This window comes from Streptopelia decaocto (assembly GCF_964273445.1).
Source record: "Streptopelia decaocto genome assembly, chromosome: 6".
NCBI lineage: Eukaryota > Metazoa > Chordata > Aves > Columbiformes > Columbidae > Streptopelia > Streptopelia decaocto.
Window position 1 is genome coordinate 46,493,819 of NC_138660.1, and position 122,907 is coordinate 46,616,725.

At 38.5% G+C, this 122,907-nt stretch overlaps 2 protein-coding genes across 4 annotated transcripts; one reads left to right on the plus strand and one right to left on the minus strand.

Moving 5' to 3' along the window:
• The first annotated feature begins 59,190 nt into the window (after positions 1-59,190).
• Positions 59,191-101,796, plus strand: LOC309441665 (neurabin-1-like). 3 transcript variants are annotated; one of them, XM_082056582.1, is made up of 19 exons: positions 59,191-59,772; positions 60,803-62,668; positions 73,939-74,071; positions 74,602-74,722; positions 75,238-75,342; positions 75,520-75,640; positions 76,112-76,255; positions 78,054-78,107; positions 79,585-79,814; positions 81,168-81,264; positions 81,345-81,534; positions 82,368-82,519; positions 83,277-83,610; positions 86,425-86,509; positions 87,580-87,651; positions 88,229-88,424; positions 93,994-94,110; positions 98,891-99,079; positions 100,389-101,796. In XM_082056582.1, the coding sequence occupies exons 2-19, from the start codon at positions 61,058-61,060 to the stop codon at positions 100,554-100,556; spliced, it is 4,119 nt and encodes a 1,372-aa protein (XP_081912708.1). In that variant the 5' UTR covers positions 59,191-59,772; positions 60,803-61,057; the 3' UTR covers positions 100,557-101,796. The 3 variants fall into 3 exon arrangements, with proteins under 3 accessions (XP_081912708.1, XP_081912707.1, XP_081912709.1); XM_082056581.1 differs by lacking the exon at positions 59,191-59,772 and adding an exon at positions 60,211-60,314; XM_082056583.1 differs by lacking the exons at positions 59,191-59,772; positions 93,994-94,110 and adding an exon at positions 60,211-60,314.
• Positions 101,797-103,861: 2,065 nt separating this feature from the next.
• On the minus strand, positions 103,862-118,552 carry PDK1 (pyruvate dehydrogenase kinase 1). Its single transcript, XM_082056587.1, has 11 exons — positions 118,161-118,552; positions 114,837-114,978; positions 112,091-112,162; positions 111,275-111,459; positions 110,910-110,999; positions 110,521-110,598; positions 108,507-108,583; positions 107,737-107,835; positions 106,678-106,788; positions 105,338-105,451; positions 103,862-105,210 (listed from the first exon to the last, which is right to left on the minus strand). The coding sequence occupies exons 1-11, from the start codon at positions 118,276-118,278 to the stop codon at positions 105,070-105,072; spliced, it is 1,227 nt and encodes a 408-aa protein (XP_081912713.1). The 5' UTR covers positions 118,279-118,552; the 3' UTR covers positions 103,862-105,069.
• Positions 118,553-122,907: the final 4,355 nt, after the last annotated feature.

A 122,907-nucleotide genomic window follows, 5' to 3' on the forward strand; every position in this document is an offset into this window, starting at 1 on the left:
AAAATAAACAGCAAATAAAATATGATGTTTTTTCTATGAGGAAATTACTAAATAAAAATACCTTGATAGACTACATGCATGTTTAAATACATTTATACTTGCTTGCAAGTATAATAGATGGGAGTCCTCCCTGACTTATAGCACCAGAACAAAGCCCACTACATTTAAACAGGCCCCCCAAAAGCTGTAGAGAACTTGCTTGATCCCAGTCTAGCCATAAAGAAAGTATTTCTTGTGTGTGTCAAAAGTTTCCTTCATTCAGAGTATTTCCCATGCCCCTGGCTTTATAGCCTGATCTCTTATTATCACATATTTCAAGTACTTTTGAGGTGGACTTCCAGTTTGAAACTGTCATTTTGCCCATTTTCTCTCTTTTAGGCTGTGAGCATGGATGAACCGTTACATCCTCTGGGGTTTTGCAACTTTGCAACAGTGGGTAAGTGTCCTGAAACTGCCCCTACGCATCCGTTTATCTTCCTGTGCAACCTTAAAATCCTGTGCATTATAACATTTTGCTTATCAGAATAATGTTCAGCCCCACGTGCACTTATAGTTGTTTGTGTGAAAGATGCTGTTAAACAGTTTTAGGGATTTTCTCATGTGTTACTGTTCTTTGAAATACCCTCAGAGAAGGAGGATAGTGGTTGTATCATGAGGCTTCAGAAATGTTTTGGTTTTCATCTCAGTCCACTGACCAAAAAGACATGAGTCGCTTCATTGTAAGTATCCTGTCTACCATTGCTTCATTTAGGTTTGCACCTACCTCTTCCTAAACAGAAGATCAATCACACTAACATGCTGGTACACAGATGATAAAATGAGGAATTAAAACACTGTTCTCAGTTTGCTGCGTTTTACTACCTGAAGAGCTGTGTGTTAGGACTAGTTCTTGGAAAGACTCTTCTTTGCTCAGGAAGTGGTTGGCAGGGAGAGGAGGGTTCTGAGCAGCACAGGGCCTCCTAAATTGCACTCATAGCATTTAAAATGCCAATTTGAACTTTCTAAGGAGTAAACTCCGTTTGGGAAAGTGCAAAGGAAACTTAGTAATTGACATCAAATAAAGAACTGATAAGAGACAGTATCCATAAAAAGACTCTAAGTCTTGTGTTCTTTCATTAGGTATTCAGCTGTTTAGAGTAAAAGAATAATATTATTTGAAGTGTGTTTCTGTATTATGTTCCAGAAGAAAATGAGAACTGCAACAGGGCCTCTTCATTTCTTTTGGGGAGGGTACCAAAGTGAAAAGCAAAAACTTCCAGGAGCTTAGTACCAACACCATGCTTTCATAAGAATAAATCAAAATTATGACAGGTACTCTGTAATGAGCACCTTTTCATGCTTATGTTCATTAAATAAATATATGAACCAGAGTCTGTTGAGAAAAGGCAATCTTAGATGCACAGTTGATCATCACTGTAAGTAATATAGTATGTGATAGAATTTAATTGATTTGGGATTTGAAATTTACCTGAAAAATTTTAAAGTGCATCCCTTCTTACTCTGTTACTCTGATTAACAGAACAATGGAGCAGTTAGAAAGCTGTGGTCAGCAGAATGCCAGTCAGTAACTTTTATTACATAGATGGGTGTGTTGTGTATAATGTTGCTACTTCTTATGCTGCTTTTAAAATCCATGCTGAAGCTTTTAATCAGTGCCATTTGGGCTCCGAAGCAACACCATTTTCTCCTGCTCTCAGGACTGCCTTGCCACTACTGTCTGAGAGTGCGCTCCTCCTACAGAGGATCTGGTCAGCAATAGCAGCAGCTGCAGGAACAGTGCGTTCAGCATGCCAGACTGAAATTCATGTTTCAGGAATGTCTCCTAGGGGGGTTGAGCAATTCAGTCAGATTTGTAGTTAAAAGCCTTTCGCTGTAACACAATTACCCTCCAGTAGAGAAGAGGAATGGTCGGCATTTATTTGCTACAAATGTGCCTTGCAAAAAACACTATTACAAAATTCTTCCTCAGGTGAAAATTCCACTGACGATGGGATTTACCTCTGCTGGAATTACAGGCTGCTGGATTGGGAATATAAGGGAAAAAGCAAAGCAATCAACAGCATTTTACATGGGTTTCCACATGCATTTGCTCAAAAATGTTAGGTTTTTTTCTGTCTGAAAAGTAGTAACTACCACTGTCCAGCAGGACCCCAGCAGTGCCAGGAAGTTGTGGGTTAGGGGCTGTTTAAAAAAACATCTATTTTATTTTTTCTGATTCTCATTATCATACAAAACACAGAAGATCCTTGCAAAGAATATATAATCTGCCTTAGGCAGGTGGTGCACTCTCACTGACCAAGTGACAGATTTAACTGGCCTGTAGCCATCCAGTTTGCAATTTTCATCACACATTCTGCAATTCTGGCTTAATCTGAGTCATGGCCTGAAACAAGAGAGGAAACCGCCACTGTCTGGCCAAACTGTCTCATCTTGCAATATGAATACTGTGTATTCCTTTGCCTCATGATTCCCACAGTCAAGTCCTAGCCTTCCAGCCTGCCAGGGAATAAAAGCAAGGGCATCCAGACTTGCCCCTCTGTAGACCATCTTTCTGCCTCCTGGTTAGTGAAATGAAGGCTCACACACAGTGAGTGGGGCAAAGGGCTGAAGCACACATATGCTAGTGAGAGTTGTGTGATACAGGGTAAGAAGAAAAGAGTGAGGGATGACTTGGATGCTTTACAGATTATTTATGATAGAGCCAAAGATTGTGACAGTAACTGAAGCTTAGACAGGCCTTGGGGAGGAGATAGGGCCAGACCACAAATGGAGTTAGTTAAGGCTCTTGTTTACCACTCAGATGAGATCTAAGCAGGGGAAGAGAGAAGAAGAAGGAAAAGAAAAGAGGTGCAAGTGAAAAACCAGACAGAAGAAACTGTGAGTAGTATAGGCAATGGGGGCAAGCTGTCTGGAGATTGGCTCTCAGGACTTCACTCAAAAGGTGTTCACTCAAAAGGCCCAGGGAACAGAAGGTGGTCTCTTATCTCAGGATACCACACAAAACTAACATTTAACACTTTGTGCATGTACTCATTAGCCAGCAGTATGACAGCGAAACATCTAGGCTTACGCACATGTCATTTGGTTGATTCTGCCAGAATGGACTTAAAGGAGAGAGCTTGACCAGGCAGATCTGCACAACCTCTTCAGTTTTGCAGGAATTTGTTTCTAATTTTTGGCTTGACATCAATTCCCCCATCAGGTAGTTTGAGCAGTGTGAAACACAGAGATCTATAACTCAGTTGAAGCATTATATACTGGTGGCAATTACAGAGACACGGTGGGACAGCTCACATGACTGGAATGTGGTCATGGATGGCTATGTCCTTCTCAGGAAGACAGGCCAGGAAGGCGAGGTGGTGGAGTTGCTCTTTATGTGAGAGAGCAACTACAGTGTATTATAATGTTTATAAATATGTAAAGGGTGAATGTCATGAGGATGGAGCCAGGCTCTTCTCGGTGACAACCAATGATAGGACAAGGGGCAATGGGTACAAACTGGAACACAGAAGGTTGCACTTGAATATGAGAAGAAACTTCTTCAGGATGAGGGTGACAGAACACTGGAACAGGCTGCTGAGGAAGGTTGTGGAGTCTCCTTCTCTGGAGACATTCAAAACCCGCCTGGACACATTCCTCTGTAACCTCATCTGGGTGTTCCTGCTCCAGCGGGGGGATTGGACTGGATGATCTTTTGAGGTCCCTTCCAATCCCTAACATTCTGTGACTCTGTGATTTTGTGATACTCCATATTGTCTGAAGCAGCAGTCTCACAGCAGCAAAATTTTCCTCCTTTCCACACTTACTTTCTTTTGGAGTCTAGAACTGATATGCTTTCAAAAGTGCGGTGCGTAAGGCATTGTACAGACAGCAAGGTCAGTGCAACCCATAGACTTATCAGGCAAATCCGTAACCTGGACATAGGACAAAAAAAATCTGATGTGATAGAAAGGTTGCTGGTCTGGAGGGAGGGATAAGGCAGAATATCTAAAATAGAAGGAAAACAGTGTGAATTTTCATAATGTTCAATCTGAGCTGGTGGTCCAGGTGATATTCACAAGTACCGTGTTCTTTTCTTCCAAGCTGATACAGAATAATAGTTGCATGGGTTAAGTTCAGTTAGGCTATTGATAAAAGTATCTTGTTGATAAACAAGAGAAGCTTCAAATCGCAGTGCAAACATGTGTAATCACTCCAAAGGTACATGTGAGACTGCAGTGCTTCGAAATGCACTGGGAAGGGGTGATTTTGGGAAATACTGCCTGGTTTTATGTAGGGGAGAAACAAGAGAAACAGAAGAAGTTAAAAAGAAAAAAAAAAAGGAGAGATTAAGTAAAAAAAAAAGGAGAGATTAAAAGGAGAGTAAAAAAAAAAAGTAAAAAATAGAGTAAAAAAAAAGAGATTAAAAAAAAAAGGGAAAGATTAAGTAAACATGAAATATAGCCTGAAATATCTCTAGGAGAAACCTGGTGATGCTACAGGTAAAAGAATTTGCTTGTTATTGTTCAGATCCTCCTATAAGCACAAAATCAGATCTTCCTGCATTCTCCGGTGCAGCTCTGTGCAGACATCCCCTGCTCTTATCATGAGCTGCTTTTCCAACAGAGAGTCTGCAGGTTCTCAAACTCTGGATAACCACTTAGGCCAAGAACCAATAGCAATAATAAATACCTTTTGTAACCTTCACAATGAGTCATGGTGTTCAAAAGGTAAGAGGGATTTACTCATAAGGGACAGGCAGTGATGATTCAGCAGTTGCATTTTCAACACACAGTCAAACAAACTTCACTGAACTATAAGAATGCTTCTGTACTGATCTCCTGGAAGTACACAAAGGGAGTTGTTTTTACATGACTAGAAGTGAACGCATTACTCAGAACCAGAAGTATAAAAGGGAGACTGGTGAGCAGCCAACTCTCCCAGCAGACAAGCCAAATAGATATCTAAGCCCTCACGAAGTTGTCTTTGCGTTCCGTCTTGGAAGGACATTTTCATAAGCAGTTATCTGGATTTCTTTATAAGTAATGCACTCCTATCATATAGCTCCAGAACACTACTACTAAATGCCAAAACCACACTGATGCTGCATTCTGTGGTTCCAGAAATAGCTGAAAGCGCATCAAATGTTAAAGATGTTTGGCATTGTAAAGTTCCACATCATTAGTTCATCACAGGTGAGTTCTAGCCTATCAGAAAGTTTGCATACAAAGATTTTTAGGAAATTCTTGAAGAGAGATGACATCTACCTTTGTAGCACCTAGTGAAGGCTAGCCTTTATTTATAAATCCTTGCTACACCAATCAGTTCCAAACAACTACGGTCTCTTTTCCTGGAGTCCAGCTGATTTCAAAAGGCCCACGTAGATATTAATGTCTGAGTATGCAGAACAGAAATTTAGAAGTCTCTATGTGGCTACAGAGAACTTTTCCATCAACTGTAGGAAGAGCTGGGTAGGACTCAACTGCCCAGGACACAGTTGTCTTTGAGACTGAACCAACCTTTGAGCCTGTCCTGGTTTTGTTAAGAACAAGTTTCTCTTTCAGTGAATTTTGCCTGTCAGCTAAAGCCTTCATATTAACTGCGTTTTCCTGGAGAACCAGACACATGTTTTGGTAAACCTAGCAATGGAATGCAAAACTTATTGATAAGCATGGATGGACATCTCGCGAGAGGGGCGACGAGAAACAAGTGACTAAGAAACTGACCAACTGTGTATAACATTCCATTCACGTGAATACTTCATATAAAATGGGAGACCATGAGGATCTCGTCCCTTTTTTCCTTATGGCCGACCTTAGGAGAGGATCTGGCTGGTCGTCCCTGAGAACTGAGGCCTAGTGAGAGACTGAATCCAGCTCCGGTTGGCTGCAGAGTCTAATCCAGGACTTTGGTGGCCGGCTCTGCAGTTGCTGAGACTTTCAAGATTGGTTTTGTATATTTTGTATTATTTTCTCTATTCCTATTAGTAGCATTAGTAAAACATCTTTAATTTTTCCAACTCTCTTCTCTCTGTCCTTCTTTCCCTCCCGATCGCCTGTCCTTAGTGGGAAGGGGGGGAGAGGGAGGGGCAAAGCGGGGGAAGTGGGGGGGGAGAGGAGGTTAACAATACATCTGCCAGGGTTTTATTGTCACCCCGCAATCTTAACCCTCGACAGAGCCACTTCCACCCACTTTGTATTCAGATGAAAATGATACATATAAATCTGTTGACGATGCCTACAGAACTTAAGACTTCTGTGTAACCACCAATTTATAACTTCAAAATCAGTAACAGTTTATGATATTTTTTAAACAAATAAATACCTTTTCTTCTGAGGCACAGATCAAGGAAAACTTTAAAGGGAATATGACATAAAACCATTCTAAAACATAGTTCCAAGATGAATGGAACCTTATACAGATGGCACTCAGTAATTTCTCAGAACCATCCAACTGAGGAGTTAGAGTTTAAAGACTTTAAAATTCAGATTTATTTCTGGCTGAACAAAATACGTAGTGTTGACTTCCTGCTGCTTAAAGGAAAAGGCACTGAGCAGATTCCACCAGAACAAGTGGAAAGTGGAGCCTAAGCAGAGTTGCGTGAGACAGACCAGCGAAGCTCCAGCACTTTTGCATTCTCTCTGCTTTTCTTTTCTCATAGGAAGGAATACAACAAAAAGTGTTTGTGTGTGTGTGTGTGCATGTACCCATGCAGAAGATTTTGTGAAACTATGTAAATACATGTCTGCACAGAGTTATTATTTACAACAAATGAATGTAATACACTTTGTTCTACACATTAGCACCCAGCTCTGGCTGCCCGATCAGAACATTTTGTGTGTATGCATTGCTTGGAAAATGACAAAAAAAAAGCAGCTGGAATCTTTGGCAAGTCATGTAGTGCTTCTCACAATCAGCATGTAGGAGGTTAAAATTAGAGTCAGAATTTGTTTTTGACATATTTTAAAAATAACTGACATTTGTCCTGGGAATGTGCATCATCTAGTATGCATTAGAAAAAAATCTTTCTACATCTGAGTACACTGTAGCAAAACAAAAGAGGAAAGCTTTCAACAAGCAAAAAAAGCCAAACCAGCAACATGATCTCGAGATGCATAAAGAGGAGAATAACCTGCAGGGCACAAGAAATAATCCCTCTGCTCTTCTCTGCACTGCTTAGGTCACAGCTAAAGCATCGTGTCTGATTTTGGGTACTGTATTTCAGAAAGACGTTGGCATGAGAGGACTAGAGGCAACATGATGAGAGTCTTCAAGGATATAAAAGGCCATTGTAAAGAGAAGAATAATATTAAGTGTTTTCCCTGTCTACTTTGCACAGGGCAAGAAGTAATAAACTGGAACAAAGTTTAAAATTAGACATTAGGAGGGAAAATAGTGCATGTACTGAAATACTGGAATAGATTGCCTGGGGAGATTGTGGGTTATCGGCTATCAAAGATTTTTAGGAAGAAATAAGGTAAACATCTATCAGGAACGGTAGAACTACAACTGATCCCATTACAGGGCAGGAGGATGGGCTAGGTGACTTCTGGAGGTTTCTACCAGATCTGTGGGTCCCTGATTTTTTGAGGGGAGTGAGAGCATGCTAAGGCATGAACCTCCCTCATAGGTTGTGAAATTTCCTGACTCTGCAGTATCTGAATGGACAGATTCTGGTTCTGTTCACACTGAGTTTGCATTTGTTTCCTTTCAGAGCAAGTTTTTACACAGTTTAGGTAGCAATCTCTGATAATCTCTCTTTGTTTAATCACTCATATACAGGGTTTTTAAATGTATCTTTTGGGTTTGCCTTGGAGAGGCAATAGGTCACACTGCTGAAATTTGCATCTCTCAGATTATATTTATATAATGTAGTTATATATATTAAAACAAGCAAGTAAAAACTATTTTATTATGAAATAAGTAACTCAGTGCTTGAAAATTGGATCAGCTATGACATTTATGGGTTAATGTCTTAACTACTGTTGCCTTATATGGATTTTTTTCCTACTGATTGGGCTACTACTTCATTTATTTTCAACATGCGTCCAAATTGAGGACCACTCTCAGGTTTCATGGTATCAGCATAGCCCATAGCTGTTTCCCTTTTCTTTCCCTGTTCTTTTTTTTTGACTGTTCGTTAGGCTTTTCCCCCACCTCCAATAAGCTTGATGAATAAAGTGAGCAGCAATGAAAAATCTTCAAGAGCAGTACTCCCCCTCTGCAAAAATTCAATTTTAAAGCAAACAAAGGTAGTCTAAAACAATTGGAACCAGAACATAATAACAACAAAGCTGGCTTTTCCTTGACCTTGGATTTGCTTTTAAAATTATGGAATATTTCCAGTTCTGTGGGTGTATAAAAGATGGCAGGAGCTCTAAATACCTGCTACACCAGTGTTAACTTCTCTTCCCACTCACAAAACACCACTTAGTACAAGCAGATAGGATATCAAAATACTAGTGCTGTCAGGTGTTCATCACACATGTACTAATGCTGAGGCTGAGAAAATGACTGACAAAAGATGTGCTTAAAATGCTTTATAAGTTCAATCCCAAAGCATGGTGTGTTTTTCTGTACACATAGTATTATCATGAGTAGCTGTCGTGATCATCAGTGATCTCCAAGACAGCATGAAGAATCCTCGTCCAAATACACCATGAGAAATACACCTTTAACATGTCCTTTTATTATATTCATGCTCAACAAAGCTATTTTCTCCAAAGGAAAAGCAATTTTTATCATTTCTAAAGACATTTTAAAAGCTGTTACATATTTTTGGTAATCCAGCACAGATGACACATGCAAGCTACAAGAAAGAGAGAAGGTGAGACAACTCCTGTCTGAGCATGACAGCAATAGAATATCCCACACAAGTAACACAAAAAGCTGTTTTGAAAGCCAGGTACTTTCTGCTGCTCTTTACAAGAAGCAGCAGTAAAAAAAAAAAAAAAAAAAAAATTCTACTCCTAAAAGTGATTGTTTCCCAATTTTCTCATTTAAAAGGGTAACTCACATTAATAGTCAGCATACCAGTAAATAAAACCAATACCAATACCTTCCAGTTCTATTCGTATCTGTTTTGGTTTACATATGTGATGTAGTATATTTAACTCAGTCATCAGCAATGAGAACAGGATTTCTGTCCCTCCAGAACTTTGGGGATATAAAACTTCAAGCTGAGCCTACATACTTATACCAAATTTTGGTCCATCAGCTAGAATGGGAAAGAATATGGCACAAGAAGGTGCCGTTGTATGTTTAATGTAACACCACGTGCAGTAGACTTCAGATTGAAAAAGCAATAAATCTAGCGCATTAATCCAGATGTTGCAATTACTCTTTATGGACTAGAATAACTTAACTCCTTGAATAAGGTTTAAGAAAGGGAAGAATATAACAGATCGTATTAATTTTTTCTGTGGTTCTTTTTTTTTAATCTCTTGCCATTGTTCAATATTACACAAAGTTTCTACAGATCCCCCATAAAAATAAGCCAGTGGTTTATTTATTGTGTATAAGCAAGTATCTACAAATTAATTTATTACAAGTGTCTGAGGGAATCTTTGTGAAATATATGTTTGTAAAATAGTATTATATTCAGCTAAAAATGAAAATCCAAATTAGTTACAAAATCCTATCATTACAGTGATTAAATCCATGGCTTACCTAAGCCTGTATTTCAAATGAAATGTTTCTGCATTTATTTAAATGGTTGTAACCAGACTACTTAACAGCAAGAGCTTAGCCCAAGAAAAAGCTGCTACAGCAGCCTGTCACCCTTCAGCCAGCAGCTTTGTCTTTCACTAGATTCTAAAATGCTTTTTTTTCTTCCTTGTACATGTACACTTGCAGCAATCTATTTCACAGCAACACTGCACCTCCACTTTAAAGCATAAATTCAAACTCATGTTTTCAGAACTTGAGCCAAATCTGGCATTATTTCCATATTTGGATTTTTACTACTGTAACTGAGATAAAGAAAATGAAACAAGTCACTATCAGAAAAGTCTTGCTGTTTTTTTACAGCCACAAAAAGCCACAAGGTGCTACCGTGCATGAATTTGTCCATTCAGCTGCCTGTGCCATTCAGTTCAATTAATCTCTTCTTTCCTCTCCTGTGATCTCCACCCGGATGGAGCAGTGTGTCCAGCATGGGCTGTGTTCCTCGGGAGTTACTAGAAGGGCATGCGATGTACCAGCATGTCATGGAGCCAACACTAGTCTGAGTAGAAACCACTTTCATCTGGAGTATGTGAGACGGCCCATGTGTGGCTGAAGAGAAAGGCACACAGTCCGTGCATTTCCTGCTGAGTCCCTGAATGCTCAACACTGAGAAAACAGAAATTTGCCAGAAGAAATAACCTTTGTCAATAGTCTCAGAGGAAGATGCTAAAATAGCATGCAGGAATTCGCTTGTTTAGTGATTCTTCTGGAACAGAAACATTACATTTGCTACTCTTCATCAAATTATTGCTTTGTCCAGCCCATCATTCAGCCTCTGACGGTGGCAAGTACTACATAGTTCAGAGAAAATGCAAGGAAACTTATAGAGGACAATAATGAAGTACCTTATTCTAGATGTTTTCTCTTTCTGACCCAATCATTTATTTTTATGTTGTCCAAAGTATTTGTGGCTGTTCCTATTAGCCTTTAGAAATTAATTATTAATTTGTTCAGTCCCACTAATCTATTGGTTTTGCCAATATCTTGTACTACTGAATGATTAAATTTATTTATACATTGCATCTAAAATATATTTCACTAGCTCTTACCTTGGGTTTTAAGTGTGTGACTCTTCTCTGTATTGCTAAACCTTCACGTGGTCTGTTTAGCCAAAATCTCAAGGGCCAGTTGTGTACTGTAAGCATCTCTTAGGCTAGCTAGGAAGGACCAGTGTGGTCACTCACAGGCAAGAAGAGGGAACCATTTAAATTAAAAACTGACTGCTGCATTCTGCTATGTCCCAGTGCTTCAATCCAAACTGATGCTTTTGTTGCCCTAAACACATAAGAAAGTTTGACATTATGTTTACAAGTTAAAGACAGAAAGTCTGCATACACTGTGTTTCATTAGGGAGGTAGGTTTTCTTCTGGTAAGTAACTGGATGTGCATGAGATTGCAAAGACAGACACTACAGAAATTATATTACTAAAGTAATTGCATAAATGATCATATCTTATTTTATCTGCTCTGTCTCTAGAATGTGGATCACAGTGTTACAGTGGGTGTAGCAAGGCTAAACGCTTTGTAGTGTGTGACATGCATATTCCCAGAAGAATAAACTTTTCTCTGAGCAAAAGGAATGTGCCCATACACTTTCTTTTCAGGCAGCTTGCCCTCTGAATATTCAGTATACACATCACAGGTCTTGTTTAGACTTGTACAAAGTATGTGGGGACTTTCTTATTAGGTCAGCAAAGCTTACCATGAGGAGTAAAAGGCAGATGGACACGAAGCTGTTGGCATGCTGCAGAAACCAGGATGCCTTAACCATTTTGACCCAATGGGCTGCCTAGGCCTGAACAGCTCTTACTGAAGTTAATTTGAACTGACAGAGTTAATGCTTTTAAATGTAAGCAAGTGAGATGATCTAAGACACAATGTATCGGCTTGTGTTGCGATTTGAGATAGTGCAGGCCCAATTCACCAGACCAACATAGTAAAGTAAGGCTGGTTTAATATACATCATGGTATACCAGTATTCTGATGGTTGCAACACTTCTCGCCCAACTACAAGTTTCAAATTCATTTTTGTACAGAGGAGTTCATACCACTTGACCCAGAAGAGATGTAATAAATACAGAAAGGCAGAGAAATCTTTCATGTGGTTGAACCTTCAGGAAAGATACTACAGCATTAAAAGAGGGGAGGCAAATTGCCTTTATGCCTTTCTCCTACCAAATGAAATATGAACAAAAAGATTTATACCTTCTTGGCATAGGCTGGCATGGCTTTTCCCCTGAAAACAGGGATTATCTGCAGAGCATTTAGAAGATTTTGCTTTACGTTCCAGACAACTCTTCATCAACACACCTGCATCTCAATGAGAAACTAGTAATCTGGAACTGAGAAAAAAAACTAATCTAAGTGTATATGTTCCTTTTTAAATGACATGAAAACGATCCTATCAGTATAATAAAATGTTCTCAAGAGTTTTCACAATCACCTGGAAAGCCTTATACCAGGCAAGTACCTGCACCAAAAAGTAATATACTTTTATACCAACACAGTAGTATACTTGCTATGCTTAAGAAATAAGAATATGAGTGGGAACCACCAGCCAAGGAAAGATTATTTTATACATCTTGTAGGCAGTTCGAAATAACCACATGTCAGGACTTGTTACACTATTGTGAGCACATATGCTAGTTGTATACAAGTTACATCTTGTACTTTCTCAACCATTATTAGGTGTAGAATAGTTTTACATCTCTGAGCAGTCAGATACAGCCAAAGACACCAAAGGAAACAGAAAGTACCTCTAGTTATGTCTCCTCAATTAGATGACAAAAAAAAATCAGTACTTGCCTAAAACTTCAACACTCATTATATTTCCAAGAAAAAATATTTTTCAATTTTTTTTTTTTTTTTGAAAAATGCTCTTTTAGCTACACATGGTGCTTGTATCTAAAGAGAACTTTAAACTAAGAACATCACCTAAGTAATTAATAGGACTTGACCAAAATGTCTGCTTTATAATTAATTATTTTCTTTTGGAGAAATATTTTTTATCCTGAAAAACAAAGAACAGATTATAGTAGCCATTCTGGGTTAAAACTAAAAACAAACCTAAAATTGTTTTAACTGTCTTTCTTTTATCTAATTTAGTCTACCACTAGCCAATTAATTTAAATAATAACAACCAGCTCTTAAATTAGTCTTATTGCCAGTGATGACAGGAGATTTCCATATGCATATAAAGAAATTCTTACATATCTGTGTAAATCACTTTGTATTGGTTGATTTGATAAGTGTGCAATAGTGTCAGTTTTGGGGGTATAATTCCCTGGGATGGTAATGCTATTGCTGAAATATATACATACACACTCTTAAGTTGGTTGTTCTGGGTATATTCCTGTAAACAGTCAAATATAAAGACTACATGACCTTTGATTTAGTTTATCTGCAGAACAAAATGATGGTCATAGAATCACAGAATTGTTGTGGTTGGAAAGACCTCTGGAGACTGGTCCAGCTTCCTTCTCAAAGCACGTTCTAGATTACTTGTATCAAAATACCCGTTACTGATTCACACTTCTATGAATTTTCACTTTTTTCACCTGTTACGACAAAGTCCTTAAATCACCTTTTCATGCTCTTTCTATACAGTGGTAATAGATGCCTTGGAAATCTTTTACAAAGCAGGTAGTTTGTTTCTTTGGAACACATCCAAACTAATCATATTTGTTATTCTGAGATGCTCATGACATAAGATCTAAATGGAATCAACTTTGTTATGACATTATTTGTATCCTTCAGCATCGACAGTCTGCACAATCAGTTGTTTCTTATTTATACTTCAGATTTTGCTTTGTAGTCTTTGTATAAAAGCCATATTCTTTCAAGACCGAGATCTCTTAATAGCTCAGTGCATTGAAGATGCACATGCTAAATAGTAACACTCCGGGACTGGATATTCCACTCTGAGTAGTACAATAGTGATCCCTCACAGAGGAATATAATGTAACTACACATGCTCTATAGCTGTGATATTATTTATAATAATATAATAAGTAAACACCAGTCAACAAACTAAGGTTCCAGTTTTCTAGCCTCAGATAATAAATAATTCTCCATGTTTCTTAGTTGTTATTTTTGAGGTTACTTCCTCAGAGCTCAACACTGTGATGATGGGATACTTCTCCTGCACCAGAATGGCAGTAGGGAAGGGAGTTCTTATTTTTTCTGCTGCCTGGACTGAATTTTTTTGCAATCGCATGGCCATTTCCTTGTATTGTAGTGGAATTCCTTAAGTGAGCAAGATTAAAAGTGACCTGTCTGTATAACAAAGAATACTGAAGCAGAAGGAGTGGGAGGAACACCAGAAAAATAGGGAGCATGGAGGAGGACCAGAGAAATATCAAAAAGGCCTGTGGAACACATTGTAGAAGAGGGCGAGAGATCATCAAATAGTCCTCTACAAATCTACTGTATTAACCAATTTCTAGGGCAGAGGGTTAAGTGGTATTTCTAGTCCAATTTTGTCACTCAAAGAAACTTCCTATATCATTAGCCTCCTTTAAGTACAGTGTGAAAACATCACAGCGAGGAGCTTGTTGTGTTTGTTTTTATAGAAAATAAAGAATGACTATGAGATATACACGTGAGTAGTTCCTAAGCAATGCAAACAGCAATACTTCTCTAAATATGTGAAAAACTTTTATGGAAGCATCTAAACCACTAGACTTTGTGTCTAGCCTTCTTTGGAAAGAAGGATGAACTGGCTTGGCTTTGCCAGTCTGTTAGACATATTTAAAAGAAAGTCAAGAAAAGGAAAGAGTCCGAATAGACGTCATGAAAACTAAGAAGATAAGAAAAGTTGAAGTTCTGAAAAGAACCCTTTCACCGAGCCTGCTAATAAAGACGGTCCATCTCTTCATTACCATGCTACTCATCCACCTCTGTTACACTGCACAAAAGGGAAAAAAGCGGTCTTTATAGTTGTACATGATTATATTTTCCTTTTGTATTGAGTTCAAAGTCTTTTCTAAAAAAGCAAGAGTAGATTGCTCACAATGTAATGGGCCATTCCCAGGAAACGAAAAAATGGCCTTAACGTTTTATATTAATACAATAGGTTATGTATAAAACAGGTTTAAAAAAGTTAATGCATATTAGCTTAGAACAGCCATGTTTTAACACTGTGCGACTGAAAGTTCCAGTAGAGCAGATGAATGGAACTACAGAAGAAAAAAACCTGCTATGACAAAGGGATAAAGGTTTAACTAAAAGGACTCAAATCTGTATTTCAGGTGTCTCTTTACCTTCCATCAGGAAATGAGTTATTAGGGGTAATGAAATCAGAGATAGAAAATACAAAAACTTTTTAGATCCTTCTGTGCAAGGCGGCGACACTGGCCTTTACTTCTTCACTTTATAATGATTTCTTTGAGTTGTGGTTCTGAAAAAGCTGTGAAACATCTTCCTGTTATTTCTGTTTCATCTTTTCCAAACACTGGCCAGGAATAACCCCATCCTATTCTTTTCTTGGGTTTTTGAAACACATATTGACTGTAATGACTATAAATTATCTGGTTAATGTGCTGGATTTATAGAAGTGTTAGAGCTCCTCTGTGCTGCCACCAGGTGCCTCTGAGAAGGTACAAGGCACGAGACAGAATCTTATCTTTTACGTACCTGCTTCTACTTTAGACCACTGCAGATATTTAACTTTTGAAAATTTTGTAAGTTAACTGGATTTTAGGACAGTCTCACTGCATCACTCTCCATCTGATGGTCTGTTAGATCTTTCCTCACCAGAAGCGGCAGTTGATTGCGAGCCAACAGCACCTCTGCAAGTGCCTCCCTGTAGTCACTGTCTTGATGGTCAACTTCTAGGAGATAATCGTCCTTAAGTTGGCTTTTAAGTCTCAGATACGGGTTTTTACTGAGCTCCATTACAATCTGCATACATAAAAGGAGCAAATGTAACATAGCTGTGGTTACTCTTACTGTACTGTGCTGACTACACTAAAACCACCACAAGTACCGAACCAGTGGAAGTTTTCAGGATGCATTAGTACACAGAGACACACTGCAAAATACAGAAAGCCAATTAATAAACCTTGCAGTGTCTGCATCTTCAGCACTCAGCATTGGCTGCTGACCTAGGAATGTGGTTGAATGCCTTAAGTGCTGCGTGACAGAAATAAACTGGTACCACAGAATTATATATCCCCTCCATAACCTTTTCAGTCTCCTAAACCAACACAGGAACAAAATCAAGGTCTTGGGATGAAATGTTTTAAGAAACATCAGAACCACCTCTTCTTACCTCAAAATATTTTTCATATCATTTTGATCTGAGCAAACCCATGACAACCTGAATGAAAAGGAAGCATTTCAGTCTCCAGAGAGGAGCTCCTGCAGTGGAAGATTCCAGGCTCTGAGATGCCTCATGACAATGATTAGCAGCAATCATATTAGAACGTTTTTTAAGACTTTTTTTGGACAGGTCAACATCTACCGCATAGGGGAAACTTCCCAAATTGAAACAAGTGCTCTCCTCCAACCGTTTCTCCCATCCCACCTAAAATCCAATTCAAAAAATACAAACCATCTTAATGAGACTTGCCAGTAGTCTGTTATCAAGCATTGGCTGACCTCATCTCTTAGGATGCCCACTTCTTTGCTGATAGCACCAACACAGTTATTTGGATTCATAATACTATTTGGGTTTCCTGCCACAGTTTGCATTTGACTGGTAATTCCTGATAGAAAAATGGCCTGTATACAGAATTGTGAGGCGGATAAGGAAGCAGGACAGTATATGCTAGTGATGATTGCGAGTAAAGGATGTTAGAAACCCACAGCTTTAAGTACGAATGTATCTACTGTAGATCTAGGAATTATGTATTTCCTGGTAGAAGGCTTTCAGAGTTTCTGGTCTATATCAACCATTCTCAGGAGAGTTTCTATTTAATATTTTCATATCTAGAATAACAGTTTCATTTATACTGTGGTACTTTCCCATGGTCCCAGTTTGGATTGAGACCACTTTAGATCTAAACCATCTGGCACTGTATGCAGACCGCGCAAAGGCAACCCCTACCTCATGCAGTAAAAACTTCAAAAGTAACAGTACCTGAGGATAGAATTTTGGTTATCTTTTCAGAGGTACATTGTCAGATTGTGAATGTACTACCAGAGTGAAAATGGCAGGAAACCTGACCTCTCTCTGACTTTTCTGAGTAGTTTCATGAATCCAGTTTTTGTTTGCACAAATGGTGCACATGGAGAGAATCCTTTTATTCCTATGAATGAAAGTATTTGTGTGCAAATGAGCACATTCACATGCAAATGGATATATTTGCACAAGAAGCATTTGCCCACCTGCCACACTAGCCTTGGCTTTTCCACTTTCAGTGCCTGGGTGCTCAGAAGCAGTGAGTGAATAGAAGAATAAGAATGTCAGCAATATTTCAAAAGTTGAGTGGACGGTCACTATGAACAGTCAGCAAGAAGCAAAAATGAAAACAAAGGGGAAAAAATTAAGCAAATAGAAAAGTACAGAAAAGTTTCTTACAACTGTTCAGATAAGACAAATAGATCAGAGCTGAAGCAATGGCAAACTGGAAGCAAAAAAAGTAGAGGAATTACTATAAGTGAAATCAAGGCTTTTGACAAATTCCTTTGTTCACCTTCTTATTTAGCAACTAAGTAAACTGCATGCAAGGATAAAATCATCTCTGAAAAAATGGATTCTTACCACACTGAGATCCTACAGATGAGACCTGGAGAGACTGTTGAAATACAGGAAAACTAGTTTTTTTCCATTCATATATTTCAGTTCTTTTTCCTTATACAAATAATCAGCTCAGAAAAAACAGAAGTGCTGTTGCTTCCCAGACTGGCCCATGCTGCTCAGGATCACTGCTACTTTGGCAGCACAGGACGCTAATCTGTTTCACCAGGCCAATTTGGCCTTCTAGGAACAGCATTTAACACTGAAGTAGTGCATCATGCAGTTGAGAATCTGCGACCTTAAAGCCCATATTATCAGAAGCAGCTAGACTATCCAGCTCTTTTCTTATCTTTTTCTCACTACACCTTGTATGCAGCCAAGAAATTGGAGCATATACCCACAAAGTCTATCCCAAAGGAAAAAACAAACAAACAACAACCCTCAAAAACCCCCTTGCACCCACGGTGGCTCTTCAGGAGCTGGCTGCTGGCACATGCATGCGGCAGGTGGACATTCAGTGAGGCAAATATTAATAAACCCTCTTCAGAAGACTGAGTGGCTTTCTGGATAGAGAGCAGCCGGCCAAAGTACGGCTGCTAGGTGGCTGATCCGTTGCGTCTCACAGGAGCCTTCCTGCACCCAGCACAAGATTTTGGGGCCATGCAGCCCCCAGAGACATTTTTTTTTCTTTTTAATTTAAAATGTGTGATTACCCCTTACTTTCTGCCACCTGTTCTGCGTATAAACTTCTGCAGGGCCCCCCTCTCTGCTCTGATTTTGAACAAGCTGTCATGTTACCCTAGCCCATGGAGATACCTCCTCCCCTAGGCATTGAGATGGCTCATGTGCATTCATGTATGCAGAGTGGCAGCTGGCCCTAAGGCCAACCAGGGATGTGACCCATATATCAGATGCTCAATTTTCTTGAAACTCTGCACCCTGCTTCACTTCCAGCAGTGTTTCTGTAATTTCCATGCCTGTTATAATGGTTTCTGGAAAACTACAGTTCACAAAAAATGTATGGAAAGACTTGAAACTCTGTTAAAATTTTCAGCATTTCGGACTCAAGACATCCTTGTATCTATGGGAACCCCCTGTGCAAATTCAGGGAGATCTCTCAGACAAAATTAGATGTATTCTCACTGAAATCATAGTCGGTTTGCTCCTACAGAGTAGCCCTCCTTACCCACACATTCCTCCTGTTTCTTCACTTCCCACCAGCTCACCAGACAACAAAGCCTCCATGATATATGTCACTTAATTTTGTGTTACCAAACACTCACCAACGTAACTTCAGCTAGTACAAAGCATAGTCTCTGTAAACATTGCTTCAGGGTGTTTGTGGAAATCATTACAAAACTCCACAAGGTATTATTGTCCAGTAATGCTGCAAAAAAAGGGAAAAATATGAAAACATTTGCGATAAAAAGCAGTTGTTGATGCCAGAAAGACATTATACCATGAATCCTCTTCGAACAGAAGTTGCCAATGCATCTTATTATAGAGCCTAAGTGTGAGATTTATACTGTAAGAACAAAGAACACTCCGGAAGACAGATGTGATCATTATTTTGTAAGGTTTCCTGAAGGCCTGTGGATGAGCTCAATGAAGCAAGATGTCCTGTAAAACTGTGAATACTTGTGCTATTTGAAGAACAGGATATAAAATTAGATTAAGAAATACAGGAGTCTCAGCCTTTGATCTCTGACTGTTTGCAGATCCAAACTTAAAAGCCAGTCAGGTCCAGAAATGCTGATTTATTGCTGGATAAGCTTATTTCATTTCTTTATAGTATTTCTAGCTGTCTGTGTGTATACATCCCAACATGAAGCACAAGAAAGACACAGCAGCTGAGACTGTGGTCCCAGTTGTGTCACACAGAAAATATATAGATATATGTGGACACCTGGTTAGATGGCTGAAAAACATATATTGAACCACATAATATTTCCCTGTCACCAAGGTTTCAAAAAAATAATTAAGGTAATTTTAAGTCTATACCTTAAAAATTTATCCATATCATCATGTAGAATTTCAAAGCTATAATAAGGTGAAGGTTAGCCTTGTTCTGATTGAGCAGGAATTCCACATCAGTCACATGCAGTTGCTAAGCTTCTTTGCAGTAGTGATTTAAACAGTTTCTAAAATTAGGTAGCAAGGGAGATAAATTCAATATAAAGTATGTTCTGTAAAAGGGATTAATCTGTTTTTTCTTAAACAAAAAAATTCTCAGCATGTACGATCTTTGTGGTCACTTTATGTGTCTACTGCAGGGGACAGCAGCAGCGCTGCTACCGATTGTAGATGTAGGCAGAAAGCCTGAACTATCCCAAAAGATGTGAGGAGTTGAGCCAGATGCTAGAAAGTTGTAATCAAAATAGTCTCTTCACTGCAAGCTTGATCACTGCCCAAGAACAGATTTTTCTAATAATCTCAGTAAGGAAACCGTTCATAGCTATACTCATACACAGACAAGAGAAATTTTAATGTAAAGGAGGTCAGTAAGGCACGACAGTAACCTAAGCAATGGAAGCCAGGGCAGGAAAAAATTGACCATTCACATTACGTAAGGACTGCGCACACCAAAACAAAACAAAACGAACAAACAAAAGAGATTATGCACATGAAAAATACATTATTGACCAAAATGAACAGAATCATGCGGAATTATTGATTATATGTTAATGTTCTTGATATTTATAGGAGAGTCACAGAAAACATGCACCGTCACTGTCCCAGATCATTGCTAAAAATAAGATGCAGTAGTACAAAAGTAACCAGAAAGGGGTTATTAACAAAATATTAAAAAACAAAAACCAGTTCTAGTGTCTTACATGCTAATAATGGCTATTTTCTAGCCATTCTTTAAACCTGTGTTGTTATGCAGAATGACCAAAGAGGGGAGGGGGCCGGGGGATGAGGTGATCAAAGGGTACAAGAATCCTTCATCTTTCTGTCACTTGTTGAAATTCAGCCCTAGAGAGTAGCAACCAGTAGATATCCAATTACTTTAGTCCTTTTCCTGTATTTTCCTCAACCAATTCCTAATGGTTTGGTTACAGTACACAAGCTAGCCTTTCAGGGTGGCATGGAAGGAAGGTTTGCTGGTGTGACTGAATCTCAGTAGCTTGTTTTTAATAATAAGCAGACCCTAGTAGTCAAGAGAGATGTTTGCAGGACACTATCAGCTTCCCATTATAGCCACATTTCCAAAATTTTAAGAAGAAACATTTCCAAGCAATGTTTGGAATGAGTTCAGGGGCATTTAGTCACTGGGTGACTTTTGGTACATTCTTGGATTAACTTGAAAACACTCCAGTTTGACCCCATGAGTCAAACTACCTGGGCAACTCAAAATGAGAAGCAGGCTGCAATGCAGTATGAGATTCAGGCGATGAAAGCAGTCCCCTTGCACTGTATGAACACATTTCTCCCTGAAGATGTCACAGTTTGAAGATTTTGTTTGAGACCAAAACAAATAAAAGCTTTGGGGGCTTTCTGAGTGCTTATGCACCACAATATGAGCATCAGAGATGCAACCACATGAGATGTGTTTCCCTCCTCCATTTCCAGCTCTGAACAGGAAACAAAGGGAAGGAAACCTTGGAAGATTTACTGCACACTTTAGGGTTTCTCTTCCCCTGAAGTGATCATTGCAGGATTCCGCTCACTGCCTCTAGAAGTCTTGTCAAACAGGTTTTCCTCCCTGACAGACACTGTGAATTTGAACAGTGCCTTAAGCGTTTCATTTCTCTTCCTTCCCCCAGGAACTGAAATAGATCTCGGTGTCTGCACAGAGTGCCTCACTACTATATGCAGTGCAGCTTGTAAATAAACCCACAAGACTTCACCATGTCAGCTTTTATAAAAATCTGGTTTTAAACATCTCCAAGCTTTAAAACCTCAGCAGCTGTTGGAAGCGTTGCCTGTTTGCTGGCCTGTTGCCTTCTGCTCAAAGCAGCACTGAGAGCTGCATGTCCCGTCGTCGTGGCCAGTGCTTACACTGGCACTCTCAGAACAGCTCCTGCTCAGATCCCAGCCATGGCATTTTATTAAACCACGCAGTTATCACCATAACCCCACATTTGGGCCTGAGGAACCTAGTTCTGGTAGTAGTGTGTATTTTCAGTTCAAAGGCTGGAGTCAGGAGATTATTAAATCCCCCAGCTGTGAGAAAATGTTGTCATCCCAGAGTCAAACCGGTGAGAAAGCACACAGCTCCCCCAGCCTCCTCTTTAGGCTGGAGTCAAGTAATTCACTCCGTATTTTCAGACTGGTAAAATTAATTCCCTTCAAACCTCTGAATCCCTCACCTTCAGGTTTTACATCTTCCTCAACTGCTGGATTAACAATACATGACTTGGGCTTTTTACACCCTATAGGCACTAGTGGATGACTGCAGGCAAGAAAAAACTAAGGCTTTTCACCCCATTTCAGAGTTCCCAAATTTCTTATGCCTGCTGTCCACCCAGCTAATAATGTTTTGCCTGGACAGGGCATTACACAGCAGTTTTCACCAGAATTTGTCATCCTTTATGAAGCATTAATTCATATAGAAATTATACTTAGTCACACAAGACAGTTAAAGGAGCAGTCCCACAGACAATTATGTTCTTGCACAGAAACAGCACCAAATACTAAGATGACATGATAGTAATGAACAAGGTTGCCAATCTCACCCCACCAAAAATGAGAGAGCACATTTGCACGTATCAACATGATTGCATAAAATGGGAACTGAACTCATGAGTACATCTCAAAAAATACAGGCTCAGAGAGATGAGACAACCAGCAGCATCATGTCAGGGAACTAAATATGCTTCAGGAGGTCCAATGTGTCTTATCCCATAAACCACTATGCCACACTGTACGTTAAAGGCTTGGAGAAAATATCTGTTCTGTCTGCAGGGGAATAAAGCCTGTATCTACAGCACATAAAAAATAAAAGTTCAAGACTGATGAGAATTGAAAGTAACAAAGCAACACCTCTCTTATTTCTAATTACACAAGGCAATGATGTTCATATTAATGAACCAAGAAAACCCTTACCACTGATTTTCAAATGTTCATTCATGTTCTGCACTCTGCACCAGATCCTTCAGTAACTCACAGGTTCTAGGACTGCGAGGAAGACAGGGCTACTCAGGGCTACAAGCAGAAAAGTTATGTAGTCCTTTCATCAGAGATCATCCCTTAAGTGGAAACCATAAATTAAGGATCTATATTTATATTACAGCCTTTCTTGAGAAATCTTACGTATTTTACCAAATGATAATTTCAGTTCTAAGTAGACTTCATCAATGTCTACAGGTGTTTTAATCATCTATTGGTATGTACTTACTGGAAGTTTGATGGAGCATGCTCTACAGCACTAATAAAAAATATTGATCTATAGCTCTAAAGTACCTTAGCACAGAGTCATAATCCCATTTCAATAGCACTTATGAATGTGATTTTTTCCTTTTTGTGATTTAATGGGCAATGACTATTTTATGCGAAATTTAGCCTTCCCACATGAGGCTCATAAACCAGAGAGCAGACGAAAGAATGATGATAAACCGTGCCATCACAGATCAATGTAAATGAATATAAATTAGACACACATCTCTGTCAAAGCTTCAGATGCTCGTGTTGGAGATCCTTGACCAAAGCAATAACTGTTCTCCAAAATCCCCTCATTCTCTCATCCCTTTGCTTGTTGATTCACCTTAAAGACCTTGCACATAGTTTCAGATTGGCTTCCAAATATTCATACACGTGGCATATTGTAATGGACATGGTGCCTGACATTGGTGAAATTCATGAAATATTTTCAGATTTTGACACCTCCTTTTTTTAGAAGTGGTTTCTGAACGCTTTAAGTGACAGATTCAGGGCAAGGTGCAGGAGCAGTGTGGAGGAAGCAAATGAACCAAACTCCCATCCCATGAACTGGCAACTCTGTCATGCAGCATGATGGGGAGACAGGCACCACAGCTCCTCAGGACTCCCACTAATCCTGCGCCGAAAATTTACTGTCAAATCACTTTTGAAGATTCTAATGAGAAGGCTGATTCACTGCCCGTATTTTTGATACTGTGAAACTTTGCATCTTCCAGAAATGTCACTAATTTTCACGCTGTTTTACAAGGTAGTTGTGAACAAATTAGACATTATTCCTTGCCAAACTAAAAATCCAAGAAATACCGGACTTGAGCATCACACAGATTAAATTTGATACAAATTTGCAGTAACTATGTCACTGACAGAAATCAAGGTGCAGATTCTGAAGACAAACTCCATGAATTTGGTTTTATTGTTACATTATTTTACTCACCAAGGTCCTTTCAGCTGTGTTTGGCCCGTACCAGAAAGTCTCATTACTTTGCTTTTGTGATGTTAATGACAATAGCAATAATTTTTAAAAGGCAAATGTCAGCTAACACAGAGCCATCTTGAGTTTATTTTGTGGCTGTGCATCTAGAAATATTTGCTACAATTACTCACGTAGCTGGGGCAGCTGTCTGCATCGTATTTAGCTGGTTTGGGAATTGTGTGCTATTTTGGACAAGCCAGACAGGCCTTTTGAATAAGTGGCTTTAGTGTCTTTCTTGGTAGATGGCAATAGTGGCTAAATGATTGAATGCAGGAGATGGCAAAAATAACAAGTCAGTACCAATTATCAAATTTTTAGGGTGTCATAGAATAATGATGGCACACAGCTTTTGCAAGAGGAAATTATCCAGCTCTGCTGGTCGATTCAGATGCCAAGCTCCAAATTTGCTTGTTTGATTGGGCTGGCTTTCTTTCCTCAGAGACTAGAAAAAACTCCCATAAGCTTTCATTGGCCTAAATCAGAAACATCTGTTAAAAGTATGAATCACTCATTGGTTGAGATCAACAGTCAGAAACGTGCACAAGGGCAGATTTTTTCCCCTCAGATAGGTGACAAGTCAGTCATATGCCATCATTACTCTGCATGTCAACCTATGCGTATATTTCATTGAATTGCTAACTCAGCCGAATCCTGCATCTTTCTTTGAGTCCTCTTAATGATAGTCTAAAATTAAAATTAAACATCCTACACTTTTCTGTCTTCCTTCAACCGGTGCTTTGTTACTCTTCACAACAGCATACAAATGCATCAGAAGTTCCAGCAAGCTAAGGGGAAAAAATGTCTTACAGTCCTTCAGAGTAGCTGAGATACAGTGGAAACATAAAGGTAAATATTAATTTCTTTTCCATCTCATGTTCTGTTTTAGATAGAGATTTGATTTAGAGCGTTCTGTGAAACCACTTCTAGCTGATGCACACTGCAGACTTACCAGGATCCACATCGTTGCTGTTTTTGAGGGAAAAACAAGGCCTTATCTGTAGGTATCAGCTATACCCCACTGAAAATAAGCACAAATACAGAAGACTATTCAGCACGTTACTGTGAAGTGTCCGTGTTCGGGTATGTTTGTCTGGCTGTGCTAATTGCATCCAAACCCCCCGCCCACGCTCCTGCTGGCACTGCTCCATCTCCCCATTTACTATAGCTCTGCCTCTTCCCCTCTAATAGATTCTGGCATATTCTCCAATCCCACTATTCTAATCCTGACATCCCTTTGCCAAATTGTGGAGGCAGCTTGAGGAAAAGGAAAAACAAAACAAAGCAGCCATCATCTTCAGCTGAAACTCACCCGCCTGCATGGCTGCCTTCCAACGTCTCTGCCAGTGCCTGGTTGCTCCAGGAGCTACTGCAGGAGTTGGAAACTTGAGAGGAAGGAGAAAAAAATACACAACAGGCACAGAAATGAATGTTAGTGGCTTCAAAAGGAACAGCCATCTGTTTTCCTTACTCCCTGGCAGCAGCAGGAGCTCTGTGCAGTGAGGATGGAGATTTGGCAGGTTTCTGTAACCCTGTTGAGCTTTTACTGTCCCTACCAGCATCCCCTGCTGCCTCTCTCCACGCTCTCAGACCAATTATACTTTGATTTTTTCCTGCAGCAGCAGTGCCTACGCAACCTTATACTCATGGGCACTTTTAATCGCCAACGCCTAGTCAAAACCTACCTCTTAAGCATGGCATTCCTAAATTTGGAATTAGTATGGTTTTGCAGCCATTTTGCATCCAAATAATAAGAAAACTGGTTTTAAAATGTAGCTGAGACAGAGTTTACACCTGAGAAAAATAACTTGTTTTAGTTCCGTGATAGCACAGTCTGACCTATATCACCCAAGATGTCAAGAAAAATTGTGTTATATTTTCCCACTGTGGCTGCCATTTGAGTTTTTATTTACATAATGCTGCTTTCCCATGCTGAAGGTTGCCAAGAAAACAGAGCATGAAACTTGTCACAGAAATGCAACAAAGAGGATTCGGGGATTTTATTTTCAAGCAGATTTGAACTGATGTCAGTGTATTTCATTGCCATAAAATCAAAATAGAAATTTGCTCTGTGTTTAAGTTTGTTATTAATATTTCTCATCATGATGTGCTGTAGATCAAATTTTAAGGAAAGCAGCAAGTACTAGAAAAACTGCAGGAGGTGAAAGAATATAAGAACATACATTAGGCACACTAAAAAAAACAGCTACTCACAAACACAATCTTCTCATAGAGTAGCAGCTTTTCAGTGCATTTCTTCAAGGCTGCTTCTGTTCTCTGTTATCACAGTTTTAATATAATTTACAATCACTTCCTAGAGACTTAGTTATCCGGATTTTACAAAGCGTTATCTGCTTTAGGGAACACCAGAGTGCTGCATACAGTAATCTGTAGTGCAAGAACAAGAGCAGCTGGTGTAGCTTACATAAAGTGGCAAATAGCCCAATGCAATAAAATGTAAGCATGTTCATAACAAGAGCAACTATTGGCATAGAACAGATGCCAGAGTGTGTTTCTATTTGGATCACAAATAAAATTATCTGTTTATCTTCTATCATAAGGAAGACAAAACATAAGGATACTATTTCCACAAATTTGGGGATTCCAGACTCTCTTTGAAATTTAAATGTTTTTATTTTTATTTTACATATATTTAGTGTTTCCAGTTACAAGGCCCAGGTTCTCACAAAGATCTAAGCAAGCTGAAATCCAGTTAGTTAATTTATCTGTCACCTTATCACCTTCATTGTGGATTTCGGGGAGGTTGTTTGTTCTGGGGTGAGTTTTTTCATTTGTTTTGTTTTGTTTTTACATAAAAGCAGAAGTAGCTAAATGAAACATGGATTCAGTGAGTGAGGTTTTTTTGTTTTGTCTTTTTTTTTTTTTTTTAAGGAGTTTGCCCATGCAAACAGATAGTCCTTGCCTCAGACAGTTTATTCTTTTCTTACTATTAATAGTTGTGCTGCAATAACTTTAACCAGCAGGTGTACTTGGATCACAGATTACTCTGGTCTTGTATTACCTGAAGCACATTGAAAGAAGGTTTGAGTTGGGCTGCATCCCAGCTGCAATATGCATTGGACAAACATACAGTAGTTGACGGTACAACAAAGATTCCTGGGATAGAGACGAGGGGAAAGATGTGACCTGCTTAAGTTTCTGAAGCTGTTGAAATATAGATTAAAAATAGTAACAACAATCTCTATCACATCAAGATCCATTCTGCCCATGGACTTAGTCACAATTTTATCACTGGCTGCAGAGGGTGCAGTTTTAGATCCTATATTTTCCATGTATGTCCAAAATAAAGATGATCTTATGAAAACTCTACATGCTGTCAGAAGAGTTCGGTAGTCCCTCCTTTTAGGAAGGCCTTTACAAACCCCTGTAAGGTTGTGGGGTTTTTTGGTGTTTTTTGTTTTTTAAAGCAACGTTCACTGAGCTTGGTTCTGCAAGATGATCAGGTCATTTTCCACTCAAAGGACCTTGCCAGAGATGCTTAGTGTTTCAAAGAATTAGTCACTTAGAAGTCTTTGTTTCCTTGTAATTGAAAGCAACACAAACTATAGGCCTACAAATATACATAGCCAGAGTTTTTGTTTTCAACAAACTCTGCCTATAAGCCACTGGCCAAGTTATTTGCTGAAGAGTGAAATCACTCCATGGGTCAATGTTAACAGGTATGAGATAAAAGGAGGGAAAGCAAAGTGTCTGCTTTGATTAGTTTTCTCCATCTTTTTGTGGGCAAATTGTAGTGATACTAAAATGTAACGTCTTGCTTTTTGCATAATGGTAAGAGCAGATGCATGGCTTAACTCTGTGTGACAGCCACAGTGACTCTGTATGCAACACATTTGATGAGTGTTTCGTGAGAGCTGAGACACTTCCTGGACCCTGTCCATAACAGTCCTTCTCTGCGGCTATAGTCACACATTTAATGTGAGAAGAAACTCCAAAGGAAATATTTTCTTACTCTCTTTGCTACAACTGCAAAGTCCTCTGAAGAGAAGTGAATGTTGGGAACTCAGCAGAGGGAGCTGCCCCATTCTTCTGAGTGGATTAACCCAGCTTCCCAGCAATTATAGTTTTAACATTGCTGTTAATAAAGCTTTCTGGTAAGGTCATATACCTTCCACAAGTAAATTCCCATTTTCAGTGTCACAAGTGGGTAGGACTTGGGATGTAATGCTTACCTCTCCCATCTCCCCTCCCCATAACTTCCTAGTCAAGAAGGTGCTAGTCCTAAAGAGCCTACAAGAACCTGTGGGTGGATTGAAACTCACCACAAAAAGCAGCAAACCAGTCCTGCTCTTCACATCTTGAGAGTGCCACCAAGCCGCTGGGAAGTGAACAGTACTTAGAGGAAGAAACACACTCTGCAGAGAAAGAACAAGCAAAAAATATATTCTTAAAAATAATTCCACAGTTTTGACTTCCAGCAGATGTGAGCCTCCCCATTTGTACATAGGAACACCTGCAAAACACATCAGAGTCCATCACAGCCAAAGGACAGAAAGTTATACTTTGTACGTGGATCTCCATTAAATAAAAAAATGAGGGAAACACCCAGTTTAGCATGAACTTTATGGTCTGGATTGTGCTTCGGAGGCTTTCTCAGGTGCCAGGAAGAATGAGTTGTTGTTCTGCTGGTATTTTGGCATTTTAGCACAAATGCCTCCTGGGGCCTAAAAAGTGTTTCCTGGAGCAGCAACTACCTGCTGGGTTCAGTGGGTGCAGCCTGGACTCGGCGCTCACTGGCAGATCTGGCACATGGTCCTGCAAAGGAATGGGGCTTGGCACCTCACCCCTGTCACCCTCAGTGGCTCAGAGCTTCTCATGTTGCATTTTTCTTTCTTCTTATGTTGTGGATCCAGTGATAAATTGACCCTGCTTAGGAAGATCATCACTCCCAGCACAGACCCTGCTCCCCAGGAGCAGAGCCAATGAAGGAAATATTCCTTGAACTCTCTCCGTCCTGAAACATTAGCATTACTAACAGAGCTCCCAGGTGCCATGATAGTTTGCGTAATATAAACACCTGCCTGCTGCAGTGACACAAGCAAAGTAAAGACATTTGGCCACTATACAGTTAGAAATTACTTTCCAGCACTACAGAACCAGGCCAGTTATTATACAAACAGGTCAGCTATAGCTAAGAGATAATCCTGTTCCGGTCTGACAGCCATCCAATCCTCCGGATGCATATATGTTTTTTAAATGGTCACTTTAGCTCTGCATTAAAGGTTTGTTTGAAGCCAAGAGCTCATTGCCCTAAGAAAACTGCATTCCTCTGGGTTAATATTTCACTTGACAGGAATCCTTTCTGGCCAGAGATCGACTATGCAAACAGGTTTGTATCTCACTGTTTCCAGGAACAAGAGTTTTTCAAACACAGGTGAATCAAAATATACACTCCCCAATTCTCTTTCTTCTATTTAAATCCGTAACTCCAAGTGTATTCTCTTCTCTAAGAACAGCATGTTTCTTTACATTGGTTACATATTATTTAGGTAGAGTATATTTATATTAATAACAAATTGAATGCTATAAAAGCGTATGGTTTCAGAACTCACACATAAAAAGCCATTAGAATTTTTTAGCCTCAAGGGAACACTCAGGGCAACAAATCCCTTTCTTTTCCATTTGGGACTAACTGGCCTCACTGGGTCTAATCTCATGCCAGGAAATCTGTCTTCCTGCTACAATTATTATTATCTCCTCTGAGTAACATTCAAAACAAACGTAACACACAATAAAAATATCACATACGGCTACATTACCTAATCTTCTGTTCCTATCCTACAACACATCGGTCACTACCAAAGAGCTCTACCTGTCTTCTAAAAGCTTTTGTATCTGTAGCTGCTGCTTATGTCTTACCTTACGTAAAGTGGGAAACGGCACGGTTTGGATTTTATACTCCTACTTTCACATTTTACTTTTGTCTCCCTGGAGCTTAATACAAGGAAGTGCAACAGAAATTTGGGAATTAAGCTGGAAACAGGAAGACTGGGAAAAAAACAAACACAACTGAGTCAGAAAAGCAGGTGATTCAAGTGAGTAAGATTAATAAATCCCAGGGAAATTAGAAACTGGATGTTGACAATAGAGTTTGCTTTTAATAATTTTGTAAAATGCTTATTTCTTTTTGAGTGCTTTGAGTCTCACAACAGCAAATCTTTACTGAAAATGTGTGTGGTGAAAATAAACAAGACTGCTTCAACATCTTTCTGGGCCAAGTATAGCTTGCCTACAAAGTCTCTGTCCAACTCTTTAGGCAGGATAGAGGTACTATTGTTCCTTGGCTTCCAAAAAGTGCACCAGCCATTACCCAGCAGCAAGTTTTCTAAAATGCTAGAAACACAGTATCATTCTACATCCCTTACAAACACACTGATCATAAACACTTCTGATATACAATAATATATCAAAAAAATATTTAAGATATTAACTGTTTATAGGACTAACCTCAGACTGCCTCTTCAAATCACATCTAACTACCTCTCTTTGCCAATAAATCAGTGATTAAATTAAGGGGGGAGTCCTGAATCCTTAACCCTCATAAATACAGGCAGAAGTTCCCAGTCCCAATGCTACCAGTGAAATCTATGCAGCTTGCACCTTGTGCCCTTCTTGGCCTTCTCAAACACCAGCAGGTGATGACTCAGGTCATGTTGCTTATTTCCTCCTCTGCCCTGGTTTCCTGAGGAAGCAACAGCCCTCCATAGTACAATATGCATCAGTTGCATGATTAAAACTGGTCCCTCAGCCTGGTAACAAGGGCATGTCTATTATGTCAGGGCAATTTGTAAGCATCGTGGGTCATTCAGCAAGACTGCTTGCACGTCCTGTCCTATTACCCGGCTTTTACCCATCACATGTCAGAGAATGTATGAATTTTCATCAAATTCCAGATACGTCTCATCCCACCATGAGAAGCTGTGGTCCCATGATCCTCAAATGTCTCTGTAGGAAGCTCTGTGCCTTCTTCTACCTGAAATGTTGGGCACCATTAAAGCTATGGGGACAAATGTACTCATCTAGTCTCCAAGTCAGTCAACAGAAGGCTACAATGGCTTAATTCCTGTTTCAGTTTCAATAGCTGTGTTCAGCTTTCCTAAAATATCCATTCTTGATTCAATATTTTCTAGTAATGGAGGATTACTGCAACCACTGGTAGCCACAGCCTTTGGTTACCAGGTCATTAATCACTGTAGTTGTTGAAAATACAGCTTTCCTTTCTGGTGTAGCTACAATTTCCTATTTTATAGTTGAGCAGTCGGCTGAGGAGGAATCTTATTCTAAAACTTCTGTGCCTTCCATAATTTTTTTAATAGATTGTCATCAAGCACCTAATCTTTTAAGAGCTAAGTCAACTGAACCTCATTGAAGTTTCCGTTGCTATTTTTTCAGCCCTTAAATTGTTGTTTTACATCTTGTCTGTACTGTTTCCAGCTTAGCAGCTCTCTAGGTCTTTTGATTCCCCCATTGCAGTGTGAATGGAGTGGGGGCATTAGAAATGTCCTGAGCATTTGCAACAGCTGATATGACCACGAGCGGGCATATTGCTGCTGCCAGTGGTCAGAGCAGGAGGGAGGAGAGGCAAGATGGAAAGTCTTATTATCCCTTAATCTTCCTCCCCTTCTGGTACCTCTACACATGCTCACTATGACATGTTAAAAATTATCACCGGGACAGTTGTCCATTTGATCTTTGCCTTCTTGGCTTTTCTTTTGTTAGTCTATTTTATTAGCCAAGGTGCCACAAGTCAAAAATTCTTATAAAAATCTTTGCTTATTATGTTGCTATTATGACAGAAGTTTGTAGCCTCATCCAAAAACATTAAGGTAATTCAATAAAACCTGATGGAGAAAGGGTTGGTAGATTGTTTTTCTTAAAAAGATACCTGTTTATTGTAATGAAGCTCACATTGATTTGCTCTGTTAGTTGCCTTTCTTTGCCCAGGTCTCTCTTCACACCCGGTCTGTTCTACCTTTCCATTTGAATTCAGTAATATAAAGGTGTGCTTAGACGTAAATATGGTGGCAATGTTGTCAATCATTATTCTACAATAGCAGGTCTCCATTTATGTAAAAGCTGTTATTTACCCTATCACAAGATTCTTCCAGATGACAGTAATTTTTTTGTATTATTACTTCTTTTTCTGTCAAAAAGCATTGTCTCAACAGTGTATTTAGCAACTTAGAACATCAAAAAAAGGGGGGAAAAATGTCCAAATCCCAACAACACAATTCTCTAGTTGCCAACTTGCACATTATCAGAAAGGACCACAGAACAAGGAAGGTGAGAGGAAATTCTAGATCAATACCTGCCATGCTCCAGCCAAGCCTTCTAGATTAAAGTCTTGTCTTACTGGAGATGGGGCAATCCCAGATGAGCGTTTCTGTGGATTGCGGAGCTTCGGGGTGAAGGAAACCCCCCTGCCTAACTGAAGGTACTTTCATATTTGTGTGACCCCTCTGTAATATCAGGTGTTAACATTTGAGTTAGAAACATTATGATGGTATTTATTTTTTACTCTGAAGATGTATATTAGATAGAACTGGAATATTCAGTTAATTTTGAGAAACTAGGTAAAGAACTCTGTTTAACATAACATGTGCAAAACCATTTTGAATTCTATCAAAACTTATTTCATCACCTAGACCTGCATAACATACACAGAGCAAGAAGCAAGAACTGGTTAAAGATTTCAGAAGAAACAAGCAAGCAAAAGCAGAGTACTTCAGCCACACAGATTTTATATATAATATTTATATATATAAAACATGGAAACTGAAAACTGCATTGACTGCAGTTCCTATAGTATGCAGCTTCCACGATAATGGGCTGAACATTTTCCTCCTTTGTTTATTTAATGAGAATACTTTTCTTCCTTTTCTTTTCCCCCCCTCCCCCAGTGACGCAGGTGTTGGGTTAATCTTTCAACTCCTGCAGAGGACACGAGATCAGAACACTAATGGAATTCCAGTGAGGTGGCTGGGCATCGTTCGTTCATTACTATATCTCATTCTTCAGTTATTGCAATGCAGTGACAGAACACTCATCCAAGTTAGAGATATAGTTGCAAAGGTCAAAGGAGATCATTTCCAATCCAGCACTTTATTTGTTCCTTCTAGTATGAGGGAAAAAAACCTCATGCTTATCCTACTTTCTTCATTAAAAAACACGCAACAACATGGAACAGTTACCAACAGACCTCACCATATATGGGGAACTTGTGGCTGTCTCATTCTCCAAGTCCTATCAAATCTGTGTGTTTGTAAATTAAAGCTTTGTGACTTGATCCAAAGCCATCTGAAATTACTTATTCACATTGATTTCAATCAGTTTGGAATGAAGACATATCTAAAATTAATTCTAAATCATTAGAACAACACTAGCTACTACCACTTTTTATTATGTTGTGGAAACTGCTCAGTCACTTTTTAAAAATGACATCTAATGTATTTAAAACAAGGCTAAATGAGGGATGGGCCTTGTACTGAAGAGGAGAGCCTAGGGAAAGGTGCATCTTCTGTTCTGTGTAAAATATATTCTAGTGGCAATTACAGCCTAAAGTGAGCGTAGTTTTAACAACAGTTAAGGTAAAAGTCCATCAAGACAAAATATGGATGGACAACGACCAGACTGAATAAAGATTTTTTGGTTATATAAAGTATGTTATACAAGTGCATAATCTAGAACACATACATTTTACAATTTACTTAAGCCAATCGTCTTTAAATATTCGCACCTAAATACAAACCACGGAAGGGTATGGTCACGCTGGTGCATGTCCCAGGGCCTCTCCCATGCAAGATGCAGTGACGCCTTTGAGTGACAGCTGGAGTGTGTGAACAGACCTCGTGCAGCGCAGAACACATGGAAGAGCTGCTGTTCTACCTCAGGACCATGTCTGAAGTTCTTGCATTTGATTTCATTCAGAGTGGGCAAACTCAAAACCTTTCACACATTCTCATAGGCAATAATTTCCACACATTTGTTCAAACCAAAGGCAGAGGTTTGTGACTCAGAAAGGGGAGGAAGGAGTGGAGGAATGTTTGTGTAATTCCATAACTATTTTAGCATTTTACTAGTCTTTGAGCTTCTGCAAATAAATTGGGCTACAGGAATAATTCTAGGAAACAACAATGCATTATATGCTAAATACCTTCTCAGGTGTTTGTATATAGGGAAGGTATTTGAATAATACTGTTTAGGTTTTATTAACTCTAGTGTTTGCAGCCACGTCTGCACAGAGTGATCTACCTGAAAGCAAATGCAAATAAGCAGAGTTAAAGCATGTCTGATGTGAGCAATGGGGTGTTTATGCTATCCTCACACATACCAAACAAGCAAGTCTACCCACTTTTTTGTTTGCTATTTACCCCTTACACAGCATGTACTCTACAACTGTCTTAACATGCGTTGGCATGTCTGACCCTTATGTGAAAGATGATGAGGATTCTTTGCTTCACTGCATGTGTACCAGGCATTAGAGTAATGCAAAGAAAAAAATGAATTATTCTTCTGATTTGATTATGTCAGTCCCCCGGCCTAACAGTGCAGTGCTTCTGCTCTTTTCTGCTTGTTTTACAAAGGAAAAAAATAACTAGAGTAAGCAACAATGAACGGGGAGCTGTATGTACATAATTTTCCAGTTTTGTTTGGCTTGCAACAAAGAACTTTTTTATCTTTAAGAATTAAGATATGAAGTACAGAACAAAGGACTACGCAAATAAGGTGGAAAGAACAGTACCCAGTCTTTACCTGGCCTGACGCTCCAGAGCTGAAAGTACCTTTCTTTTGCAGATTCCTGGTCATGTTGAAATGGAAATTTAGTTATAGTTATTTTGTTTCATCATGGCCAGTCTGAAACATCTGCCACCCAGCTGACAGAAACATTCACAACTGGAATGAAATTAAATTTGTTCAAGGAGATATAGTGCTCCAGAGCACTTCATCACTTGAAGGAAAAGGAGTCAGATCACAAAATCTTCACGTAGTGACTCGGAAGTAACACTTGAATAATTCAGCTTTACTAGCTAGATGTGCTTCTATAATGGCCACTTCTAAAATATATTTTCCCTTTCAGCGGAATTGTTTGACCTTTCTGCATGGCTTGCTGACTTGGAGCGCGGGTGACTCCAAGTGAGTGCACCTGCACGGCCAATTACCCGCACACGTCTGAGCCCAGCTCGGCACACAGACCCGCACCTGGGGTGGAAAGAGGCAATTACAAGAACTTAGGCATTACTGAAAGGATGTGGAGCTGAAACAAGGTTTTAAAAAGTTGTTGAAGTGGATGAAAGGGCAACCATTAAAAAAGCAAGGTTTTGTAGATTTTCAGGGTGGAGAAAAACAGATGAAAGGATTAAAAGCTGAAAGGGTAGTCACTTAATTTTACAAATAAAAGTTTATTAACCTGGTTAAGTTGTGAATGAGCTGGTTTTAAATAATAAAGGTACATATATATGTAAAAAAGGTAAATGGAAAATGTTTACTTTTTGAGTCAGTCAAATTTTGCTATTGGACAGAGTGGTACAAATATTAACTTCATAAATGATGCTGTTCATTTATGAATCCAGTTTCATTTGTTGTTCATTTACTGAAGATTTTATACAAACAAATACAAATAAAGTGCCCTGGCTTACTAACATAATTTGGAGAACTAGGTAAACATTTTAATGAGAGTTTTAAAAGGCTGAAAAGGCAAAACAAAACTTTAAATATAAATTAACTCAGGTTAGAGAAGGATGATGTTTCAATACCAGGAATTCAGCATGAGGAAGAAAAATAATTTTCATACACTACTGGAAGAGAATTCCAGCTGCAGAAATGGTGCTATTTGTTTCTGTGTCTGAAAAGGAGATAGAAACCTCCTCAGGAACAAAAAACCCAAACCATATTTTATATTGTATGCAGTTTAAAAAAGCCAGGACGGTTGGCCGCAGCTGGGGTGGGCAGCGTTCAGCAGCACTGCCACCCTCACAGACAGTCTGTGCAGGTGAGTCAGGACAGACAGACCCATTTTGTGCAGGTGAGGTGCCGATCATCTGCGCTTCACAAGTGTGTGCCCCTGCTCTGCCTCAGCTGCTGGGCACCGACTAGAATATTGGGGGTGTTAATTGTTTTCCTGGAAGTGTTGTATTAACCGTGGAAGTGGTACCAACTCACCAAAGCTCCATCATTCAAAGAGGTTTTACTATTTTAGGGAGAATATGGTAGGATCCGGCTTTGCCAGCCTCTCCACAGCCCCACGAGTGTTCCTCCGTTGCAGGAACTGTTCTGATGGGCTGCTACCATCTTCATCTTCCAATGAAGGTACCTGCGCTCCAGGTGCATTTCTGGTGAAAGCTGCATTCGTAAACAAAATCACCTTTCTACCACCTCTCTTGGTGGCAGAGAGGACTAATGGACAGTGGTGCGGTCAAATCACGTGGCAGGACTGTGTGGGCAATGAAAACGGTCAAACACTGATGCTGGTGATTGAGGAGACAGTACTGAGGCAGAAGTGTACTATTTCTGTTACAAAATTTAAATTGAACCAAAATTAGATCATACCATTGGTATCTGGCATACCTGTTAAAGTAATATTAAAAAGTAGAAGGAGTAAAACAAGAACTTTAAAAACAAGAACTTTAAAAACAAGATATTTCACACTGGCAGAAGACGCTATTTCAGCCCCAACAAAACCCTGTGGATGGCGTAGAAAGGGGGTTGACCGGCAGTTCCTTATCTAGAGTAACTTGTTATAATACAAAACTTTATGTGAATCTAAGACTAGATTCTGACCCTTATGGAAAGAGGCAGTGTTCTCCTAAACTAAATTAATAATCTTAGAAGTTTTTGTTGTATCTAATCCAGGCTCTTTTTGCACATCTTATTCATACTTTTAGTACATATATGGTTGATGATAGTATTAACAGTCTGTTTTCATGCTTTTATCCATTCTAAGTAAATTAAAGCAAGGGGAAAAAGTCTGCTCCTGAAATTATAAATTAAATCATGATTAAGGTAATATTAACATAGCACACATTCATGCTACACAGACAACTCTAATTCTGACTGCTTCTAATTTTTAAGTGTTTGACTTTGCAATCAATTTTATTTACTCTTAACATGCACATGAAGTACAATATTCAGATGAAATTTCCTGCATTTACAAAAATAAAATCTGCTGGATAAAAACAGATTTTAACTGTATGGAAGTATGGTTTTGGTTTACGTGCTTGAAAGGGGTCATCAGCAGTACCAGACCTTTAGATCTACTTTTTTAAGCCTTTGCTAGTTGAGTTCAAAGAGCAACAGAAAGCTAGAGAATGCTATTTTTTCCAGCTTGGACCACCTACTTTGCCAGTGCATTTATGCAGAGTGTCTGTAAACGCCAGCACTCATCTGCTGAGTCCTACAGAGCAGTTTGGGGAGTAAGGCTTCTTTAATGGTTACGTTCTGCCCCTGGTTCCTGCAGCATTATTCCTTTGCTCAAATCCTGTAAGATGCCCCTGTCTACAGCCTGTCCCATCAGGCTGTTTCTGCTCCCTCTGCTGCTGACTCTACTCTTTTTGTCATTCCTTTGTGTTCAGGTCACGTTGCTGCTTGGGCATCATAAGTCGGAAGACAAAGCACAGCCTCTGGCCTGGCTCTGTAAGGGCCTTGGCCCCTTGCTCAGAGCCAGGGAATCCTCAGTTCCACCACCAACCTCCAGCTGAGCACCCACAAATACACGAATCTGTACAAGAATAGCAGTGGTTATTTCTCTGAGTCTGAGGTGACAGAGAGGTCCTTACACTCTTTACTGAACCTTGCCTCAAATTATGGAAAGCAGCATTTCAACAACAGAATTTAGACATTGCTTTACTCTTATTGAACATCAGTTCTCTCTAGGACTTTCATGTCTACTTCGTACAGAGGAAACTCCTTTGGGAAAGGTATTTTCTTTTGTCGCTGACGTGGGCTGGTGAGCCTGTTGCATCTGATGTTTTTCATGACCCCATAGCACATTCTGCATCTGTCAACAGAAAGTTCCCTTCAAGAGAATTAAGGCCCACTCTGGGTTTGTTCAATTGTTTTTCTTCCTATTATAGGAAAGGCTCTAAAAATTGTGTATGACGAACTGCCTTGGTATGATCTTGTACCTTAGAGACAGCCAGCTTTTTTGGGGGAAGTTTTCTTTCCCACTCGCTATGAAGTCAGCCTTCTGGCATTCTTCTAGCATTTTCTTTACTTGCTTCACCTAAAGTTAAGTCAAAGATAATTTTATTTTCTCACAAAGCTTGTTAAATTTTGCCATAAAGGTTTTTGTCTTTCATCGCACAAAATTCCTGAGCAGGTGACACTAATAAAGCTTTCTGATGTGTTTTTGACTATTTTATTCAATGTATGTACAAATAATTTTGTTTAATCTCATAGAGCCCTTATCAGTTATTTGCCACTGATATGACCCCTTTGATTAATTCCCCATAAATGACTCTGAAACGGTGGGCTTGAAATAAAAAGTGCAAGTGGTAATTGTCAGAACATAGTAAATCATGTCCACCCTGCAGTGACAATATATTGATTCCCAAGGTGATATTAATATTCGGCAGTTGGTGCAGCTGCTTATATATGTAAGCTTCACTCCACTGATATAAGGTATTCTTTTCTGTCTAATTTAAATAAAGTTGGATTATCTTTGGGCCAAGAACAACTAGGAACCTCATTAAGTTTCACTGGTTCCTTTGTATTCCTTTGTGTGGAAATTTTATTCTTGAAATCATAATCTGACATGGCAGTATATATGTCTTGAGAGAGTGGGACATGTTTTGCAGAATATATTTAACATTTCTAACTGATTACATACATGGCTAACTCATTATTTCTGAGGAGCAGGTCCATTCTACAGAACCTTAGGCTAGCCAGAAATGTTATCCACAAGACACTCTGGCTTGGCTTCCTTTGTTATCTTCCATCTAAAATCCATTTCTCAAGTTCTTTTAATACTGGATTGATTCATAAATTTGTGTTTCTTTCTGAAGTATCTGTGATTTTGCTTCCAAAATCAGGAGTTGTGTTTGAGTTGCATTTACTTCAGACTCCCCTTCACGAGTCTTTCTTTCTTTCAGCTTAACAAAAGTTCTCTTTAACGTCTCCAGAAGCCACATTAGTTCAGATCAATGGTTTGTCTTAGCCTGTTATCCTGTCACTAGCAGCAAATACCTGGAAAGAATAAAACAGGGCACAACCTTAGTGATGCTTTCCCATGCTACCATCTCATGAACCAAAAGTATTTTGAACATTAAGTAATTTCTAACTCATCTGCAGTTCACTTGTTCATTTTGATACATGCAACTGGAAATATTTTTTCTACTAAAATGATTTTCAGGAGCAAAATTTAATTCAGTTCCCTCTCTTCTATTTCAGGTTTCCTGCTTGCATGAGGAAGATGCGATAAAGAGACGTGGTCACCATTAAATTCAAAGCAAGATAGTATAAGGGTAAGAGCTGAGTGTATAAGTATTAATGCTTTTATGCTGTCACACTGTGCACTGAGATTAATCTTTAACATCTTATAATTTTATGACATGTTGGATTATGACTCAGTAGTGACATTTGAACTATCCATACAGTGCAAGCTTGAAGTCCACTGTAATAGAGAAGTTAAATATAATGAAGGTAGAAACAAGAAACAAATTAGAGGGTCTAAGATGTTCCCTTTTCATATTGTAATGTGTAGTAATGACTCAAGAAAAGTAATACAGAGAATGACATGGCAAGAAGACCAGTGGGTATTTTGGTTAGTTCCCGGTACAACTAAGGAAACCACAAAACCACATCACTCCCTAGTCTGCTCAACCAGTTACAACAGAACACATTTCTGGTTTTGTTTCTAGAACTGCAAACCACAAGAATAAAAAAGGTTTAGCGTATTCTCAGGAATTAGCCTTGATTGCTTTCAGAACTTTATTGACATTTAAAACTAATGTCTTGGTGCTTGGCTGTGACATGAAGCAAGCCATACAAGCACTGGTACCGTGTGTGCGTCATTAACTGTAAAAACCTAATTCTGACTATTTTCCACTTCTTCCAGGTGTAATAAAATTAATTCTGATTCCTGCAAGAATCAAAACATCTCCTAGCCATATTTTATGTCTTGCTGCAAAGCAAAAATACCATTATCAGTGTATTTAAATAATCAAGTTTTATTTTCACGTATCAACTTTTTCACACACACACACACACACACACACAAAAAGAGTAATACAAATTGTGGAAAAAGATCATTCTCTGTTCTTGGCAGTTCTCAAGTGATTCTGTATAGCTGGGCCTGACGACTACTGTTTGTTGTCTACTAGTGCTGTTTTCTTTGCTTAAAAGGTATGCCATGAGTTTATGCCTATGCTTCTCACTCAGCAGTACCTGTATGCAGTAGATAGATACAACCAAGTACGCATTTGTCCCACTGGTTTGGAGCGGTGCTGAGATCAGAAGCCACAATTTCAGCCAAGCACCTGAGGGATCATCTATTTGGTGTTTATGTCCAGCCAGCCATGCTCCTGGATGACAGCGCTGACCCAGAAGGGGTCCTGAGAGCTTTTTTAATGGTTTCCGCAAAGCCTTCTCAAAGCAACCTCGCACGGTATTACAGGATCCGTTAGTATCCCTAGAGCAGGACAGATAACACTCCCTATCTCAGAATCATTGGAGGACTATGGAGTAAAAGCAAAGCCAACCCATTTAGAAAGTGAGCCCTATACCGGTACTGGTCACACAGACAGTCCGTCCATGTTCAGCTGTACTGGCCTCTGGGTATGCAGCAGCGGAGCTGTGTAAACAGCTGCAGCACAGCCAGGAACATAGCTGGAAATGTTTTCTGCTTCTAAAAAAGCCTGAACCTTGCAAGTATAATTAAATCTTTCTGCAAATGGAAAGCCAAAGAATGGCATTTTTCTTTGACGCAGATCATAGTCAAATAGCTCCTAGTTGTAAGTACAGCAGTACTTAAAATCATTCACTGCAGTCTTTAATCGGGAAATAATTTAGAAGCACCTCTGTGTTTAACATCTGTAACAAAATGAATGACTGCTTAGCATTCTTCCTACTGCAAATCCTGTCGGTTCTTCTTTTTCCATCTGTCTTTAAAAGTAAAGGTTATCTAGAAATTACCTCATAGGTTATTGCATACAAACAGCAATATGTTGACCCAATACATGTCAGGAACTGGGATTTTTTTTCTCCCTGTATGAATCTTTTAATAAAATAATGAGCACAGCAAATATATGTTGTTGTTCCAGATAACTGTATGTGATGACTGATATTTTTTTCATTTATTTGTGATTCAGTAAAGAGAAACGTGAGGAAAAGCAACATTATTTAGGACAGCCAGATCCAGAAGAATACCAGAGAATATCAGAAAGATTTAGTAATAGTAGGAGAGTAATACTGAAATATCTAGGTCCGCAACTTTTCCTAAGGATCGGTAAGCATATGGTACAGCACAATAATTCAGTTCTGAGATTTGTTTGTTTGTTTAGCAAGGGATTGTCTGAAATGGTGGCAAGCTGCAGAATGTCTATGACCTGCTTAAAAATGAACTCCAAGCTAGTAATCCATTTGGGTGTGATTCCTAGGAAAACAGATAGACCTTATATGGCAGTCTCTCAACACTATCACAATTTCCTTTTAAACTGATTCCTCTTGATGGCTGCTTGATGAGAAATATTTCTGAAGTCTTCTGCTGGTAATCCCTGGAGTAGAGAATAGCTTAAGGTATTAATTGTTCAAGAAAACAAACATTTAAATCATTCTATCAGAGCTTTGCAGGGTACAAATGATGAAAATGTGTTAATCTTTCTCATTCTTTACAGAAGCAGTCAAATAGTCTTCTGTTGACAAAACACCATCTTCCAAAGAACAAATACAATTCTGAAAAACTAAAGAATAGCTTTCCTAGTCTAAGTGTCTAACTTTATATGATAATTGAATACCATATGATAAGTTAAAAATGAAGATAAAATAACTCTTTTCTGAGGAGTTTTCTGCGTATTTTTTAATTTAAAAAGAGCTCTTAGAGAGCTCTCTTTATAGTATGTTCTAATTGAGTATTAAAATCTACCAGATAGATCGTAATCTGTGGAATTGTTTTTGCTAAGTACCCTTACACTACTAACATTAATGATTGAGTCCTTAACTGTTAAACTTTTAATATTGCTGTCAGTATGTTATTTAAAATCTAAAAATCACCATGGAAAAACATGAATATTATTAAATGCCCCAAATGTACTCAAACACATAGTTCTTGAAATATTGACCTTCACAAAACTGAAATTAGGCTTACTTCCAATGACTTTATTTTTGAATTGTGAAGAGCTTATGCAGTATTTTTATGAACTAAAAATAAACCCATTTGATGTTATTAGTGTAATTTTCTGAGGTTTTTTTTTTTTCCTTTTTCTTTTTTTAATCAAGCAGAATTGATGATTTAGTAAGCATATGAGCCTATTTCTGAGCTTCCTTGTTAGAAACAGTTATGGAGCTTTGATGAGGGATGCTATTCAAGAAACATGTGATAGGCATTTAGCTTTCTAAAATGTGCGGCATGTGAGCTGAACCAAGGCGCAGTAATTGCAGTGCTTCCCAGGCCTGTTCATTTGAAGACTTCCAGTGCCTGTTGTGGCAAATCTCAGCTTGGCAGATTTCCACATCTATTGGAATAAACTGCCTCATCCCTTTTCATTGGACATGCTTCATTCCCTTTATGTCTACTTTAATCCTGGCCCTGGAGCTCCCCAGATTTACTTTCTTTACCCTGTTGCTTATGCTGTTTATATTCATAGGTCCATGCTATTAATGTTCACGGGTCTCTGCTGTGTATTTCTTAAAGGGGAAAAATACACCTTTGGGAACAAAGACTTTTACTTTAGCACATCTTTGCTTTAGACCACGTGATGCCTTTCTCTACTGGGAAGACACTCAACTGCACATGTGCTGGTGCCTCTGTCCCTGCTGTGGTGAAGCATCTGCTGGCAGAGGCACCTTGGGCTGCTGCACCTGAGCCCCTTGCTCTCAGAGAACTCTGGTGTCTCCTCATACTTCCTGCAGCTCTGTCTGCTGCTACTTTGTAGAGAGGGAACCACAGAGGGCAGCTGACCCATGGCCACAAGATGTACACACTCTCCTTTCCCCAGGATATCAGCAAGAATAGGTTTTCCACACCTGTGTCTCTTAACAGGCTCTTCTCTGTTTCCCTCCTCAGGGACATGACAGCAGCAAAATTTGTGCAGATACCAGAAATTTTAGCTGGTGCAGCAAGTCTGCAGACCTCAGCGAAATAACTGAAAACATATTCTAAATTTCCCTGTTCCCATTTTGTTGCCACGCTTGAGCTTTTTTTTTTTTTTAGTTTAAGTTAGAATTCCCCCTTCCTACATGCATAATTAGGGTCTTCTTTGACATTTACAATTATTGCTGTTCTTCTGTCTTATATAAATTACTGGTGTTCCACCATTTACCTAAAATGGTAAGTGACATTTCCTTCCATAATCTCTAATTGTTTTTGAAAGCTAACTCTCATCATCTTCATCAGGTGATCCTTTGTCTTCTTAGCTCACTTGGTAGAATCAGTTTCCCTGGCACAGCCATTTACTTAGCATATCCATTTTAGTGCTCAGATAAGTCTATTTAAATGTTAATAAGCTTCACTCCTCCCACCACCCAACTCAGACATGCACAGTGTATTTTTCAGTGCCAATGGGTGTCTCAAAAGAAATTAAACCATTGACTTAAAATAAAGCAAAACTAAATTACTAACTTGGTTACTCTTTATGTTCCATAAAAAGAATGCAGAAATCTTTCTTTCATGCTCAGTATCCTTGCATCCCATCAGCATTATTCAGCATCCTGGAGCTGTTTGGAAAAGAGATTGTTCCTGTTGCCTCCTACTCAGATGTAAAGATCTTTAATAGAATTCAATCTCCCTCATCAAATGTCAGCTGTACTAAAGATTTATTTTTGTATAGCTGTGCATTGCGTAATGCTTAGCAAGCTTCCTGCACAGCTCAACAGTTATCTCGTGGCCATCGTGGAATGAGCTGGAATTATATTTCTCATCTCCTGGGCCAATTTATTGCACTACATGGGGGAGTTTCTAATCTCAGTTTTACTAAAATCAGTTATAACACTCTGGATATTTGCCAGCACAAGATCAGATTCTGACTCATTCTTTTGTGTTTTGTATTTGTTTTCTCCTCATTTCCTTTTCATTATGAAACTTTGTGACATAGGCAGAAATAAGTTATAAGTTACATATTTTTGCTAATGTGTTTTATATTTGGAAACTTCCATTCAAAGCAAAGTTAGTTCTTATATAATTGGGCATGCATCCTTTTGTTCTGTGTGCGTTGAATACCAGGTGTTGTTAGCCACAAAAGCCTGGCAAAATCTATGTTGAATTGTAGATATCTTAAATACCTTTTTAATTATTATCACAAATAATTGATTCTAAAATCTGCTACCCCGTAAGCAGTATGCTATAACAAGTTGCTCTGGTTTGGTGGGGTGTGGAATTTATCCCCCTTTACTGTATATTATGCAGGACTTACCAGTGAAAATAAAAGAACCATAAATGATTGCTAGAAATGATTCCTAGAAAAAAAATCTTTTATGTAAGCACATTTATCACACAACTTATGGCTTGTTTAGTAAAATAGTTTTACTTTCTCCCAAAAAGTATGATAACTTGACTCAAGTGGCCAACGGTGTAAGTCACTGTGAGAAACATTTTCATCATTTTGGGTCAACAAATCCAACTTCCAGGCATTCTGATGCTCTTTAAGACCTTTCCTTCCCAAGGCATTCACAAGGCCTTCCCATCAATCAAGTCCACTCACCTCTTACTTTTAAAGCTTGTTTTTTATTTAATAAGTGAATAGACTTTTTAATAAGATTTCTGAACAGGGTTCATTTTCCCTTGTCAGTTAGCAGCAAAAGTAGAACTAGAATGGAATTAGCTCAGTTCTTTAACCTAGCCTCTTCACGGAGGAAACTGTTAATGGCAATCTGATTAATGGAATACATGGAATACTTCCCCTCCATCCCCCAATTTCCAAGAATTGTTCAGTTTTGTTTTCCGAAATAAAAAGTAGCTGTGGTAATTCACACTCTTGTTCATTTCCACACACAGAGAAGCCTGAAAACATGCGAAGCCTAACCTTACCAAATTGGACCAAATATTGCTGTCATTTACACCCTAAAAGTCAATGTGAATAAAGCAGGAAGCAGAATATAAGCTACCAACTGTAGTCATTCTAAGTGACTAATCTGTTTGCTTTAGTTACTTTGTCCACCCACCCCTTTTCCTTATTTTTCGTTTTCTTCTACTTCATATCAATTTATGACTTGAACACATACAAGTCTATCTACTATATCCAGGCATCACGGTGTTGGCTGATTGTCCCAGTATTTGTCACGCAAAACATCACAAAACAGCTAGAACAGACTGTCACATTCAGCCTGTAATTCACTTTGAACCCATTCTATGTCTGGCTAAAAAAGTAAGCAATTGTAGAACTGTATTTTTCCATAGGAGAGGGTACTTTGCAAAGATAGCAGGGGAGAGATGAGTGATTTTCTTCAAGAGAGAAACATAGGTCTCCCAAACTTTCAAAGAATGATGTTATCCTAGGGGAAATAATTTCATGATGCTCCATTTAGCAGAATATCTTTTTCTGAAGTCTTGTGCAACATATTATTTTACTGCTGCAATACTTAGGTAAGGGAGCAAAACCACAATTTTTCTTTCTCAGAAGTGAAACACTGAATGGCTGCCATTTCCATGAAATGCTGCAATGTTCAAGCTACTCCAAGAGCCCCAGGGGCTTGGTGCCTTGGGGAGTGGTACAGCCAGGCCCCCAGGCACCAGTGGGCATCAGTGATTCTTGTCTATGCCGCTGGGCAAAGTAGAACGCAGTAGCAATATGTATTGAAAATGGAAATATTTTCCCTTGAAACGCAGGGTCCTTGTTCAAGCTGGTCAAATATTTGCTAGCAAAGCTGTTCTTCAGCGGCAGACTACTCTCATAAGTACTTTTTTGTCTAAAATGTATCCCTTGTGTAAAAATTAAAAAAATAGTAATTTTTTAAAAAAAGTTTTTCCCTTCGTAGTGATCATTATACACTTTTAATGTGAGGTGTCAAAATGTATTCTATCTTGGAAAACGTTTATGAAAATAAAGGAATATGACCAGTGAGAAATGAAGTATCAGAAAAATTCTGTACTGTGTATGAAATAAGGAGCTATGCTAATGCATACTTACGTAAAATGAGTTTAGTTAAACCTTCTTTTAAGCAGTTTGAAAATACTTATCACTCTGTGGAAATACATGTAATTTCCATATGCAAATTATTTGATTGCAAAGGCTCAGTTCTCCATTCTGTAATTGGCTTTGGCCACCAAGCAACATGTTAACAATGATTTTCATCTCCTTTTATAGCACATCTGCTAGTGGTGGATGATAGTCAATCAACAGAACAGATATCCCAAGTGCTGGCACAGAATCAACTTTTTTCTCCCCTTGATTTCATTCATTTGCTGCCAGTTGAAAATCACAGCCTCCCAAAAATTATATCAGTTCATACTGGCCTTGAAACTAAGTGGCATTATTGTAGTTTAAGTAGATGAAGGTATTTTGAAGTTAACTAATAGGATTTGTCAGAAAAGGAATGAACAGATTACTTAGCAATATCTCTGCACACAATCCGGGAATTTTCTGCACTTTAAATAAGGATATGTCTGCCGATGTACAACACTCAACACAATTTGAAGGCAAAACTTGCACAAAGAAAAAGATGTTTCAGGGGCAGGGTGGAGAGGTCAACGTAAATTCCCGCCCCTGAGAAAACACATTTAAAAAATCTAGTCCTGCAACATTCTGGCTGAAATGGCAGCTTTTTCTTTACACCAGCTCTTCTAGAAGGCGTAGAAATCATTTCTAAGTTTGATGAGACAGAGGGCAGGGAAAATAACAAAGAAATCAAGCTGACCAAATAATGTGCCTACCTAACACCCTCATGGAGAAAATTCAGCAGGGAGCAACGTAGCTTTTCTTGCTAAGGAGACCTGATGCAATGAGGAGACATCCCCGCTCCCTCACAACTCTGACTCTGTTACCCTCCACCCTCTGGGGCAGTGAAGCAAAGTATGTTTGTGCTGCCACGACACAGGTGCTTCAGATGGACACAGTTGACTTGCCAATTTGCTGGCACTGGCACTTCACCCCTGCCAAGACAAGGAATTCCCAGCAGCTCCGTTGTCATTAAAGGTCACGTTGCTGGTGTCATTCCTGTCTCCTTCTCCAGCTCCTAAGAGAGTATTTTGTTTTGCAGCAAGTGTGAAATGGTTGCTTAATTGAGCTTGTCCTCTAAAAAGCCAGATGTGAATTGTACTAAGTACATTTGAGACTATTTGAGACACATTTTCTTTAATAGAAGTGACCTAACAAGACAGACTTCTACAAATGTCAACATAATTACAGTTATTTAAGAAAATACAGATTAAAAATACCCTGAGGATCTAACTTGTATCTGTGCAAACATCTAGCAATAGTTCAGTTTTCTTTCTGAAGTGCATTTTTCTCTCTGCAGATAAACCTGGAGGCTGCTTGTTCAATGTTCAGGTAAAAACTTTGGTAAGTTTTTCTGGTTTTCTTCTTATATTTTTTAAAAAATTTAATTTATGAGGATATGGTTTGTGTGAGAAATGTCTAACTAAATACAGTTATATAGTGAAAATATGGAAGTAAATAAAGCCTAGGTTTTCTTGGAAACAAGTAGCAGCAATGTTTAGAAAATATTCACTTAAAAAAATTAACTTCACGAGAAATTCAACAGATACTGTATCTAGTGCTACTCATTATTTCTTCATGTGGTATGTATTTTAAAAATCTAATTTTAAAAAATATGTAATACAATGAAAAATTAAAAAAAAAAATAAAGCTACTGCTCTTTTTGGTTTAAAAATTGTCCAGTATTTCCTTATTGATGTTCTTTTAGTGTGAGTAATATTCACAGATAGCACCGTTGTTCTTTAATTAGAGTATCCTACATTGGCAGAACAGTTGAGAAATAAAGTTTTACTTCAAATTTACTTCAAATGTTGTTGTATTTTTCTGTAGGACAAGATGCTAATCACCTTGTTGGACTCCAAAGTGTGATAAAGAAGCCCTTATTCAGTGTATTTCTTTGCCTTCTTCTGCAACACATGTATGTAAACAATTGTTACTGGCATGGCAACGCCGTTCATTGGAGCCACAGACGGAGGGGTCCCGCCAGCACCTGAGCGGTCCCTTCCCTTCCCCATCACCTCACTGAGAGCGTGGGCTGGTATGTGCAAGGTCTTACTCAACATGAAACAGAGTATCAAAATCTGGCTTTTTCCTCTGATATTGGTTCTCAGGTTACAGGCATTTTTGCCACATTTGTACCAGTAGTATAAATTAAATAAGTCCATGCCACTCAAATATGCAAATTTTTATGTGAATTCAGATAGTCAGATGAAAATATTTCAAGAATAGCTTGAGATGCCTTCTAAATACTTCTATAATAAGCCTATGTCAAAATGCTAGCTATATTACCTGCAATAGTAGATCTATTACCTGTAGTATGCTTGGGAAGTATGACTTGGCCTGGCTTACCCTCATTTTTGAGGACATTCTAATAACATTTGAGCTGAACTGAGTTGCAGACACACTAACCCAAACAATTTTAACAGATGGAATGATGATGACCTCACGTTGTGGTCTAGACAGACTGACGAAATGACTGCATAACAGAAAGAGGCCTCCAGAATAGGATAAAATACAGATTTTGGTGAAGATAAAGAATGAAGCTATGAGGTATGTAAAAAATTTCCACAATACATTTAAATAAGTTCTGTAGAATGATAGTTTTCGTTGAGATGTGATGAGGCTACTTTGATGGCTGCACCTGCTGGGTATAACAGAGGGCTGAATAGAGTTTCAGACGCAGTATCTACGCAAACTGTGAATCTGCTCCACAGTCCATAAACCCAGCAAAGACAAGCCAGATACACCTATTGACTTGAAATCTATTCTGTGCCTAAGTGCTTTTCTTTGCAGGGGTATTTTCCAAAACAGTTCTCTCGCTAAGTTACAATATCATGGACAGAAATAACTGCCATGGGAAGATGGTAATTGTTTTTTATTTTGGTGATTAAATCTTTTCTTAACCATTTAAAAATTCAGCTTGTTCTGAAGTGAAAATTTTGTATTTTGTGTGTCCTAATTCAATTAATTTTGAAGTAAGAAGAAAACCGTTTTCTGCTTATTTTTATCCTGGTGCCTACCTCAGGGCTTGAAGCATGACAAGCAGCTCACAGAGAGGTGAGGTTAGTGGGCAGATTACAAGGTGCAGACAATGTAGGAAAGGCCAGGGCTGTGATTTGTTACAGTGTTCCTCACGTGAACATCATCATGACAGATGGGTGAGGAAGTATTTTCGCACTGATTTGAAGGAGCTTTGAGTCACCATATCTTACCTAAAAGAGAAGATGACTTAAAGAATTTTTGTTGGTGGTGTGGGTTGTTTTTTGTTTTTTTGTTATATAGGCAGGCTATGTAAGTCTGCATTAAAGTACAAAAGAAACTTAGTGATGCAGCACAATGCCGACTTTTTATGACTGTAGGCTTTTATTACCTAGGAATAAACTAAGGAGAACAATGAACAAGCTATGTAGCTCTCACCAAGTGACATCTAATAAAGGCTTTAGATCTCACTAAGATACCAGTCAAACAAGTTTAAAGAGAATACTTTACTCTTGCACTCCCATCCTGTACTTTTACTAAACATCCCTACACCACAGAAAGGAAAGGTCAGATTTCTCCCGGATGCTTCTGGGAGTGGTTCTAGTGTGGGCAGAACCGCGCTCATTCCCATCACCTGAGATGGGTGTGAGGGAAACCATCTGCACCAAGCACAACCACCGCAGCAGGTCGGCCGCAGTTTGCAGATTGTCAGCTAAGTCTTTGTGGCACGCAGAGCAGCCCTACCACGTGCTGAGGCCAAATCTGCAGAGTTTAATTCTAATAGAGTTAACTTGCTTATATTTTGAACATCTGTGAAGTCTAATGTGAATTGAATGTTAAGTAAATCAACTTAGTTTATTAGCAGAGCATGGCATACTGCCACTTATTTCGATTCAACTTCTTTTCCACATCACATGCCTTTTGTGTATTTCACACATGCTTGAAAGATACTATTTTTGGAATAGTTTTCAAGGGGGTTGCTATGTTTATGGAACTGATACTTAGGTTTTCCTGAAAATCTGGGTGGTATTTAGACCCTTGTCTGCAAAGCTCTCACAAACAGAAAAAAATCAAATCAATGAAAGTAAAACAAACCAGAAATTACATCAGTTTAATTAATTTAAAATTCTAACTTTAGGCTGTATTGGGAAGTCTTTTGGGTCAGAAAGAGCTGAAAAATAATAGTAAGAAAAAATCTCCTATTTCTCAAACAATTAAAGCACATGAGCTCTTATTACTGGAGAGCTGAATGTTATGTAGACTGCATCTCAGACAGAAGTAATTTTAGGAAGAAACTTAGGAGCTTGGGAGTAAGAAATATTTTCTCGTTATTCCTCATATTGAGAAATGAGCAGCTGCTTAAAAATGCTCAATGGTTTGGAATGTCAGCCCTAGCACAGGGATGCAACTTAGTGGAAAGACTCACAGCTAAAATCATCCAGTGCACATCTATGCTTCCGAACCAGTCCCTCCAAAGGCACGCCAGGGTGTTGTGTGACCTGCAAATGGGACATGTTAGCAGGATACAAGGACTTGCTTTTTGCTGGTAGGTCTGAGTATGCAGACACTTCCAAAGTCTCATTAGGACACCAGTCTTTGGAAAGCTGTGATTACAAACACAGTGTAGTTTAATTTGCTGTCCCGCTTTGCCACAGGGCTGTGATCTCCAGCTTGCTGGTGTTTGGCGTGGTAATATACACCTAGAGCTATAGGTTCAATGAATATATCAGAGTTAGATTGTGCCTCAGGGCAAATATTCTGTTGAATCTGCTGTCCTTCCTGTTAGGTCTTGTGATGTTTTGCTGTACTCATCTACTCACCCCATAAGACATCCATGTGAGCAGCTCTGCGGTTTTATTTTCATGTTTAAACCAAGTAGCTGTAATCAGCCTTTTTATAACCTAAATTGCAGTTGTTATGACCATATTAAAGTACAACTTTACAGGCTCAGCCTGTAACTCTGCTATTAGAGGTTTAAACCTCAGCGTGGAGAAAGTCTATAATAAAAGTGAAGCTGTCTTTCATATCCTGTGATTCAGCACAGCTATATTGGAGAATCGCTGGGTTTTGCATCCTGTGCTGTGACATTTGGGACCTGCCCTCTGAGCGCCGGTGGAAGGCTGTGCTCACCAGCTCAGCGTTACAGGTGATACCGCAGGGATGGTGAACCACTGCCTCAGCACTGGCTTGGAGGCAAAGACATGCCGAGTGACTGCGTGGGGTGGTTGTTAAGGACTCTGCTCATGAACCTCATCAAAAGTGCATTGATTTCAGAGGGAATGTGGTTTTTCAATTTTTTAGTGTTCTTTAGATTAATCCCCAAGACATTCTTATTGTTTAAAGTGATAGTGAAAATATTAAGGATCATGGCGTAAGAAGGTACTAAATGCAGGAACAGAACCTTTTGAGGGCAATAACTTGCCTTATGGCCACTAGTAGAGTACTACATTACTACTTAAATAAAGATACAGGAATAAATGTTTTATCCCTTATATGCTGTAGGAATAACACTAAGAATTATGTAGGAGTGATCTTTTTAACAGTTTGTTTCTAAAGCACATTTACTTGAGGGTACTTCAGTTTAGTAATTACCTCTCAGTGGTAATTCCTACATTTAAAAGTCACTGTGAATAACCTCTCATCCTTCTGTTCCAAAAATAAGAAGCGCAAAACAAGCTTTGCAGTCTGAAAACCTAGGAACCAAACTCTGAAATAGCTCCAGCTGTGACGCCCAGGAAATCAGCCAGTCTGCTTCCAGCTCCTGTGCCATTAAAAACTCCAGCCTATCAATAAAAGGAACAGACGCTTTATTTATCTTCCCAGAGAGTACTGATACACGTCTTAAATATCTCTTATTACATCAATACACTGTCAAAGTGAATCCCTTAGTAGTAGTCACTGAAACAGTGACAATGCACCAGTTGCTAAAGATGTTCTTAAAGCTATTCTAAAAGTGACACTTGAAAGCAAAGGTCTGATAGCAATTTTTAAATTAGATCAGATTTTTGAACAGGTGGTTGGCAGGTCTGTCTCCAATGCTGATGGAGTTAATGCCTTTGATTCACTAGGCACTATTTTTTCAGTCGTCTTAGAGTAGCACGAAAACTGGTGATTGTTTCTCATAGATCACTTGTTTGCTTGGATTTGGGGAATACAGGTTTCTTTTTTTCCACTTGCTTCAGGGGTTATGGTAGGAAAGACTTCAGTCATAAGTTTGCTATTTCTTGGTACATCTGGACAATGTCTTATTTGATTCAAAAGCTAAATTAAAAATGAGCGGGAAAAAAGCTTCAGTTCAAGTGAAATGCAGTTTTTTCTATTTTTTCTGAAAAATAAAATCAGTTTATGTTAATGCAAAATATTTTCTTTAGCCTAGATGTTTCACTTAGTAGTTATTTTGTCCTCTAAAATATTTTTAAATGAGAACTTTATTTTCAAGATAAAAACTGAATGTTTTGATTCGGAAATGTCAAAATAAGCTCTAAATTCTACTTGGTTTTACACTTAAAGCTATTTTAGCTATTCGCAGATTTGGAAAATAATTATTATTTCTCTGAAAATGTTGATGTGAATTTAAGATTTGCATAAAATGCCGTTTTAATGCCTTTCCCTCACATTTCCAACATAACTGCAGATACACCTAGTATAATAGTAGGGGACTGAATCTTATTTTCTGTCTACATAAGGCTTGCAAAATGCACATTTCCTAATACATTGCAAGGAAGCATCATAGAAATTGTCCTGATAGGTATCAGATTTAAATGATCGTCTCTTTGTTATCTAATTTATACCATGTACCTCAATTCTATGTCCTGTTTTTTCTCCTCCTTTTGTTTTTATTTTATTTGACACGATTATCATTCAGACTTACCTATTTTAAAAGATCATTTTTAAAGCTAATTTTTTTTCAGATTTTTCTTCTGGTTTTGTAACATAATTTTTTTGTAATAGATATATTCTAAAGCTAAATGATGGCAAGCAATATTTGGACTGACAGAATTTGAAAAGACTGAAGTATCTCACCTATGTGTAAGATCATGCTTCTGCTTTTTTGCTTTTTCTAACATAACTACTACTTCAATATAAAAGATATTCAGTTAGAATGTTTCTGGTTTGCCTTCAAACTGCATTAGGTTAGCTTTATAATGTAATCTAAAGTCTAGTCTCTGTATACTTATCTCTTTCCTTATACATAGCTATAGCTTTTAAAAAATACTAGGGAATCTGAATATTAAAATTAAGGTACCTTTATGAGGACTTCATTTCAAAGGCTTTAAGGTTGTCTCATAACTCAAAAATACATTCATAAGTGTGTTATGTATACATAAACAGATATAACTGTGATATAGAGATTTTAACAGAGGGTGTTTTAAATAATGCTATGAAAACATAGATGCACAATGTTATTTACTTTTTTTAAAAAGTAATCATAGTTTTATGTTGGCAGGATTTATTTTACATGATTTTCATAGCATTCCTGGTTATAATTCAGATCAAGATTGCACTTTTATTGTATAGAAACACTTCGGGTTTTGTATAAAACTGGTTGGTTGGACAGAAACCAGCACATCAGACTAAGAAATTATACTGTGAACTCCAGAATTAAAGAAGCCTGTTACCCTCCCAATGTGTTTCTCTTGGTTGACTGACTTTGGCTTTAAAAAAGATGCAACTTCAAAATAAGGCTTTTCTTGTGACTAATACATTCACCAGGTTTCAGTCTTGGGTGGCTGATATGGGATTCTCTGGTGACTTATAGGGGGTGGTCTCTTGCTGTTACCTCTCCTTTGATTGTTCTTGCAAGGTCTTTCTTTCTCCCCTCTCTCTCTCCAACTGTCTATTTTTACAAAACTGGTAGGAACATAATTATTGTTGTAAACTCTCAGCCTGTGTCAAATCTGGTCGAACCAGCTGGCTAGTTTTCAAAAGTCCGTGCAGGACAGGAGACACTCAGAGGCACACAGAGACAGGACGACAGCATAAGCTTTCTTGCGTTGGGAATCAGTGAAATCAGCAATAGCCACAAACTTTATTTCCTGAAATCCTGTGAATTCTGTAAAGCTGTGTCAAAAGTACTCCAGTTATCCAGCTGAAAAATGCAGTGATGGACTTTTCCGTTCCAACAGATTTCAGTGGCATGCTCTTATAATAGACCCCCTGCCTCTTTGTCACACCAGCATCTGCTTATTATGCTTGAGAAACCTGGCATGGTCTTGAGCCACCGTTTCACACAATTCTACAACGCGGTAACTTCTTTCTTCCCTTGTTCTTTTTCTTTCATGAATTCGTCAATGTGGAAAGTGGCTTGGATGGTTTGGATGCTTCAGGAATGGGGCTTGTAAGGTGAGGAAAGTCTCAAGCGTCTTCTGTTCAGCCTTCCTGGCAATAAAGACTTCTTTTAGTATAAGTTTGAAATTCAACTGCAAATGTTTTACCTTGAGGCTTAGGACATTCTGGAGATTCAAGACTTAAGAGATTCTTCTCATTTTATCTCTAATGTGTCTTGGACCTTTAATGTAAGGAACCCCCCCTTAGTTCACAAAGACCATTAGTAACGTGTGCTGGCAGGCCAGCTGTGCTCAAGGCATTTTCCAGTGGTGTTCCACTGCATTTAACATTTGTGGTTCTGTGGCCAGGGTATGTGGTCAGGGTATTAATTCACAGCATTTCTGGAGAACAGCATCCTGGGTGGGCTGTAGAAGGAAGCGATGGAACTAGTCATTAATTAAATTCTCCCTTCTGCAGACAGACCTACCCTTGAAGGACCTGTCTCTTAGTGAACAAGCAGCAAAGAAAATACTGATTTATGAAAGTTAATCCAGCAAGCTGGACACTGATGTGTTATTCACCAGATTGGCCCCTCCCTGGAACTTTGCTTGACAGACCTGTTTGGGAATGGGAGAGGGCAGCTCTCCTTTCCTGGAGCTGCTTCTGTTTCTAAAGTTCCACTTCATATCCCATGTTTAAATTTTGCTGTGGCATAAGTATTACCACAGTGAGAGAGAAGCAGGCAAGCTGAGGACTTGAGTATTGACACCTTGTTAATAGCACTGCTCAGTGCGAGAGCTTTCTAACTAAAGTTTGCTTGCAACAGTGTAGTTTTTACTTACTTGCACTAAAAACAACTCTTGTTAGGATTTGTACTAACAGTAATTGTTTTTCTTGATCGAAGTGCTGGTTATAGGATACATATTTCATATTAGGCCTATAAAATATATCGTCTTCCAGTAATGGGAGAATTGGGGAGGCTCAGAGGTGGCAATAGCAGGAGAAACAAAAAAATAAAGCTGTAGGATTACAGCGTTGCTGTCAGCCGTTTCAACTTGAACTACTGTATTTTTACCAGCTGCTTCTTGAATGTGCTGGGGAGCAGTTTGAGGGAAGAGAAACAGAACCTGGATCAGGCACTAACTTACCCAAACCACTGTGGCTCCAATTTTAGAAATAAAAATAAATATCGAACATACATATAATCATATACAATGGCAAAGACAGACACAATGACGTCTCAGGCTTTCTCTGTGGTGCTACTGGCATGCAGTAGAGTAATTGCCACATTATCCAGCTCAATTTGAATGGAACTGAGTCAAATTTAATTAGCTCCTGTCTTTAGAGCATTTCTTCACCCACAGCACTTGCAGTCTTTAGGGTCCTGCTGTGCAACTGTCATGTTCTGCACAAAATGCAAGCTGTTAGGGGAATCCCATTCTGAAACCTGCCCTAGTTTACCATTATGTACTATGACTCCTACACTAGCAGTGGTCCAGTTTTTGTTTGTCTCTTTCTTCTAGGATATCTTTACATACTTACTTCACATGGTACTGCATGGCAGCCTGGCTGGCCCAGTCCTTAAGCCTTGGAAATGTCCTTCATGGATTAGACCATATTTAGACCCTGAGTGTTTTCTTGCAGATTTTTGTTCCATATCTGTCCACAGTCATTGCCACACTGCCTTTACCAATTTACTTGTCACCTCATCTGCTCTGAATTTTTTTGCTTCTCATTCATTGATCAAATGCTATTGAACAGTAAATACCATTTTGGATTTTAGTTCTCTTATTTTTATGAAGAAGTGCTACAAAGTAATAAGTTTAAAATGCTACTTTATTATTTTAGTTTTATGTTTAACGTAAGTACAGTCTTCTAAAATTACAGAATGTTTTCCTAATTCTAATGATAGATGTCACAAAATTGCCCACCAAACTTAAGGAAGGTGCTCTATTTCAAATTCAAAATTGCTGTTCAAATTATACTGAGTATGACTGGAATACTTCCAGAACATTTTAATTACACCTAAATGATAGGAAAATATTTTCTTAAAATACAACCTTAAAAATCTACAGAAATAGTTGTGGAACTCTGAATGCTTAATTATTCCTTCTATTCCTGGCTTTTTGAAAAAGTATAAAAAAGCCCACTGATTTGTTCTACTTAAAGCTGCTGATGTAGCTCATGTTAAACAGATTAAATACAAATTTGGCGTGACTGCATTTCAAATCACATGGTAAAACTAAAGTGTGGATAGAGCAGGTAACTGTTAAAGACTAAAACTTCAGAGAATTAAGTTGTGCAATGAATGCTTGAGGTGTGGTTTTGTGTCATGCAGGGCTCTTCAGCTCGGCTGGTCACCAGCTTTAACAACGTATGACTGTTACCCCGGCTGTTGAGCCCTCCTTGCTCTGGGAGGGACTTGTTCCTTCTCGGCTGTGTCCTGCCTGGTCGGTTCCAGCAATGGAGAGAGGGGGAGCTTTACCATTCAGCCCCCAGCCAAAGCGTTGCTTGCTCAAGTTTTTAAGTTTCTAAAAAGACCTAAGACCAAAATTTTCATGAGTTGATTAAACTATGTTAATGGGGTGATGAGACCAATTTCAAACTTGTTTGGCATAGAACATGTACTTAATGGTTTCTTATGCTCATCTTGAATGAACAGCAGAAATTGAATCCTCCAGTATGAATAAATATTAATTCAGACTATTAAATACATGCCCCATTTTAGCTACATGAATCGTTAAACTGAAGTCTAAAAGGATGGCTGTCCTTACAAGCTGAAAGAATATAAAACATTTAAGAAATAACAGTTTACCTAAGCTCATCTATTTACATATTTATTGGATCTTTCTTACAGTATAATTTCACACCAATAACAGAATATCACTCTCATCCAGACGTCTTGTGAGTCTTTTTCCTTGCTCAGCTCTGTTTTAGACACTCTTTTGATGTACTCATAGGGAATGTCTCTTGTTCCTTTGTCAACATTGCCCCCAAAACATAAGCACAGGCAAGTGAGTGCAATAGGAGGGGGATTTGAAACAGTTAAGCCAATACAAGAGTAGTCACAGGAAAATTGTTTCTTTCAGAAGGTGCTTAATCACTCTCTGATGACCATTGAAATTGATTCCATTTGAACAAATGTGGCTCTAATCAGAGCGAATACTGAAATAAACTGTACCTCAGTGGCCATTTGAACAACTGGCTTTGCACAAGTGCCCTTGGTTTTATTTTTTTTCTTGGAAACATTTTCCTTTTTGTCTGTCTTAATTAGATTTATGAGTTTGCATACTGCAACACTGATTCCCTTTTTTCCCAAGAAGATTTTGAGCTGCCAACGTACACCTTGAAACTCCTATTTTTTTATGAGTTTAGATGACACAATGTAGATGCTTCTTGCTCGGTGCAAACCATTTACTTACTCACCATTGTTTCACCATCTTTCAAGGAAATCACCACAGGCTGAATGTGTCAGGTACTCTTCCCAGGTTTTATTGCAGTTATTTGCTATGATGAAATCATAACGTACGTCACCTTCTTGCTCAAATTCCATAGGTCTTTATCTTGAATTCTTCTGATCTTTTAAATAATTGTTTCTGTAAACAATTCTATTGTTTCTTTCACATTGGTTCACCTAGAACGCAATTCAGTCTTTGCTCATTAGAAACCAATCGAGCCTCATAATAGTTGTCCTTCCTAAGCAGCATGGCTAGCCAAAATAGCCTACATGTTTTCCTAGTTAGGATAGGAAATTGTAAGGAAATAAGAGTCCTTTGATGCCATTAAATCTGTTTTCAGGATCTGTGATTACAGTTCCTGCTTTCTCAAGCATGGGAGAATTCAAAACACAAGAGTATCTTCCTGCTGCAGCCTCTTTCAGCCAGCACCCAGTACAAAGGCCTCTGACTTTCCTGGGCAGGCTTCAGCGCTGCTTTGAGCTTTGTCATTATGTTGTTCCTGAGCTTTGCCTTTATTTTTTCTGAACTGTCTCCTACCTACTGCTGAGTTCCATGGGCAGCCTGCAGAACCTTGTCTGCTGGTAGTGTTCAAACTGCTGAGCAACCTTGTATTTATCTTTGGTTTGCCAAAGAAACATTTGCTAAGTATTCTTTTGCAGTCCTTATTACTGAAAGATGGTGGTTAAGTCCCGCAATTTCAACCCAAGCGACAAACACTATATGAAGGATTATCTCAGGAGGATGTGGGAGAATGATCACTTCTACTTGTTCCAAATAAGACCTACATATTCTTAACATAAGAAACTTGTTGCTCTTACAGTGAAACTATTTGTATTAAAATTTTATTCAAAATGGTATTTCCAAGTGTATCTAAGACAGCTAGTGGCAGGTCTTAGTGAAATGCCATTGTCCCTGCAATGTTTGAAAACATAGAAGAAAGTTTCAACAATTTTGTCCCTGCTTTGTATTAGAAAAACAAAGCGTTAGAAAAAAATGTATCATTAATAAGATTTTCTTTTTATTGCAAAATCATTATTAAGGCCAATGTGAAACTGTATCACAGATTTTGAATCAAGTTGTGAGATATTCTGGGTGTTGGAATTCCCAGTTAAGCCAAAGTCAATTGGGATGTTTGGGAGAATGCATAAATTTCACCATTGATTTTAGTAAGAAATCAGTGAAACAATAATTTTAAAAGAGTGAAGTATTTAGACTTCTAAGTAATTGTTACACAATTTGGAAGCAACAGTTACCAAGTACCAGAGCTCTTTAGTGCTCTTCTCATTATTTTGTGTGCTTTTTACATATGCTCTGTGGAAGTAGCTGTGCTAGAACTGGACAGTCATCCAAATTCTGTCTTTAACAGATAAGTTAGAGCCGGTGCTTTTATTCGAACCAACAAACGAGAGAACTGGATACACGCAACACTGCTTGCAAAACTGCAGCTCTTACTGCCTGAGGCTACCGATGGCGGGCATCGTTTCCTCCGTCTGGAGGAGCCACCGTGAGTTACAGCCCGGGGGTGTGCGCGGGAACCCGGCGGGCTCAACCCGGGGCCCTGCGCAGACGTGTGGAAGAACCACGCACTTGCTGGCGGTGCGGGGAGCCGCGCTGCGCGTTTCCCGCGCGGAGGAAGCGGCAGCAGGGGAGTGCGGGCAACCCCGCTGCGTCCCTTTGGTTGGGCTTGATCTGTACCTGATCGGGAGGGGTTAAGAACATGATTTTTAAAAGGAAGAAGGGGGGAGAATTAATGTTTGGCATTGCTGTTGCTTCCGGCTGTCAGAGCCACGATCTCCACCCGGGATCTGTGCTGCTCTGCGGTGAAGCCGTGGCTGCCGCTACCTCCGCCGCGTTAGCCGCCCGGGGTTTGAAAATAGCGCGCACCTCCGCAGCGCCGGCAGCTCGGCGCTCACGCTGCTTCGGGGACCCGTGTCCCTCTTTCAGCGCCCACCGCCAGCCCTCATCCCGGCGCCCACAGCCGCGGCTGTTCCCCCGGCGGCGGAGCCGGTGAGTGACCCGCACCCCCGGCGCTGCGCCGCGCTGACCCGCGCCCACGGCCGCCAGGGGGGACCGGGCAGCGGCTGCCGGCCCCGCGCCCGCCCGCCTCCCGACATGGTATCACCCGAAACCCGTATCCCGCCGTGGCGTGGTATATCCCGGCGCGGGAGGCGCTTCCCGAGGCCGGGCGCGCCCGCCGCCCCCCAGCCCCGCTCGTCCCCCGCGCCGAGAGGAACAAGGGCGCGCCCGCCGCTCCCTCTCTTTGTGTGCGAGCAGGCAGCGCGCGCGGGCGGGCCCGAGACACAGCGCGGCGGAGGGCGCCGGGCAGCGTGAGAGGCGGCGAGCGGCGCGGGCGGGCGGCGGTTTGGAGAGCCGCCGCGGGGGCGGGAGGAGGGTGGAGTGAGGAACGCGGGGCGGCGGCGGAGGCAGCGGCGGGTCGGGGGGCGGGGAGGCAGGCCGGCCGGCCGGCGGATAATGATGGCGTGGTGTACGCGGCCGCTGGGCGGCCGGCAGCGCTGAGGGGAAGGAGCAGGCGGGACCCCCGCCCCCAGGTAGGCTGACTCGGGAAGTTTGGGGCGAGGTGCCGGGGCGGCTCTGCCGCGCGCCCCGCAGGCCCCGCAGCGCTGAGGCACCGCCACGGGGGAGCCCCAACTTCGGGCCGAAACTTGGGGCTTCCGCGCAGCGCGGAGGCGCCCGGGCCCCTGCGCCCCGCCGAGCCACCGCTTGTGCGGCGGGGTCCGGCCCGGGCCCAGTCTTCGTGGGCAGCAGGAAGGGCCGGGCGCTGTCCCCCCGCGCTGCCGGGCCCGAAACGGCCGTTGGCGGGAGGGGCGGGCAGCCGGGAGCCGCGGGGGGGTCGCCCGCCGCCGCTGCATCCCGCGCCGGAGCCGCCAGGTCGGTGCAGCTGGGGCTCCGCGTCCCGGCGGACACAATGGGCTTTATCCCGCCGGGAGGTCTCGGGCGGCGTTTCCCACCCCGAGTTTCGGATTCGTGTCACACGCCGGCGAGGCCCCGAGTTAATGGAAACTCTCTCTTTCTGCAGATGGCTTTCCGGATACCGCGATCCGCACCGGGGATAATACCCGATGTGGCCATTTACACGCTTTGATTTCTTTCTCTCCACGTCTGCTCCCCAGCGCTCCATTTCCGTGAGGGTGGGGAGGCTGGCCCAGTGAAAGGCTGCTTTTCGCATCTCCTGGGGGATCTCATCTGCCTGGTGTTGGAGGGTGAAGGCTTTGTGCCTGGGAGCCGTCGTTGCCATTCTTCTTCGGGAGTCGAGGGAGCTTTCGCTCTGACAATGATGAAAACCGAAGGCAAAGGGGAAAGGACTTTAAGAAGTGCTTCCCCACACCGAAATGCCTATAAATCTGATTTCCATGCTATCAAATGCTCTTTTGATGGCATAAACAATCCTGAAAATGCTTCCAACAAAACAGGCTTGCATCAGAGGCTGAGCACCTCTGCCAATGGAGGGGGAAATGACCCACACAGTCGAGGCAGAGCTGCCACTTATGGCAATAGGGTACACAAGATCAAAAATATGTTTCTGCAAATGGGAGGCTCTTCTTCCACACCTTCTTGTGAAAGCAGTCCACCTGCTGAGACCAAGTTAATCAGCCGGGCCACGGCAGCAGAGTACGGACCTTCTCCAGGTAGCCCATCTTTCCTCATTGTCCAAAAAAATAATCTTCTTAATACAAGTACCAGCCCCAGCGGCAGTCCTGTGGATTCGTTGTCTGTGCCTTCCGCTGCTGACAAGGTCATTCGTAGCAACAATGAGGCAGACTTGGACAAAGTTGCCTTGGCAGAAAAGTTTTCAGAGACCAGGAAGCTATTTGAAAGAAATATAAAACAACGCAGCTCAGTGGATAGATACTCCCCCAGCAAATGTGAAAGAAGTGAGGATAAGAGAAGAAGTGGTTCAGCTTCTGATTCCAGCAATGTGGTGGACCACTTCAGTTTTGATGCAGAAGCGAGTCTTCCAGTTACGCTGGAGAAAGTTGAACATCAAGGTAATGAGGAGTCGAAGCAGCAACATACCACTAGTGGTTCCAAATCCTCCTTCCTGAATGCAGGGCCCATTTCAAGGAGGCTGGAAAGCTTTCTGGGCGACAGTGATACTGAAGAATCCAAAGAAATTTCCAAAAATGATAGTCCTTTGAATCAGGACCCTTTGAAAGGCCACTACAGTTTGGATTCATCTGCTGTTGCTGAAGGTTGTCCGGAGGAGGCTGTGTCCACCAAAGTGTCAGTGATCCCCAGAGATGAGCTGAGTGAGGTCCTTGGCAAAGACAAAAGAGAGCAACTGGTACTTGAGAGAAGCCTGTGGGATATGGGCAGTACACCTGGTCAGGAGGCTCAGCGGAGATCAGGTACTGTTCTCTCCCAGGTTTCCCCTGTGGCGGGGACTTGCGCAGAACTGGTTGCACGAGATGAAACCTCAGGGCATGAAAAAGGTTTGGAGAAAGATCACATTGTTCAAGAGGATCAACCACTCAGATGTCAAGTACAGGAAGGCAAGAAGAACGACTACTCCTTGGATGTAGTAGAAGAGTTTACAGAAGGCAGCGAGACCAATTGGGAGGAAGAAAGAGAGGGGATGTCTGTGAAAGATGGTCCAGTTACACGAGTTCAGGATGTTCTGGAGCGGGAAGGGGATACTGAGGAACAGGAGCAAGTGGTAGAAAAGCAGAGTGAGAACTTCAGTGCTTTTGGCATAGAGAATGCAGCTTTTGATGATGACAGGGATACAGAGCCAGAAAACCAAGGGCCTGAAGGCAAAGAAATTTTGGAGGGAGAGGAGGAGGAGTATATGTATGACAGTGAATATGAGGAGTTTCCTGGACTTTCTGAAGAAGAAGATCCTGAGCCAGACCGAAAAGTCAAATTCTCAACAGCTCCTATAAAGGTAAGGACCTTTGAATTTTCCTTATTTTATTGTTTCACAGTCAGAAGTACCCAGGAAATACATTTTTGTGGTGTTTTTTTCAAAGCCTTAAAACCCCTTAAAATGTAAGCTTATAGCTTTTATTCAAAACTAAGTAAGAGGGAAGTTATAACCTCTCTGCAAAATTTATAAATTAGTCAGAAGTGATTTGTGAGTCACGGCAGCTTCATGAGCTAGTCAGTATAGCGAAACACGTGAGATTTTACTTAATGGGCATTTGCAGGAACATTAAACTTTTAGGAATAGATATAAACAAATGTGATCTTTAATACTTGCCTTCATTTGTTCAAAGTTGAGGCATTCCATTAGGAAGGGTTTTTTCAGTTTTGCTTGTACAAAAGTTTTAAAAAGAGCAAAACAAAAACCTCATAGCAGACCTTCAGATTCAACTTCAAACTGGTTTTCAGAAGTAACGATGAGAAAATATCAAATGATTTATTCCTTTTATGCAAAATTTTAGAATTCTCTCTAATAATAGCCATACATATGTTGTTTGGTTTTTTTACTGGCTTGGTGAACAAGCTGTGTGAGTGTTAACACAATTACTTCGGAGCTATGAAGTTGCAGAAGTAGAACTTACAGGGCAGACTGGATAATGGGTAGTGTAAGTTAAAACACTAACGAGTTAGAAAGACTTAGGTGTCTGATCTTCCTCTACCAAAAATACCCACAAAATAAGTCATTCCACAATTCAAACCATGTTTACCTATAGTCTCATTGCAGACTTCAGTTATTCTAGTCCTTCTTAAGGTTTGTGAGGAAATTTGGGAGATGCACACCACGATGGAATTGGAAACTGTCCAGACTTCTCAAGCATGCTTCTCTTCTTCTACTATTACATGGATGAAAAATAGTGTCTTTAGTAAACAATTTTTACACTTTGTTTCTACAGAGTCAGGACTCATTCTTACTGATCACAGGGATGTAGAAATTCTGAGTCCTGTACTTCCTGCAGTGGAGAGCTGTAATTTCCCGGTTTGTTAAACACATGCCTGTTCTGTACCCCAGAAAATGCTTTGGGTGTGGCAAAATTAAGAGTTTTTTTACATGTGGGGTTTTTATAGTCTCTCCATAGCCAGGCCGACTTTAAATGGGTTTCTTGCAGTTGATGCTGCTTTAGTGGTGACCTGGAGCGCTGAAGAAGAGAGTGCCACGATGGGGAAACTGCATAATGAGTGGTGTGGGCTGTGAGAGAGCCGGAGGGGCATCAGTCCATTTCCTCTCGCATTTGTGCACCGAGTATCTGAGGAGAGTGCTGTGTAGAGTCTACTGTAAATGTGTGTTCGTTGAGTGACTGCTGGTTGCCTGCTGTAGGCAGGGTTTTACTGATCACTGCTGAAATCCTACTGAAGCAGTGGCTCTAACAGACTTTTCCTGCCTTCTCTGTTACGTCTGTGCTAGACTTAGTTCAAACCATTAGCAGAGATCTCTGTGCCAACTGTGATGGAAGCTCTCCTGGAGACAAACCTCACTTTCTGGTAACTAGCACTGTTCAATTACAGCTGCTTCTCTGAAAGCCACAGGATCCAACCTGTACCAGATCAGCAATTACACAACCAAGAGATGAATGGTTAGTAGCAACTGTTAGCAGTTTTCCATTAAAAATAACGTAGTTCTGGCCATAATGCCCCACTTGGATTGGCAGAATAAACTGTACTTAATAGCAATATGGTCAGTGAACTTTCTTTATAAGGCCGTAAAATTGAAGCTTGTGCTACTTGCCTTTATCCCTTTTCAGTGAAACTTGACTATATCTTTTCTATAATGGGTGTAGGGATCTCTTCCTCTGTCATTTTCAATAGCTTTTTCCCCTCTGTTCCACATGCCGAAGCAATGATTTATTTTCCCTTGTCTGTCTCTTTGTTTCATATTTTCTATGATACTTGGTGGGAATGACTCCTGGTATATGGTTTTTGGCTTTTGTGTTCTGTATAATACATCATTCCAACTTCTTTTGCACTTCCCCAGAATTGTTTTTAGTAATGTACGTTTAATATCTCATTAACTTTTTAGAAAAATCCCACTTTTACTTGACAGAAGGAAATCTCTCATTTGACTTTTTGCATAGATTTTAGTGCATCTTAAATTGGAAGAGGAAATAAAAATCCTGAATGGTAGCAAAAGATTATTCCTAGTCCCCACCGTAGCTTAGAGCAGTACCATAGTGAGAAAGTAGCTTCTTTCTTCAGCTTTATTTAGACTAATAAGTTGGACTGAAATGTGAGTGTCATTCCAGACATCCATAGCCACAGAGAAGGGCTGTGTTTCTTCTCCTCTTGGGCACTCCCGAGAGGCCAGGCTGGCCTTGGCATTCTTGCTGTTTTCCTTCTGCACCTCTTTAGTGATTATGAAGAAACCATCTCTGTCTTTGGCAGTTGCTGTTCAGCAGGTGTCTGGTAGAGTTGGAGAATTCAAAACATGCAAAAGGTGTTTGGGCAAGAAAAAGCATGTCCTCAAATCATCAAAGTTCTGCAGCGATGAAGCTCTGATATTTGATGTACCCAAAAGGGAAGCTGGATATGTATGTAGGTAATGGATGTAATTTACACACGGGCACCCTAAAAACAGTGTTTAAGCTGCAGCAGCAAAGAGAACTTGATTAATATCTGTGTTTGGAAGTTTCTAGTTGGTTGTGAAATTGGCAGGGCTTTTCAGTGGAAGGAGACTGTGGAGCTCCCAGGGGATGTGTGAGGGAGCTGTAACACTGTTAGCCATGCATCTGACCTGTGCTGGAGATCTGTAATTGTTGACATCTGTAGCAGGGCTTAAGAACATAATTTAATCTGATAATTTCAGGAAAGACAGAACATAATTACGCAAATACTCCATTATTTTGAGTTGCTCTATGCCTGTGAAAATAAGCATAGATGAGACTTTTTAAAATAAATGTTTCAATTCTGTAGAAGCTGGTGATAAATGAGGTCTGGGAAGATTTCGTACTTCCAGTGGGTGACCTGACTCTTTTGAGTTCCGCTGCTGTTTGATCTCTGCAAACCTTAAGGAACATTATGTCTCGGTTGCTTGTTTTTCCTGCAGTAGTGAAGAAAGTCATACTGTACAGTTATTAGCAGAACTTCACAGACTGGATTTGTGTTATGGTACATGAGCTATTTTTAGTCTCTTGTTGCCACATATGAAGCCAGTAAGGAATGTAAAGCACACTCAGCTGTCCAAGGTATTTGCAAGGGAACTGATTTTGTCTTAAAGTTTTCTAAGTAAACTGTGTAAACAGTCAGCATTACAGACAGTGCAAATAATGTCAGGTAACTGTGCTGTCATCCCTTTATATTTGACTTTGCTTTTGTAATGTAAAGGTTAAACTCACTTTCAATTATGTGATTACCTTGAAAGGCTTTAATTAACATAAGTGTAATGACTGAGTGCTGTTTGACATTTTTAATTTTGAAACTTTCCATTGGGAAAACAAATGCCTGTTTCCAGTTTGACTTCTCGAGATGATTTTGCTTCTGACTCTGTCAAACTTTGTCCTCACAACCTTTAATAGCACTGTGACTAAGTTCTGCAATGATTTATGATCCTTAGAAATTCTGTAGCTCAGGTGAACTGAAAAGACAGTACAGCTGCTATTGGCTTCTGTGTGTTTAATTAGCAGTGTTATCCAGTTTATGTTGCATGGGAGTGTCTGTTCCCACCTTTTTGTGAATGATACTTTCTTTTAAGATTATTAAGCTAAGAACACAGGTTTGTTTTTTTGTTTTGTATATGGTTCTGTTTGTTTTTAAAAGGCAAAGAAAAAACCCAAACCTTCCTAAAGCCTTTACTTTTCTATTTGTCACAGTTGAGCTACAAGTTTAAACTTAAATAAGGAAACTGAAAGCAGTTTCATAGCTCTGAAGTTCTGAAGCTCAGTATATCCCTTGCATCAACATTACAACGTCTGTAACTTAACAGCGTAACAACTTTTCTTCATATTTTTATCTCAAACTCTCCATGGTACTTTTCAGTGACTTTTCACAAAAATAACCTTGTTATGTTGTGCTTGCATCTGAGAGTATGACATTTCCTGCTGGCTGACTTAACAGTATGAGCGGGATGTTAAAAACACAGATACTAACTGGAGGAAGAAACGTATTTTCATACATGTGAAAATCTTGTTATTTTGTTGTCTTGTGTTTTTTTTTGAGGAAAGATAACATTGAAACTCTTATTGAAGTTCCAATTTTCATAGAAGTAAAAAGCTTATTACAGCTGAATGCATTTAATTTTACTATAGATTTACCTTGTTTAGAGAGTTCTTCATCCCATGTTTCTGATGCCTTTCTGGTCCTTAATATGATTCCACGACCTTTGTTCACCTCTCCAGAAAGAGGCACTTTCAACTCAAACTTTCTTTGGATTTTTTTTTTTTTTAATCATGCATCTTCCTTTTTTATTTTTTAGCAAATATTTTATATGCAGGTAGATTGATTTGGCATTTCCAGAGGTTTTAGATGAGAGTCCAGAGGCAGGGTATGGGGATGTAGAGCAGAAATCTAAACCAGAACAGAAAAAGCAAAGAATTTATTTTTCTGTCCTGGCTCACTGCTGGAGCAGCTCGACTCTTTACATTGATATCTCAATGTATTTCTAAACAGAATATTCCCTGAGTGCAGTTATATGACATACTAGCTGCCCTGTTTTATGTACTTGTTGATACTATAAAACTACAGACAAATAAGAAAACACTGAGGTTATGGGTGCCAGGTGGGGGGGACAGTGAGTGGGGGGACAGTGAGTCCCTCCACCTGATAAATTCCTTGCAGTTTCACCTCGATGTGACAGGAAAGAGAGAGATATTTTTAAAGGTAGTCTTAAAATACTGCTTAGTTTGCGTCAGGGTTGCAGATTTGTGCCCTCACTGATGGCAGAGCTGCACCTGCAGCTTAAAGTTACTTATTCTTTTTGACTTAATGTTAGCTGATCCCTTTGCATGTCCAGCCTGTGCTGTTTTGCTCTGAGAACAGCTGTGGGGCACAGGAGGGACGAAGGTGAGTGAATAGGTGGCGCTTGAGGATTTTATGGGAGATGTAGTCAGAAAAAACACTGAGGAGGTGGCAGTCAGCAAATGTAAGTGGATTCATAGGAGACAAGTTCATTAGCTCAACTGTTAAGCTGCTGGAAGATTCAGCATCATTTTGATAGTGATTACTGTTATTAGCACCTGAGAATACTTAACCTAGACTCATAAAGAATGAAGAGGCAGTAGTTGAAACTTAGTTGTAGTTTACTTTTTGAGAGATGGAAAAAAAATTATCCCTTTTCATGTCATTCTAACATAAAAGAGAAGCTGAACACTCAGAAGGACATCAGTAAAAAGAAGTGTGCCTCCATTATCTCAGTATGTTTTGTAATCTTGAGATCATAAAGGTGCAGTGTAGCAGTTCTTAACAGGGTTCTTATATTTTTATGGAGTAGTAAAGTATTATTCCAAAAGGCAACATGCAGATTATTTAGGTTTATTTCTCATTTTCCTCTATCACTCTCTGATGTGTCTTGGTATAGCGAGGTGATCCTCCTTTTCAGACCCTGGGGAGCTGACCATTACTAGTGACAGTATTACTGCAGATGAGTTAATAGTTGATCTGGTATGGGAGAGTTATTGTGTTGTTACTTCTTCTCATGACCTTTAGAAAAGAGCCAGGTCAACTATTTTTGTGTTCAGTGTTATTCTTTTGAAGTTCCTTGTACCAGTTTGCTCACTATTTAGATTTGGTCAGGCCAAGATTTTTGTTTTAGTGAATACTAAGTAAACACACATATCTCATTACTCTGGATTGCTAGACTTAAACTGGTGATACCAAGACACCTGTGAAGCTTATAGATGTTCACAGTCAAATCACTTTCTATGTATACGTAGTCTTTCAGGAGGTGAGATTTTTGGGGATGCCTCCACTTTATGTAGTAGTTTTTGCCTCATCTGGTCATATCCTGTTTCTGTGTAGTTTTTCTGTCTGTTTGTCAGTCAGAGGGCAGTGCCACCTCAGCTGAAATGGTGGTGACGTACAGCCAGGTCACAGCAGCGCTCCACTTCCATGGAGGGACAACGTGGATCATCTCTCAACTTCTGCTCTGAATGTTTGAAATGAAATAAAATCAGTGGAATGGATGGTTTTCTCTGTCTTCAGTATTTCTTTCATTGGGATTTAAAAATTAAATCCCTGAAAGTGAGTGTTTCTCCTTGTGGAGTACACAGCATAACCTGAAACAGATACCATGTTGTCTTTCTTGCTCTGTAGCTAGCTCCAGTGCCTTTGCTACTGCAGCAAAATACAGAACTAGAGAATAAATCTTATTGTTTTTATTGAGAATTAAGTAGAGAATAGTGGGTTTGTTTATTATTAAATTATTCATATGAAATTATCTGTACTGTAGATCTGAAGCAAGGTTGCACTTATGCCTTTGTGTAAACTGAGGTGGTCGGGGTGTTTGGTCAGGGCACACAGGGGTCAAGTGCAGAAGTGCACGCAGCCTGTCTGTCCGCCTGTTTGGTAACAAAAAATACTACATTGAGTGTAATGGCGTATAATATTAACCTGTTTAACAGCTACCAACCATTCTGAATACTTTTTGAAGAAAAGTAAAAGTCTAGTTGTTTCAAAAAAAGGAAAAGTAATCACAGTATTTCTGTTTGCTGATTGAAAGATTTAGTAGCATGAAATGATTTAAATCTGGTGTAGTCACTTTCACTTAAAATGTAACAGACAGTGGTAATAAGCTACTAACTGTGCAGCTTTTGGAAACAGAGGGAAGAGTGGTTGGTGGTAAGGAGAGGTCTGCTTTAACTGAAGAGGAAGATTGTAAGAGTAAACTGTAAAATGTACATTATACTTCAGTCCCACTCCAGTGCTACTATTTCGAGTGATTGTTCATGTTTGCCTGGGCACTTCATGTTTTGCCAGGTGTCACAGGGGCCATCAGTTGGAAAAGCTGATTCTGTTCACTATTAGATAACTTTCTCTGCGCTGTAGCCTGTGTTTTTGACGTGCAGCTTTACTGAATGTCAGTAAACTCGCATGTTCAAAGTAAGAATTGTGTTTCAGAAGAAATGTGAACCAGATGCGGTGGTCCTTGCTGGGCGGGGTGTCCAGGCAGGGCTGTTGGTGACACCCCAGTGCCTCTCTCAGCCCCTCAGTGTGTCCCGCAAATACAGCCGTGTTCCTTCAAATTGTTTGTGAACTCTTTTGGGCAGTTATTGATTTATTAATCTTACTTTTTAATTACTTTTGTAATATTCTGCTTTTGATCTTGCTCAAAGAAATCTGATCATCTAATAATGAATGGAGGTCTTTGGACTGTGTTTTATGACTCCATAGCAGTTTCGTGTGAACACATGGTGAATTAGTGTCTCCTTTCTGAAGAGTTTACCCCATAACAAAATTAACATTCTGCTAGAACTAACATAGTTCTTTAAGTAGAGCTTTTTATGTGCTGCCAAGAGTTTGAACTAAGTGAGGTACTGTGATAATGCCATTTTCTGTGATAGCACTAAGATGATACAATGGAGATTTATAGTTCTGTCTGATAACAGGAACTGAATGGTGGGATCTTCTAGAACAAGGGTGTCAAATGTAATTACGTTTATACAGTCCTGAAGTGTAACTACTCCTACATTTATACAGTCCTGAAATCACATTCGGCCCTTTGAAGGCAACCGTGAGGCTGATGGGGCCCCCAGTGAAAATTAGTTTGACAGCCCTGTTCTAGATAGTAGCCTGTTAGGGGTTTTTTTGAGTGCTGATCTTGATGATGTTGATGTTAGCACCTTCACAGAAGGAGGCAAACTAAAATTTGCATTTTAAAAGTTATTCCTTTTCCTGGTGTGAGGAATACAGTTTGTTCTATGTCCAAATAAATATACTTGCTTTCCAAGGGCTAAGTATATATTTGAAAATTTCCAGTCTTGTGTCTTAACAATTTGATTAAAATAATCCTTAAAAATTCAGCCCTCTGTCAGAACTTTCTTGGATTCAAATTATTTTTATTCATTCTAAAGAAAAGAGGTCTTGAGTGCAAAAAGAAATTTCTTTTCAGATAGCAGGGTTATGAATCCTTTATTAGCTTGACAGGATCCAGAAGTTACTAATGTTAGCAAGCTATGGTAAAAGGCTTGTAAAATTCACGTGGTTTCCACAGCAAAATTCATCTTGTTTCTCCTATGTAGAGACAGTAGCTTGTGTTTGCTAAAGCATATGTTTTAAAAATATCACTTGCACACTAATAATTTTACAATCTCTGGCTAGCGGTGGCTTCTAAATAGTAAGATTAGAATTTCTTTTGTCCCTAATGTGTTTGATTCAGTAACTAAACCCCGCCAGACACAGTGCAGGGATGAACGGTATTTAGCTTTCTCATCAGTCTTCTAAACTGAAACTTGTAACTTGTATTATTTATTATCCACATTTTAACTGTGTTTAATATTACTTTCACTACTTGGCAAGAACAACAGTTCTGTGTTTTCTGTGTTAGTATAAACAATTTTACTGTTTCCGTCTCATAAAAATTAATACCATGTTACAATTCTACATATACGCAATAAAAATTTCTGTCTTTTGCCCTTGACTCCTTGGCCATCCTTTTTTGGCGTATTCATGCTTCTCCTTTTGTTATTGCAGTGTTTGGCTTCTGGTTATATATGAGTTCTGCTTTTCCTCTATTCTTTGTAAATTCATTTTTTGTCCTCAAAATTATTTTTCTGAAGTCAGGGAGTGGGGGTGGGTGGGTTTCTTACTATTTTGAAAAAGGTCTATATGGTCTTAATTGTAAGGTTGTGGTTTTTAGACTATTACCTAAGTGTTCTCGCACACTTGCCATCTGTCACTTTGAGAGAAAAGTATGAATTTTTTCTCCTATTGGATTAGTTATATTTCAGATTTTTATTTCAGGTTTCTCTTAAAAAAGCAAGTGTGCATGAATATTAGTAGTCTTCATTTGCATAGTTATGTTTGTGCTGTCTTTTTATGAGTAACAACTATAAACATCACTGGAATCTAAGCCACCACTAATTTTAAATTCTGTGATCCACTCATGGTGGATGATCAATTTCTATGGTTAATTTTGTGTGAAAATGGGCAAATTCTGTGAGACTCTCAAGTACGATGGTATTACTTTTGAGTTGGAAAAGTATCTAATAATTTCTAGAAATTCCAGAGATATTTTAGTGCTGGCAGCCTAAGACATGCAGCATATGTAACGCAATATGTTATGATGGTGCAACTTTGCTTCCCCCAGTTTTCCAGCACTTTGTGGTTGTGTAAGGAACCCGTCAACCCTTTGCTAATGTAATTCTTCAGTAGGCAGTGACCACTTGCGTCATCTTCTGCTTCGTTAGACCAACGAATTGTAAAGAATCAAGAAAATACAGTTGTCATTGTCTCTAAAACTAATTGCTACCGTTCTCCAGATTTTGCTCATTCAGTCATTTGATAGTGATCTTTAACATTTTTGTCATATTATTAATAAGCAAACCTTTTTTTTTCATGCCTCAGTATTTGATTTGTTCTTAAGAACTCAAATATTCTCATTAACAAGCTAACATTTGTTTACTCATGAACTTCCTTTTTACTATTAGTCAAGTTATAAGACTAACTTTAAACTATATTTTTGGAGAAATTGTTTTTTCTTTTGGGATGGAAAGGAACCAAACTAGCCTGGTCTTGTTCCAAAGAGAGACTAGTGCTTTATTAAATGCTTCTGCTTCATATCCTATTTACTGATTTGAGGGGATGGGAAGGGAGATTAATTAAAAGAACTTGGCCACCTTTTTCTGATACTGATAGAGTAAGGATTCTTGAGACCATTTGGACGGTTTTCTTGTCTATTTTGCATATTTTTCTGTAAAGTTTATGGAAGACAGATACCGTTAAGTGCAACCCTTATATTTTTTCTGTGTCCAGTTGTTGCCCACTGGTGTCTGTATGGTAGTCCAAAGGAGTTTTGTAGTTTATTTACCTTTATGCAAGACTTAAGAAGAACTTTTCAGGAAGGTTTTATTGGGGGAAACTTAAGACTTGTGAGAGTGGGTTTCTTTCTTACCTCTCAGCCAAGTGGATCTAGTCCTGCTCACTTACCAGACCATGCCATGGATACATACTGGACTGCTATGTGACCATGGGATGTTTCTGGAGTAGCCGTTTTGCAGGATTTGGCAGAGAGTTTGTGAAGCTGTCCTCCAGCTGTAGGCTGGCGATGAAGCAGTGAGCTCCCCATGGGAAATACTGATTTATATTTATTGTTCTTTGGTAATCTGTTTCAGTAACTGTTTTCCTGTGTCTGAGGCTACTGCCACACAGAGCTAATGCCATAGACTTGTGAATATAAATTCACTGGGAAAATGTTAAGTACAGCTAATTAGAGCTAATTCTGTCTTATTTACATGATTGCAGCTACCTGTCTAGGTAGTCTTAGTGGGAAAATGCAAAAGTTGCAAGAACTTAGTAAGCCAGTGTAAATTAACTTTGTGTCAACACTGCATGTTCTTGATTAGGGAGATGGCTGCTGCAGCAGCAATCCGTTCTTGTCTTACAGTGATGTTGAGTTAAACACTCAGTGCCTGCAAAAACTTAACCTTCTTTTTCAGATAAATTTGAGGTGATGTATTAGTATTATTTTTTTCCTAACTTATGAATTTAAATACAATTAATGAACATGCTGATAAATAAAATTAACCTTGTTACATGTAACTCATTCTTCCTTTCTAGATTTCTGTCTTAGTTCCTGTTTGTTTTTCTTTTATTTTTAAGAATTCAGAAATTCAGCTGGAGTGATTACTAAAAATAGTGATGTATGTAACAAGGCATTTCCCTTTCCTGGGAAACTGCATGATTCCTTTGCAAAACCAGAAAACTACATCTATTTGAAGCCTTGCAATTGGCAGGTGGGGGTGGGGAGAGGGAAGAAGAGAGGAAGGAGGATTTGGGGGAACGCAGTCCTTTAAAAAAACAAAGGTAACACTGTACAAAGAGGAGATGACTGCTTTCCTTAACTGATTTCTGTTAACTATTTGGTGTGTTGACAACACAAAAAGTATTTAAGGAATTATTTCAAAACTTCTAAAATGTTACTTCTGTGTAAGCTGGAAGCTGTCTTACAGCAGCAGTATTAAATACATGATTGTTTAGAAAATAGGATCTCTAAAAATAGTACTTTAATTTCTTTACTGGTTTCCTTTCACTTATATCATGTTTGTAAGGGAGTGGGAAAGCACTAAAAAAGTTTTCTGTTACCTTTCTTAGGTTTTCAGTACTTACTCAAATGAAGACTATGACAGACGTAATGAAGAAGTTGACCCTGTCGCAGCCTCAGCTGAGTATGAACTTGAGAAAAGAGTGGAAAAAATGGAAGTGTTTCCTGTGGAAATAGAAAAAGGTACAAATCAAACCTCGAACATTTGCAAGAGTTACTGTGCACACAAAAATAAAACAATTTTGAACTGTATTTTCCTTGAATTTAGGTCTTGAATTTTTAGATGTGTGTTCAGGCTTTCATTTGTGGCTAGTTCTGTTGGCTTTAGTGAACAGGCCTCTACTAAATGCAAATTGTCATACTTGTTGAGGTTGGGAAGGCTACATTACTGAGTGACAGGTCTACACCAGAACATAAAAATCTTGTTAACTCCTTCAGTTATCATGAAGCTTTGAATCTGACAGACAGTTGTAACTACACAGCAAAAAGCCTTGAAGTAGTATTTAGGTAGATAATATGTTGTAGTTGTCTTGGTGTCTTTTGTTTTTTTTGCTTTAGGGGTTTTTGGTGTTTGTTTTTGTTTGTTTGTTTTTATTAAGTGAATTTTCATATCCTTTGTGTGGCAGGACTTGGAATACTTTGGAACAGCTCACTCCTGCTAAGTGTTACCTCTTGCATTATGTGGCTGATCTTAGATTTTTTTAATCCCTTAGGTGACAGTGGTCTGGGCATCAGTATTATTGGAATGGGAGTTGGTGCTGATCAGGGGCTTGAAAAACTAGGTATCTTTGTAAAAACAATAACAGATGGTGGAGCTGCTCAGCGAGATGGACGGTGAGTTTTTCATTGAATTAATTATGCTTTTTACAAATTTCTAACCAAGCTCAGTTGTTTTCACTGGTTATGCAAAATACTGTGAATAAAAGTACAAAAGCTGAATCCAGCTGAATAAATATTACATTTTTGTTTTATGTTAATGTTTTAAAAACAACTTTGTTTTACTTAATATAGGACATTTTTGCAATATAAGTGTAGGTCTGCTTACGTCATACATGAGAAAAGCTCAGAATGTGCCCATGTGTAACAGTGCCACAAAATCATGGTGACATCCCAGAACAGCAGTGTGTAAATAGTGTAAAAATATAAAGACAAATACCATGTAAATTTTAATTGGTGATCTGCATAGTAACTGAGGATCAGGAGATGGTTTTTAAGCAATAAATTTCTCTGAACTCAGAATTTCTTATTATAAATACTAGTGAGTTTTAAGTTATACTTGACACGTCAAAAATCTGTCAAGCCAAAATTTTTTTTTTTAACTGATGCCTAAGCTTTTATTTATTTTGCAGAATTCAAGTGAATGATCAGATTGTTGAGGTTGATGGCATAAGTCTAGTGGGAGTTACTCAGTTCTTTGCAGCAACTGTATTGAAAAACACTAAAGGCACAGTGAGGTATGTATGTTTTCTATGAAGCAATACTTTATTTTTGTCATTTTTCATTAATAGATAATATAAAACCATAATCTGGAAGTTTTACAAAGATGTTGTTGAAGGTGACAGTATCCCAGACTTATTTCTTAAGTATATCCAATTTTTTTTGCTGCAAGATAATTTATTTTTCTTCTGTAGGTTTTTGATTGGGAGAGAGAAGCCAGGGACTCAGAGTGAAGTAGCCCGTCTCATTAGTGAGACCTTAGAGCAAGAGAGATGTCTGTATGAGCAACACTATGTGCATGATGATACAGAGCAGGTAAAACATCATACATACCTACATATTTTTAAAAGTACGTGATTACTACTAAATGCAATAACTCCTGCAAATTGAATGTGTTTTCAATCAAATTGAAATAAAATAAAGGATAGAACAGGCAACTTGTTAAAAACAGAAAATACAGACTTCATACATTACTATTATCAAGGCACATGATTATCACTACTTGCTGTACTTCCAATGTATCAATAATCCAAAAGATACTTTTAAGTATCAGCTGTAGCTTGTTTTATGCATGGCTTACTCAGCTCTTTTTTGTGGAATTTTGATGAAGGTGCTTGCTGGTCATCTTTAAAAGGTATCATAGGTATAAGAAACTAAAAAGGAATTGTAACTAGTTGAGACAAGTTTTGCAGCTGTTTTTATTCCTTGATTGTGTGCTTTTGTTATTGCTGCTACCAGAATGCCAAGTGTGTGTTACAGAATGTTGTGATTTTCCCTTCTTGTCAGGATGATGACTATGATGACGATGACGATACATATGAGTCACATTTACATGGAAAATCTGTAGAAGTTTTTGATCTTCCTGAAAATGAAGATATTGGTTTACCACTGGATATGGAGTCAGCACAGTCTCTTCTTAAATTTAAAGAGGTGTGGTAGCAGTTTCTTGAATATTTGTTGTGATGCACTGGGGAACATCTGAACATTCATGTCCCTCCCATTGTAGTTTTGGGTTTGTTTTCCCAACATCACCAGTAAAACTCTCTGGTAACTGTTCCTTGAAATATACATATTCTGTAATTTTCTGAACCCAGCTTCCCTGTACATATTTGTATTAAATGGGCCTTTGATTTAAATGAAATGTAAAAAAGCTCTTGGAAACAAGTATTGGAACCCAACACCACCTTCCTCCTTCTTATGGCATCCGAACATTGCATTAAATAGTTATGATGCTTCTCCTAGTTCTTCTCTGGCCTATTGGCGTTTAGTTGCTGCATAGTAGAAAGGCTGTAGCTGTGGGGGGAGCATGGGGAGGACAAGTATGTCCATTCTGAATGGTCTCAAGCCTTGTGGCTAGATGTTCTTCAGGAAGACAAGAAATTCACATCTAATCTCTTGCTCTAGTCCATGAGGTCTTCTGGGAGATCTCCGCGTACAGAAAAGCACTTGGTTCTGTAGATAGCATGGTTTTGGCTTGGAAGGTTTTTTCTGGGATTTTTTATGGTGTATTTTTTGGAAGTAATGAATTTGTAAACCAAATAGAGTGTTCCAGACTGTGAATCCCAAATTAACATAATTGGAAAATTGGGTTCCCTTTTCCCAAGGTTTTTATAAAGGAGCGTATTTGCTTTATTCAGGTCAGATATTTAAGTGGTGCAGTCTTTGGCATTTAGAGGTTTGGGTTTCTTTGTTTAAGTCCCCATCATCTTCATTCTGGATGAGAAAAATATACTGCAAAGAAACTTTCGTCAGATGCCGTTAGTGCATACATGGGCCTATTTTTTTAAGGGATCAGTATTTTGCCGACTTCCCTAAGTTTGGTCTCTTGATAACATAGATGATGTAGTTGAGTAAGTTGAACTTTCAGGCTATGAATCGCTAGAGAACATTATACAGTTTTGCCAGGTTAGGAAGCATAGTAGCAGGTTACAGCATCTTTTCATAAGTGCTATATTTACTAGGGATACAATTAAATTCTTGTTTAGCATCATTACTGCGCTGTTATTAACATAATCTAAATAAAGGATAGTAATGGATTCATTGGTTTTAATGTGTGTTTGGTGCACTATGCCTTACAAAAAAAATAATTTAAAAATCCCCCAGGGTTACAGATGGAAATTAAGATACAAGAAATAACTTATACTTGTCAAAAAAGGGTGCTTTTGCACACATGTGCTGTTTTCTTAAGGTATGTTAGCAATGACCTTTACATTTGGCTTAGTGTAGCCTTTATCCATTTCTAATAATCCTGTGAAGATTTGTGGTGTACAGTACCAGGCCTAATTTTAAAACAAAGCCAGCGTGTTTCTTTCTGAGTGCTGCTAAGTATGAATATTTAGTATTGTTAAATTTTTACTTGATTCTGTGTACCAGTTATCATCGTAAGTGCATTGCTGCCTTTTCATTCTACTGGCACATTGAAACATTACTTTAACATTCTCACCTTTCTTAATGTATAAACAACAATGTGGGATTTTTAACTATCTGTGGTCATGTATTGACTCTTTTTTTGTAGCAAATAGAATACTGTGGAACTTTTAGGGGTTTATTTTAACTCTTTTTTTAATAAAAGCTGATGATCACTTCTCTTGGAACTGTCAAAGAATTAAGTTGACTTTATGCTACTATAAAAATGGTTCAAGGAAGAAGAGAATCATGGACAAATACTTCAAACTTGTATTTCAGGTGTCATTTTGTGTGTGCTTATACATTTGTTTGTTTGTTTCAGCTGCAATTAAAACACGCAGTAACAATAGCTGAAGTGAATCAACTGAAGGAGAAAGTAAGTTTTCAAGGAATCTTATTCGGTGGTGGGTTTCTTTAAATTTTATTTCTACCTATGAATTTTACAAAGAAAAGGCTGAATGCAGAAGGCAGCAATTTGTTTGGTGCTTCAGGCTCTGTGTACTCTGCGTTACGCTAGACAGGCATTTCTAAGCTGAAGAGCTATGCTCAAATTTAAAAAACAAAACAAAACACACACACAAAAACCACCGCTGCCATGAAAAAAAGCAACCCCAAAATCCCCCTCTGCCATTATAGAATAAATGCTTCGATATTACTGGTTAGACTAGAACTGAACATAGTGAAGTACTGTATGAAGCAAGCTCCCTAACAAATGCAAGAGCATTTTATTTTCAATGGATGGAACTTGTATTAAATTAGAGCATAGATTTGGCACTTACAGGTAATGGTTTGTGGCTGACTTCCTCGTACCAGAAAGTTATTTCTTGTTACCTTGAGTCCCCTCTTTCCCTCCTCAAATTTCTGACCTGCTCTAGGGAAATAATTTTTTCCAGCTTTTCATTGGTGAGGATTGTTTCAGCACTTCATCCTTTTCCTGAGAAAGAGTTTCTTGTTCTTTTTGCTGCTTTTTCCACTGATGGAGGTCTGTGTGTGGCCTATTTCTGGAAGTATTTGTTGGACTTCTAAAAAAGCTTTGAAAATATTGGTGTTAGTACAACTTACTGCCCCATTTTTAATTCACGAAATACTTGATCCTTTCAAGTGTCTTTGTTCCATCAGCAGGTGATCTTAACTGGCTTAAAAAGCAGTGATTTCCTCAGTGTAAATGGTGTCCCCAAAGAAGGAGTCATGGACAAACTAAGTGGTATCCTGCCGGCTCACTTCTCCAACGCCTGGAGAACTTCACATGTTAACATTCCTTTTTATAATGCAGCTGCTGTCAAGCTGAAGGGGCCCCACCCCTTTCCTTTGTTGAAGGGTTGTTTGGCCTTTTATACGTTAGCCCCAGGAAAGCAAACCATGGGTATATCATAATTTATTAGGAAGACCAATGTCTTACAAACAACTCGTCTCATTAGCTTCATTGAACAAGCTGTTTGTAACAAAGTAGTAGGACTTGTACAGGCTTGTCTTGTACAGGTTAAAGATTCTGTATCCAGTTGCCTTCAAAGGTAACTGAAATAGCCCTCTCCAGTGGTATTAAGAAATGGTACAATCTTGAACAAGTCAACATAATCTAACAATAAAGGTCTTACTCGTTTTATCTCTTTAAAAATAAGCAATAGTATTGAGGAAGTAGTCAAAGACTCTTGGGTTCAAGTTCTAAACTTACTCTGATTAGCAAGGGTTGTAAGAGTGTATATGATTTCTTTAAAAGTTCAGTGTCTTCTTTTAATATTACTCTTAAGTATTTAATTTTTATTAGCTATTCTCTACTTAAACACGTATAAACAACTGTTTGTTTAATTTCATCTTTTAGTTTAGATTAATTTCTGAAGTATTAATCTTTTCAGTTAAAAATTGCTGAAGCGGAAAAAAACGAATGGAAACTGAGTCGAGCCCAACTTCAGCAAAACTTAGATGAAAGCAAAGAGAAAATTAAAAAGTTAGAGACCTACTGGTTGGAGGCACAGAGTTTATGCAAAACAGTAAATGAGCATCTTAAAGAAACTCAAGAACAATGTGATGCTCTTGAAAAGAAATACAGCAAGGCCAAGAAATTGGTTAAAGATTACCAACAAAAGTAAGTAATACCAGGTCGCTCTTTCTTGCTTGTATGTTTTGTACATTATGGGAAAAACTTACAACAATACCAAGGTTTAGAATTTGCTTAACACACTTTCTTTTAATTTGTCAGAGTTTAAGGAAGCAGTGGGCTATGCATGCTGAATTCTACATGCTTTAAATCACCACCTTCTGGAAAGGTTCTCCAAAAATGTTGATGCTGCTTTTGATTCTAAACTTAGGAAAAGTGATTCAATATTTCAGTAACAATTTTTTTAAAACAACTTAATTGAGAAACTGTGATGTGTCTGTTACTTTTGGAAGGACTACTTGAAATTTGGCACAAGGTATTTGGCAATATCTTTTGCTGTTTGTGAAAAATCCTCTTTACTGAGAAAAAATAAAGAGTTTGGGATCTGTATCCAGCTCATCCAAATGGCAATATGATAATACAGAACACAGCTGTTGCTTTTGGTAGTTACTGTAAATGTATAATTCTCTTGTCTCAAATTTCTCCACTTGCTACTTATTTTTAAAGGCAATTTGGATGATCTTTTGCTTTGTAGTCCGTATCCAGAAATGTTACTTTTCACAGCACATTTCTGTGCTGTTCAGTGAGCACTCTCTTTTTGCCTCTCCTCCCAAGCTTATCTGTGTGGAAGTTCAGAAGTACGTTAAGATGACTGCTGAAATGCTGGTGTCCATTTCTTCGCTGTTTAGCAAACTCCCATTACTACTCTGACTGTCCCTGAAGCTTCTGCATTTTGTGTAGATGTTCTACACTTATTTTCTGGTTTTGTATGTTATTCCATCTGACTTGCAGGAAAAAGCAGCTTTTGTTTCCTTCTTGTAATCATTGTTTCCCCCGCCATTGCAATTTCTGTAGGATGAATCAAGTAGAAACTTGAAATTCAATTTATTTTCCTACAAAGAATTCTACCATAGCTTTTGGAAGGAAATTACTGTGCAAGCATATGTATCTTTGGGAAGAGAGTAAGATGTAATGATGAGAGTCATGCGTATATTTCACACTTTAAATGTATATGCGACTGACTTGCTGCTTTTAAAGGAAGATGAATGGTTGTAGCTTTGTAGAAAAACTGTTGCAATACATCCTTTTTCACCCCAGAGTAAATTATAGTGTCATGTGTATTTTCTTTTGAAGATACTTGAAGCATACAAATGCATAGTTAATTTTGTGGCATTACAAGACTAATTAATCAGTTATACCTTACAGGCTGATTATTTTTTTTCAGTGTTTACTAACAGAATACTTTTTAGTAAATGCAACTGTGCATACTTGTATTTTATGTATTTTTCTACATTTTTATGTATTACTGCTACATATATGCTTATATATTTCTATCACCAGAGAAATAGAATTTATGAAGAAAGAAGAGGATCATTCAAGGCTACTTGAAGAGAGAGACCAGAAATATGCAGAACAGCTGAAAATATATCAGGAAAAAGTAAAGCAGTATTACATTTTTAAAGAAACTTCAGCATTCTCAGAGAGTTGTGTCTCACTTCTAAATTTTAATTCTTGCAGATTTCAGAACTCGAAAGTAAGTTAAAAGTATATGAGAGAATGCCACGTATGCTTGGAGGTGACAGCTTATTGGAAGGTGACTGTCAAAGTCCAGGCCAATATAATGAACAATCAAAGATAAGAGAAGAAAATGAAAAAGAAACAGAATCAATAGAAGAAAGACTAAGTTCTTTAGATACCTTAATTTCTGGTAAGTAGGTTGTGGCATTTTTCATTTGCATTTAACAAAAATTAGGAGGAGTTATATGTGGAGTATTGTTAAAAGATGTTACGTGTTTCCTATTTCCTGCTGACTGGGTAAATGTTTCACCTGAGCCAGTGTGGGTATTTTTTGTGTAGGTCCCCCTGACATTTTCAGTATTGCAGTAATGTATTTCTTACATGCTGTGGGAAGTGGGAGATAAATGGAGAGACATCAATCTTCACTGTTGCTCAGATTCTCTATTAATGAAACCAATAATGGGGCTAAAACACTGGGATACCTCAGTTAATCCCATTGGTTTTAAGCTATGATTTACACCAAAACTCGGTATGGTTTTTTTGTCTTGTGATTTTGTGCCCAGAATGCTATAAAATATCAGATCTTGTTTCAAATGAGATGCATATTAAAAAAAAAGAAAAAAAAATTGCAATTGTAATTAAAAATATTTGGTAGGTGCTTATGTACTTTGTAAAGAGTTTCTGTCTTAAAGAACAAGGATAGGAAAGTACATTTTAGGCACAAATTCTTGTCTGTTTGAGAAGGAAATTTGTTTTTCAAGCCATAATACAATTATGTCCTGATGGATATTTTTTTTTTAATTGAAGAAATTGGGTAGAAATACATTTAAAATTAATTAGGAAATGCTATAATAATATGTTAAAATATTGTAGTGTTATGTAGAATGGTATTTTCATATATTAATTATTAACAGGTAGAATAATTCTGATTTATCTTCTGAATATTTTTCTGGACAGTGGGCTGGTGAACTTGCTTACCAGGTTGTGATCTGTTTTTTTTAAAGTAGTACATATTTATTGCAGATTTTGATGCTTTTGTTGGGGATACACCCAGATTAGACACCAGTGCTCACAAAGCAAAAGCTCAGCTTGCTTTGAAAGTGAAACGCCAGCCACCTTCTCGATCAAAGCTGAAAGAATCTCTTGGGGCTGGACAACAGGCTGCAAATCTACAGGTACCAATATTAGTAGATAAGTATGCATTCAGGAGCCTGACTGTATGTTCAGTTTTATCTATGTTTGCAATTGTAAGTGTTGTACATGCTTCATTTAGACTGTGCCAAAGCATCATATTTTTATGCTTTATCAAGTGAAAAACCCTATTTGGGTTGATATCACATGTGACCTCTGACATGTTCTTTGTGTCACAGTTAATTTGAAGTTAGCAAAGAAGTGTGCAGGCTTGTTGTAATTGTACTTCTACTTGCTGAAAGATTTTGATATAGCAACAGTGGTATGTTGTGAAACAAGTTAGTTACCAAATTTCTTCAAAAACGAAACAGTTCTGAAATGCTTCATTATTCCATAAGTGATCATTTAAGTCCATTAAAAAGTATACCAGTAAAATATTGTAACATGTTTCTGGAAAACAGTTGAAGAATTAAGGTGTACATAGTTGGTAAATGAGACTGACCTACTTCAGTTAGACAGACAGGTGTTTGCATTGATTTGGAATGGCTCAGATGTAACAGGATGTTTCTTACTCAGCCAGAGAAAGATGGTTTGGGATGCGCAGAAACATCCGTATATAGGGGTGGATAAAGGAAAGCCTACAAAATCAGCTTAATGTGGTTTAGATGGTATCTACAAGTGATCAAATTAAAATGTTCTGAACCGAGGAAGTTTGTGTGTAGAATAGTACATCTCGAGAGATCAGATGGTAAATTATTATCTGTCATGCTTATTCTAAAATAACTTTTGAATTTATTGAAGGATGAGGATTCAGAAGACACTATTCTCAACAGAGAACCTTCCGCTGTGTACCTAACCAAGGCCTTAGAAACAAGCGAAAAAATAACTCTCCCACGCCTGGACAACATAGATCAAAAGAGCGAAAAGCCTGAACAAACAGAAAACATAGAAAGTCCGCTAGAATCAAGTCCTTCTGCTTCCACGCACTCTTCTCCAGTACACAAACCAAGCAATGAAAATAGCACAACCACCACTCATTCACCTCCTCCTGAAGAGATGGCTCTAAATTCTCCTCAAGGGTATCCCAAGAATGTCAAGCAAAGAGAAGCAAAGGGGAAAGGGAAAGAGGCCAAGGGTAAGACTTAAGGGGGTTATTATTCTTTTAATCCTTCGGGGTTAAAGTATTATAAATTTTAGATATAAATTAATATTGAACAATAAACTACTTTTAGGGAAAATGTTATACTACAAAACTAATTACCTGTTCTAAAACCACTTGTTAACTCTTCAGGAAAGTTTGAAGTTAACAAAAACGTATGCAAGTTCGTTATATGCTATTTTTACTTACTGAAATATTTTGAAACAACAGTAGTATGATCTGAAATAGGCTTGTCTATCTTTTAATTCCTTCATCTCCAACAAATTAGTCACCAATTTTCTACAAAACTCAAGATTTTAAAAATAATTTATAGCACCAAGAATCTAAAAGGTGCGTGCAGAATAAATGCAGTTTCAATTAAACAGTTACAGAAAGGAATAGTTCTAAGTCAGTTTGGAAAAAGCTCAAATGTAAAAATCTAGAGAGTCTAAATGGTGTCTTGACATAAGCTAGAGAGGAGCAGAGTCATTGACTGTGGATAATCAGTAAAGGTCCTAACATATTTCTGCAAAACACTTGCCTTTTAAGTGGCAACGTAACTTTGTAGAGTAACAATTTCCTGATTTTCCTGATTCCCAGAAAAATTCAGTGATGGTTTTGTGCTTCCAGACTTTATCCAGGTGTTTAAACAAGATACAGATTCTGCATGTTATGGGAATTATTCATCTTGCCCTCTTAGGATATTTCTCACTAGGATAAGGTTAAAGGTATTATAATTAGCCTAGTCACTACTAATCATTTTTGATATAAATATTTGTCTTGTTTTCTTATGAATAATTGAAAAAGGAATCAGATAAAAATATTACAAATGCTTGGTATTTCTTTTAGTCAGCTGGCACAATATATAAAGGCAGGTTATTCTTGCTGTCTTTTCTATACAAGTCAGACAAAACCTTTCTTTTAATACCCTGAAAACAGGATTTGTTTTGTGCTCTCCTCATTCAATGTGTTTCTATAAAGTCTTAAAAATAGTCTCTACTTCCGCTTGTTTAGTTTGTTTTATTTGAAAAAAAAAATTATCAAAACATGTACCTAATATATAAGTGATTTTACATTCTTTTCTACATTTTTTTGGTGATGGCTGAAGCATTGCAAGCATGTTTTGAAATTGGCCGTCACTGGAAAAGCTAATTAATGCAGTACATCAAAGATGAGGATTAGTATTGAAGACTCACTCTTTGTAGGCAAAATGACATTAAATGCTACTTTCTGCTGGATTGTTGCTTTCTAACTTTATTTAAATGTCTAACTATTATTTCATTGACATAATCTTTTCTATCACCTTCCCATCCATTCATGAATCAGTCTGTATTTTAACCTATTTTACTGCATTTTAGAAATTACCTCATCTCTGGAGAGAGAGGTGGAAACAAATGTCAATATTAAAATTAATTCTTCTTGTTTTGTATTTAAGTTGACAGAAAATATAACCAGTTTAACTGGTAGTTATAATTTATTGGAGGTTAAATTTTTAGAAAGAGTGGTTATCTAATTAGATAAAGTTCTGATGTTGATGAGCAACTACTTATCAGATATGTCAAAAAAAAAAAAGGGGGGGACAGGGAGAAACCTCTGACTATTCAACATGTAAACTTTGAGATAACCATTATATATTTCAGGAAGGATTATTAGGTGATGGGGTGGTGGAAAGCTGTCCTCAGTTTTGTGTAGTAAACGTGATGTTCTGTTTTTTATGATCCTTGAAGGCATCTGTGTACATTACTTCATGTCAGGAGTTGTCTTGAAGGTAGAGTTAAAACCTACTTTTTCTTACAAAAAAGCAGGCTTCATCTCTTTCATAGGCAGCTTAGTTATGAAACACCTGATTTGCAATATGAAACATATTTCAATTATTAAGAAAAATAATCTAGTAGCCTGAGAATTTGAAAGGAAGTATGTTCAGGACTTGCAGTGATCTGTCTCAATCCATGGGAAGAGGTAGGATGATGCTTAAGTTTGTCACTTAATTTCACATAATAATTGAGCAGTTGGAATTGAACATGCTCCCTCTGGTGAAAAATTATATCCTGGGAGGTTGTATTTCAGTTTTGAAAATACGACAGTTTTGGAGGAGTTTCAAAGTCCCAATTATTTCTTTAGAATAGTCACAGTTTGTACACTGTTTCCAAGAAACTCAGCTTGTTAGCTTTGTCCGCTCTCCAGGTGCGGGCTGTCGTGTTGGTCAGGCACACCTCCTGGAGCCAGCAGCTTGCCTGTGTAGCCTGTGTTCCAAGCTGCTAGCCTGGACTAGCTACTGAACCAGGGAAAATACAAAAGAAACATCTTATAATACTTCAAGTGTAATAAATTATTATTAAAAGATGTACTTGCTCAACTGTTGCTTTAAAACTGAGTTTTTCATACATCTTATACTGGTTGTCTAGTTCTTGTATTTTGAAGTTGACATTTTGCAAAAGGAAGAGGTACTTCATTCTAAGCCCATCTTAAACTATCTTCTATTTGTAACTCATTGGAGCAAAATACTCTAAGTTTTCTCTTTCTGTAGACAGTACAGAATTACTGTTTATCAAAAGCAATATTTTTGATCAGTCACAAGAAACTGTTGTGTTGCCACTTTTCAATGGTACAGCACAGCCAGAATGATGGGAAAGGCCAACTTACATTGATATGGCTGTAGTATTTCCAGGTAGTATCTGCATGTGTGAATATGAATTTTAACACTGTTACTCAGGTTTTAGTATCTTATTAGAAGCATCATCATTAAGTACTTGAAACTTGCAAGTGTTTTTAGAATAATGTTTTTATTTTTCATTCTTCTATGAAAAACAGAAGAAAAGAAAAATGAAGACAAGACAGCAGAAACAAATGAAGGAACATCATCAGGGAAGTCCAAAAGGAGATTTCCAGATTTTGGGTAACGTTTTACTTGTATTCATTTGGAAGTAAATAGTTTTCAGTGTTACTTTTGGGAAATATAATGTTCTCTAAATAAAAAAAAAAAAAGTGGAGGAAATCCAGTAATGCTACTTCACAGCAACGCCCCTGGACAGAATCTTCTTCATCTTGAATTTGTAATGTTGCATTCATGTTTCTACCACATTTGATTTAATTTATCTGTACCCTTTTTCCCCTCAAATAATTTATTGGAATTCTTCAGTTCTTATCTGAATACACAATTTCGCTATGAATTAAAGTGCAAATCCATGCATAGTTTTATGACAAAATACTGTTGGAGCCTAGACTCTAATGTTACATCCTGCTGGCATTGCAGTCTGAAATAGATACCCGTCTTGCCTTAATTCTTTCCACAGTAGAGGTGTCGTCCCATCAGGTTTGGTGGGCGGCAGTGATGAGCAGATTTCTGAATTTCATTTAGAAGAGGGAATTGCGAACAGGGGTGAAACAAAAGTGCAGGCTGCATGTTGTTTGGAAATGCAGGGTGGTAACTGAACTCTGGGGATTTGGGAGAGGAGTTGCTCCTTTTTGCAATAGGTCTTGCTCCTTTGGAGCCAGGTGTAAAGCTTGTTGAAGCAGCTAACATCGAGTGCTCAGACTGGTACCACAACAAATAAATCATAATATATAACATTAAAATGAGAACTTACTTCACACACGGAGGTTGTAGTTAGTGACTTAGTTCAAGTCACTCTGTATTGCATATGAACATTCATATAGAAAGAAAACTGTGTTCTTCTTCTTGGTTGTATGCACTATATGTTAAGTTTCTTTAGACATTTTCTGTGTTTGTTTTGATTATATGTGGCCTTTAGAGGTATCTTCATAATTCTGCAATGGTTCTTCAATAAAATATGAATGACAGTACTTCTTTAATTGCATGCATAATCTGCTCTGTGTAACAATGTTAATGTGGGGGTTTGTAACTGCTTAAGTCAATGTTGCATTGTGTAGATGTTGCCGATTAAAAAAGAAGTTGCGCTGTGTAAATGTAAACGCTTAATGAAAATTGGTTTTTTTTCACTTCAGTGGATTACGGAAATCTGGGGGCAAGGGAAAGAAACAAGAAAAAGAAAATCTAAGAGGTTCTCTGGATAGCAGGTACTTGTTTTGTTTAATACGTGTATGCTGCATCCCTAAAATTTTTAATCTAAGAATCTCTTTAAAGATATCACAGAATCGCTGTTTGACCTTAAAGTACATTCAGGTATAACAGTGGCAAAATTCTGTGAAGATTAATGTAATGATGTGGAGATGAACTAGTAATCTCATGAAGTAAGAAAAATACATAGAATAGTGTAGAGGAAAGAGTAAAGCAGGGTTACATTTTTAAGTGGCTCATAAGATTAACATGCTGTACCCTATCTTAAAAATAAAAGTATATTTTGCTTAGGAAGATGAATGTTGAGTAAATTAAGTTAGCAAATTATTTGATATTGTTAAATTGTTATGTGAAATACTGTAAAAGCTCTTAAATTTGTGTTGTTCAATAACTTGAATGATTTTTCATGGATATTTAAAGGCAAGTATTAGTTTTAATTTTAAATATCAAGTGTGCTGTGAAATGGGTAAAAATGAGTGGTGTGTGTTTTGACTTTGTTGGGGGGGCGCTGTTTATGGGGCAGGGTGGGGTTTTTTGCTGTTCTTGTTTAAATACAATTTAATCTATTTATTTCAGAGGTTCCCGAGAACTGTTGGAGGACTCTGGCAACAATCTATCTGCATCAGATTCAGATTCCCCTGTTCCTACTTGCATGCCTTTCTCTTGGTTTGGAGACAGCCACAAAGAGCCTCAGATTTCTAGTAGCAGCCTGCACGTTATTCAGAGTGGGCAGGACAGTTCTGAACATGGTCAAGAGAAGAATAGAAGCAAGGTAAAGATGACTGATTTGTGCTTTGAATATTTAAGCGTTGTGTCTTGGTAAAGTAAAACATCAGTGTGAGTGTTCCCATTGCCTCTTGTTCAGTTGAAGCATCAGTGGAGGCTATTCAGTCTGAAGCAGCATCTAAGGAACAATCACAGAGTATGTTTTTTCACTGGTTTATAATGGTAAAAGTAGCACTGGATTTAGGACAGTATAGTTTTAAAAGCCAGATTTGTTTCGCTGTCTAATACTTGGAGGAAGTGTACATAAATAGAGGTCAGCTTCCCAGGCAGCTGGCCAACCAGTTCTTAATATACTGGTACGTAGGGGTGGATGAATATAGTGTCCTTGTTTTCATAAACTAATTTAGTATTGAAACCCAAGAGACACATCTGCAGAACACTCTCTCCACTAGGAAACTGCTTCTGAGTAACTGATAATGTTCTAATAATTTAAAGCCTTTTAACCAGATTTTAAGAGTGAGGTTACAGGTGTGTAACCATAAAGTTCTCATATTTACGGTTTAAACTATTAGAAAGAAATGGCTGTAAGAAGTAAAAAGTTTAATGTGTCCACTGTCTAAATATTTTGTTAAAACCTATTTCAGTGTGAGACTGTTACTAACAGTCTTATTAAATTACCTTCACTCTTGTTCCCTTTGGATTTTGTCAGGTTCAAAATTGTAGCTAGTGGAGTAACCTCATAAGCTAGGTTTATTCTTGAGTTTCACACTTTTTCTTCACTTTGGTTGTTTAAAATGTCTTTTCACTTTTCCATTTTCCTCTGTGTTATTATTTTAGAGAGAAATGAGTTACAAATCTAGAATAAAAATTTGCTGGGTTGTAGTCCATGAAGTCACTGATATTTTGCATAGATGGCAGATAACAAGAAGTTGGCTTTCCATGTTTCCAGATGCTGATTGCACTAAAATGCTGTTATAATACTTTTTTTTTTCTTCTGTTTTCTTAGTGTGAATTTACATTCCCTGTGACACAGCAGTAAGCTGTCTGCATACATAGTTTGTAAAAAATAGAGAGTGGTTTTAGAACCATACAATATGTTACTGTAACACAGGAACTTGAGAAGAGTTTTTTAATCTCTGAAGTATTATAGAATGACACTTTAGAGAACGCTGTCCAGTGTGTGTGAGTCTTGTTTATTTACACCTCCTGCATTGCTTGCTTCTCTGGAAGCATGTAGTGGCCAAAGAATGTTTCTGTAAATAACCCCAGGATCTTGAGACTACAAGATCTATGTTGAAGGGGGTAGGCAGACACTTTGGTACAATTTTTGGCTAAATAGGAGTGCATGGTTGATCTCTAAATAGGCTGCAGCAAAGCTATCAAGAGATGGTTTCCATATAGATAAATATTCTGTGGTTCAGCTTTCAAAATCATTGGTTCAGAAGAACCCACTGGTCCCCTCTTCACTCTTCCTTTCTGTCTGATTCAAATATTTTTTCTGAGTATAGTATATTGTTCCACTGCTGCATTTCTGTTATAAGCACCTCTAATGTGCTTAAGCACCCCTTAATGTGTTTATATGGACAATCTTTTTGGCAATTAAAAAGGTATCAGTCTTACCAGATTGATCACTCTCTTCCTTTCCACATTGCCCTGAAATAATAGCCTTTTCTTCTCATCATTGTATACTTTAAGTTGATAATCCAGCTGTTTCCTTGCATATTGTTTTATTTTTTGTTTCCTTCTCATGCTCCAGTATGTAATTGCTGCTTCCCGCTCTTTTCCTTATTTCCAGTTGCAAAGAACACACAAGTCTTCAGCCATATTCCTGCTTTGTAAAATGGTAGAAAGTTGACCCTGTTAAAGAATGGATTCTCATGCATTAAATGATCCTAAAATCATACTCAGCCTCCCCGAAGTCAGGCTATTTTTACTTTGCAGCATTTGGGGTCTTTTATAAAGAAGGTAGCTATTGCTCGGAATGGCTCTTTGTGGATCTTAACCTGCAGTTGATCATTAAGCCTGCGTTACAGTAACAAGGTTTTGGCTGATAAACCTTGCTGTGAAAAGACATTAAAACTGAGAAAGAAATGTGCTTGACCACTCAGCAGTGAGTCTTGTTACTTAAGCAAAATAACAGCAGGTTCAAAATCACCCTCCCGGAATTTAAGGAAAGAACCATCCTTTTTGCTGATGTGCAGTCCATAATATTTCTTGCTTTTATGTCTGTAGTATCCCATATCATCAGGTTGAAAGCATTTCTTAAAGGGCAGGTTAAAAGTAGAAACCCTAAAATAAGAACTTTGTCATGTAAAAATCTCTAACTGTTCTATTGAGTCTTTCACACTGTGTATAATTTTTGTAGTTGTGTTTTAATATTGATGGTGTAAGGAATGTAATTATATTTAACTTTTTTTTTTCTTTCTGCAAAATTCGCCTCTTCAAGTTACTTAAAATGATACTGAAATTAGTCTTAAACTTATAATTTGGCAAAGTAATGAATTAACTTCTTTTTGCTGGTGAAAAATGGGAACACAAAAACTAAAATATTGTAATCTGAATGTTTGCAGTCTGCTTAACCTTACACAGTTCTTAAATTAGTCCCTTTATATAATCAGCCCTTTGAATTAGTCCCATTCTCTGATACAATACAAACACATACATACTGTTCATATTTATTATTTTTCCAGGGTGTTATTTAGCTTCTGTAGACTTGTATGCAGTGTTTCATTTTTGGTACAAAGAACACTGTGGTGTAAACTGTTTATATCCAAGTATCTTAAACCTTAGGAAGCATCCCCATAAAACCTTTTCTATCCAAATTGTGTGTTCTTCAATAACAAAAAAATCTTTGCAACTGGCTCTAAATCCTTAAAAGGAAATTACTACTACTTTAAACGAAATAGGAGCAGGGGAAGGAGAAAACGTTACAGCTGGTGCTGAGATGCTTTACTTCTAGCTATGTTTTCTTCATATTTTTTCTAAGGTCTTATTAAATATTTTTCTCAATAACCTGTCCTTTTTTTTTTTTTTTTTTGGTACAATTTTGTTTCTTAATTGTTCTCACTTATTCTGCAAAGGTAGGAGAAGTGAACTTAGGCTGACTAAAAGAAAAGCTCCTAAGTTAATTTTCAGGTTGGGTGGAAATCAGATTTGAGAACAGGTTGACGGACAAAGTAGTCTGCTGTTTCTGGTAATACTTTTTACATCTAAAAGATTGAACAAGTCCCTGAAATGAAATTAATCAAAAGATCTACATGTTAAATAGCGTACCATTTTTCAGTTGTGCGCAGTACTACACGCTTCGAAGAGGTAGCAGGAAAACTCAACTTGTGGTTTGGTTTTTGTGGGTTTTTTGTTGTTGTTGTTGTGGGGTTTTTTTTGGGGGGGGGGTGGGGCAGGCATTTTGTTGGTTGTCTTGGTTTTATTTTGTGTTTTGTGTTTGTGGGTTGGTTTTTGTTTGTTTGTTTGTGGGTGTGTGTTTTGTTTTTGCTGTTTGGTTTTGTTGCTTTTTGTTGTTGGTTTTTTTTGAGACTAGAAATGTACATCAGTAATTTAGGGTGAAAGGGAGTGCAAAGTTCAAGTATCCACCCCCAAAACAAAAACAGAATAATTTAGAAAATTTAGAGTTCAGGTTAAACTGAAATCAGAACAAAAATACAGAAGTGCTCAATGAAGACAACTGCAAAAACATAGTTCTCTTATAGGGGCATAAGTTACTGGAGAAAAATCTCTTTAATGTCAGGTTAATTTAGGATCTCAGATTATTTATACATATATATGATATGGCATCCTTACAAAGTATAGTTAGTTGATTGGAGACTTAAAGAAAATAATGGTAAATAATTGCTTACTGTTTGTAGGCAACAGGGTAGTGCTGAGAAATAAATTTTGGAAAGACAACAGTGGGAGGCATGCTTTTGACAGAATTATTTTTCACTCACTAAAGAAAAATAACATAGAGGTCAGGATCTTTGTTGGATCTGGAGGTAATCAAATTTGGAAGTATTGTGGGAAACACATTAGTTGAAGCATTTTCTTACCAAACCTGCTGTGAAGTTCTCAGTTTTGGCATCTGGATTTTTTCACAGTCTTCAGCTTGAGGCACAGGCTGCTCAGATAGCCGGCCTGAGGTTGTACAAGTCCTGGCTGCTGCATAAGTTTGAACTGAGATCCTGCTGCTTTTAGATGCTAAGGCAGGAGTACAGATCCAAAAGCTTCTTTTAAATGCAAACTAAGTGTAATAACTGAATGTAAACAGTAAATGCTATTAAGATTTTACATTATTTCAATATGACAGTTCTTACACTAGTTGTATTTCTAACCTGATTTTTACTTTGTTACCTAATTGTTGTGTTTTTAAAAAATTAATAGTACTTAATTTGTTAAAAGAATACATTTGTCAAAATCTTTTATTTCAGAAGAATCTGCCATTTTTAAAATAATTCAGGCTGTCAAACTGCGTAATTACTGTAGATTTACAGTGTTAAACCATTTTTAAAAGACATCTGAGTGGTTGTTTAACTTCTAAATTTTTTATTATAGTGTTTTTACAATATTTAGTACTTCAACTATAAGATTTTGACATAGTTTTATACAGTTCATTTATTATAAAAATTCTTCTAAAGGTATCTTACATCTATGCGGTATTTTTCATATCAAGGTAAATTTCAGATGACATGATTGTGCGCCTCAAAAAGGAGCCACCTCAAAATTGAATCACAGAATAGTTTGGGTTGGAAAGGACCTTCAAAGGTCATCTGGTCCAACCCCCCTGCAATGGGCAGGGACATCTTCAACCAGATCAGGTTGCTCATTGACCCGTCCAGCCTGACCATGAGTATCTCCAGCTGTTAAAGGAAGCTGTTAAAATGAACAGAAATACAATACAGTATAATAAATCAGATTATAAAGTTTTAGGAAGGCTTGTCCTTAGACAAGCTCTACATTCTCTGTTCGTGATCTAATTTAAACCCTGATCTGCAAACTGCTGAAAGCTTCTAGCTACTCCAATTCTCAATGTACATCAACAAAGCCTATTTGTTCTACTACAGTGGTTTGGTAGTGGGCAGCTATGAAGTGTAAGCCTAGTTCTCCTGTTCAGAAACTTTTTGCATTTTGGGGGCACTTTGGTGCCATGGGAACCTTAATGACCATAAACAATTAGGACTTTGATTTTTATCTCGCCAACAGAACAGCACCTTCTGAAGCATGTTCATAGTGCTTGTGTAGGTTTCAGTTGAATACAGACTCAGCATGAATAATCTGCCAAACTGAATCGTAAATTGCTTCTCCCCGAGTGTGGTGTGCCTGCTGAAAGAGTAATCGCATGTATTTTCTTACGTACTTTAACACAATTTCAGGTCATGACTGATTCTCCACACAACGTGCTCTTATTGGAGGTATTGCTTTAAATTTGTTATGGTGGTTTTGAATTCAGAAGTTTAACAAAAACAAGTCAGATGCTTGATGTAGTGAGTGCATTTCATATGTGATCTAAAGATAACTGAGTCATAGTATTTTTTTTACCAAAATTGAAAATTACTAGAATGTCACCTTATGACCTGCTTTTCCAAGGAGTGAGTTAATAAAACGTTATTTCCACTTGTTTGCAGAGTAGAATTGTCATAGATGATACATACCATAGCAAGCCAAGTTGTGAACTTTCAGGGTTAGTGACAGAACCAAATCTGTCAGGTCGTTCACACACTTTAACCTTCTCTTCAAATGAGGTGAGTTTCAAAGTGTGTATATGTGTCTTGTTAATGTTGTTGTTCACACTAGAGCATGTTTAATAGAAACAGATTTGTGTAATGTGAAACTAGACCGCTATTTCCATATTTTCATGTTGAAGAGCATTGTAAAGATTCCTAAGCTTTAACTGAACTAAGGACATGGACTAACAGATGCCATGTTAGCCTTTGTGTTCTGATCTTAGTTATATCATAAAAAATTGAATGAACTCTCTCTGATCAAATTGCAGTTTTAAATTGTATATACAACACCTTTCTGCTCCAGTAATTCAAAGCAACTTCCTGGGTGAATGAAAACTGCAGCATTTTTGATCTTACCTTCACATCAGTGTAGGTTTGTCTTACCATGAAATTTCATCTAAATTAAAAACAAACAAAAAAGAAACAACAACAAAAATACACACAAAAAAAATGAACCAGAGCCCAAAACAATGCAGAATGAAGTGGTTCTGATATATAGGTAGAAACTTAGATACCTGCAAGTCCATGTTCATTCCCCTGGAAAACTAACTCCTTTGCCTGCTAGTGGAACCTGAAGTCCACACTTCGGTAACATTCTGAGATACTGCCTCATTTGGTGTTTGACTGATGGATGTCTTGATAAATGGAATCCTTTAGAGACTGGAGTCATCATTAACAGCTGAACACAGTCATCTTTCAGATGCAGGTTAGAGGACTAACCAAACTGATAGTGATAAGGTTTGAAGAAAATATTAAATGGTGGCTTATGAATGTAGGAGTTCTTTAGATATTTTAAACCAGACTTTGGTGAAAATCTTAAAATATTCCAGTAATATGTAGAAGGTCAGAACAGTCTTAAAACTATGCTATAAGTCACTAACAAAAATCTGAGATGTCAAAAATCATCTAACTAGTTTACAGGTTTCAGTAGTGGATTAATTTCTTGTGGGTTTTTATCAGTGATGACAGTCATTGGTCTAAGGGAAACCAGAGGAACTCTAGTTAGTATGTGCTCCCTGCAGTTTTTTAAATTTACTGGTTCATGAACACAGTGTTTCTAAAACTTTCAAGCAGTATATATCTCGTAAGATTTTAGTGAGGCTAAATCTCTTTTTGAAGATTGTTCTTTGGTCAGCGTTACAGCTTTCAGTAAACTGCTGGTTATAAAACTTGGAGAAATGTTGTCTATTATGACCTGTGCATGTGTACAGTGATGATTCTGGTGTATTCCTTAGTTCATATATTGCTTATGCATGTGAACAATGAGAGTTGTTTTGTACCTCTTCAGTAATTATATTGGTTACCAGGGTCTGTTCTGAGAATAATGATAAACTCTGAGCTGTTTTCTCTTCTGGAAAGGCTGTGTGTGTGTGTGAAGAAAAATAGGTAGTTCTATTCTTGGGGTTTGTTTAATTAATAGTATAATACATTGTGATCTAGAAAAAAAAAAGTAACTGATCTTGTAGCAATTTTTGATATTTCAAATCCTTAACTTAAGCTCTTCACAAATATGATTTCGATCAGGTGCTTCTTGTTTGGATGTGTTCAGAAAAATCCAGCAGATACCATGCTAGCCAGTGTGACAAGCCCTACTTTCAGAGGAACGGGCTACTGCATGCTGCCCTGCAAATCCTGAGTTGTTAGAAGACTAGAGATGGAAACACCTCTTAGAAGCCCAGGCGGGAGCAGCACTGCAGGGTCTGCCTGTGCTGGGTGGGTTCTCAGGCACTTTGGGGAAGCGATGACTGCTGAGAGCTGGGTTGGTGGCAGCCAGCTGGTTAGAGCACAGGCAGCTGTGCTCGCAGCAGGTTAGCGAGCTCGCTGCTAATCCCTCCTACCCTGGTAAAGCTTTTAATATGCTCAATGGTGTGAAGGCATTTTTTTTTCTTGGGTTTTGTATTTTTGTCTTTAGAACCTTCAGTATTTCTGGACTTGCTTTCTGAGTCACCTGTGTGTTTTCTCATGCTTCCATACTGTATAAATAGTTTTAGTTCAGCTCTCTGAATTTGCAGCTGATGTTTTCTGTGTGCGGTGGCTGTTTTGGTGACTGTAACTCTGATGTGCAAACAGCTTGGGACAGTCCTTCTGCCTCTGGAAGGACAGTAAAACTAGGAAAAAAAAATATGTAGATGTATTACTCAATGAACAATAAGCATTACTCAAAAATCAGTGTTAATCCTATTCTTCTACACTTTTCACTTTCCTATTCATATTCTGAAATAAAATAGTTACAGATGTGCTTTTCCTTTGTGCAGTAGTGAAAAATTCAAATTATACAGGATTAAATATCTTCCTGTTCACCTTCACTTCTGTAAGGAGACGATGTCTAAGTGTTGGTTTAACAGATTCAGTTTTTGCTACAACTTACTCTGGTCTTAGGGTTGTGTCTTTCCCAATATGAAGTAGGAGGGGTATGTTAGCAACTGATGATGCTGAAAGCATAGACTGGAGTTAGTAGCTCAGTGTGGAGGACTCCTCCATGGGACAGTCTGTAGCTGCTCTGGTCTGTGCTGTTTGGAGGAACCGGTGCAGAGAGTGCCCAGGCTTGTGTCAGGGACTGCGTTCCCCTGCCAAAATGAATGAATCTGGGCCTCTTCGTTTGGCAGGAGTGCACCTTCTTTGAGTACTTACACTCTGAAATTACAGAAGCAAAGTTGCATGGCTAGCACATTTTAAATAAAACTATTGAGTAAGTTCTAACTGGAATAAAACATTTTACACATTTCTCAGTGTAAAGGAGATATATACAGATATAGAGATACATACAGCCCCTCAAAGGATAGAAGTAGATATGTATTAAAGAGAGATATATGTTGCCACAGATATATATTTATATATATTTAGTATTTTTTGCTGCTGATAGACCACACACAACTCTGAGATAGAGGTCAAACTTGAAATGTATGAAGTTTCATTTTTTTTGTGTATTATTCATGAACGCTTGCTAGTATGAGACAAAGTTACCAGTGGATACTTTGTATTATCCAATCAGGTTGAGGAGTACTGTTATCTAAAATTATTTAAATTTTGAAATTCCTTTACTAATTTATGCAATGGATTTTCTTTCTCTAAGCAAAGCATCTCAAGCTTGTCTTGATACAGATGCAGTATAGAGCACTTCAGGCAAAACTTCTTCTAGAGCCCTTCACTGTTATTTTGTGAATATTACTATTCTTCTTTTGAACATCAGAAAGGTGTATGTGTTCACACTTGTTATATCTACGCAGCCATTTTAATTTGGACTGATAGCTCATTTTTGAAGTAAATCTCCTGATTGTCCCCACCTGCCTTACTTTGATTCATCTTGGAAATGAAATAAGATGTGCTCCAGCAGTGGTCCTAGTGCATCCTAGCTGCTGGTGGCCATTGAGTCTGTGTGACCAGACTGGAGCTATTTGGAAGTCAAAATCCTTTGAAGTGCTCATAGTTTTAGGACCTCAGCACAAACTATTCTGCTTTACAAACTTGTTCCTTTATCTGCACTACCTCCTAATGTAACCATTGTCCTTTGTTTCACAGACCAGGGAAAGCAAAACCATTTCTAATTAATGTCGTCCTCTGATACATCAGAAATTTTAAATTGTATTTGTTCCACCTCAGATGTGTTCCATGTTGCACTCCCAGATCCAGTTCACTGTATGACTGGATCGTGTGACAGGCCTACGTCTCACTACCTTTCACTTGCAATCGCCAGAATTATTTTGTTGCATTCAATCAACTCTCCCAAATTTTTCATCAAGGTCCGGGAGTTGTAGTTGTTCACCTGAAACTTACATGGTCATCTCTTAAATTCATCACTAGGAAGACGCTTATTGCCATGTTTTGTTTACAAATGACATGTGTAAGGCTCCTTGGAAAAAATGGGCATGCTTTCTACTGTTTTGTAAATATCTTTGCTAAGGAGTAGAAGCTGCCTAGTGGAGCAGCCCATAAGTCCAGTGCAGCCTGGACTCAATTGTGAGCTAGCAATAGATCATTTTGGATAGTTATAAAAGTTCAGGTAACTCTGATGTTACTGATTCAAGTATCGCACTAAAATCTCTTCTGCACAGATGCTGAGCCCTTTTTTATGTAGCTTTTCTTTTGTGATGAAGTGATAGAGTGCTTCAGGATGAACAGCAGTACCTTTTTCCCTCAGAAGCCAACTGAAATTGAAGCAGGGAGCTTCAAAAGCTGTGAGCTGGCAAAGTGTGTTTCCAGTGGAAGGCTGCAAGCTCTTATGTTTCTGAAATGGTCTTCTACTCGACAGACCCTTTAAAATGTTGACATGATGGCATTAGATGAAAGAATAAACAGTCCTCTCTATTTAGAAATGTACCCAATTTAGTAAAACTGTACCTAGAACTGTCATCAGATTTACTACTAGAATTGGTTTTATTCTGTATTTCCCTCACTTAACAATAATCAATAATACAGTTGAAGAGCTTCTTGGTTCTTCTTGATGCTGTGTCAGGCAGTATCTAGCATTAGGATTGAGCTGCGTTAACTCACTAACTGAGGAAGCTTGCTCACTCATTGGATACACTGAATTTAAGCCAATGCTTTGCTATATATAATTTCTTAGGGAAAACCATTTATGTTTTCTATTTCTGACTTAGTTTGTGTTGAATGTTGTAGTGTCTTTTTGTTTAGCACACTCCTAGACAAACAGACTATAAACTGATCTCAACAACTTCAGTCCTTTCAGAGCTAGAATATGTTTAAAAATGCATTTTGTTAATCAAACTCAATTAGCAACTGGAATTCAACATACAGTCAAGTAAAACATTCCTTACAGTGACTCTTCTCAATTGGTTAGGCATTAGATGATGAATTTACAACCACAGGAAAGCAAAATCAATGGCACAGTAGACCTATTTCTGAATGGACCACTCAGCAAGTCTGTCACTGGTTAATGGGAATGAACATGGAGCAGTACATCACCGAGTTCACAGCCATGAACGTGGATGGGCAGCAGTTAATGCAGCTCGACAGTGAGAAGTTAAAGGTATGGTAATATCCCCTGATAGACTTGTAACTGTATAAATTTCTCCGCTTATTCAGACATATTTTTAACCTACAAAGTCTATTTTCCTGTTTTGCTGGCTTTTTAAGGGATAGAGTTTTGCTTTTGAAATACTTGGAGACTATACAGTGAGATGAGAATTCAGTAATTGATTGAATAATTAAAGACAATCCATTTTTAATCAGAAAAATACCAAGTATTTCTTCCTTGCTTGTATCTTGAGGAAATCGAAGTAAGCATAATTCCCCAAAGGGGCTTGATACATCTGTCATCAATCTCAGCATAAGGTCACATCAAAACAAGATCTGGCCAACTTGAATGCATAGAACTGCAGGATCCAGTTTTGGAAATCTCTCTCCTCCACATCTCTTCAAATGGGAAGGCTAAAATTCTACCTGGTGACCTTTTAAATGCTTTTGGTTTTTACTCCTGCTGAAAACATCTATTCTTTCTTTTGAGCCTTTTCTTGCCTCTGGAAGACACATGGTATGGATACCTTATAGTACTATGAAATTCTCTGATTTTCTTTCTCATTAGATTACCAGACTGCATTTTGGATGAGCAAGATGTGTGACTAAAATGAGGCTCATTGGTCTATCCTGGCATAAGGCAAATTATTTTTAATGATCAATAGTGGGATTTGAGTGTTGTAGAAGAAAAATGTGTCCAACTGCATTTTAGAATAAATGTGCAACATTAAATGTCCTGTATTTTTTTAAATAAATATTTCCTTGGACACAGAGGAAATACTTGTTACTAGTCTGTCAAATGACTGTCTCTATTTGGGGAACTTCGGATGTTGATGCTTAAAGCATAATTTACACCTTATGCCAAAGTTCCATAGCGTTTGACCAAGTGCTGTCCTTAACTTGGAATCGGGTAGTGCCACCTGCTGATCAAAAATCATAGTGTACCATTTACTTACTGAATATACTTTTTAATAATACACTTTAAAATCCTTAATATTAAAAATTAAAGAGTAGTTACTGAATATAAATTCTTCTTGTATAAAAGGAGCTAGAAAAATATTTTTAAACTACTACTTATGTTGTTTGCTGGAAATTCTCAGGTGTCTACTGGTGTGTAAAATGGAACGAGCAGCTGTTACTTCACAAGAGTAGGCCCTTGATTCCTTACCTTGTTACCAGATGATAACTTATCATACTTTTGAGGACTTAGGCTTTTATTTTTCAAATAAACAGACTACCTTGCAGCAAAGCGAATAACACTTTCTTAATTTGTTCATGATGAGGTATTTTTATTTTTTCTTTCTTTCCCCCCCCCTGCAAAGGCTTTGGGAGTTTCCAGTCAAAATGACCGATCAACAATAAAGAAAAAAATCAAGGATATTAGAAAAACGCAAGAAAAACTGGAAAAGCAGAAGGAAAAGGTTCAAAAGAAGGAGAGAGAAGTTCGCAAGACTGGCAGAGTGGTAACCACTCTTGAATCAAGCTGCTAAAATGACCCTGTTTTATTTTAGCACAGATTTGCTTCATCTTGAGGAAGTTCAGCAGATTTGTATATAATTGTACAATTGAGGGAGGAGGGAAAGTGCAACAGTTTAACATGGTAGGTGGTTTTTTACTTTTTAATTATGGTCCCTCTCTATTACAACCCAATAAAATGAAATGTTTTCAGTATTTTTATTCCTAGTTGACTCTGCCTGTACTAATAGACAATAATTTAACTTTCTGCCTTAAGTAATATTTGTGCTTCTAAGACCTCATATGCCCTTTTCATTGAAATTGATGTTTGTGAAAAGTAGAATACTGTATTAAAAATCATTCCACTATTAGTCAACTAGCATTTGATAGAGTTGAATTTGATAGAGGGACAATAGAAAAATCCTGCCAACAAATCCAATCTGTGACAGTCTGTTTATGTTGCCACTGAAGATGTATAGTAAAAATTAAGTTTAAGAAAACAGTAATGTCAAATTAATTTAAAAAGAAAGCATGTATTTCAAATTTATGGATTATTTTGTTTAAATTCTTGTATTTCTGGGATTTTCATTCAAGGTTCACTGTAGTAGCACATTGCTTTTGCATTCTATATGTTGCAATTTACTGAGAAAATAACAAGAAATGTTAAGTAGTTTTCACAAACTACATATATTGAGCATAATATTAAGTTTTCTGTACACTACCCAGATGGTGTTGGGACAAGGTTTAAACCTATAAATAAGATCTTTTTTAAACTATTTTTCCTAAATAATACATAGTTTTCTAGATTTATGCTACGAATAAGATCAATTTGCAATACATGTATTTCTCTTTTCTACCTGCTACAAGATTTTTGCGGACCAAATTTATATATTTGCTAATTTTAAACTCTACTGTTTTTCAAACTTAAAATACTGAGGGAAGAATTGTAAGAAAAATTATCACTGAAGCACTGGGTTTCTGCATTGTATTTAAATGTTCAATTGTAGACTACAGGTTATTTTTCTTTAAAGGAGGATTTGATTCTCAGAATAGTTTAGAACATGAATTGGTGTTTTGTATATTTACATACTATTTTCTAGAGATACTACAACAGCACTTCCTTTAATTAGATTATTCCAGAAGTATAGACTAGTTTAAACATCAATTCCACCATAGAATAGACTAGAACAAAACTTACATTATTCATTTATGTGGACCAAGTTCTCCTTTAAATCTATGGACTGTTTTTCATTTTAATTAAATGAATGAACTTCACTGTTGGTGTTTCACAGTTATTTTTTTTGTATAAATGTCTTACGAATTTCAGCAACAGGACTGTGTGGAAATGCTCCTGCACACTATGCATTTCCAAAATAAAGTTTGAAAATCTTGGTAATAATTGCATTTTAAAAGAGGTTCAATTTTCAGGGGTTTTTTTGCATTAAGAAACCATTCTTTGGTCAAGATTTAACTTACTTTGTTTCCAGTAGCTTTGAGTTTGTGCTCCAAACTTACAGACCTCGAGCCTGAGAGGAATGCTGCCATAGTGCTAATAGACGAGAATAAGAAGTATGGAATGATCAAATGCTTAGGGTCACACATGTAAAACCCCTCTGATTAGCTCGGTCAAGGAAGTTTATTTCTCAGTTAAGTGCACTCAGCTAGAACAGGGACTATTGATACAATCATGTATTACCTTTTTCCTTTAAGCCTACTGAACTGAATGTTGCACCCTGTGAAGAGTTTGTTTCTCAGGCAGAAGACTATTGGAAATAATGGTTTCAAAGGTTTGCTTGTGTGCAGAGCTCTGGTAGTTAAATGGGGGTCACAGCAGGGAGGATAAACTCACCTGGCACCTGAGTGTAAGAACATTATCACAGACCACAGCATTTAACATGTCAGGTACTAAAGGAGGAGGCTGGCTCCATGAAACTAGCTCAGTACCAAGCCACAAAATCACCCAACTGAAAGTTTAATTTTTACAATAGTTTTAATGAATAAATGTAGTGATTCTTTCAAAAATGTATGTTAACACAAACCAAGATTAATTTTACAGTGCAAGACAGTTCATTTGCATACAAAACTATTAATCTCAGCATTTGGATAGCTGAGCTAGTATACCAGTTCTCTACAGTGATTCACTTCAACCTAGCCAAGTGTGCTAGCAGTGACTTCAGTACAGTAACGAAACTACTAAGCAAAAAAATTATCTTCTGAACTTCTATTTAAATCAAAAGCAATCAAAGATCAAACTTGTAAGTAGGGTTAAACATTGTAAACCAAAACATTACTACGTTTGTGTTTTCACCACAATCACATGGGGTGGCAGGTGAGGAGATAGATACAAACATAATTACACAGCAAGCTGTACTACTAATCAGAATTCAATTGGTAGCTAGCTGAGAGCATGAAAAGTTTTATTTCAATAATACCATATGAAACACTTCATAGACTTTCTAGAAAACAGTGTTAGATTTTTTTTTTTTTGAAACATCTCTTGTAGTTCTCAGATACTAAAAATCAGATACTAAAATCAGTTCCTTTAAGTTAGTTAAACATTTCCAAGCTGACGTGAAAGCTAGAACATTCAGCTTCAGAGTTGAGTTTTTTTAAATCCCTTGCTGTAGCTTTCAGCTTCAGTTTAGCAAAAGCAATAGCTGCAGGCATTCCCTCTAAGTTTTGTACAGGCCTCATTTTACAACATATGGAATTTTCACATACATCCTCTTGCAGGGTTGAAGAAAAGCACAGCTAGTGATTCTCCTCACTCATAGCCATGCAGGTTGAGAGGTATGCCAGCCACCACTTCGCATTCTCGTGAAGAAGATGAACAGGCCCTCTCGGAGGGCCCACAAGCTTGAGTAGAGCAGGTAACTATACTGTTCTGGTGGCAATTAAGCTAGATTAATCCTCCCTCAGTGTGTTAGTTTAACAGTGTATATTCTGTAAACTACTCCTGTTAAAGTGACCTACAGGAGCTTGACCAGGGCATAAAACCATTTTCTTGTTATGCAGAACTAGGCTGGGGAGGTTGCACGTGATAATCTTTAATCTGGCTCAGCTACAACTAGAATAGCATTACTTAAATTTCTAACATACCAGCTATTCTCTTCACTCTGGTATCTCGCCTTCTACTGTGTGCAGAGCTAATAAACTAGAAAAATGTAGGCATATTATTTCTGAGAGGGATTCAGCATGTCTGCTACAGAACAAAAATCACAGAATTACATGCAATCAATTAACTGAGAAAGGCTTAGTTATTGATGTCTTTAACTGTATCACTCTTAAAATAGGGATTAGGCATACATAGATGTGTATGATTTGAACAAAGGTGGCACAATAGGGATTAAAAGAGGTTGAATCCTTTATTAAAATAGGACTTTGTACCTGATATATTATACTCATTCCTTTCTGTCTTCCCTGTATGTTTTGACAGTTTGCCTTTGACTGATAAAGACATTCTGCTTACCTCATGTATTCCGTAGTGTGACCTCCAGTAACTATAAAAATGAGGCCAGAAGCATATCACAAATGTATTTTCAAAACCTGTTAATTCCACTTTTTAATAAATACTCCTGAGAAGGTAGTTTCTATTGTCAAAGTAATAAAAATGCCCTGAGGGCAAATTTTAAAAATCTGTTTATTAAAGTAGTTTCCATTTACAGCTGTAACCTGATATACCCGAGTCTGAGATCTCAGTAGGGCTAGAACACTGATACTGTGTTTTGGTATTACCTACAGAAATACAAGCAAATGCAAGATAGCATCTTTACTATACACAACCCAACACTACTTGTTAATTCACAATGATCATGGCAAAAGAAGTTTTTCAGATGTATTAAATATGCACTTTACAACCAAACAAATATGACTGATAACATATACCTGAGATACCTTATACCAGTGGTAGCAGCTAGAACTAAATTTTTTTTCTTTTGTTTATTTTTAATCCCTACAGACCTAAGTGTGATTTCTACAGCTGCAAAAAACCTTGATGTAAGCAAAATATCTAACTTTGCAAAATTAGGCTTCAGCATGCTTAAGTAAAAGAATAGGAAGTGCCATACAGCTGCAAACGTATAGCAATGAGTTCCTCCAGATTTCTTACATGAGTTTTTCATTAATAATGGAAATATGCACTGGTGAGCTTTTTCAATAGTTCTTCTATCAAAACAATTTTTTAATTATATGAATTAATACATTTCTCACCAGATGTGATACAGATTGCATTTGTCCCTACAAAACCAAAATAACTGCTTCTTTGACTTGACTTAGCTACTGAAAGTAGTCATAAATAGAAAGTGGAACAAATTAAGTGTGACCTTCTCACTTAAAATTTAAAAGTATGTATGGGTTTGGAGGTTTTCTTAGGTTTTGGTTGATGTTTTGTTTTTAAATTCCAGAAAAGAATAATTACATTGAACCTTTTGTTACTCCACTTACAATTATCTTCACGTATCAAATGTGGCTCAGCATCTTGGTGTAAATCAGGTCTTTTAAATTCCCTTTTCAGACATATCTACTTCTTACAAACTGTTGAGGAAAATGCTATATACTGCGAAAAGTGGTCATGTCTTTTGGCTCACTGCTTGGCACACACCAATCATCTGCTTCATGGTTTCCTTTATAATGTTTCCAGGCTGCTTTGTTGTACACAGGGAGTCTTTCAATTGATTCTGTTGATAAGGCCTGTAAGTAGAGAAGACTGTAGCTGACAATTCTTTTAATCAAAGTTACAGTAACAGATCAAGGATTTCCATTAGCAGTTGAATTAGAGTTGCCGATAAATTTTAAATAGTAAAGTGTTGCATCATACCTTTATGTAAATAACTGCATCTGTACCATAGCCTTCTAAGGAATACAGTTTGAGGTCTCCTTGGAAATACTGTGCATACAGACGTGATATGGGTAAGCCATAACCAAATCCAGCCTGGTACAGGAGAAAAAGTGTATTTTCATTAATTGCATCAAGCAGTGGTGGTTTTGGTAAATAGACAAACTAAGCACATGATGTTTGAGAGGAAGAGAAGTTGTTCAAATGTAAACTTTTATACCCCCCAGAACTATTATAGAGCCCAGAGACAGAAGAATGCATGGATGATTGTGATTATGAGAAAATTGTTTTATTCCTTTGTCAGACAGGGCTGCTACACAACACTTCTTGTATTATGGTTGCTTTCTCAAGAAGAGATGACACCATTAGAGAAGACCACACTGAGTCTCTCTTATGCATCATGGAGCTGCTAATCTTGTAATATGAATACTGAGTACTTCAGTCAGATACAGTTCATCATGGGGATATGTAAAAAAGGTCCAAGAAGCAACATCTATGAATTTGTAGCTTTTACTAAAATTCTGTCTAGCCCTGTTTCCAATAGCTGGACATAGCCCTGAAGTGTTAAGTACATATATATATATATATGTGTGTGTGTGTGTGTGTATATATATATATATATATAATTTTTTTTTTTTTTTTTTGTCTACTAAATTTTAGAGGTAATCTCTCAACATACAGGACACTTCTCTTTAAAGACCTAGTGTTTAATGAGTTGCACAGTCATACAGATGCAGAACACTGTATACATTTATAAAACACACTCTGAATGATGCAGTGTGAGAGAATACATTCAGGAAAGCTGTTCAGAGCTTCTTATGGAGAGCCAAGGCTTTTTTTCTTGTGTATCTATTAAGTTCACACAAAACCAAAGTAGCTACTTTGTATGCCCTCTCACATCTGCATTACCTTCATCCTTGCAGGGGGATGGTACAACTGACTGCACGGTACAAATAATACTATGGACTTGATCCGAAATCGTTGCTATAATTATTTTTCCTTTAGTTTAGTTGCCACAACAAGAATTCAGGGTCCTGTCCTTACTGCAGTACATGCAGCATGGCTAAGTGTTCTGCTTTAGGTAGCTGATCTGTATATTTGGTACAGAAAAACAGAATCTTGAACAAGTTTAAATAGTTTTGGGTATTTCAGGATTTTATGGAATTTTCCAGTTATTTTCAGAAAAATATTTGAATTAAGCTATAATATTCAAATGGTGATACTTGTATCTATAAAATCAGTACACCATAGCTTTGGCTAAGTGGTTTCTTTTGTGAAAATTAAACATATCCAAGATGACAAGGTATAAAAGATTGGCATACCAAAGGTGTAGCTCGTGATGTCTCAACGCGTGGACGTGGTGCTGTTGAATACATGTAGTTGAACAGTCTATCAATTTTCCTCATAGGAACACCTCCACCACGATCACGCATCTGGAACAAGAAGGAACATGTAGCATTATGTCCCTGAATACATTTTATAAAAAGACAACTTCTTTCAAACAGTGATCCAGAGAAAGTTCAGGTAAAACATAATATAAAGTTGTCTGTATTAAATTGTGGGTTTTCTTAAAGTCTCATCTCTGAGCTACAGCAATGACCAGAGAGAGAATGAATCCTTTCATCCCTTGACCCAAAACTTTTAAATAAAATACTACCATAAGAAGCATTCATAACCTCCTGGAAGCAAGAAAGTTCTACTTGTATATTACTTTAACCTTGTTCATAACTCAATTTTGTCTGAAATCAGTATCTATACCTACTAATTTTAGCAAATGCCAGGTTCTGTGTATTTTTATCTCAATTTCTCAGGAACAATGCCAGTTAAATACAATCTATTAAAACCTGTTACTGAAGAAGTAAGTCAGAAGAACTGTTTTACCACAGTTTTGTCAGAGCTATGAAAAAGCCAGTGCTTGCAGTTGGTCTTTGAAATCCAACATGGATGTTGTACAGAAGAAAAAGAAATTACTCTGCAAACTGTACTTCAGGGAGGTTTGATTTGCATGGAATATACAACTTTTTTTTCCCTTTTTTTAGTTGCGTCACATCTTTATAGCTCTGTCATTTTCATGTACAAAATGCTGATATTACAATTCTGTAAAGATGCTACTTTGCTTATAAGCTAGGCATGACATGAGTGTGACAAAAGCACAGAATTCTTTTGGAGAGCCTTCAGTGTGACCGCAACCTCTTCATAATTTCCTACAGACTCAGTAGTATGTGAAATTCCATAATGGTCTTGTTACTTGCAACTACATCATTACATACAATCTATTTTTTGAACCAGATCACCAGCTAAAGTTAGTAATACACTGCCTATGACAAGGAAAAAAATAAAAACTATTCAAAATAATTTTTAAAAAAAAGCAATAAAGTTACCTTCACAGTTAAATCCTCGTTTCCCAGTGTGACGTATACATGAATTGGAGGATAAATGCATCGATCAGCATTATGTTCCATGGTGGCTCTCATCGCATTCTGCAATTTTCAAGTACAACTTAAATCCTGTTCTTACTGTTTTGGTATGTTATCTTAAAATATCGATTTAGAAGAGTTATTTTTGTCATATATTTCAGAAACAGGACAAACATATATGGTTTTAGAGCACTTTTAGATACTTATTCAGTATCAGTATGTAGTTTATTAGAATAGACACCAAATATTTAATTTTTTAGAACAATATTTTAATGTACAGTTTTATTTGTACAATTCTTTATAATGCATAGTACATGCAATATGACACAAAGATCAAGAAAATGTAGAATTGAACTGCTTGAGGAAAGCTCTATAGAACCTGTTGCACCTTATACTAAATTTGAAGATGTCCCCAAAATTTTATATCTTATTCTCACTTGCTTTATTAACTAATGTTTTTATACATTTTAACTTTCTTTTTGAGAAAGCTGTCTACTCAAGAATGTGTTGGATGTACTCAGTGGCAAGGCAAAGGAGATACATCTTCCAAAGCTGTTCATTTACTTTGCAGTTACTGTTTGTCTAAATAGTACAATTTAGGTACCTTCCTGCAGTTGAACAGCAACAGGTTTTAACTTGCAAAAACACACTGTTATTTAGAATTGGTTCAAAAGTCAAACAAATACAATCTCAGTAAACAAAGAAGTATAAAAGAATTGTATAAGTAGACAGACCTTGAAAAGTTCAAAAACCATGTGATAGAGATGTGATGGCACATACACCACTTGCATGGGCTGTCCTGGTGACTTAACTGGAGAAAAGAGTCAATTAAATAGCGAACCACATATATTTTATTCATTCCCATAGTTATTTAAAATGTGTATTTGTACTGTTGAAAGAATTTACAAGCGAAGCCAATTTGAACAGAAATCTTTTGGAAAGTTGTATGTTAATCAAAAGTCATAGTCCGGATTTTCAAATTTGCTTGCTGCATTAGAAATTAATCTTAAAACCCACTGTGGCATCACTGATTAGGTCATATCATAGTTGCTTTCTAACACCTCTGAGGAGGTTATAATGAAGACAGAGTCAGGCTCTTCAGGTGGTGGGGAGGACAAGAAGCAAATAAGATGAAATAACAGAGGTTTATACTGGATATAGACAAAAACTCTTTCACCATGGCAGTTAAGCGTCGAACCAGGCTGCCCAGAGATGTTACATAGTCATTGTCCTTGAAGGAATTGTAAGACCAAACTGGATAAAGCTTTGAGCAACTTGGTCTGACCTCACAGCTGTCCCTGCTTTGAGCAGGAGGTCAAGCTAGAAGCCTTCTGAGGTCCCTCCCAGCCCAAATTATCTTATGATCCTATAATGCACCAAATAGTAACTACAGCACAACCTATTCTTGGATTAATTGAGACATTAGCTGATTTCTAACAAGAAACCCTACAAAAATATATAGACAGTTCTGTCTAAAAAAACTGGTCTCATTTTCAAACATATAAAAAGAAATTCTAGAAAATACATCATGGGAACATGTTCATTATATCAAAAATTAAGGAAAGGTTGCTCAGAAAATTCTTCTGGCTCTTAAGGTCCTTTCAGTTCAACAAATAATTTCTCACCAGACTGCGTTAGTGACCAGTGCTTTATGAACATAAATGTCAAAGACCAGTGATGTCAAAAGATCTAGAACAAATTATGTACCCAGCAAAAATATAAAAGCTGGGGGCAGGGGGTGGTGGAAATAATGGGCTCCACTCTCAGCTGTCAGCAAGGAATGTGCATGTGGCCTGGATCAGGTTTAACTCACCTTCACAATTCACTGAGCAAAAGGTCAGTCCTTTTATAAAAAATGAACTGTTTGGTCTGACTTCTGGAACCCATTCACCTCAGTACAGAGAATTAGCTAGTGTGACTGATAGTTTCTTACAAATGATTTTTGTGTTGTGCTCTAAAGACGGAGAGAGGTAAACCCTTTAACCTAGATACAGAATGACAGGTTTTGTACAGTAGGAAGAAAAGATCTGTAAGGTGTAGTCAAGGCCACACTGTCTTTGCCTTTAGCTTCACAGGCCACATTACTGTGGTTGCACTTTGGCTTTTGTAATTACTTGTAGAAGCAGTTTTGATTGCTTGTTTTTGTAGGTTGGTCTGAACTTGGCATTTAGTATCTTGAAAAGTACTCTAATGAGTAGTGTCAGAAAAGCTCTTTAGCATTCAGCAAGAACCATGAGGACAATAGCTGCCCTCTGAGTTCACAGCAACACAGTTGTAAACTGTTTTCAAGTCACAGCCAATGGTTTCAAATAATTTTTACCACAACTTGAGTGGACTATATCTAACTACAGCTGCAAGAACCTGATAGCTGAATAAGCAAGAGAAACTAGAATGGAATGTTTAGTATAAATCTTAAAAGTATCCTAAGAAACGCAGACTGTGAGATGCAATAGACAGTGTAGGGTGAAGACATAGAAGAAACCTTAGCGGGGGGAAGGAAGCTGCTAAAATCTGTTACTTCAACAGCTGTAGAGTCAAAATCCTTTCTACTGATTTCAGTTTTCTAATTAAAGGAAGGAATAGGGAAAGCCTTCTGCCAGATTAAAAACAAAAACAAACACCCCCCCCAACAGTAGATATAGAGAATGAATTATCTATATGGAAAGTGGACAGAAAACACTTCACCACCAGCTACTTTAGAAGAAGCCATTGTTACGTTTGAGATTGCCTCATCCCGTATTCACTTACCATTCAGCTCTTCAAGGATGAGTTCTGGAGAGCTCATGTAATACAAATCACAAAGTGTCTTGGCACTTTCATAGCCATCTATAATAAAAAGACAGAAAGTTACATTTCCCTCTTCACTTTTTTTTTTTAATCCTTTACAGTTTGCCAAAAATAACCCCTAAAAAACAAGAAAGAAAACACTGTAGATGTGGACTCTCGGGAAGATTTGGTATTTTCTCAGAAAAAATTGGTCTATTGGGAAAAGCGACAAAATTTTATTACACTTTAAATCAAAACTTCTGCTCTAGGCATGAAAGAACTAACAGTATATGTATATCAAGATGTGCATTGGCTCTCAGTATAGACATTCATGTAAGTTTTCAGGATTCTTGTTCATCTGCTGAATTTACCTCTAATAACTCCAACAACATTGCAGCTAGGATCAATGCTTCCAATGTGTTTTGGATGAGCTGGATTCAATTTCCCACCAAACAGCAAAGCTGCCGAAAAGAAAATATTATTTAATACCTAATTTTATAATTTTAGTTTGTGTCTTCATTTTTGCTAAACAGAAATTTATAGGCAACCTATAATTCCGATCTTCACCATACCTGAAAGCCTACTGTTAATATTTTAAGAACTGTATTGAGTTTAGTAAAGCAAATTGTGTACTCCTAAGAAGCATTTAAGTACATACTAAGTCATTAAAAATGAAAAGTAAGTATACTGATGCAGTACAGGTATCATTTGCCCTCTTTTCAACACTGGCACTTACAGTGTTGATTAAGGAGCATTCTAATTGAAATGCGACTCATGTAGAAACGGTCTAAAAAATACTGCACATTCTGTGAGGTCACTGGATCAATGCCAAAGCTCTCCTTGTACTCTACTACTCCTTGAGCCATCGTAGGAATTACATCATTGTGTCGATTCCGGATTTTTATGACAGTATCTGTAAAACTAAAATTAATACATTGTTAGTATTTCACTCTCAAGTCGATTTAATACTGGCAAACAGCGTATCTGCCTACAAAAATGAAGACAATTATGTACAGGAATATCACAGGTCTGCCTATGGCAGTGAGACAAGTCAGTCTTTAGAGAATATTTCAAGCAACTAACATCGAAACAATCTGTCTTCAATCATTCTTTACTGTTTACAAAATCATTATTTATTATCTTCATTACTGCCAAGAAAAGGAGAAGACTGCCACCATTTTCATGCAGATCATCCCATGCCTGCCAAATGGCAGTTATTATCAGCCAGTGATGACCAAACCTACTCTACAGGTGAAAAGCTCCATACATCAGTTCCAACATTACAAGTAAGGAACTGGTAAACATTTGGTCAAGTTTAATGTATTCGTAGCTTCTTCAGTGTAAAAAAAAAGACCTGACCAGAATGATACAGTGTAAAAGTGTTTTGTTTCATGTTTTAATGTACCCTCCTTTTAGGGACAGGGGATAACATTACTGCAGTTCTTATGTAAAGACTGGAGATAGCTGAAATTTTTCTTAAGCTATCATTTTCTTGCCAATCCTTATACATAATATTAACATAATATTAATATATGTGACAGCAAATCCTTACCTATTAACAACCCCTGAATCTTCTGAACTTTTGTCTTTAAAGTCAAGGATCTCCTGAAGACTTTGGACATACCTTTAAACAAAAGAAACATGACAAAAACCAATTCTAGTATTTTCCCCCAGATCCCTTCAGTTAGCAATTTATGGTCTACCAAGGTTGCTTATTTCAGATCACTGTATTTGATATATCCCATTGACCTATTCCCTGTGAATTTTGTTAGATCTTTTTGAATCTGTTAATGATGTTTTCTTCTAAAATTTCCAGAGCAATGAATTCCACAATTTAATTAGAATGCATAGAAGATCATCCTTGTGCTTTAAACCCAGTAGGTGATCACTTATTTGCAGCCCCAGCTAGTTCCTGTTATTAGAAAATCTTCCCAGCTTGTTCAGGATTTAAGTATTTCTGCCGTCCCTTTCCTTAGATGTGTATTTTCCAAGCTGAAGAATTCTATTTGGTTTCTTCTCACGCAGAAAATGTTCCAACCCTCTGATTATCCCTCTCGGTCTTTTCTGTTCAGGATGGAGTGACTAAAACTGCATGCAATTCAGGGGAATAATGGGCTAACACAGTGGTACAATTGTATTCCTCCCCATTTGTCACTTAGTTCCTAACACTATTTGCCTTCTTGCCCATCAACTGGCACATTCAAATATCCCCAGTAGCATCAAAATGTCTTTTTCCGTCGTAAGCAAGCAAGTATACAGGGGGAGGAGGCTCCACCCCATGCTCTGCTTTGCATTTGTCCAAGTGAAATTCATTTCCTATTTGATCCATGTCATTTAGTATCACAAGAATTTAAGCATTTGTGTTTCAAGAGCCTTTGTCTTCATTAATAGCTCTTTTTATATTAGTCACCTAATCAATACCACTTCTTCACTGGCAGATTTTCTGTTCTCTTAAAAGATTTTCCAGATAGCCCTGTGCCTTTAGCAGTTGCCAAGCAATCTATTTGTTTTGCTTTCATCTTACAAGTTTTGTCTCACTATGTGTAAGTTCCTTACTTGAAAGCAAATTTTACTTTACAAAGGATGTCCTTTTTATTTTAATACCACTGTATTCTTTCTGGTTTAAATATTTTGGCTCTGGGAGCTTCCTGTTGCTCTTCCTTTGTATTTTCCACACCTTTACTCTTAATCTGCAATAACCTGTCTTTTAAATGGTTTCAACTAAGTTTTGCAAGTATTTTTTGCATTAGGCTGCTTCTGTTGGTTTCTTCAACTAGCTTCTTCATTTTAGGTAATTCTCCTATTAAACATTGTTCTGGTGGATTTTTGGTTTTACTGAATTATCACACATAACTATCTGCAGTAGTTAATTATTTCTAATTCCCTTTTGGGTTCTCTAATTGCTTCTAAAGATTTTTTTCCAAGTCTGCTTATTTAGTTTCTGTTCTGATTTGTGTCATATTGGGATGTTCACTCAGTCCAAGTAAGTATCACAGTATCACAGTATGTTTGGGATTGGAAGGGACCTCAAAAGATCATCTAGTCCAATCCCCCTGCTGGAGCAGGAACACCTAGGTGAGGTCGCACAGGAACATGTCCAGGCGGGTTTTGAATGTCTCCAGAGAAGGAGACTCCACAACTTCCCTGGGCAGCCTGTTCCAGTGCTCTGTCACCCTCACTGAGAAGAAGTTTCTTCTCAAATTTAAGTGGAACCTCTTGTGTTCCAGCTTGATCCCATTACCCCTTGTCCTATCATTGTTTGCCACTGAGAAGAGTCTGGCTCCATCCTCATGGCACTCACCCTTTATATATTTATAAACATTAATAAGGTCCCCCCTTAGTCTCCTCTTCTCCAAACTAAAGAGACCCAGCTCCCTCAGCCTTTCTTCATAAGGGAGGTGCTCCACTCCCTTAATCATCTTCGTTGCCCTACGCTGGACCCTCTCCAGCAGTTCCCTGTCCTTCTTGAACTGAGGGGCCCAGAACTGGACACAATATTCCAGATGTGGTCTCACCAGGGCAGAGTAGAGGGGAAGGAGGACCTCTCTCGATCTACTAACCACCCCCCTTCTAATACACCCCAGGATGCCATTGGCCTTCCTGGCCACAAGGGCACAGTGCTGGCTCATGGTCATCCTGTTGTCCACCAGGACCCCCAGGTCCCTTTCCCCTACACTGCTCTCTAATATGTAATCTCCCAACCTATACTGGAACCTGGGGTTGTTCCTGCCCAGATGCAGGACTCTACACTTGTCCTTGTTAAATTTCATCAGGTTATTCCCTGCCCAGCTCTCCAGCCTGTCCAGGTCCCGCTGGATGGCAGCACAGCCCTCCGGCGTGTCAGCCACTCCTCCCAGCTTGGTGTCATCAGCAAACTTGCTGATAGTACACTCAATTCCCTCGTCCAAGTCGTTAATGAATATATTGAATAATATTGGCCCCAGCACTGACCCTTGGGGCACTCCACTAGATACTGGCCTCCAACTAGACTCCGCACCATTGACTACCACTCTCTGGCTTCTCTCCCTAAGCCAGTTTGCAACCCACCTCACTACTCTATTGTCTAGACCACACCTCCTCAACTTAGCTGTGAGGGTGCTGTGGGAGACTGTGTCAAAGGCTTTACTGAAGTCAAGGTAGACAACATCCACCGCTCTGCCACCATCCATCCACATCCAAGTGATGTTCATGTAATGAACACATGAAACGTACTTTCTATAGAATAGAAAGAGTTACTCCTCCAATTTGTGTACATGCAGAAGGTCACCCTTAAAGGTACAAAATGATGTTGTTCTTACCAGCTCTGCACCAGCTGGACTGAAGGTGTTTTGAGGAGGTTGTCTGGAAGCAGGCTTATTTCCTTCATTATGTTTGCCAGTCTCACAGGCAACTCTTGTCGCAGAAACATAAATGAAGTCTTTTCACAAGCATTTTCAGATCCTAAGACCAAAATAAATATATGACAACATCAGAATAAAGTCAGCCCTCATGGTAGAGAACTACACAAACTCTTACTTTCTGGTGTAAAAGGTCTGTGGTTTGGTTTTAAAGTTGACTCAGCCAGTCTGGTAAGGTAATGTTTCTTTCATGGCAGCAGCCAGCTTACAGTTCAAAATGTAAATTCATATTGAAACCTACCAGCCTTGTTATCATAACAAGAATCTTCGATACATAAAGAGTAACTTGTGCAATAGTTGCAGACCCATGCTATTCAACTTTAAATATTGCCTTTATCCGTGTAAATTGTTCATTTTATTTGCAGCAAACATTGACTGTAACGAGCACCGGTCAAACAGTATGTCATTCTGAGTGTGTCAGAGCAGCAAATGAAACCAGCACAGGAAACTATGGGAGGGATGCTTGAGAAAGTATCATGGTCCTATACACCCTGCTGGATCACTGATCTTACTGAATTACCATAAATTCTGTGATATTTTTTCATTTTCAGCTAAATCTGTTGTAGTTTAAATGCACTGTCTTACAGGAACAGAAGACAGATGAATGAAGTCACATAAACATTGAGAGATAAGTGAAAGTAGGACAGCTACTGTGCCTTGTCATTACAGGAGTAGTTCTCACATACATTTTCAATTTTTTTACATTTTTAAAAGCTAGAAGCTAAATTACTTCACCTGTTGATAAGTGACCCGTCCTTTTATAAGGACAGGTGTGATCTGTGTGAGTGACAACTGTATGTGGTTATTAGGATCTATATCTAAATTTCCCCCCACAATGGTTGATTTAGTAGGTGAGAAAGGAGAGTGTGGAATGGGGAAGATGCTAAGGAATGCTGTACTTCATTCTCAGCCAGACTTCTTTCTAGGCTTCTAGAGTGTCATGTCAACAGCATCGGGACTTACTAACCTGTTCATCTGCTGCAGTGAAGTACATACCTCAGGCTTGGTGTTTCACAACAGGTAACTCCTAAAAATTAACTCTGGTGTTTCTGCTCTGTTCACTCCTTCTTTTTGGCAAGGGGGAGTTGGGGAAGAAGATTAAAGGAGGGGAAATGGAAAAAGAAGCTGGGGTAGGGTCTTAAACAGGAAAAATCTTCATCAAATTGAAATGGAGTAGTTTTGTTTAATACAACAGACTCAGATATGTCATAAAGGACACTGATGAGAGAATGTCAGTTAACTTAATAAAAAAGTAAATAGCTTATAAGAAGTTCCTCCCCAGTGACACCAGTATTATACACTGTCTACATCTGACCTCCGCCCAGAACAACTCATTCTTCTCCCTAGTCAGATTACGTTTTTGACATGACTGTTACTGACCTTTCCCTTTTCACAGGTAAAATTCCATTAACAAGTCAGATTGAAGGTATTAGAATTAAAATATAATCTTCACATGCCTCAGATACTCAGCAAATGTCATTTTACAAATTACTTCTGTATCTGGAGGCTGTATCTTTACAATCCTGGGTCAAATGTGGAAGACAGCTTAGGGTAAGCAAGACTTCAGTGAATGGGCAAATGACTTTGTTTCCCTGTGCAGAGAATGGATACAGTCCTAGAGAAAGTACTGTGCGCCTATAAGCCAAGGTGTGACTGATGGATGTGATCCAGGCCTATGTTTGCCTATGGAATATTTTGTTTCCTACATCGAAGCCTGGAGGAACTAGAAGCAGACTTCTTTGTTTTTAAAGTTAGCATTACCAGATTTTATGATTTTCTTTTTGACTGCTCTCACTCTAGTGAAAGGAGCCAAAAAAATCCCCAATGAAAACACCATCAGATTATAATGGCTCCAGAATATCTTACAAACACCATCTCAATGTTGCACTCTTCATTTTTTTGCCTTTTTTATTAGTTTTACTATCTCTTATTAAACCACTAAGTAAAAGGCGGGGGAAGTTTTCAAGATTACCTTGTGTTCAGGTACTAACAGCAAAAAAGTAGCCTGACTTTTGGCATTAGGAAATACTGTGCCTTGAAAATAAAACACTGATTTTAAAGTGAGCATTATTTTATCGGTGTTCTAGTAGTAAAATAATACAGGTCACAGGGAGCTCCAAATTGCAACATTCTTTGCTTAAAAGTATGGTAGCGACAGAATATATGTTGGGACATATATATGTGAATATATGTTTTACTCCTGTAAAAACCTAGAGTTTTAAATGTTGGATATATTTCATTACAATAGATGGATGAAGTGACAGTGGCTAGTTAAGATTAACTTTTCTTTGTAAGTCTTCCTACTTATACAAAGTCTGGAGTCTAAGGATGAGTTCTTAGTTATGTTTTACTTACAAAAATGTAAAAAACCAATAGCTAGTTAAATATTTATATACAACATTCATGTGCATGAGAGTGCTTTGGGTACAGAAACAAAATGTATTATAGTATGGCTCCATCCCCAGACTTTGAAAAGGTTTCTCAGTGTGACTTACAAGACCTTCTCTATGTAGTCTTTGCTTTGAAGCAGAACAGAACAATTCATGTGATCCCTTCTGTCACCAAGCAGCCAGTCAAACCTGGGAGCACTAGGAGTAGTTCTAGCACACAGTGTAAGACCAGAAACAGTTTACTCCTGTTGAAGGCTGGATTCCTAGTTCTCCGGGATGGCTCCTGATGTGTGTGTCCTTCTCCCACCCCTAAACCAGCAGCCTGTGGTGAGGTGTTTTTGCAGGGCACACACGTGTGACTGACAAGTGCTGATTGTCTCAGCCCCTCGGCGCCAGCTGAGGTTCAACGTTTCACGTGTCCGATAAGCCCTAAAAGGCTGCGTGCTGAGAGCTTGCCAAGGGCTTAACAAGCCTCACCTGGGTCACCTTGTTAACAGTACCAATTGTCATAACTATCTCCACCCTCTTCCCCAACGCTGCAAGCTTTGCAGGAAAACAACAAGCTACTTTTGCAATGCCCAAAACTGCGAGTTTTCAGCGACATTTCAACCTTGCCACAATTCCAGGCTCCGGGGAAGGAGCCAAGTGGGCTCCCTTCTCCGGGAAGGAAGCGGAGCCATGTCTGCCCCAACGGGCGGCGCTGGGGAGCGAGCACACACTGCGGGGCGCGCGGCAGGGGCAGCTCGTGGCCGCGCCGGCGCCGCGCGCCCCGCTGCTCACGGCACCTGCGGGCGGTGCGGCGGGGAGGGCCGGGCCGGGCACCCCGGGCACTCACCGAAGTCCAGGAACTGCTTCATAGAGAGCGGCGAAGGGGAGAAGCGCGAGTAGAAGTCCACCTGCTGCGGGATGTTGCCCGGGGAGGCGCCACGCAGGAGGGCGCGTAGCAGCCTCATGGCGCCGCTCTCGTCCCCCACAGCTCGGCTCAGCCCGGCTCCGCCGCCATTTCCCGCCACGCCAGCTCCCCCGGCCCAGGCCGCGGCCTCCGCCGCACGACCGGGAGGAGGTGCCCGAGGAGGTGGGTGTCTCCGCCCGGCCCAGCCCCACGCAGCGGCGGCGGGGCGGCTCCGAGGGAGCGGGGCGGGGGCGCCCCGAACAGCCCGGCCCCCGCGGGCAGGGTCGCAGCCCCTGAGGCGGCCGCTCAGCTGTTCGCCGGGAGGGGGCGGCGGTCCGCCCCAGGAGGAGCCCAGCCTCGGACAGGTACGGTGGCGGTACTCGGGGCGGGGGGTGTCCCTGCCTTCCTGGTGAAGAGCTGCGGGGCGGGAGGCCGTGAGGGGACCGGCGGCAGCGGCCCCACGGGGGCGCTGAGGGGATGGGGGCCGGGGCCGGGACCAAACAAAAAAAAGGCAGTTAAGAGTTATTATAAGCATTTCTGATAAACTTACTGCAGCGTAGATATTGACTCCTGTAATTCAGAATTGTGTACAATACCATACAGTAGTGGATCTGGCTCTAGATTATTTGCTTCTGTTATTGTGGATGCTTGTATTTGCTCCATAACTTTATCTTGTGAAATCAACTCTTAAATATTTATTGGTTTCCTTTAAACATGCCTTGTATCCATGGCTTATCCCTAACCCTATAGATGTCCAGGGATGGATATCCAGTGGCCTCTGCTAGAGCAGGAATCATATTGCTATTTCTGTCACGTTAATCTGTTCAGTGCTTTGTTGGATTGCTTGGAGCCTCTCATTAGACAGATGAAGATACCATAGTGCATTAAGGGTTTGTTTTTTTTTTATGTTGCATTGAAATACAGAAAACATTGAATCAGTCTGCCTACAGAGGCAATTTTATGAGCAGTAACTGCACTGATAATATGTAAGAATGAAACAGTAGTTCAGGATTAGACTGCTTCATCTGCTTTATAATCAGACTGGACCTTTGTCTTGTGCCAAAAGTGCATGGCTGCTTCTGTTGTGGTTAGGGAACAGTGGCTAATGGGGTGAACGAACAGCTTGTGTGTCTCTGTAAGGCTTCTACAAATAGAGGTTACTCACAGGTTTTGCTTTATTTCTGCTTGTAGGCTGCTCCCAGAAGCACCAAATAATGGTTTATGTCACCTAAGTTTGTAATGGTTTAGGGCTCCTACCTATGAATTGCTGTGCTTAAAATCGTTTTATGATGGCCTCTTAGTTGTGAGCCAGCACTCTTTTAAGGCAGTGCCTACAAGCAGTGAGTTGGGTATTTGTTGCAATTTCTTATGATGGCTCCTGACTGGCTTCATCTTTTATGCCTATACCTTACTGTCTCAATGCCTGATGTCTCAGCTCACAGGCATGCCTTAAAAACTGGCCTACTGCCTAAAGTTATCTTTGGACAGCAGTCCCCGGCCAGAAGATGTGACAAAAGCTGTCAGAGGCTAAATGAATCATTGTACTTTAAGCTGGAGCCCATTCTCAATAGTGTAAACAGTGAGCACTTGTCTCAGGGGAAAATTATGCAGCATGAGCAGTCACAGAAGTAACTGTGGAGAACAGATTGTGACAATTCATTACATGCTGTGTTCAGAGCAGAACAAGCCCTTTCTGTTTACCTAAAGGTGTTTTCTTGGTCTTGTTTAAGTTGCTGATCAGAGAGGGATCCATGTAAACATGTTCTGTTAAAATATTGGAGAATATTTTGAATTCCCTTTCTCTCTCCCTATCTGTTTTTAAAACTTGTTTCTGTCATTGATGATTTTCTGGGGTGTTGTGGTTTAATGCCAGCATCAAAGATGACAATAGCTGCTCGCTCACTCCCCACCAAGTAGGGGAGAGAACTGAAAGGAAAGGGAGAAACTCATGGGTAAGGCCACCTGCAAAAGGCCAAACTAACAGAAATCCAGAATGGATCTAACTGGCTGGAAAGGCCAACTCCAGTTATATACTGAGCATGATGCTAATGGTAGGGAATATTTTCATTGATCAGCCTGGATGTCAGTCAAGGTCGCCCCATCTATGCTCCCCAGCTGCCTCCCACCTGCAGATAGAGAGCCCAGAAAGACATTGGTCTCCCTGACAACAGCCAAGATATCAGCAAGTTTTTACATTATCTTTATATCAAATGCCAAACACTAGAAAATCACTGAGAGGAAATAAGTTAGCTTTTCTCAGGCAAAACATGGGAAACCTAGCATGTTATCACAGTATTCTCATACTAAATCCAAAACAAACACCATCCTAGCTGTGAAAAAGAAGAGTTTCTAACTGCATGAAAACTAACTCTGTTTCAGTCAAACCATCACATGGGGACTTACTCTGATTGGATCCGGTGCAAGACTAGCTGGAGTTTCTGATTTGCTAATTTCTATAAATTCTTATATAAACCAAAAAGGAGAAATGTTTTCTTTTTTGCCATTTGGCATTTTTCTACTCATTCCTGCTTTATTGGTGCTCCTAAAATTATAATACACCTGGATACATAAATGGGACAGAACAAATCAAGAATTCAAGATAATAGTGTAGCATTTAGTTTTAATCTTAAGCAATTACATTTTATTTTCTGCTTTCAATTTAAAATTTAACATGGCATTTAAGGTTTAATAAGATAATTTGAAGCATTGCATTCTTGCAGTGTGTTCCATAGAAAGAGTTCTTGATTTGTTAAGGTGATGCTACAGATAAGCTCTTACTCGAAGTCACAGTTGCTGCATGTATTGGTGCACCTATTTTTTTCCCCTGTCTTTCTTTTCCACTCTTTCCTCCAAAATAGGTGCATTATAGGTTAAGAAGAAGAAGTGAAGTTGCCAGGTACAGATATCATAGAATAGCTCTCTCTTTCAGTGGTTAATATGCTTTGCTCTGATGCCTGTGCAGTCATCTGTTCCATCTATCCATGTCTCTTTTCAATTTGTGTACTTACTCTGCCCGAAGGTTTGGTTTTGTTCTTAGGTTTTTGTCAGTAAGTTTAGGCGCTTTTGCTATGCTAGGAAATGTTCTTAGGGTTACACTGCTTTGATATGGCTTTGGTTTCTTTTTTTGCAGGAATAAAAAGATAGATATAAAAATGGCAACAAAGTTGATAAGAATATAGAGAGGTTTCTGTGTGAGTTGACACTCTGTAGCAGGTTCAAGAAAAACATAGAGATGGGCTCTTTTCTATTCAGTGTATAATTAAACTTTGGAGTTTGTGAATTTTTGCTGTGTACTACTTCATGACTCAAGATCAGAAGGCAGTTGGAGGAATTCTGTAATTGATTGTCCTGGATAGCTTTTTCTTCAATGGGAAAATATACTACATAGCTACTGAAGTTGAGCATTAACTTTTTGTGTGGGACCAAGAAGGGCAAAGAACAGCCATCCCACTGCTTGACTATTGGCTGTTGTCAGAGGTAAGATGCTGATTTGGGTGATCTGGTCTAGTCCAAGATGGCTATTTTAAGTTATTCCTCCTTGCTAAACTGGAATCAGCCACAGCCTGTCTCATAAGGTGGCTGGCAATGGTACGTTTCTCAGCTCTGTAATATTAACTGTTGGCCTCTATTTCAAGAAACCAAGCAATGTCCTACAAACATTTCTTTTAATCCATTTAGCAGCTGCATTATTTCATATGCTCCTGGCAAAAGTCTTCAACTGTTCTCTCCCTTCCTCCCTTATCTACTGGAGACAAAGAGACTGAGAGATCAATGGCAAGGGGGATATATGTTGTTCTGTGGTAGCTGGGTAAGCAGCAGCAAAGACAGTTTTGCTTGTTAGAAACAGTTATCTGCCTGGATCTTTGAGGCAGGTGCAACCCTGAAGAGGTGCTGCTTGCAAACCACCATTTTGCAGAGCTAAGAAATGAAGGAAGGAAGGGATCTGTTTTTGAGTATGGCAAATGCAAACTGCATGTCCCCCAGCCCTGTACAGTGACAATATCACAGCCTGGCTAGGGATTAAGGCCAATTTCTGTGGCAGCTTCTCGGAGTAAGGGTTGCTGTGCTTTTATCAAGATAGTCATGGTTAGGACTCCAGTAAGGCTTATGAGGTTATAAAAGGTGTATACTATAAATCCAGGGCCTGGGAAGACAAATGGACAGGTAAAGCAAGCCACTGTAGGGAAATACACAGCCCCCATTTCTTCTTATCATGCAGGGCTGTGTTACCTGACAAGTCAGCGAAGCAGGGCCTGTGACTCAAACACTGGCTGCTTCTCAGAGTTTGTTCTCCCCAGTTTTGCAAACCACCAGCCGGCACTCTCACCAGCTCTGTGCTGGGGGAAGTTATTTCAGTTGTTTGCACATGAGCAGCTTTCTGGTTCTGTGTAGTCTAAGACATGCTGCTGCAGTGATGGTTAGCATTGTAACCTAGGTGCTTCAAACAGGGACTGGTGCTTTAGTGCCACTTTGAAAAGCTTCCATTCACCTCATGTGCCTGTTCCTGATGTTCTGAGCACTCTGTTCCAGCTCTTCTTCCACACAGAACATCTGGGCATCTTACTTTTCTTGTAAGATATGTCTTCTGTGCTATGACAGTTAAACATACGTGAAGGTATTACAGTTTAGTAGCATTCTGTTTATGTACCTTAGGCTATATAGTATATGCATATATTATATATACACACTC

Excerpts from the sequence above, each read along its gene's own strand:
- LOC309441665 (XM_082056582.1), top strand. The coding sequence starts at position 61,058 with ATGATGAAAACCGAAGGCAAAGGGGAAAGGACTTTAAGAAGTGCTTCC. Across the intron at positions 62,669-73,938 it reads TCTCAACAGCTCCTATAAAG|GTTTTCAGTACTTACTCAAA; the intron begins GTAAGGACCTTT and ends TACCTTTCTTAG. Across the intron at positions 83,611-86,424 it reads GAAAGGGAAAGAGGCCAAGG|AAGAAAAGAAAAATGAAGAC; the intron begins GTAAGACTTAAG and ends TATGAAAAACAG.
- PDK1 (XM_082056587.1), bottom strand. The coding sequence starts at position 118,278 with ATGAGGCTGCTACGCGCCCTCCTGCGTGGCGCCTCCCCGGGCAACATC. Across the intron at positions 112,163-114,836 it reads GTCCAGCTGGTGCAGAGCTG|GTATGTCCAAAGTCTTCAGG; the intron begins GTAAGAACAACA and ends TTTTGTTTAAAG. Across the intron at positions 111,460-112,090 it reads GATTCAGGGGTTGTTAATAG|TTTTACAGATACTGTCATAA; the intron begins GTAAGGATTTGC and ends TATTAATTTTAG.